The sequence below is a fragment of the Mangifera indica genome, chromosome 15, assembly GCF_011075055.1.
Source record: "Mangifera indica cultivar Alphonso chromosome 15, CATAS_Mindica_2.1, whole genome shotgun sequence".
NCBI classification, from domain to species: Eukaryota; Viridiplantae; Streptophyta; class Magnoliopsida; order Sapindales; family Anacardiaceae; genus Mangifera; species Mangifera indica.
The window spans coordinates 433,438-575,916 of NC_058151.1; the positions used below are offsets into that span (position 1 = coordinate 433,438).

General features: G+C 33.1%; 15 protein-coding genes, 3 long non-coding RNA genes and 2 pseudogenes across 20 annotated transcripts in view; 9 read left to right on the forward strand and 11 right to left on the reverse strand.

Moving 5' to 3' along the window:
• Positions 1-682: 682 nt before the first annotated feature.
• LOC123197188 lies at positions 683-1,580 on the reverse strand. Its single transcript, XR_006497844.1, has 2 exons — positions 1,418-1,580; positions 683-1,339 (listed from the first exon to the last, which is right to left on the reverse strand). It is a non-coding gene; the product is annotated as an uncharacterized LOC123197188 (long non-coding RNA).
• Positions 1,581-2,495: 915 nt separating this feature from the next.
• Positions 2,496-3,420, reverse strand: LOC123197134. Its single transcript, XR_006497817.1, has 3 exons — positions 3,249-3,420; positions 3,116-3,167; positions 2,496-3,009 (listed from the first exon to the last, which is right to left on the reverse strand). It is a non-coding gene; the product is annotated as an uncharacterized LOC123197134 (long non-coding RNA).
• Positions 3,421-20,858: 17,438 nt separating this feature from the next.
• LOC123198375 (glyceraldehyde-3-phosphate dehydrogenase GAPCP2, chloroplastic-like) lies at positions 20,859-25,286 on the reverse strand. The gene is made up of 14 exons (XM_044613071.1): positions 24,921-25,286; positions 24,288-24,370; positions 24,123-24,190; positions 23,991-24,029; positions 23,518-23,618; positions 23,076-23,188; positions 22,869-22,968; positions 22,613-22,759; positions 22,168-22,228; positions 21,984-22,081; positions 21,752-21,894; positions 21,544-21,627; positions 21,195-21,284; positions 20,859-21,108 (listed from the first exon to the last, which is right to left on the reverse strand). The coding sequence occupies exons 1-14, from the start codon at positions 25,005-25,007 to the stop codon at positions 21,054-21,056; spliced, it is 1,269 nt and encodes a 422-aa protein (XP_044469006.1). The 5' UTR covers positions 25,008-25,286; the 3' UTR covers positions 20,859-21,053.
• Positions 25,287-27,841: 2,555 nt separating this feature from the next.
• Positions 27,842-31,578, forward strand: LOC123197703. Its single transcript, XM_044612040.1, has 13 exons — positions 27,842-27,913; positions 28,179-28,386; positions 28,496-28,546; positions 28,830-28,960; positions 29,046-29,162; positions 29,262-29,381; positions 29,644-29,672; positions 30,017-30,180; positions 30,334-30,387; positions 30,521-30,630; positions 30,787-30,900; positions 30,970-31,095; positions 31,186-31,578. The coding sequence occupies exons 2-13, from the start codon at positions 28,210-28,212 to the stop codon at positions 31,211-31,213; spliced, it is 1,221 nt and encodes a 406-aa protein (XP_044467975.1). The 5' UTR covers positions 27,842-27,913; positions 28,179-28,209; the 3' UTR covers positions 31,214-31,578.
• Positions 31,579-33,271: 1,693 nt separating this feature from the next.
• Positions 33,272-34,459, reverse strand: LOC123197886. The gene is made up of 2 exons (XR_006497937.1): positions 33,779-34,459; positions 33,272-33,694 (listed from the first exon to the last, which is right to left on the reverse strand). It is a non-coding gene; the product is annotated as an uncharacterized LOC123197886 (long non-coding RNA).
• A 49-nt stretch (positions 34,460-34,508) lies between these two features.
• Positions 34,509-39,900, forward strand: LOC123197885 (TATA box-binding protein-associated factor RNA polymerase I subunit B). 3 transcript variants are annotated; one of them, XM_044612386.1, is made up of 5 exons: positions 34,509-34,949; positions 36,045-36,811; positions 37,402-38,235; positions 38,395-38,528; positions 39,237-39,900. In XM_044612386.1, exons 2-5 carry the CDS (start codon positions 36,160-36,162, stop codon positions 39,879-39,881), a joined length of 2,265 nt encoding a protein of 754 aa, XP_044468321.1. In that variant the 5' UTR covers positions 34,509-34,949; positions 36,045-36,159; the 3' UTR covers positions 39,882-39,900. The 3 variants fall into 3 exon arrangements, with proteins under 3 accessions (XP_044468321.1, XP_044468322.1, XP_044468323.1); XM_044612387.1 differs by having other exon boundaries at positions 36,124-36,811; XM_044612388.1 differs by having other exon boundaries at positions 36,212-36,811.
• A 23,846-nt stretch (positions 39,901-63,746) lies between these two features.
• Positions 63,747-70,946, forward strand: LOC123197747 (annotated as a pseudogene).
• Positions 70,947-71,124: 178 nt separating this feature from the next.
• Positions 71,125-73,028, reverse strand: LOC123197748 (GRAS family protein RAD1-like). The gene has a single exon (XM_044612121.1). The coding sequence runs from the start codon at positions 72,912-72,914 to the stop codon at positions 71,307-71,309; it is 1,608 nt and encodes a 535-aa protein (XP_044468056.1). The 5' UTR covers positions 72,915-73,028; the 3' UTR covers positions 71,125-71,306.
• Positions 73,029-77,463: 4,435 nt separating this feature from the next.
• On the forward strand, positions 77,464-81,045 carry LOC123197910 (nuclear transcription factor Y subunit C-2-like). Its single transcript, XM_044612421.1, has 2 exons — positions 77,464-77,647; positions 79,861-81,045. Exon 2 carries the CDS (start codon positions 79,915-79,917, stop codon positions 80,743-80,745), a length of 831 nt encoding a protein of 276 aa, XP_044468356.1. The 5' UTR covers positions 77,464-77,647; positions 79,861-79,914; the 3' UTR covers positions 80,746-81,045.
• Positions 81,046-81,230: 185 nt separating this feature from the next.
• LOC123197911 (SKP1-like protein 14) lies at positions 81,231-81,937 on the reverse strand. Its single transcript, XM_044612423.1, is given in 2 exon segments — positions 81,231-81,421; positions 81,424-81,937. Coding segments are annotated over 2 exon segments (594 nt in total). The 5' UTR covers positions 81,923-81,937; the 3' UTR covers positions 81,231-81,326.
• Positions 81,938-84,453: 2,516 nt separating this feature from the next.
• Positions 84,454-85,935, forward strand: LOC123198367 (pseudo histidine-containing phosphotransfer protein 2-like). The gene is made up of 6 exons (XM_044613064.1): positions 84,454-84,548; positions 84,788-84,918; positions 85,030-85,098; positions 85,193-85,264; positions 85,352-85,424; positions 85,604-85,935. The coding sequence occupies exons 1-6, from the start codon at positions 84,489-84,491 to the stop codon at positions 85,646-85,648; spliced, it is 450 nt and encodes a 149-aa protein (XP_044468999.1). The 5' UTR covers positions 84,454-84,488; the 3' UTR covers positions 85,649-85,935.
• A 1,284-nt stretch (positions 85,936-87,219) lies between these two features.
• LOC123197289 (DEAD-box ATP-dependent RNA helicase 36) lies at positions 87,220-90,402 on the reverse strand. Its single transcript, XM_044611513.1, has 6 exons — positions 89,586-90,402; positions 88,514-88,836; positions 88,066-88,269; positions 87,907-87,988; positions 87,663-87,761; positions 87,220-87,577 (listed from the first exon to the last, which is right to left on the reverse strand). The coding sequence occupies exons 1-6, from the start codon at positions 90,219-90,221 to the stop codon at positions 87,425-87,427; spliced, it is 1,497 nt and encodes a 498-aa protein (XP_044467448.1). The 5' UTR covers positions 90,222-90,402; the 3' UTR covers positions 87,220-87,424.
• Positions 90,403-91,890: 1,488 nt separating this feature from the next.
• Positions 91,891-94,841, forward strand: LOC123197975 (peroxisomal 2,4-dienoyl-CoA reductase [(3E)-enoyl-CoA-producing]). The gene is made up of 5 exons (XM_044612523.1): positions 91,891-92,233; positions 93,149-93,308; positions 93,709-93,878; positions 93,961-94,183; positions 94,448-94,841. Exons 1-5 carry the CDS (start codon positions 92,042-92,044, stop codon positions 94,600-94,602), a joined length of 900 nt encoding a protein of 299 aa, XP_044468458.1. The 5' UTR covers positions 91,891-92,041; the 3' UTR covers positions 94,603-94,841.
• Positions 94,842-99,927: 5,086 nt separating this feature from the next.
• LOC123198074 (phosphoglycerate kinase, chloroplastic-like) lies at positions 99,928-103,406 on the forward strand. Its single transcript, XM_044612651.1, has 6 exons — positions 99,928-100,641; positions 101,026-101,103; positions 101,203-101,463; positions 101,879-102,196; positions 102,418-102,576; positions 102,906-103,406. Exons 1-6 carry the CDS (start codon positions 100,216-100,218, stop codon positions 103,113-103,115), a joined length of 1,452 nt encoding a protein of 483 aa, XP_044468586.1. The 5' UTR covers positions 99,928-100,215; the 3' UTR covers positions 103,116-103,406.
• A 1,685-nt stretch (positions 103,407-105,091) lies between these two features.
• Positions 105,092-108,842, forward strand: LOC123197867 (phosphoglycerate kinase, cytosolic-like). The gene is made up of 7 exons (XM_044612345.1): positions 105,092-105,235; positions 105,326-105,546; positions 106,811-106,888; positions 106,986-107,246; positions 107,443-107,760; positions 108,031-108,189; positions 108,403-108,842. Exons 2-7 carry the CDS (start codon positions 105,352-105,354, stop codon positions 108,595-108,597), a joined length of 1,206 nt encoding a protein of 401 aa, XP_044468280.1. The 5' UTR covers positions 105,092-105,235; positions 105,326-105,351; the 3' UTR covers positions 108,598-108,842.
• A 1,194-nt stretch (positions 108,843-110,036) lies between these two features.
• Positions 110,037-114,714, reverse strand: LOC123198430 (thiosulfate/3-mercaptopyruvate sulfurtransferase 1, mitochondrial). Its single transcript, XM_044613143.1, has 12 exons — positions 114,359-114,714; positions 113,584-113,775; positions 113,335-113,394; positions 113,058-113,120; positions 112,439-112,563; positions 112,185-112,347; positions 111,890-111,949; positions 111,643-111,701; positions 111,424-111,505; positions 111,131-111,194; positions 110,551-110,618; positions 110,037-110,456 (listed from the first exon to the last, which is right to left on the reverse strand). Exons 1-12 carry the CDS (start codon positions 114,449-114,451, stop codon positions 110,358-110,360), a joined length of 1,128 nt encoding a protein of 375 aa, XP_044469078.1. The 5' UTR covers positions 114,452-114,714; the 3' UTR covers positions 110,037-110,357.
• A 579-nt stretch (positions 114,715-115,293) lies between these two features.
• Positions 115,294-120,622, reverse strand: LOC123197942 (annotated as a pseudogene).
• A 153-nt stretch (positions 120,623-120,775) lies between these two features.
• On the forward strand, positions 120,776-124,940 carry LOC123197943 (proteasome subunit alpha type-2-A). Its single transcript, XM_044612469.1, has 11 exons — positions 120,776-120,985; positions 121,074-121,150; positions 121,263-121,327; positions 121,535-121,581; positions 122,295-122,370; positions 122,615-122,682; positions 122,993-123,062; positions 123,390-123,475; positions 123,916-123,978; positions 124,399-124,464; positions 124,672-124,940. The coding sequence occupies exons 1-11, from the start codon at positions 120,945-120,947 to the stop codon at positions 124,718-124,720; spliced, it is 708 nt and encodes a 235-aa protein (XP_044468404.1). The 5' UTR covers positions 120,776-120,944; the 3' UTR covers positions 124,721-124,940.
• A 2,976-nt stretch (positions 124,941-127,916) lies between these two features.
• Positions 127,917-135,378, reverse strand: LOC123197998 (TELO2-interacting protein 1 homolog). Its single transcript, XM_044612565.1, is given in 18 exon segments — positions 127,917-128,693; positions 128,782-128,997; positions 129,120-129,271; positions 129,439-129,604; positions 129,751-129,825; positions 129,953-130,111; positions 130,193-130,372; positions 130,484-130,992; positions 131,095-131,458; positions 131,803-131,932; positions 132,027-132,157; positions 132,612-132,719; positions 132,847-133,329; positions 133,855-133,944; positions 134,046-134,342; positions 134,823-134,985; positions 135,096-135,166; positions 135,169-135,378. Coding segments are annotated over 18 exon segments (4,092 nt in total). The 5' UTR covers positions 135,316-135,378; the 3' UTR covers positions 127,917-128,042.
• Positions 135,379-141,010: 5,632 nt separating this feature from the next.
• The window catches only part of LOC123197630 (transcription factor MYB58), a 2,058-nt gene continuing 589 nt past the window's right edge, over positions 141,011-142,479 (reverse strand). The window contains exons 2-3 of the mRNA XM_044611961.1: positions 142,076-142,205; positions 141,011-141,989 (exon numbers count right to left, since the gene is read on the reverse strand). Of these exons, the coding sequence (XP_044467896.1) occupies positions 141,164-141,989; positions 142,076-142,205 (956 nt within the window). The 3' untranslated portion in view covers positions 141,011-141,163. The remainder of the gene's footprint in view (positions 141,990-142,075; positions 142,206-142,479) is intronic.

A 142,479-nucleotide genomic window follows, 5' to 3' on the forward strand; every position in this document is an offset into this window, starting at 1 on the left:
AGTGCAACTACTTAGGCTTTTAGACCTGCCTTTTGGCTCAGCCGATTTTTGACTGGGTGCGTTGTCACTTGTATTCAAGAATACTTATACTGTTAAATCTGTCGTTTGACTCGTGACTGATATCATATCGAAAATATATATTGAGCTTATAAGTGTGAAGATTGAAACCTATATTACACAAAACTAATTGGCTTATATTAAGATTCAATTCACACACTTATATGCCACCCATTTTACTCAAGTTTATTAGATATGAGACTCTTTTTCTTTCTTTTTTATTTGAGTCTCCAACACCCTCGCTTAAGTGCAATCATCTAGATTGTTAAACTTGTTTTTTGGATTAGCTGGTTTTTGGTTGGGTGTATTGTCACTTGTATCCAAGAATACTTAGGTTGTTAAACCCGTTATTTGACTTGTGCTCTAATACCATGTCGGAAATATATATTAGACTTATAAATGTAAAGATTGAAACCATATTCCACAAAACCAATTGATTTTTGTTAAAGTTCAGTCTACACACTAATATACGTGTCCATTGGACATTGTGAATTCCTGATAAATTTCATTAACTGAAAAATCTTCATTTAATGCAAATTTACCCTTATAAAAACCTGTCCCAAGAAAAAACTTCATATGAAAACATCGCTTAGCATCAAAGAAGAAAAATTCAGAAAGAAGACAATGAAAGAGAAAAAATAATCTCCAATTTATTATACATTTTACGATTATCAACCCATAATCTACATCGATTTTTTTCCAAAGACAAGCTAAAGACCCTGGAATACAATTTCAACACATTATAGAGGCTTCAAATAACCTCACTCAACAGCCTGCAGGTTTCTGTCATAAGTTCTTCTGTTTAGTTCAGGATAATATCATGTCAATAATGTCAGCGTATCCTGTGATCAATGTCATTTCTACCAACAATAAGAAAGTTAGTGGCTTCTATCCCACAACAACCAACCGAATCATCTAGCAACATTAATCTATTCTTGTTTGCTAAAACTGGAGGCCATCCAATCTTAAAAGGCATGAGGGTCAAAAGAAGATATAGGAAGAAAAGGAAGAATTTCTCCAGTGTTAATTCGGATCTTCAAGTCCAACTCATGTTCCTGGAGATTATAAGATCCAAATGTTAACCACCGAACAAAGTCATCCCAGCACTTTCATCTTCTAACCATCCTGAAGCAAATTAACAAGTCAATAAGCTGGTGGAATCTCTTTCGGCTGTATAATTAAGCAAATCTTTAATAAAATCTCAGTAAAATGAATTAATATGCAATCTACCTTCCTCATCGATTAGCCTCTAATAACTTATCATGGACTAGGATCCTAATCCCTGTCATAAAATAAAAAAATTAATTAAGCACGTTGATGGAGCATAAGTAAACACAGTGGAGAAAGAGAGAGCTCATACAGAGATAAGACTATAAGGGATGTTTGCATCTGGTAAGTTACTAATCCGATGATGTCAAAGCTCATCAAAATCTGTGTTGGTTCTTTCAAGGGGATTGTTATGGAGGAGGATGAACAACTTTGAAAAGATAGAGAGTGAAACTCCATCAATCCAGCTAAAAAGAAACAATTTTAATGGCGTATGTGATTGAGATGCAATTGTGAAAAAGAAAATACTAGTATATATAGCATCTTGAACTTCTCTAGACACAGCTGTATTGGTCCATTTGGCATAAATTTGCTCAATCTGTCTCATTAAGAATGTAATCTGGCTTTTAGAGTATTTGGTATCCAATAATTACAGGCACTAAATGTATTTCCATCTTTAACATAAATAATTAAAAATGATTGAATTTACTGCCATACATGGAAATTAAATAATTAAATAAATAATTAATAATTATTAAATGTACTACCATATATAGAAAATATATTTATCAGGAATATTCTTAAATTCCTGGATGCTTGTATAGTTTCAAAATTTACAGAAAGATTCCTAACAAAATTTTGTTATCTATTCTGACATCAAAAATCCTCAAAGATCATTTTAAATACGAAGGTTGCAAACCAAATTATAGAGCATAGTGGTTTCACTTTCCGCATTAAGTAAACCAAGTATCAATGAATCAATCATTATATTGTTTGACATGCACATCTATTTTGAGTATATAAATAAATATACATTTATATGTGTCATATATTAGTATGTACCTATTTATATACTTAAAGTCGGTATGCATAGTATTGCTCGTAATGTTATTATAGCCTCTGAAATTTGTATTTAATTCAATCCGAAAATGTAGAAATCCCTAACACCCCAAAATTTGGGGTTTTTCTTGGGTTATAGCACACAAGCCTAAACCATGGGATTAGATTGAAGTAGTAGTTATAATTTCAATGGAGATCCAGTTTTTTTTTCTTGTTTGAGTGAATTTCATTTTATGCAGATTAACCCTTATAAAAACCTGTCCAAGGGAAGATCTTCATATGAAAACATGGCTCCAAATAGCATCAAAGAAGAAAAATCAGAAAGAAGATGATGAAAGAGAAAAAAATAATTTCCAATTTATTATACATTTTCCGATCATCGATCGATAATCTACATAGGTGTTTTCCAAAGACAAGATAAATTAAGACCCTGGAATACAATTTCAATACATGACTGAGATTTCAAATAACCTCACTCAACAGCCTGCACATTTCTGTCATAAGTTCTTCTGTTTAGTTCAGGATAATAGCATGTCAATAATGTCAGCATATCCTGTGATCAATGTCATTTCTACCACCAATCAACACAGAAAAAATTAGTGGCCTCTATTGATCCACAATAACAACTCTAATCATCTAGCTGAAGTAATTTATTAGTCTGAGCTAAAATTGGAGGCCATGCACTCTTAAAAGGCATGAGTGTCAAAAGAAGATATCGGAAGGGAAGGAAGAATTTCTCCAGTGTTAATTCGAATCTTCAACTCCAACTCATGTTCCTGGAGATTATAAGATCCAAATGTTAACCACCAAACAAAGTCGTCCCAGCACTTTCATCTTCTAACCATCCTGAAACAAATTAACAAGTCAATAAGCTGGTGGAAACTCTTTCGACTGTATTAATTAAGAAAATCTTTAATAGAATCTCAGTAAAATGAATTAATATGCAATCTACCTTCTTCACCGATCGGCCTCCTGTACCTTATCATGGACCAGGATCCTAATCCCTGTCATAAAATGAAAAAAAATTAATTAAGCACGTTGATGGAGCATAAGTAAATTCAGATGAAGAAAGAGATAGCTCATACAGAGATAAGACTGCAAGGGATGTTTGCATCTGGTAAGTTACTAATCCGATGATGTCAAAACTCATCAAAATCTGTGTTGGCTCTTTCAAGGGGATTGCTATGGAGGAGGATGAACAACTTGGAGAAGATAGAGAGTGAAACTCCATCAATTGAGCTAAAAGAAACAGTTTTAATTGTGTATGAGGTTGAGATGCAATTGTGAAAATAAGAACTTGCATTTATAGCATCTTAAACATCTCTAGACAAAGCTTTATTGGTCCATTTGGCATAAATTCGTCTAATCTGTCTCATTAAGAATGTAATCTGGCTTTTAGAGTATCTGATATCCAATAATTAAATGCACTAAATGAATTTCCATCGTAAACATAATTAATTGAAATTTATTAAATTTACTGCCATATATGGAAAATAAAAAATTAAATAATTAATTAATTACTATAAAATGTGCTGCCATATATAGAAAATATATTTATCGATAGTTGAAGATCTGAATTAATTCTTAAATTTCCCGGATGCTCGCATAGTTTCAAAATTAACAGAAAGATCCCCAACAAAGTTTGTTATCTGTTCTGATATCGAAGATCCTCAAATATCATCTTAAATAATTAGGCTGCAAATCAAATTACAGAGCATAGTGGGTTCACTTACCGCATTAAGCAAACCAAATATCAGTGAATCAACCATTACATTGTTTGACTTACAACTATTTTGTTTGTAATATGAAAAATCATGAGGTGTTAGATTTGCTATAAAAAAATTGCTATTCAAGGATAAATTCCCCACTCTTATAGGAAAATGTATTGATGCAAAATGTTGTGTGATCAAATTGATTACTTCGAAATCAACCCTTAAAGTATAATCAAATGTGATGACTAACAAATAGGGATTAAGTAATTTTTTAACAAAAAACTTGTAAGATAGATAACATGATTGATAAAACCTAGTTTAGGTGTTTATTATCAGTTTACACATGAAAAAATCTCAATATTGTGAGATAACCACTGATAGTTTTTGAGTCGTTTTTCACACTATCCATTATCTCTTGGCCAAAGGTAGATATTGTAATTGACAACTTGCAACATTTCTATTTAAGTCGATCCTAAAGCCTAAATATCCCAAATAACATAATTAATTTTTTAAGTTTTTTGTGCGTTATAGCACACAGGCCACATTATAGGATAACCACAAGTAGTTTTTGAGGGTTTTTTTTTTTTTTTTTTGTATCATTCATCCTCTCCTAGCTAAGAGATAGATAAAGTGATTAATAGCTTACAAAAATTGTATCTAAATTGGTCCTAAAATGTAAAAATCTCAAAAACTCAACTTTGGGGGTATCATGGCATAACCACCACCAATTTTGGAACTGTTTTTTGTATCATCCATCCTCTTTTGACCAAAGGTAGATAATGTGATTAATATCCTACAAAATTTGTGCACAAATTGATCCTTAAATGTATAAATACCAAAAACCATAGTTTTTAGGTTTTTTTGGGCTATAGCGCCTGGCCTCGATTGGGGAATAATAATAGATAGTTTTCTAGTCTTTTCTTATGCCAACCAGGGTTTTCGAATCAAAGATAAATAACATAATTGATAACTTACAAATTTTGTGCCTAAATCAGTCATAAATATAAAAATATCAAAAACTTTAATTTTGGTGTTTTTCCTGGGCAATAACACCTTAAAAAAAAAATACAAACATTTTGAGATAACCACTAATAATTTTTTAGCCCTTTTTGGCACCAACTTTCCTTTCTTGACCAAAGGGAAAAAACATTATTGATAGCCTACAAAATATCTAGAAAAAATATTCATTTTAGGCAAATTTACCATTAAAAAAAACCTGTCCCAAGAAAGAACTTCGTATGAAAACATGGCTTCAATTAGAATCAAAGAAAAAAAATCTGGTAGATGATGATGAAAGAGAAAAAAAAAATCTGCACTCTATTATACATTTTCCCATACATAGGTTTTTCCAGAGACAAGATAAAGACCCTGGAATACAATTTCGACACATGATAAAAGCTTCAAATAACCTCACTCAGCAGCCTGCAGGTTTCTGTCAAAAAATTAATTCAACATGTTCTTCTGTTTAGTTCAGGATACTAGCATGTCAATAATGTCAGCTTATCCTGTGATCAATATCATTTCCCAACACCAAACCGTCATCAGTTTTGTCTGATCAACGGGGGAAATAGATAGACAAATACAGAGAAAATTAGTGGCCTCTATTCCATTGCAGTCAGCACTACTCATCTAGCTACATTAATTTAGCCGTGTGAGCTAAAATTGGAGGCCATGCAATCTTAAAAGGCATGACGGTCTAAAGAAGATAAAGGAAGAATTGCTCCCGTGTTAATTCATGTCAGCACTTTCATGTGAATTCCCTGGACCAATATACCGTCAATATATTATACACTTTGGACACATAATTAGAAGATCTGATGCTATTTAACCAGTTTTACTTAGCATGTGAGATGCACGTATAAGGCCGTCATCTTTGTCATGGATTTGGCTAGGGTGTCACATAAACCCATCTTCTAACCAACCTGAAACAAATTAATAAGTCATTAAGCTGGTCGAATCTATTATGGTTGTATAATTAAGAAAATATTTAACAAAATCTCAGTAAAATGAATTAATATGTAATTTACCTTCTTCATCAATTGGCCTCCAATACATTCTAATCTACCAGGATCCTAATCCGTCATAAAATGAAAAATTAATCAAGTAAGTTGATGGAGCATGATTAAACCCAGATGGAGAAAGAGATAGCTCATACAGAGTTGAGACTGCAAGGGATGTTTGCGTCTGGTAAGTTACTAATCTGATGCATAATGACAAAACTCATCAAAATCTGTGTTAGCTCTTTCAAAGGAATTGTTGTGGACGAGGATAAACAACTTAGAGAAGATAGAGAATGAAACTGCATCAATTGAGCTGTAAAGAAACAATTTTAATGGTGTATGTTGGAAATATATATTGGGCTTACAAGTGTGAAGATTGAAACCCATGTTACATAAAACTAATTGGCTTATGTTAAGGTTCAATCCACAACACTTATATACCACTAATTTTACTTAAGTTTATTAGATATGAGACTCTTCTTTATTTGAGTCTCCAATACCCCCGCTTAATACCACTCATTCCACAACACTTATATACCACCCATTTTACTTAAGTTTATTAGATATGAGACTCTTCTTTATTTGAGTCTCCAATACCCCTGCTTAATACCACTCATTTTACTTAAGTTTATTAGATGTGAGATTCTTCTTTATTTGAGTCTTCAACACTCCCGCTTAAGTGCAAACACCTAAGCTGTTAGACCTACCTTTCGGCTCAACCAATTTTTGGCTGGGTGCATTGTCACTTATATCCAAGAACACTTAGACTGTTAAACTCGCTGTTTGGCTATGAAGATTGAAACACATGTTACACAAAATCAATTGGCTTATGTTAAGGTCCAATCCACAACACTTATATACCACTCATTTTACTTAAGTTTATTAGATGTGAGACTCTTCTTTATTTGAGTCTCCAACAGTGTATTAGATATAGATGCAAATAATGAAATAAGAACTAGTATTTATAGCATCTTAAACATCTCTGGACACAGCTTCATTGGTCCATTTGGCATAAATTTGCCTAAGCTATCTCATTAAGAATGTAATCTGGCTTTTAGATTTTTCGGTATCCAATACTTAAATGCACTAAATGTATTTCCATCTTTAACATGAATAATTAAAATTTTTTAATTTGTACAAACAAATTTACGTTACGTGTGATGATGTTCTGCTATATTTTATGATGGAACATTATCGTTGAAACATTTCTCGAAATACATCTTTAGACATAAAAAAATCTTCTGAAATATTGTCAATAATTACCCCTCAAAGCCTATAAATACAAGCCCGATAGTCTCCAATGCACATCTCAATAAGCTCCATGGATCTTCTCTCTCTTTCTTCTCCAAGTTCTTCTTTCTCAAATCCTTCTCCAAAGAGAGAAGCAGTAAAGAATTTGAGTTTTGTTGTAATCAGATTAGTAACCTACCAGAGTTTTGCAACCCTTCCTTCCACGCCGATCCTCTGGCCATTCATGTCCAAGACTGGCTATGCATAAAACTTTCCTGCTTCTTTAGATATAAACTATGAAGAGGAGATTTTTAGCGTCAAGCCAGTTATGTTTTTTTTTTTTTTTTTAAATTCAGGATACGTTACAGTTTACATAGTTCATTTATTGAATTAGCTAGCTAAGTATTGTTGATCGTAGAATTGGATAATAGTATGTGATGATAACGTATGGTTCTTCAGACTTACAAGAAAATGCATTTTGTAAGCCAGATAAAATTTCATGTTTATCAGAAAATTAAACTAATGATCCTGAATTCAGAAAATGGATTGATTGCAGACGACATACTGCACTCATGACATGTTATCTTTAACTTGATTATGAAAAGAAGACCTGCTGAATTTATGATAAAAACCATGGAGCCTGTTGAAACAAATAAATTAATTATCATGGCCGAAGTTTGATTCCAGTGTCTTCTCTCAGCTGGAAAAAACATTTGGACAATGAAATGAGGAAATTTTTGGCCCTTAAACCACATTGCTCAAAAGATGAAAGCCTTACATTTACAATTCCGAAAAACCTTCATCTGTATGCGAGTTTTGCACCAGAGCCGCTTGAATTCTTTTCCACGAAATTAAAGGGACAAAGAGATGTCAATCATGCATTAAGATTAATTAGTCATTACTAATTAGGTCAATAAAGCGTTTAACCCCATTTTCAATTGAGTAATATCATTTATACAAACTATTTCTTATAAAATTTCGTGACCATCAATCATGCATGCATCAGCCAATTAAAATTTAGGAGCAAGAGACTCAAACTGACTGGAATATAGGGAGACTCAAACACTGTTAGACTAGAAACATTTGTTATTCAATATTATCATAAATATACTTAATAACTCATTTTAAATTTTGTATTATGTTATATACCATCATTGATCCAATTAAATACCAATTTAGATATAATGATAATATGTTATTATTTTATCGAATAATTTTAAATTAAGAATAAAATAACACTTAATTGTGTGATTGAAATAATCATTATAAGTGTACATAATATTATTCATTAATAATAAAAGTAATGCTTTTATAATTAATTATTGAGTAAAACTATATGTACAAATAGTGGGTATCATCAGGTATAAACAATCGATGTGTCATCATATGATTTGTTAATTTATTTAATTGTTTGTTTTGTCTTTAATTTAAAATCAACTAATCATATAATGACATATTAATTTTTTAATTTCAATAATTATTTTTATTTTCTATATTCAAGAGATGGTATTCAAACATATCATATATGCAATATTATTTATCAGGTTTACAAGAAATTGAAGTTTTAACCTAATATTACAAATTTAGTAATTGTTGTTTATTTATGTTAAAAATGGAAGTTTTAATCTAAAATAGAAGTTTAATACATTTAATATTTTGATTAGGAAGGATCTACAAACATTATGAATGACATCAATTATAAAATAATAATCCTGTACATTCATTACAGTGTAATTTGTACAAGATTATTACCTTATAATTAATTAATGTCATTCATATAGTGTGTGCAGATCTTCATGATGATACTATTAAATGTATTAAACTTCCAAATTAGAACAAAACTTCTATTTTTAACATAAATAATTAATAATTACTAAATTTAATAATTAAGAAACTTCTTCCAAAAACTGCACCTTAAATCTCAGAATTTTAATCTGGGTATTAACAGATTAGTAACATCATCACTAATATCTCATCAAAGTAGTTACTGTCTTCCACAATACTACTATGATGCCCTTGTTCTCTCCCAGAGAGACAAATGTTTAGCTTTTCTCTCAACATAGAGAATCTAGCAGCAGATAAGGGTTTGGTCAGGATAACTGTTACTTGAAATTCAATTGGTACATACTGAACTTCAAGTATACTTTGGCAATTATCTTTTCTCTAATAAAATGTAAATCTATTTCTATATACTTTGTTCTACAGTGAAACATAACATTTGCAAAAGGAGCCCCAGCACTAATGTTAGCACACCAAACAACAAGAAGACTAATATATGTAATCTGAATCTATTACATGTGTCTTATCCATGCAATTTCAGTAGAAACCTAACTAAGAGCTCTATATTCATATTCGGCCAATGACGAGGAAACAACCTCATGTTTCTTAGAACTCCATTGCACCAAATTACTACTAAACAACACACAAAACCATTGATAGCGCTCGTATCTCCAATATTTCTTCCCCAATTACCGTCATCTTAGGCCTCTACTTGGAAAATTTGAAATAGAGCGCCTAAAATATCTCAAAACCTTTTTACATGTCTATCATTAAAACTGAGTAGGGACCTTTATAGTCAGTGACTCTATAAAATAAGATGCAGAATAATCATCCATCAATGACGTTTGTCCAAGGCTCTAATACCATAACAAGAGTAAAACAAGCCTATGAAAATACTCCCAAAGCAAGAACAAGAACAGAGAAAATGAAAAATACTTCAAGCTTTTCATTCAAAAAATCATTCAACTACAACAAAATTATCTTAGGTTGATTTTTATAATTATTTGTCAGAACTTATACAGATTATCAAGATTTACAAGAACCATTTGATCTACAAATTAAAAATGACGATAAAAGAAAAACTCTTACTGTTGATTTAAAAATCTCTTTTATATAGTTTGATCTATAATAACAATGACATACCCTAGCATATTTCTCTAGAAGCCTCGAGAGAGATAGAATGGTTATCAAATAAAAGAGAGGGAAAAAAAGATCTCTTAAAACCCATTATGCTCCATTTTATACAAAACTAAAAAGGAAGCATTTTTAACTACTTCACAAAACACACCATTTTAACTCCAACCATTAGTACTCTCTAACTCTATTCATGAAATTTTTACTTCTTAACGTGAACTATGTAAAGTAATTTACATTTTACAAAAAAAAAATAATAATAATAATAACAACTATATTAATGCTGAGAGTGTCCTTTAAAAGTAAAGAAACAGGAGATTTAAAACTCCATTCAATTCAAAGATTTGCTTATTCATCCCGCACATTCTCCATGTTGAAACTCTTTTCAAGAGAAAACCAACCATTCACTCTAGGGAAAGCTTTATGTTTTATTAATGATAGGAAAACTTCCCAGAATATTCCTTCCAAGCCTTGCATATAACAGACATGAATGGTAGAAGGATGGATGTGGTTGAAAGGGTTGCATAACTCTAGTAAGTTACTAATCCGATTGCAAAGGTGAGTGTACAAGAATATTACCTTATAATTAATATGTCATTAAAACACATAAGTTTGTCTAATAATTTTAAGTGTAATCTTATTTTTTAATTTATACCCTCAAAAACATTGTATAGCACATCATATATTGTTTCATATCCCTATTCTTTTAACCATATGATTAATGTTTTTAAACCGGGATTGGACCTTCACCTGGTCAAAAGGCTGATTTGAAAGTTGATTAGTTTGATGTTAGTACTTAGTATGACATATTTAACATAAAGTTAAACACTCTATTAACCTTACCTAATAACAAATAATAATATTAATCATAATTTTTTCGGAGAAGCATGAAAGTCTCATATATGAAATTGAACTTCTGAGAATAGTTTTCGAGGGTTGAAACATTCAAGGTTAACACAAACTTTTTTGAAAACTACTCTTGAATAAATTTTCTTCAATGATAGATAAATTAGTGTTTTATTCATGATTAAAAATCGTGAATTTAATACAACATTCAACATTATTCATCTATCTGCTTTAACTTAATATATTACCTTAACAATTGCTAGCGTCCCTATAATTGGATTGGAGGTCACCTTGATTCAGAAGCTAAGTTCATGTCATGCCCTTCCATCATTTTGATAAGAGGCAGACTAGAGAACTCTTCTTCCCTAGTTGTTACTCAACACTTTCTAACCATCCAATTTGCTCTGCTTGCTAATCTTGAAACCTTAAAATATTATTGGCATGTGATTTTAATGGGTGCTAGCCTTCGGTAAGTTATTGATCAAATAGTGATGAAACTTTTGATAAGTTTGTTCATTGCTCTCACTGAAATTGTTCTTAAAATTGGACTACTTGGAGAAGATGGTGATTGAAACTCCATAGAACTTGAAGTATAACAAATTTCTTGTCATTTGTAATTGATTAGACGCTACTCTAATAGCAACATAGGACTTCAATTTATAGTTACAGTTGAGTGACGTGGTTATGGTAAATAATGTAAAAAGCATTTTTGGGAAATGTTTCACCAACGATGTCTTGTCAGAAGAAACAATATGACTCCATAGATGAGTGTTTGATGTAACTTCATATTTATATTGATTCTATGTTGTTTATAAACTAATCTTTAAAGTTATCCTTGTGATTATAAAATTAATTTTAGATATTCTAAATATTCTTTCTCTTTTAAGGCTTCTAGAGGATGTTAGGGCTTGATCACTAATCTTCAATCAACTTTGGTCGTTGATATCCGAATTTGTTAGATTTTTTACACCTAATGTATAGCAGTGGAATAACATAGATCAAAGTTGATTGAAGAAAAATAAATTCTACAAAATATAAAACATTTTTGTTTTATTAAATATCGTTAAATTCATTCATCTTAATAAATTTATAGTTACATTTATTTTATATGGACTTTAGTCTTTGATAAGTTGGCAATACATGTTAAAGATAATTATAATAGTAGAAAATATAAAATTAGAACACTATATTGGTTTGTGTATTTAGAGGAAGAAAATAAGAAGACAAGTAGTTAAAATCTCATTTTTAAATTTAAAATAAGAAAATTGTTGTCAACAGATAAATTGTAATAGTTAGTGATATTGTTTGTGAATAGTTGCTCTTTAATTGTCAATAAGCAAATCATTTCTTAGTAAGCAGATGACTTGAAGTTGTCTTATTGAATTTTTGCAATCTTCTTAGTTTGATCTTTCTACTTTATGAACTATTGTTCATAATATATTAAAGCATTCATTAGGTTAAAATATGCAACATCAATGACAATTGTATCAGATAATAAAAACTAGATCCCAAACCATGAGCTTTAAACCTAATACAACGTTGGAAGAATGTTAGCGTAAGTCAAACAAACTAGTCTCTGACACCATGAGCATTCATTGAAAAAGTATCTTCAACATCGACACAATTCACACCACTAAATTTAGTATAAACTTTCTAGCTTTAAATAAATGTATTTCTTCTTGAGTATTAATATGAGTAGAACTATGCAAATAAACAATAAATAGAAAATTTATACCTAAATAATAACATAACATTATATAATTAGTGTTATTTTATCTTTAATTCAAAATTATTAAATCATAATCATGGTGTTAATAGTTAAGTGATTTGTGAAATTATTCAAGGATATATGCACCTTGTTAATTTTTTTTCCCATAGACAGATAACTTGATTGGTGCATTTTGCATGATAATCAGCCTTATCCTTAGCCGATTAGATTGAGATGACTGTAGGAGATTATAACTTATAATTAATGTTATTCATACTGTATCTAGATTCTTCTAAATAAAAAATATTAAATGTATTAAACTTTCCTATTAAGTGAAAACTTCCCTAATAAATATCTAGATCCCAAGCCATTGGTAGCATTGCTCATGTAATATTTAATTATTGAGTAATTTGGTATATACAAATGACAATATAAATAGGTATAAACAATTTATGTGTTTTTATATGATTTGATGCTCTAATTTTTCACTTTTTTTTTCTTATTCAATATCACTCAATCATATAATTAGCTTAATACATTAATTATAAGATATAATCCTCTACAATCATCACAATGTAATTAGCTATGGATTAGGCAAATTATTATTATGCCAAATGCACCCATCATTGAATAATTTTGTCAGTCACTTGAACTATTAACACCATGGATCTTTTAGTTTTATTCTATAACAAATTGAATTTAAATTAATTTTTGGTTATGAATAACGCTATAGTAGGTGTTGGAGCTCATGGTTTGAGGTCATCTAATTTTCCATTATCTGATGAACAAACTAGCAAATGACTATTCACTAGCCATTATAGTTAACTGATATAAGTTTTCCACTACCTCCTATTGAAAACAATTTCCTTATTTCAAACTTAAAGAATGAAGATTTCAATTTCTTGTTTGCTCATCCTTTCTCCTCTATATACACAAACTAATATAGTGTTTGTATTTTTTACCATCATAATTTTCTTTAACAAATATTACCAACCTATCAAAGACTAACATCTATATAAAAAAATGTAATCGTAAATTTGTTAATATGAATGAATTTCAATCTTACTTTGTAGAATTTATTTTTCTTCGATCAATTTTGATCGTTGTTGTACCAATATTATGTTAGATGTTAGAATATCTACGAAAGACTTGTTTATTTCTAAAGTTAACTTTGTAATCGCGAAGATGACTTAAAAAAGTAGTGTATAATCAAAATATAATCAATAAGAATATGAAGTAGGTCAAACACTCTAATATGGAGTCTCACTGTATCTTATGATGAGACAACGTCAGCAAAACAATTCCCAAAATGCATCTTGCATTATTACCATAACTATATCACTCAACTCAATCTATAAATTGAAGTCATATATTACTATCAGCATAACATCTAAATAATTACAATTATTTCTTCAAGTTCTATGGATATTCAGTCTCCATCTCCACCAAGGAGTCAATTCTTAAGAATGATTGGTGAACAAACTTATCAGAAGTTTCATCACAATCAACTTAATAACTTACTAGACGCCAACACCTATTAAAATCACATCCCAATTATATTTTAAGGTTTCAGGAAAAAACAGTAAAGCAAATTGAATGGATTAAAAATCATTGAGTAACAGTTAAGGAAGAAGAGTTCTCTAGGAAGCCTCTAATAAAAATGATGAAAAGACTAGACAATAAACTCAACTTCTGAACTCAGATGACCTTCGGTCCAATTATATGGACACCACCAAGTTAAAATAGTATATCAAGTTAAAGTAGCTAGTTGAATAATATTAAACATTGTATTATATTTATGATTTTTTTACTTGAATAAAACACTAATTTGTCTGTCATTGAAGATAATTTATTCAAAAATTTCTAAAAGAATATGTTTTAACCTGGAATGTTTCAACTCGAAATGTTTCGACCTTGGAAAATTATTCCTAGAAGTTCAATTAAGGCTCTGAAAAATTTTTGATTAATATTATTATTATCTACTTCATAACATTGAATCAGATAAGTCTAATGTTTGATCTTGATAGTCGCTATAGAATACTTAAACTCATACTCTCATATATATAAAATCTCCTCTTTTGTCACTCAAACTATCCCTTGGGGGTATTGTGTTAAATTCATTAAGAGTGTAATTCGTGTCCCATATTCCTATTATCTACTTCATAATTGCATTAAGAATATAGGGCATAGATCATAGTTTTAATGATAGTAATTACAAGGTAAAATTCTTGTACATTCACCTTAATTTATGATACGAGGACTAGACAAATATGATTTCAGATGTAGAGATTACAATGGAGAGAGGTTGGGATGGCTATCCTGATTCCCTATCCCCCTATAGGGAATCCTCATCCCTTATCCACATGGACTGATTCTCTTTTTATCCCTTTCTTTTAATTGTCTCTTCTTCAATTTTTTTATTTAATAATTAAAAGTATAATAAATATTTTCAAAAATTATTCACTTTTTGTTTGGATGTACCTTAGACCATAATCTTTTATCTAGACATGCATGTCCTATGTACAGGTGTAGATGTCTATATTATGAACAACTTGCTTCTTCTCTTTCATGTTAGTATATGAACCGTATCGCCTTTTCTTTCTTGTGAATGATTGTGCACCTTTTATATACAGTCATCCACCTTGATCTATCCTACATCTCCTTCATGTTCGTACATGAATTGTATATGTCCTTCATACAATTGTCCACTAGTCATTGAAATTCCTAATCAATCAGGTGTACGAGCGTGCATGCCTTTATGCATGACTGTATGATATGTACAGTTTGTATAATCTTATGCATGTCATAGTTGTATTTGTCCTTGAGATGGTCATGCATGTGCGTATAGAATGTTTTCACCTAGTACTTGTTGCCTACTCACCGCACCAAAACATCAACACAATTTACAAAAGTTTCTAACATATTCTCTGGTCATAAAAACTTGATAAAACCTCCGTAACATTACAAAATCAACATTTCATTCAATTATTCAACTAAGACCTACAATTCATTTAACATTCATGTAACTTCAACATAGACTATACAATCCCACAGGTTCTATCATGCGATCATCATATAACATTCCAACATCCTTATATCAGATTCATTAACATGAAAATTCCATAACATACAACATCTCATATCATTAACCTAACTAAAAAGAAGAATAGAAAACATGAAAATAGCTACCTACTTACTTGGTCGCCGCTAGATGATTTCGAAGCCGCTTCTATCTTCTTTTCTTGCCGGAAAAACTCTCTGCAATATAATGAAATAAAATTCAGTATATGAGATTATCGTACCTTCTTCCTGATGAAATAAAAATTAATAAAAAACTATTAATGTAATAAATTAAGGTTACAATATTTATAAGTTGTGGATTTTTATGAAGGGATTATACATACAACCTCAACGCTTCAGAAAAGGAAGACCAATTCCCTTGTTTAGTTATAAAGAAATTTTTTGTTACTGTTTTAAAATCAAGACCGTTTGGTCCAACCACTCCGACCAAGAATGAGTGGTCAATAGGGTTTCGGTCAAAGCTAAAAATTAAAATGAGTTTTAGCGATCAAATCATATTGATATAGTTTGATCAAACCGTCATTCATCAAACAATTAAATTGAGTAAAAGACTCAAGCATAGAGAGGCACAAACACAGGTTGATATAAACATTTATTATTCAATAGATATATTTGATAATCTATTTTAAAATTTTAATTATATTATATTAATAATATTGGATCACTTGATTAGTCAGATCGGCCAGCCCACAAACCGATCCTTTGATTTAGTCCAAGGAAACATCATTTTCTTTTAAGGTTCCTTCAACGAACTTGATTGGAAATTTTTAATGATTATTCCTAATTCGACATGAGAATTAAGGGGCTTTTGCTCATTTCATTGTCTGATTTTTTCTTTTTTTCCACATGAGAAAAGACCCTGGAATCAAACTTCAGCCGTGATATTTAAATTTATTTCTTTCTCTACAAGCTTTATGGTTTTTGTCATAAATTCAGCAAGTCTTCTTTACATAAGCAATAAAAATATCACAGATCTATTTTTAGAGTTACACGCCAACCCTTATACATACTGTCACGATTTACAATAACAATTGGATCTTCAAACTAAAAATGACAATACAATAAAACTCTTATCATTAATCGAAAAACTCATGTTAAATTATTAGATCTATAACTGTAATGAAAAACCCTAACATCCTTCAAAAGTCTTGAGATAAAAAGAGTTGTTTATCAAATATACGATCTTGGGATAAAACTTCAACCATGATAATTAATTTTATTTTTTTCTCTAAAGGCTTCATGGTTGACGTTATAAATTCAGCAGATCTTCTTTTCATAATCAAAAAAATATCTCAGACCAATTTTTATAGTTGCATGCCAACATTTATACAAACAATCAAGATCTACAATAACTATTAATGGATTTTCAAACTAAAATGACAACAAATTGAAACTTTTACCGTTGATCGAATCACAGGATCTGCAACTGCGATAAAAAACCCTAGCATTCTTAAGAAGTCTTGAGAGAGAGAGAATGTTTGTCGAATTAAAGAGAGAGAAAAAAACTCTCTCAAAACTCATTATACTCCTTTTTATAAAAAAGTGAAAACATGGTGTTTTAAACTCCGTTACGAAACACACCATTTTAACTCCAGTCGTTAGAACTTTCTAACTCTGTTAATGAAATTTTTGCATATGAACATCCTCCCTTATGACAAAAACACAGTGCATAAATGGCTTGAAAAAGGAGAGGCATAAAATTTCAGCAACTAAACTCACTACATTAGCAAATTAAACTGCTACTTACCCCATTCTTGCGATAACATTGTGCTTATTGACTTATTCATACAATCTGAAAATCTATATAGACTATTCAAAGAAATTGGGAACAAACACAAAAAAACACCACCATGCACCGTTGGATTAAAAGTAATAGATACTATCACTCTTTTCTCTAGTGCAACACATCTAGAACTTATCTACTCTCCCTTCCTATGAATTTTTCAATTCTAAATCCTTCCGTTTTTCTTTTTAATTCAAGCTTGCATTCTTAACATTTACTAATTGAAATCATTTTTTTTATGTTTGTGAACAAGTACCTAAAGGATATCATTTTTAATTATTTGAAACAATGTTAAAATTGAATGTAATAAGGTGTTACGTATGATTTTCCTAAGATACAAAAGGTGATTTCAAGGATTACTCAGAACCAAAATAATGTTAATATAATTATTCTAATCAACTTTGCAATTACATGCTCAAAAAAATGAATAAAATAGAACAAATTAGAGACGTAAATGTTATATATATTAAAACTATTAGGACTATAAATATATTTTTGAAATACATTAGCTGAATATAATAATATTCATTTACCCCCGATAAGTTTTGAAAATGACATTTATACTCCCACTTACCCTTTGACCGTTAATAATAACAGTTGACTTTAACAAACTGGTAAAAAATTAATTAAGTAATATTATACCATACAAACTATTTTTTTATAAACGGATGTGACAATTTCATATGATTTACATATCAATTATGTTTAAGTTATTATCTAATTCAAAACCGACAATCACAATAAAACTTTATCTCTTGCATGTGACTCGATACAAGCACCGTCTAAAAATATCTAATGTTATACATTATTCAATAAGTGTTAAATTTTTAAATATGTTATGTTGGTGATCACCGGTCTACTTGATTGATCGAACCAAGTGCCTACAAATTGGCCCTTTGATCGAGTCTAAAAACATTGATTATAGTGTATAAAAGAATGAGGACACAAAACCATAACTTATGTGCAATTAATAAATGTTTGTAAAGGTATAAATTAAAAGAATAATATTGAATTTTTAGACAAGTTCATATGTTTTAACGTAATTGGTCGATTTTAAATTAGAGATAAACTTCGCAAATTCAAAAAATGATTTGTAAGACATGTAAGGTTACACCTCACTTTGTAAGGAATAATTTGTTTAAAACTTTCACATTAGTTAATTATGATTTATTTTCCAAATGAAAGCCAAAAAATTATGGTAAATTTATAATAGTATGCTATTTAAGTTAAGAAAAATGAGCTATTATGGAAATGAATTCAATGCAATTATGAAGTAGATTTTAAGAATCTGGGACACAGATAACAGTCTTAATGACATATTAGTTACAAGGTATTAGTCCAATTACCTACAAATACAAGCCTAATATGTCAACATTGCTTATCAAGCAAGCATGGATCTTCTTTCTCTATCTTCTCCAATTTGTTCATTCTCAAATCCTCTTCCAAAGAGAGAATCAGCAAACAACTTGAGTACTGTTGTTGTAATCGGACTAGTAACTTACCAGGGTTTTGCAATCCTTCAATCTCGATCCATGTATCTTCTCTATCTTTCTGTCATTCGCATCACAAAATGATTCTCTGTCAACACATCTAATTTGTTTTTTCCGCATTGTCACACGGAGAATATATCCTAGAAGATGTGAGGGTGCTGGAGGTCATCCAGAAAGGCTGGTAAATGTCCTTTTCACCATATTTTTTCTGCCTGGATTCAGATCTCTTATATGAGTAATACTATGTGTACCCATTTTAGATACACAAATATATACACACTCATATGTGTCATCATGTAATTAGTTATTATTTTATTCTTAATTCAAAATCATCCAATCACATGATGACACATATAAATATGTATATATTTATGTACCTAAAGTGGGTACACATAGTTTTATTGCTCTTGTATATACTCAATGTAGGTTTTTGATTTTTTTTATTTCAGGCTCATCAGAAGATGGAAATTGATTGACTGAATTTGATTACAGGGCATTATGATTTTGTCAATGGAAACTGTTAGGCGGCATTTAGTTTGGATTATATTTTATTATCAAAATAGAAGGATTACTTTGAATATAAATTATTTAAAAGATTACTGAGTATAAATAATTACTATATTTGATAAAATTTGATAGGTATAAATAATTATTATGTTTGGTTAAAGATAATAAAATATTACTAGTAAATTATTTTATTTAAATGCCTTTGAATATAATTATTTTTAAATATTTTTTATATTATTTGTCATATTAATTAAAAATAAATTTATTTTTGTCTCAAAAAATTAATAAATAATAATATAATTATAATAAAATCAAGATTATCTTGGTAATCTTTAAATACCTAAAGTGAAGATAGTAATCAAATTACTACCTATATTACCTGTCACGTCAGCATTAGTAATAAAAGATTACTATAATCTTTTATTACTGACAAACCAAATAAAAAAATAAAAAATAGATTACTAATGTACTCTTAAAAAACCCAAACCAAACACCCCCTTAGATATATTATATTATTCATTTTGGCCTTTATTAGTTTCATGGTTTTGTTAGTTAAAAATCGCTCCATGAGGAAAGAGAGAGAGAATAAGTTTACATTGACAAGAAGTTCCTCCTATCCAGAGGCTTGGAAGAGCATCTCGTATATAGCATCTGGACATAACAGACCACTTAAAGCCTTATTATCATTCGTTTTGATCTTTGTTGATATCATAGTTTTGTATTTAAAAGGCACCTCACGGAGAGAATAGATTTATATTGGTCCGAAGAACAGAGATCCCAAAAAGGGTAGCATAATCTTGAAGAATTTGATGCATTCATTATGAGTTTCCCACCTACCTTTGAGAAGATTATCTTCCTCAACAAACCGTTGATTAAAGGGACCAAGTCAGTCCAAATATTTCCATGACTTAATCCACTGTTTATCAAGTAAACGAAAATGCTTATTTCCAATCAAGATTTTTCTCTCTTCTTTATTCTTGCAAACTAATTGAATCTAGAGCGACTCCATTGAATGATCAGAGTTTGAGCACAGGCTCAATGGAAAATTACTGACATTCATTTTTTTCACTTCTTCTTTGACAATTGTTTTCTTTTCTTTTCTGACGACTTTCCAACAACTTCTTCAACAAACTCATTACCAATTAAATGAATCAAATTCAATCTCAAACTGATTATTTTATATTCAAATTAAGCTCAAACTAGTCTTTTTTGAAAATTGACTAGGCTTAAATCCATGCCAATAGTTATTTCCAAGGGTAAACTGTAATAGAAGTAAATTTGCAAAGAATGAAGATTTTCAAGATATGGAAATTCAACAGAATCATAAAAGAGAAACTTGAAAATTGCTTAAATTAGAACATTGACATTTCCTATAGCAAAATTATTCACCACGTCCTTAGACATATGTTACTGAAAGAAAGCTGATACGAGAATGAACATTCCATTATTTTCAAGTTGCATCATCAGATGTCCAAGTTCATATTGAGATGAAAGTCACTCATGGCAAATGAAAAAGGAAAAAACACCTGAATCGCTCTTGAATTTATAACTATTTCAATCTAATTCTTAGCATTGCTGTGCCTCAATTGCTAGCAACAGCAAACATCCATAGTATTTTATTTAGCGGTGAGCTGCGACTAATGCCATATGCTCTATCAGATCCAGAACACGGTTGCTGCAAGAAAATTTGAAGATACAATTATCGCATTATCATAAAAGATGTGTTTCTCTGACCAAAAGCAAGAGTAAGAGATGTTTTACCTGTATCCCCATTCATTGTCATACCATGACACAAGCTTCATGAAAGACTTGCTCAACCCAATCCCAGCCTTGGCGTCGAATATACTTGACCTGGAACATAGAATTTTGTATTTCAAAAATCATCTTGACATGACGACTAATCCAGAATGTAATAATGCTAGAATTTGCAGAAAGAGAAACAAGTAGTACAGCATATCCGGAAAGTGTTTAGCACAATGCGAAAAGAATAATTATCCACTGATAAATTATTTGATGTACATCTACTAACATTCTGTATATCACCAATTTTTACACAAAGTATACATGCACACATACACAAATATAAATAAACATAGGGACAGAGCTATACCTTGAGTCACCAACAAAGTCATTAGAGACAACATCCTCATCTGTGTATCCAAGAATGCCTTTCAATGGGCCCTCTGATGCATACCTTCATTTGAAGAACGTAGCAATAACTCAGCAAGCAAAATCAACCAAACCATCCTCCAAGAAAAAGTAGAAAAACACTGTAAAGAAATTGCTAGTAGTATAATATAACTGAAAAAACACCCTACTTTATTGCTGCTTTGACATCTTCGTAAGAAGCACTCTTCTCAAGTTGACAAGTTAAATCCACAACGGAAACGTTGGGAGTTGGGACACGGAATGCCATTCCAGTAAGCTTGCCATTAAGGTCTGGAAGAACTTTTCCAACAGCCTCCAGTGTCACAAGTAGCAAAATCAGCCAAGAAAAATAATTTCATATTCATAATATCAGCAAGGACATCCAAATGTTTCATGTCTAACCTTTGCAGCACCGGTTGAACTAGGAATGATGTTTTGTCCAGCTCCACGTCCCCCTCGCCAATCCTTCATCGAAGGACCATCAACAGTTTTTTGTGTAGCTGTTTATTGACAGCCATAAGTACATTAGTTACCAAACAACTAGCCATGACATGCTGAGCACATTAGAGAGTCAAAGAGGGTAAACCTGTAGTTGCATGCACAGTTGTCATTAAACCTTCAAGAATACCAAATTCCTCATGGACCACCTGCAAAATGTGACAGTTGATTCATTAGCTATGTATAAAAGATGCAGAGCATGACTCAAGTAGCAGATTACAGATTAAGAAGGGGATTACAATAGTCTACAGTTGATTTCTTTTTTCTTTTTCTAATTTTTCAGCTAATTCTAAATATTATTACATCTCAAGATCAACTCATAGGAAGTGAGCACATGCTGCTCAAACTGGTATTAAGCAAACTAAAAGCACGTAACAAAGGAAAAAGATAACAAAATGCAAATACTTGCCCATGGTTTAGTTCTTATAAGTCAGCATCAACCGGCATTAGAGGGTAAAACCCAAGTGCAAAATATATTTTTTTAAGATAAAGTCTCAATAAAGCTTGATTTGTGGATGAAAATGCAACCAAACCTTGGCAAGAGGGGCAAGACAGTTAGTAGTACAGCTGGCATTAGAAACAATGTCCATGCTTGGTTTGTAAGTCTTCTCATTTACTCCTACCACAAACATAGGTGCATCAGCTGATGGTGCTGATATTACAACTTTCTTTGCACCACCCTGTATAGCAAAACGTCAAGTAAAGCTTGAGTTATGTCTGTCTATAAATGTAAGGATGTAAAAAAGATAGCAATGAACTAATAAAAGTGTCCAAGAACTCGGAACTAACCTTCATGTGAGCTGAAGCTTTGTCAGTTGTTGTGAAGACCCCAGAAGATTCAACGACATACTCAGCCCCATAATCGCCCCAAGGGATCTCAGACGGGTCCCTAGGTAGAGAATAGATAAGTGTTAGCCCTTCAGTAGAATCAGTTACTTATGTTTGCAAAAAAACTATGCCAACATATAAATTGTCATTTGATCTCTGAGGGCCTACCTTTTGCTGAAAATTTTAACCTGCTTCCCATTTATTTCCAAGGTGGATTCATTCACAACTTTGAGGGTTCCCTTAAAAACTCCATGAGTGGAATCATACTTAAACATATAAGCCTGCAAGAGAAGGAAATAAAATTCTGAACAATAATTCTTTCCATAATCTGAAGAACTCTAACAAATCATTACCATGGAAAGTATTGGACTTGAGAAATGAGCAATCGTTATCAGGGAAGAAACAGTTTATAACTTTAAACGCACTACCAAACATAATCAGAAGCGGAAAAAGATCCAACCCATACTTTTATATAACCACAGAAACTTACGAAAAAAGAATGCACAGAAAATAACAATATGACTCATTTCTTAGGAGTTAAGTATCGATAGACCAACAAGAACAAAACAACTAAAAGTGCGACTAAGAGCAACTAATTGTGCATCCTTACCATGTAGTTGGCATCAACAAAAGGATCATTTAATGCTACAACGTCAACATCATCCCTGGATGTTGCTACTCTCAAAACCAGTCTTCCAATGCGACCAAAACCTGCAAAAGTTCAGCAACAAAATGAAAATGAATTATCATTTCATATTCTCAACTTAGAAGCTCTTGTCTGAAATGAATAAGCATGTATGCAATCATAAATATATTGTTTGCCAGAATCAAAATGCTAGAGAGATCACCAAAATTTTCATTACAGCATAACAAATTATTAGTCAAACAAATATGCCATAAATTGAAATGTCACCCATTAGAACACATCAAACACTAGGTTCCTAAACCTTTAGTAGATCTTTGTAATTTCAAGGTAATATTTAGCTAGAGATAACACAAGTCCCCAGCTATTTTAACAAGTATAATTCCATCAAAGTCAAAATAAGCAAAGCAAAGCACAGCTCCAATCAGAGTAAAACATACCATTGATTCCAATCTTTGTGCTACCGCTGCTCCTAGTTTCTAACAAAACAAACCAAAAATCAAATCAGCACAAAACTATTACATTAGTTTCCAACAATATTAATCACTAAACGAAAAACTTTTTATTCTTACTTTGAATTGTTGGCGGCAATTCTGTGGCAGTGGCTTTGATAGGTTGAATGCTCTTGGCAACACATTTTCTGCATAATTTAACACAAATAAGTCTCAATACCAACAACAAAACCAGAACGAAACACACAAACGCATTACCAAACATTAATCATGAGGTCACTCAACTGTAAAGAAGAAGACCGGCTCGAGACCGAAGAACCAAAAATGCTTGAAGTGTTGAGATTGCCATTAATCCCAATACACGAACACTGAAAATATTATTACAAATATATATTATTGCAACGCAAAAGCATTCAAAATCAATACTTAAATCAACAGTAACACAATTTAAGGAGAAAAAACCAAATTATTCGAACACTTCTTCGAAAAAGTTACCGAAAATGAAACAGAAGTTTTGATACCGGTACGTTACAGAGACCCCAGAAACCAAAACTCAGATCAACTGAATATATGCTTTTGGATATATAAAATGTAATATATGTTTTTTTCAAATTAAAGCTGTATGTTAAAAACAAGCAAAAGCATCCAAAATCAATAGTTTAAGAAGAAGAAAAAAAAATTATTCGAACACTTCTTCGAAAAAGTTAATGAAAATGAAAACAGAACTTCGATACCGGTAACGTTACGGAGACGCCAGTAACCAAAACTCAGATCAACTTAATAAATGCTATTTGATATATAAAATGCAATATATATAGATACTTAAAAATTCAAATTATATGATAAAAACAAGCAAACAGAGCTCTAAAAACAAAGAGGCAAAACGACGTTGTGGTAATAGGACACCGGCGATTGGACCTTAAGACGATCGGAGGAGGAAGAGAAGTCGGCGGAGCGTGAGAGAGGAACGGTGGCAGTAGATCTGACGAGAGAAGGGAAAGCCATTTCTTGAAGAACAAAAAGTGTCAGTTTCCCGAGGGTTCTCCTTCAGCAAGCAAAACCCTTGAGAAGAGGCAGTGACCGAAATATGAAAAAGAAATGGCGTTTTTAAAAGCAAAAAAAGCAGCTGTTTTCGAAAAACAGAAATTGAAAATTGAGCGGAGTTTCTTATGTCAACAACGCTACACTACAACATAATACACCTACTGCAGCACCTTTCTAGTACTCTTTTCCTATGCTTCTCGGCTTATGATAATTTCCTACACCTACCTATTTACAGCTACCACTTGTACAAAAAGCAGTTTCTGGTTTTTTATTGTTTTGTAGGAAGGTGAGAACGGTGCAGGATAACATTTCGTCAATGGTATCAGGAGAAGGCCACTCAAGAGAAAAGTGGGTGGGATTCTCGTTTCTTGCTGAGCTGAAAGACGCTCAGCGGGCGACCCCTCGAAAGCCACGTCGGACCAGGGTGGGCCTATTTTTTGTTTTTTCATTTTCAGATTTAGCCCGTCCAACCGACGACCACCCAGCCGCCTGTGGCTGGTGAAACCCACGTTTGTTTGTGGTTAGGTTTTGACTTTCCAATCCAATTTCTGCGCTCTCAAGTCCCTACAATTACCAGATCAACGGTCAGATTTGCACCTTGACTCTGATTAAAATAATATTACACCAAATCACAACAATTAAATTAAGAATTCTTTTATAGCAAATAGTGTCAAATAAACAATTTTTGCGACAAAAATGACAGATTTCTTTGCACTTTTAAACTTTTTATAATAAAAAATATATAAAATTATTTTACTCGTTAAAATATTAATAATTTAATTTAAATTAATGTAAATTGGCCAAAAGACTTCTTCCAACCTAAGGTACAGGGAAATCCTAACTTCCACCCACTAACTTTTAAAGACCCATCTATAATTAATTTTTTGTTAAAAATTTCAATTAACGTTAAAGGTAAAATCATCATTTAGTCAAAAAATTAAAGTTTTATTACAATTTTCTCCCTTATATTTAAAAATTTATATTTTACCCCTCAACCCAAGGTTTGAAAAATGGCAAAAACCCCCCCAAGGTTTGTTCCTCTTCCTTCAGGGCCGATTTTTCCTTCCTCGACCGTCAGCCGTCCTCCCTTCCCCCCTTATCTCTCCTCTAGTCTTTCTCCCTAGCCTCTCCGACCAAAGATGAAGACGAGCGATCTTCATCTAGATGAAGACGTGTCGTCTTCGTCTGAAATAAAGTCTTCGTTTAAAATAAAGATGTGTCATCTTCTTCTCTTAGACGAAGACGATCGGTCTTCGTCTCAAATGAAGACTACTCGTCTTCATCTGAGTCATCTTCGATCGAAGACGATTAGAGAAGCTAGAGAGAGAGAGAGATCAGAGGAGACATAGGGGGAAGAGAGGACAGCCGACAACTGGGGAAGGAAAAATCGACACCGGAGGAAGAGGAACAAACTCTAGGGGTGGTTTATCACTTTTCAAATCTTGGGTTAGGGGTAAAATGTAAGTTTTTAAATATAGGGGAAAAAATTATGATGAAACTTTAATTTTTTGCTAAATGACAATTTTACCTTTAACGTTAATTAAAATTTTTAATGGAAAATTGATTATAAGTGCGTGTTTGGGTTTTCAAAAATTAGTTGATGAAACTTTAGAATTTCACTATATGCTAGGTCGAAATAAGTCTTTTGGCCATGTAAATTTAATAAATTAGCATGCACGAGGTCGAAGTATGAACCTTTTGAATTAAATTTCAAATTATTTAATAAATCATTAAATTATGATAGATGGAGGTTGACATATACTGGCACTTTATGGTTTATTTGATTTCATTTATTTATTTAACAAAATTCTCATTAGAAATCAATTAAATAATTTTTCAATTATAAGTCATATTTTAAAAAAACTTTGCTTACATCGAAGTAATCGTTCAAGTATCTTTAAAAAAAATAAAAATAAAAATTATACAAGAACTTGATGGACTGTGTAAAAGCAAACCATATGGAAAGGATGCGTTGTTGGTCGGGTGGTTCGAAGTGGGGACGGTCTACTCTAGAGATTTGCTTGAAGACAACGCATAGATTTTCAAATGCTTGGGTAGCTGCCAACAAATCCCTCCACGTGCACCTAACAATGTACTAATTTAAGAGCCGACGCCGTTTTGGATTCCAATCTTCATGGAATGCCAACTCATATGGAAAATATTTTAATTTTATATATATATATATATGAGGTTAATAAAGTCATTTAATTGAAGGGAGATTAAAAGTGAATTCCAACAAAAACAAACTACGTGTGAATAAGAGTTATCTTAAATTCAATTGAAATCCAAAATTTCAAATTAATAAATAATAACATGAAAAAAATATGATAACATTAGATAAATAAATAATAATATTAGAAAAATGAAATATTTATAAATATTTAAATTCGTGTTAATATACCAAATTATAATTATAATTCAAATTTACCTCAAATATAAATTTGAGGCGAACTGGCATCGCTTGCCTAAGGGGAGACAAATTGAAACCTGAAAAAAGAGTCTAAATTCTAGAATCTCTTGAACCAACAAAATGGTGCCACGTCATAATAATAATGAATTTAGTCAAACCATGCCGGTCAAACTAATGATGTTGACCTCACATGCTAAATTTAGTAAACAAGATCAGCGGCCAGCGAAAGAAGGCAGTAAGAGAGAGCAATAGACCAACAGACATTGCCATTTGGCCCATTTCACCTGAAATAGGAAAACCGGACAACGTGGCACTCCACGTGTCATCCACCCAATGCCTCTTCTACCTGGCATCAAATTGGCCTCAATTTTCACTATTTCCGTTTATTCACACCCAGAAGAAAGGATCTCAATTCCTTGCCCCATTTCCTCTTGCCTCTGAAGTAAAGCCCCTCTCCGTAATGTTTCTTTCTTCACTTTGGTACCTGGGTTTCTTTTATAATTTTCAATTTCAATTTCGGCTTTTCCATTTGATAATGTTGTATATTGAGAGTTTTAACAATGTCTCTTGATTCTGATAATGTAACTGTTCAATGTTATGTACAATGTGATATACATATTTGAATTTTATTCGTAGTTTACGTCTTTTTTGTTTTTAATTTTTTGAAGGGAGATAATAAGAATTGAGATTGATGCTGTTGTTGTTGTTGTGGATGATGATAGATACTATAAGAGAGATCAAGTAGTATTGGGGATGGCAGTCAGCTACAAGTATTGGGATGATTGTGTTGATCCTGAGGACATGAGGGAAATGTGGGAGGAATTTGAAGTCAGCACTGAATGGCTAGATGCTGGAGAAGAAAAAGGGCAGAAAGTTCATCTCTCAAGGGATCCTGATGGAGAGCCTTTTTTGACTCCGACTGAGATGAAGGTTAAAGAAGATTCATTGCATATGTTTGTCTTATGTTGAATACTTTATTTACTGAATTAGTTCTGATTTTGTTCTTTGTTTTTCCTTGCATTGTATTGTATGCTTTCAGGCTGTTGCCAATATCATTGTTGGAAGACATTTCGATTCACAGATTGATCCGGTTCGTATATTTCATCTGGTTATGTTTATAATGTTATAATTTTGTTAGTTTGATGACATGGATGATGTTTAATTTAGTGGAATGAAAGCTCTTCACAGGAATGGCTTTATTTATAAGTTTCTCATTTTTCACCTGTTAGAGAAAAATGCCAACTTTGATATCTCTCCATAGCAGATCAATGCAAAACTAATAAGAAATACAAAATCTTGTTTTCAATTTGCTTCGAGTATCAGCTCTGCTTTCATATATGTTTGATTTGAGGATCATATTTCTGTTTCTACAGGATATGATATGTGCCATTTGTGAACTGGAAAGTGACAGACAGCTCCTTTCTATGCGAATCGAAAAGAAGTCTAAGGTTACTACTCAAGGTCTCATGCAAATTTCAACAAAAACTGCTGATTGGCTGTTTAGGTAACAACTATATGATCTGTTCCTCTTTTATGAGCATTTAAACATTTAAATCATTTCACTAGTCTTCACTTTAAATTGCTTCCAGTGAGATGGGTTACAGAGCATATGATGTGCAAGAAAATCCAGACCTTCTGTATAGGCCCTTTGTAAGTGTATATTTTGGAGCTGCTTACCTGATTTGGTTGTCAACCTATGATGGAATGTAAGTTGCAAAATCTTGAGAGTTGTTAAATTTGATTCATTAGCATCACCGATGGGTTTGATGGATGCTAGATATTGATAACATATACTTTCTTTGCAGAGAAAGAGGGGAAGAATATATTGTCAGGGCATATAACGGTGGTACGAAAAGGGCTACTCACAAATCTACATTGCCATACTGGAAAAGATATATTTCAGTTAGAGACAGTCTTCCATCAAGGTGATTGTTTCTGCTAATACTCAAGAATTTCACAATTGAATTGTTTGATATGTCCTTTCTTCTGTTGTTTGTGGTGTTTTCCCATTTCTGTTATTTTGTTAAAAGCATAAAAATTTAGTATATGACTGAACTTTCAAAGGAAAGTTGAAACATGTTAGTCATATTTCAAATTAAGATATACTGTGAAGATTTAGTTATGTTCTAAGGAATGGTGAAAAGCAGGATTCTTACTGTTAGCTTTTTTTCCTTTTGTTTTAAGCAGAAAGTACTTGGATGATGGTTCTTCACAGAGTAATGTTTCTTCTCCTACTCCTGCTAATAAACCTGAATCACAAAACACAGGTTGCACTTTGTGAATCACTTGCATTGCATTCATGTCACCATATGGATCATGATCTTTACGCCAAAAGGTACTGTAACTATTAAAAAGATGATGTTCATTATTTTGAAGCCATGAGTCAGTGCGATTCACCTGGAGGCTCCCAAGCCATTTTTCTTCCCAAGTTTATAATTAAGCCTGATATTTGATCATCCTTCTATTTCAGTTGTGATTTGCAAATGAACCCTGTTAATTTATTTAATCTTCCAAAAGTTCTTATGTCATATCTGAGTGTGCCTTCATCATTGTAAACCAGGTACTGACTATTGGGATGGTAGAACTTTACCTGAAGACATGGAAGAGATGTGGAATAATCCTGAGGTTTCCAAAGAGTGGACAAAATCAGGACAAGCAATGGGAAAAGTGCGATTTTCTTATGATGCAAAGAATAGACCCTATATTTCCAAAGTGGAATTGAAGGCATGAATCTTCTTTCTTTTTACTGTCACAATTTTGTATCATACATTGAAACTGATATGAGCATAATCTAGTGTAAAAGGGGAAATAAAATTGAAGAAGAATTGAAAGATGAAAGGGGAAATGAACATAAATGACATTAATGTCTTCTTGCAGGCTGTAGCAGAAATCATTCTTTCCAAGCACCTCAGTACAAAGGCTATTAAACCTGTAAGTATACAGTTTAATTTGCAAACAGTTACAGGCTACATGATAAGATTAGACATTAGTGGAGGTAACTCTAAACCTTCTTTTCCTCTTTGTTACATGTAATTTTTTCCCCTGCTGCCTATCCTTTCTACAGACAGTTCTTTGTGCTCTTGCTGACATGGTTAGCAATCGTTTTGTGAATGGTGTTGAACAAAAACCTGGCATTATGGGAATCGACTACTCTACAGCTTTCTGGATTTACATGTAAGTTATACAAATAAAATGCATTTTCAAATGCTACTAGAAACTAAAACCTCCATATGAAGAGAATGCATTTTCGGTGAATTTTGAAGCTTTTGGCATGTTTTTTCCTATTGTATTTGACTGAATTACAAAAATTTTCTATATTTCCATGTGAAGGGAGCTGGGCTACAGGGCTTATAAAATTGAGTGTGCGGAAGATCTAAACAAGCCATTTGTGTCTATGTACTTTGGTGCAGCCTATTTGGCTTGGCTATCAGAATATGAAGGAAGGTAGGTTTGTTCGCCATGTAATATTATGTGAAACAAATTTTTCTTCTCTAATGGTTGCTTGCAAAACAGCGAAAGAACTCAACAATTTATTGTTCAAGCTTATCTTGCTGGGCCAAAGAATGTTAATCTTAGGGAAACTAGTCCTTCTTGGCTTAAGTTTGAGCAAGCCTTAGCAAACTATGAAGGCACAAAAAGGTAGAAATTAATCAGTCATTTCAGTTATAAATCAACAAACAGATTTCTCATTCGCACTATGACCAATATATTGACCTTTATCCATTGTAGATCACAAGGGAGCTGCACCATCTTGTAAGCTGAGGAAGTTACAGTTTGCAATTTTTATCCACATGGATTTTTGGTCCCAGCCTTTAGAGTAATATTTGGTCTACATGCATGATAAGGGGCCATGAAGTAGTGCAGCTGTTAAGAATGGGGATATTTGCTATGTATTTTTTTTCCTGCTCTGTGTCATAGATAGTTGGCAGAGAAATTTCTCTATTCTGAAATACATCTAGTTTGACAGCAATTCTGTATTGGTGAGGCATTATTTTTAGCTTGTTGCAATGACTGAATGTGATTTGAAGAAAGCCCTGATAATGTATTGCGGCACAATCAATGTAACACAAAGATCTTATTTTATTATAGGGCTATATTTGATCTGAGCCCAAATAAGACCCAGCTTGAGATCGGTTCAAATCTAAAAGAACTAGCTTGAGATCAACTAGGTGAGATTCAAATTGGATTCAAAAACAATTTTACTTTAGATTTGATTTGAATCGGTTTGAATTCAAATGTTTGGTTTAGTTCGAATTCAATCAATTTTATGAAAATAGACCCAATTTTTTGCTTAAACTTGATTGTTTGATCCAAATTTGATCAACTTGAAATAACTCAGATAGAATCCAACCCTATTCCATATGACTACAAACAAGAGGTTTAGTGTGCACTGCTCTTGAACACTAGAACAATCCTTCAAAGACATACAAAACAGAGTCCAAGTTTTCAACGATCTGGTAAAAATGTAGTGCAATAGCCCATTTCCAGAATTGTTATGAATAAATTTGTGGACTCTTCGGTCTTCAATCAAAAGTATAGAACACATAGGATTTCTTTGGAAGCAAATGAAGTTAATGTGCTATCTACCATTAAAAAACATTTTAACGACTTTTATCTGAAATATCATTCTAAGAGGCCGTATTGTTGATGCTTTAGATGTGAATAATAAATGAGAAATTTAGAGATTTTGGGAGCGTTTATGAGAAGAAAATGAATCCATCCTGGAAAATCCGGTATTGAATATGAACACTTTTCCTAAAAAAGAAACAGTGGAGCCGAAAATTTATTATTTTTAAGTAGGGCTGGATCTCAACCGACCTCAAGCTTGCAACTTTAACATTTTCAAACTCGAGCTTTGGAGTGTTTAGCTCATTAAGCTCGTACGATAAAAATTTTGATACATAACGACATTATTTTGACTGATATGTATTAAAACGATGTCGTTTTACTAACGAATTAGTTAAAAACTCGAGTTTGAATCAAGCTCAACATGTAAATTGAGCCGAGTTCAATCGGCTTTGTCCGAATCCAGCCCTGTTTATGAGCATGAAAAGGATTTTTCCATCTAAATTTATGAACATGAAAATTATCTAAACATATGCATTGTATACTCTGATTGAAAAAATCTTTTACATTCTGAAGAATCTTACCAAAGAGTCTCAAGAAATTGGTGGGACAAGTAGGTGGATCCGATGAAGTCGGTTCAATGTTCAGTTCGAATAAGCCTAAACTCAAGTTAGAATAATCTCAGTTAGCTTGAATAAATCGAATCTTTTACTTCGATCACTTTTCATTGAATATGACAACATATCCATCTTGTCTAAAGATTTCTCTTCTTTAATTTCTACAATTTTTTTTTTTTTCTAATGGCTTTCCAGTGATTCATCTGGCATCTCTTTGCCAGCTTGAACGAAACCAGATATCACATTAACTTCAATTTTTCCAATTAAAACAACTAATAAAATTTTCAGTCCAATGTTTCCCTTTCTAGCAAATGTGTTCGGACTCAGACCAGATTTTTCGGGATATGGATTCATTTTCTTCTTATAAATATACTTGAAATCTCTTCACTTCTCACTCATTTTTCACACATATCTAAACTATTAACAATAATCCCTCTTGTATTTCATATGGAAGCAATGGTTGGAATTTCTGAAGGAGTGTCAAGCAGCGCAGGATCAGAAGGAGGAGAAGCAAATGAAGACGATGATGAGGTCGAAGAAACTTTCATGTTATCGGATCAATTATTTACCAGAAAATTAGTCAAGGTGAGATGCATTTTCTATTGTGATGATTATGCATATTTTGTCAGAGATTTATATATGATCTTAAATGTATCATTTTTGTACCAGGAATGCCATGGAAAGTTCACCATTCTGAACAAACCAATAACTTATCAGAGAAGGCCTGTCTTGCCCAGTACAGGTCACTGTGGTTGGTGAATGTTGGGAAGATATGAGGGTATGTGGGCTTAAACTACTCACATTCCTCATGTTTCTGGGACGGCCGCTCAATCTGACGTCAGTTTGGCTGGTTTCCTTTCCACGAGGGCACAAGGCATTCCTGACAATAGGACACAGGATATGGTGAATGAGATCTTACAGGAGACGAAGCTATGATGAAGCAGATCAAGTTGGTTTGCCAAAGTGTGTCGAGCTTCTGTAAGATCATACAAAGATCAGCAGCCTTCCTGTAGTCCAAAACTGTGTCACCGCTGTATTATTGATCTCTTGCGGTTCTGGAGGAAGAAAAAAGGTACAATTTGAGGATCAAAGAAAAGAAACATTCAACATGTAGAACAAGTTTCCTCAATCAAATGAACCTTCTGGAGAAAGAGTCTGCATCAGCTGATTCTTTTAAGCTGCAGAGCTAGGGTTGGGATTCATCTGTTGAAGTTTGGTACTTGATCTGGCTCTGGCTCTGGGAGATGGCGATGCAAGCAGTCAAACTGGAAATTTTTTGTATTTCTGGAGATAGCTATGCCGGGTGATCGGTGAGGGCGAGGTTGACATACACAAGACTTGGAACAAAGTGACGTTGTTTCTTGAAGAATAGAATGACGTCGTTTTGTTTCTGTATCCCACTGATCTGACTCAGCCTTTTCCCTTCAACCCAGAACCTCGAATTCTCGCCCTCTTTCCCTGGACTCAATTTATGGGCTTTTCCGCAAAGCAGTTTCAGCGATTTCTCAATTTCCCATTTCAGGTTTCGATTTCTCGATTGAGATAGCAAAGCTGCGGACTTTTTTGGTTAGATATGGGTTGTTTTTACGGCTTAAGATTATTTTGTTGAACATCCGCATTCTTCTGTCTTTTGGCTTCTCCCCACTTACACGCCTTATCTGTTGTTCCAAGTTTCTTTTGTAAGTATTGAATTGAGATTTTGTATTCTGGGTATAATATATATGTCTTTGTGTTGTTATTGTAGTTTTAGAATCTAATTTTGTTAGAGGTTTACAAAGAATTTGAAGTGTTAATGCTTTGAAATTATATTTCCTCGTTTATTCTTTCTCATTACTGTAAGGTGTCTCTCCAATTAGATTTCCTCGTTTCCGTGCTTTTGAAAAGACCCGCAACGAAACCGGTACAAAATGTTTCCAGGGCGGTTTCGGATTTTTATATAAAATATGAAACGCGTTTCTACCATGAGGGTAAAAAAGGGAAACGGATCTTCGACTCATCTTCCTTCCCCTTTCACACTGCAATTTATACAATAGCCCAAACCGAACCATCTCCTCTCCGTCTCCAACGTCTCGAAGTCTAGGCGAACGCATCTTCGACTCATCAGTTCTTCCGTCTTCGACGGTCTGTTCGGCTTCATCAGTGCATCAACGGCGTCGGCGTGAGCTCCCTTCCTCTCCGGTATCTCGAAATCTCGGCGAAGTCTAGAACAACCGTCTTCATCAGTGCACTTAATCTGTTACGCTATTTTAACTTGTCGTTTCAGAAGTTTGCGAGCAGTTCAAATGTAGTGTGACAGACCTCAGTTGCTTGGTGGGCATGCTTTAAAGTTTATATCTTTGTGATCTGATGAGTTGTCTTTAGATTGTTTGACTCTTGGCTTGTTTATGAGATTTGGGTTTTGAAAGTTGTGAATTTGTGTTGTGTTTTAGAATCCTTTATTTATTCTGCATTTTGTGACTTTGAGGATTTGATGTCTCATGTATGACCAGTTTTTTCTTCAATTTAGAGCTTCTGGTTTGATTTGAATGCTGTTTTTAGATGAAAGTTTCTTTGAGATCAAGTGGATTGAATGATTTTTCCAGTTTGAATTCTAGGTTTATGCGGGGAAACCTTAGTTTTAAGTAGTTACAGAACTTGGTTTTTCTCTCAGCTTTACTGATTTGATTACAAATGCTATTTCTGTATGTTTACCATTTCAGCTACCCAAATCGGTAGCTGTGACATGAATTTGCATAATGGATATGAATGATGAGACTTAATTAAAAGGAGAAGAGAAATACCATCCATCATCTGAGTGTTCAATTGTAGATGTTGCATCAACTGTAATGTAATGCAATGCAATTGTTGTATTTTTTTCAAAATAAAAATATAGATTACTGTATTATTATTTTTATATAAAAAATTGGTTATTATAAAAAAAAAAACCTGTATTTTTAATATTTATATGTTTTTCCACATTTCTGTTTTCTATATTTTTTAGAAAATGCATTTTGGCATTTCCGATTCTGTGCTACATAGTTTATTCTTTATTCATATTTTGTCACTGAAACAATACAAAACCTAAATACCCCAACTGCAATTTGGAAACACTCTCTCTGTGACTCATAATTAGTTATGAGACTTGTTTTTTTTCTTTGTTGAATTAGGAGATACACCTTTGACTCTGTATATCTAATGGCCTCTGCAACTAGTAATACATTGGTTTCCTTGTTTTATTTATTTTTTTATGGGGCTCTCTTGTTTTAGTTTACTGCAGTTTTATAAGAATAGGAAGTTTTGCTTACAATTTTGACCTGTTATCGAATCACATATATGTTGTATGCCATGTAAATAATTTAATTTTAGCTGCAACTGTCTATGCTTGTATGTTTCTTCTTACTGATGGTTGCTTTCTATATCCTTTAGGAAATAAAGAAGATTTTTTTCATGTAAATTAGCAACTGGCAACCTTGCCAAAATATCTGATTGTTAAAAGACCCATCAGATGCACTGGCATCACTGTTAGATCATCAATCAATCAATGGAGGGTACAGAGACCCTAAAGTTGACGTGCAACACTTGTGGCAATGTAGGCTTTGCGGATGGATTGGATGGCTACTATTACTGCCAAAATTGTGGAGCCCAGGCTGAAGACATCATAGAAACTGGTGTGGCAGATGAGGACTTCATGGCAACGGGTGCTGGTACGGGCACTGCCCTTTACCAGACTAGTCACACCCGCCATGTTGCTAAATCTCGGCCAGCGAATCAATTTGTACCCCTCTCACAACAGTCAACTTTCTGGTCCCCGCTGTTTGAAGTACCAAAATCCACCACAAATGACAATAACAATACTGTTGGCTCTCAGAATATTTGTAAGGTTAAGAGAGAAGAGGTGTGTTATGAGGATGGTGTTGGACCCACAGAGCCTGAGGATTTTGGTTTGGGTTCAGATCTAGGAGAAATTCAGGCAGGATATGAGGATTATCATTTTGAGGTGAGGATGAAGTATGTCATGGGGGTGCAGTTGATGATTCAGCTACAATGTGAGGCTTTGGTTGAGAAGTTTAGTGTTTGTCCTTTGATCTGTGGGGTGGCTGGGTCAATATGGTTGAGGTTTCTTGCATCAACGGGAGTTCTACATGAAGACTGGGCTGATAAAGCAATTAATGAATCTGAGAGTCAAAAACAAGGTATAACACTTTTCCACAGCTTCTTATTTATAGTCTGCTAGTTCTAATGATTTTTAGTTTGTTGTTTTTCTCCTTTTTGTTATTTCATCATGACCTAAGAAGGTTGATTTGGAAAGCGACTATAAATTTCTTTGATTTATTATTTGTTCGACAAGAAAAAGATATGAATTCAAAAAATTCACAAGATAAGAAAACAAAGAAACATGTAACCTTTTTGAGTATATTGAATACATAAGGTTATGAGTGGTGAAGTAAATTGTTTTGTAAGTTATTCTTGCTTTTCGTAAATCACACACAGACATATCGACAAATGAATGGGAAGAATGGAGAAGTATTGTTTTTCATTTTCCCTTCCATCCCCTTTAGCCCTTTTTCATTCTCATTTGCCCTTACCATATTTTCAAAGTTGACAAAATTGACATGTTTTAAAGGTCCATCGTTCACTGTCTTACCTATGATATATTATATATGTTGACATGTTTTAAGATGGCTTGCATTTGATTTATTAAATATGATAAGATATTTAGATGATGGCTTTTCCTCTATGTTAATTTTCTTAATCACTAGAGATGCTTTGCCGCTAATTTCAGGAGAATGTGAAGATTTTACACCTCGTGCAAAATATAGACAAGAGCCTCACAACTTACATGGTCAGAGAGCAGTAATGATATGGTTTAGGTTGTTGAGACGGAAGATACCGTTATCTTGTCCTTTAGCCATATCATTTTTAGCTTGTCATGTTGCAAGGGAAGCAGTATTGCCAACAGACATAGTGAAGTGGTCAATTGAAGGAAAACTTCCATATTTTGCTGCTTTTGTTGAAATCGAAAAGCGATATGGGCAGCCTTCAGTTGCCTGTTCTATAAGTACAAGTCATATGTTCAGACCATCTAAAGCTGTTCCTGTACAAAAGTTGGAATCATTGGCTGCATCCATTGCTGAGTCTATTGGTTTACATTTACCTCCAATAAACTTCTATGCCATTACGTCCCGCTATCTCAAAAAGTTATCTCTTCCTGTGGAGAAGATTCTTCCTTATGCATTACGAATACAAGAGTGGTCAATGCCTCCTGATTTGTGGTTATCAACAAATGAGTTGAGGCTTCCTAGTCGTGCTTGTTTAATGTCTATACTGATTGTAGCTATCAGAATTCTCTATAATATAAATGGTTTTGGGGCATGGGAAAGGAGCCTGTCCAGTCGTAATGTTTCCTGTTCAGCATCGACCCCTGGAGAAAAATTGAATCCCAAGTGTCATTTCCAAAGGAGAGATGTTGAAGACGATTCAGTTTCTCCATCCAACACCTTTGATGATTCAGGTGCACAATTTGGTAAGAGTCCACAGTTGAAGGAACCTGAATTGGATGCTGAAGAGCTTCTCTATAATTTGGATGCTAGATATGATGATGTCTTTGACACCCCTGGTATTGCTTTCGAAATAGTTTTAATTGAACATATGAAACTCTGGTTGTTGCCTTCTGAAATTTTAAAATATGATGCTCTAGATTTTCCCTTTTTTTTATCTTTTGATAATTCTAACAAGGAGGAATAAAGTTGGTAACTATTTTTCCTTGTATGAACAGAGTATTCCAAGGACTTACCAACATATCTGCAATATTGTAAGGATGTTGTCTTTGCTGGACTAGAACCACCGCATGATGATCATGAGGAAACAAGGATGATTGAGCAGTTTTGGAGTTTCTATCAGCTTGAAAAGGTTAGTTGTAGCTTTATTGCTGTCATCAGCTATGACTTCTCAGATGTATATTGATGAATTAAATATTGTGTCATCTTGGAGTATGTTAATCATAGGATTAGCCACATCTGCAATCCACATGGATAAGATGAGAAAATCTTTCGAGTGTACATTTGGCTAAATGTTTAATCCACTACACTTTTGCCTCCAAAGATAGAAATAGGCTTCTTTACCCTCATGACTTTTTCTTTTCTAGTGTATCCTGCTCCCTGAAACAATCTCATTTTCAAATATCTGTGGAACTTGAGAATAAGTGTATCTGAAAATATCGTTGTAATCTGTTTTAAGGATGGGATCAATGAAGTCTTAGCAGAAGCACATACCATCATGGCTTCCTGGCTTTGCTAAAGTTTGAGCTGCATCCAACCTTGTTATTCTTTTACTACTTTGGGTTGCCTATCATACATTGACCCTTCTTACTTATTGGAGGATAGGTTGCATTCCATGCTGTGTTGATGTTTTAATTGAATCTTGAATTCGTATGGTTTTTGTTCTTTCATTATCCTCTGCCTATCATGTTTGGAATATCTTGAGGGTTCATGTCTTGGACTCTTGGGAGTTGATGGGAATGTGAATGATTTCAGTTAGTATAAAATTTGGAGTTCTCAAGTTATTCAGTAAAACTGCCAAAGGTGTGTGCAAACTTATGAAACTTTTTGTTGATTTCAGGAATCTGAGCCTGCAGATGATATTGGAATGAGATTTGATAGTGTTATTAACCAAAAGAGAACAAGGGATGATAGTTCTCTTAACACTCACTTTAAGGAAAACAAAAGAACCAGAGACATAGGGTGTAATGTTATGCCAGCTGATCATTATGGAACCTTTCTTGGAGATGACAATTCACAGAAGGATTTAACAGACAATAACTCTTTGCAAAGTTCACCAGATCCAAATTCAGAAACCAATGATGAAGCTTTAGCAGAGAGAGCCATAAGACGGTTGAAATTAGATATGGAAGAGAATAGGTTCTGTTATATTCCACCAAGGGTCAAACTCAAGAGACTCGATTACCTTTACTATGTCCGGAAAAAGGATGAAGGCGCCTTTATGTATGCTGCACATGCAGATTATTACATATTGCTTCGTGCTTGTGCTAGGGTCGCCCAGGTTGACATTCGAATTATGCATTTTGGTGTACTGAGCTTTGAGAGACGACTAGCTTGGCTTGAAAATAGAATAGATCACTGCTTGCATTTGTCACCTCCTAGTGTTACTTGTGAGTTTTGTAGTGATGTAGTAGAAGTTGCTGGAGATGACCCCAATTGTACTATAGCAGATGTTCCAATTGAATTATCAACTTTGAATATATGAAATCAGTAAATTCTTTATACTAAATTTAGCAATGATACTAACATGCAAAAGTTTGAATATTAATAACTACAAATAAATGATATAACATCATGTGATTGATTTGAATCAAAATATTGATTTTTTTTTTTTAAATCTTTCGGATAAAAAGCTCGATCAGATAATGGAAATCAATGGACTGACTTGCTTCCATGGATACTCTATTTCATAATAAACTTGATCATCTCAGGATTGAGAATGGGTTGAATTCTGCAAGATTATACTATCCGACATTACTCTTCAATTGGCAATTAGCAGACCTAGGCATGGCCAAGCCCCTAGACTTGACGGTTCCGTCAAAGTTGACCTGACACTATTCAACACGACCTAGTGTTATCTTTAACTATGAGAAATATTGTTATATCCAATATGAAGTAATTGTCCAACATGAAAGTAAATTTAGTTAACAATGAGTATGGTTAATTAGGACAATAAAGAAATATTGATCATGAAAGTGAATATAGTGATTTAAATGGATAATGTCTATATTTTTTAATATTATTAATTAAATGATAATTTTATCTTTATTTTTAAGAAAAAATTTTAATAACGGTTGATTTATGAAAGAGTGTTTGAGTTTTTGAAACTCTGTGAATATGTATTTGTTTTTATATTAAAACTTAGGTGGGAAATAGTCCTTTGGCCTTTTGCAGGCAATGCCAAAGAAAAAAGGGTCTAAGTGTGTAATTAACCCACTTTATTGATATATCTATTCGTATATCTAATATGAAAGTAGATTTAATCATTTGTATGTATAGTATTATTTATGTGAAAATAGATGGTTATAACTATTATAGAAATGAATTTATTATATTTAATTATTGATTAAAAACAATACATGAGCCAGATTACATTATATATGAATCAATTATAGTTATAGTCCCTTACGGTCATCTCAATCTAAAAATCAATAAACTAATATAGACCAATACCTAATTAAGTAATCAAAACGTTATTTGTACGATGAAAATAAAAAAATAATTTTTTATTGAATAATTTTACAAAATAATTAAAAAATTACAATATATTAATTTCTTTTACTATAATTATTGTTCATCGATTACATTGTAATAATATTGTAAATTTTGTTTTAAAAAATAATTGAATTTAAAACCAATTATGGATAATAAGAAGTGATAATATTTATTAATTGATGCATATAAAATTTGCAGTTTTTTTAAGACTTTAACTTACAAAATCAGTTTATTTTTAAAAATTAAAAATCTCTTTTTTTCTAAAATTATAAAGATGATTAGTTTTAGAGTTAATATAAAAATAGTTTTAAAGTTTGATTAAACATTCTATCATAAAGTCTCACATGAAGTTATCACGGGGTATCGTTGGACAAAGAATTCTCAAAATATATCCTAAAAATGTATAATTTATGTATAGATTATATAATAATGATATATTATTACTAATATACCTATAAATTGAAGAGTTCTGTAATGTTGTCACCATTACGTCTAATCAATTACAATAAAAAAAAAAGGGTTTTTCTTAGCTCTATAGAGCTTGATTCTCCTTCTTCTTCAAGTTGTTTATTCTTAGAAACAATTCTCATGAGGAAAGCAACAAAGAATTTGTTTTCCCTCAAAATCAGATTAGTAACTTATTAGATATTTGCATGCCTTGAAATCAAAACCGGTTAGAACCTACCGATTGGTTCCGGTTCAAATTTTGGGTACCCCGTACAATCCACTAACTCTGAATTATTCCTTCTGCTCCCTCTCGCGACTTGTAATTATTTCATTTCATCAACCTTGATTTGCATTTATAAAATATCCTGTATCTGAAACAGTTATATATATTTTCTTATCTTTTCGCTTTCTGTTTTGTTTTTGTTCCTTCTAGGTACACAAGAGGAAGCCGCAGAAGGTTCTCATATGGCAGCCATTAAGTACTGGCGGAAAATGCTGTAAACAACTTTGACAAAAGTAATTACCTTGATCGCTTAGAGAATAAAGGCATTTTCCCTCACCAATCCTTCACCGACCGATCCGAAGAGACAGAAACCGAATTGGAGGTCGAACAACCATTTGAACAATGACAACCACCTGAAGAACAACATGAAGAAGACATTAACGTTGACGCATTGTTTCGCCAGAAGTAGCAGTACTTGACCAAGCTCATCACCATGAACACATGAGGATAGGAGATGTTTGAGTTTATCATGTGTTGTTTTATTGTAACAATGGAGACACTGCGCCATTGTATTAAAAATTAATGCATGTTACAGATATTTAATGTGATGTAATAATTTAATAGCAAAACAATCATAGTAATTGTAATTATATGTTGAGGAAGCTAGAGATCTATAAGTATAGAATATGTATATAAGAAAATTGTACAGTATGTTAATCTGGTATATGTGAGATAACTCAGTAAAACTGGTTTGGTGCACTGAGTTTAGATTGTAAGAGGTTCATATATTTTCATATTCTGATATGAAATTTTGATGGTAATTTAATGTGTTTTCATAGTGTAGAAAACTATTAGAACAGTTAGAAATAAACTGTCTTGTTTTGGTATGGAAATATGACACAAACAACCGTGATTTTTCATTCTAGATGCATATGAACTACCGTTCTAATGACATAAACAGTCCTATATAACCAAAATTTAGGGTTTTGGATGTGTATGAATAATCATGCAAAAGACATATATGATTGTTTATCGATTAAGGATAGTTGTAAATATGCAATAGATGATCTTATAGAAGACATGTGTAATCATTCAGGACACAGAGGATAAATCACCATAATCAATTCCATAAAACGTGATGAAAATTTTTGTCTCAAAAAGTTAAAAATTTATTCTAAAAATTCAATTTTAACAAAAGATCAAATACTAAAAAAATGCGTGTTTGCAAAGAGTAATACCCACGAAAAAAAAATCATTTTCAATAACTCATCATTAAGGACGACATGATATTTCATCATAAAATGATATATATTTTGGGATGAATTTTTTTTATCCATAAATGAATTAATTTTCGTCCCAAATAGCTCTATTTCGTCCCAAAAAACACACATTTAGGGACAAAATTTTTCACCATTGATTGTATAATGAATTAAAGACAAATTTTTTATCCTTGAATGCATACTAAATTAAAGATAAAATTTTTCATCCTTGATTGTACATTGAATTGAGGACAATTTTTTTCCCTTGAATATGTAATGAATTAGGGACAAAATATTTTACCCTTGATTATATATTAAATTGGAAACAAATTTTTCGTCCTTAAACGTATAATAAATTAGGAACAAAATTTTTTATCCTTAATTATATACAAATAAGTACTAACAAGTGACATATTATTTTTTGATTGAATGATTTTAAATTATAAACAAGGTAAATAATTAAATTATTTAATAATATAATCATATAGCAATATTAGTGCTTATTTTCTTAATATATGTAGTACTACCAATTCTTATTTGAGTTAAATTGAATGAGTATACACAAACACGATAATGGGTCATGCAAGGATGATTTCAATGCAAACTACATGTCCACAGGCCTTATCATGCGAAGCCCCACAAACATGGCCTAGGGTCTATTGGATCATGCCTTAACAAATTCTTAAGTGGGCAACCCACATGCTTTTGCAAGCAAACCCATTATATTATATTTTTTTAATTTTTAGTTATTATAATGTTGTTATGCCGATATGCAAGTCATAGCCCAAAGGCCCTAACATGGCCTACAGGCCTGAGATAGTCCATAGTTTTGCAAGTCATGCCAAAGAACAAAAGGTCTAGGCACACGGGTTGGCCCAACCACATTGACATATCTATCAATATGTCTAATATGGAAGTGGATTTTCAATACATCTAATATGGAAGTAGATTTAGTCATTTACATATATAGTATTGTTAATGTTGAAATGGAAGTTTATAACTATTATAGAAGTGAATTTATTATATTTAATTATTGATATACAAAAATATATGAGCCAAGATTACATTCTATATGCATCAATTATAAGTTACAATCCCCTACAGACATCTCAATCTAATGATCAAAGAACTAAGATAGATCAATGTCTAATGGAGCAATCAAAATATTATTTGTTTGATGAAAATTCAAAAAAAAAAAGTTTCTATTGAATAATTTGCAAAATAACTATAAAAATTACAGTATAATAATTTCTTTTACTATTATTATTTGCTCATCGATTAGATAGTAACGATATCATAAACTTTATTATAAAAATAATTGAAAGCAATAATATTTATTATTCTTTTATATATTGATGTGTCTAAAACTTACAGTGTTTTTTAGACCCTCACTTACGAAATGAGTTTATTTTTAAAACAAGTTTCTTTATTTTTAAAATTACTAAAACAATAAGTTTTAGAGTTAATATAGGAACAGTTTTAAAATTTGATCAAACATTCTATCGTAGAGTTTCACAGTAAGTTATCACGGGGTATCATCAAACAAAAAATTCCCAAAATGCATCTTCAAAATATATAATTTGTATATAGATTCTGTAATAATGATATATTGTTACCAATAAGCCTATAAATTGAGGGGTACTGTAATGTTGTCACCACTGTATCTCATCAATTGGCATTAGAAAGAAAAATTGTTTTTTCAAGTTCTATGGAGCTTGAGTCTCCTTCTTCTCCAAGTTGTTTATTCTCAAAAATAGTTCACATTGAGAGAAACAACAAAGAATTTGTTTTCTCTCACAATCAGGTTAGTAACTTACCAGATATTTGCTTGCCTTGAAATGAAAACCGGTTCGAACCTATCCGATCAGTTCCGGTTCTGATCTCAGCTATCCGGTACTGTCCATTAACTATGAATCATTCCTTCTGCTCCCCCTCGTGACTTCTAATTATTTCATTTCATCTACTTTGATTTGCATTTAAAAAATATTTTGTATCTTAAGAAGTACACAAGAGGAAGCCGCAGAAGGTCTGATATGGCAGCCATTGCATACCGGGGGAAAATACTGTAAGCAACTTTGACATTAGCAATTACCTTGATCGCTTAATGAAGAAAGGCATTTTCCCTCACCAATCCGAAGAGACGGAAGCCGAATTGGAGGTCGAACAACCATCTGAACAATGGCAACCACCAGAAGAACAATATGAAGATGACATTAACGTTGACGCATTGTTTCGCCAGAAGTAGCAGTACTTGACCAAGATCATCATCATGTGTTGTTTTATTGTAACAATGGAGTCACTGTGCCATTGTATTAAAAATTAATGCATATTATAGACATTTAATGTGATGTAATAATTTAACAGCAAAACAATCATTGTAATTTTAATTATATATTGACGAGGCTAGAGATCTAAAAGTATAGAATATGCGTATTAAAAAAGGCCAAACGACTATTTCCCACCCAAGGTTTAGCGTTTTCTCAAATGTCTCCCCTTTAACTATGAAAACACCAAACACCCACCCATGGCCGGTTAGATTTAACAGAACCCTAATGCCTAAAAATTTTATCTCTTTTTGCCTCCCTAAACTTTAAAAACTAACATTTTTTCTTAATCTAAATTTTAAAAAATCGTAGTTTCACCCTAGGGTTTGGTTTTGAAATCTCTAGCGGCCTCTCTGGCTCCGTTGCCGATGGCCTCTCCGGCTCCATTGCCGACGGCCTCTCCCTCCCGAAGCAACATCTCCTTTCGACGATCTCTTTTCTCTCATTTGGAGGTCCGATCGGCGTCGGAGACGTCTTGGGATCCCAAGACGTCTCCGACGCCGATCGGACCTCCAAATGAGAGGAAAGAGATCGTCAGAATGAGAGGTTGCTTCAGGAGGGAGAGGTCGTTGGCAACGGAGCCGGAGAAGCCGTCGGAGATTTCAAAACCAAACCTTAGGGTGAAACTGCGATTTTTTAAAACTTAGGCTGAGGAAAAATGTTAGTTTTTAAAGTTTAGGGAGGTAAAATTATATTCTATTTTAGTTTATTTTTAATATTATAGCGAAAATGAAGATTTTACCCTTACAGGCGTTAGAGTTTTGTTAAATCTAACCGGTCATGGGTGGGTGTTTGGTGTTTCCATAGTTAAACAGGGGACATTTGAGAAAACGCTAAACCTTGGGTGGGAAATAGTTGTTTGGCCATTAAAAAATTGTATTGTATGCTAATCATGAAAACTTAGAAACCGATAATTGTATAAACCTCAGCTATTGTTGGATTTTGTAAAGAGAAGAGCATTAGTTTGTACTGTGCTGTCGGTATATGTGAGAAAACTGGTTTGTTGCACTGGGTTTAGATGATAAGAGGTTCATATATTTTTAATATTCTGATATGAATTTTTGATGATATTTTAATGTGTTTTCGTAGTCTAGAAAACTATTAGAAGCGTTAGGAAATAAATTGGCTTGATTTTTCATTTAAGGCATATTTGAACAACTGATTTAACGAAATAAACAATCGTGTATTTTCAAAATTTAGGATTTTGTATTTGTGTGAATGACCGTGTAAAAGACATGCACATTCAAGTTTGAGTATTAATAAGTATCGGTAAATTGGTATAATATTATGTGATTGATTTAAATCAAAATGTTGCGTTTTTTAGAGTAATATTATGTATAAAATATTGTATACAAACAAAGATGTATAATTATATAATTAAATAATTAAAACTTAAAGATAAAATATTTAATAATTTAATGATATATTATTATTTATATATAAAATTATACATATGATTTTTTTTTTTTAATGTCTTATTAGATAAAAAGCTGAATCAACTAATGGATACCAATGGACTGGCTTGCTTTCTTGGATACCCCATTTGATAATAAACTTGATCATCTCAGGATTGAGAATGGGTTGAATTCTGGTAGATTATACTATCCGACACTACCTGCCAATTGACAACTAATGGACCTAAGCATGACCCAGCCCTTAGACTTTATGGGTTCTGTCAGAGCCAATCTGACACTGCTCAATATGACCTAGGGATGGCAATGGGGAGGGGCGGGGAGGGGATATCAATCCCCGTCCCCGTCCCCGTAGGGGATATCAATCCCCGTCCCCGTTGCGGGGATAAAAAATAATCCCCGTCCCCTCCCCGCGAAGGAAAATCCCCTCCCCGTCCCCGCGGGGAAAAATCCCCTCCCCATCCCCGCCCCGTCCCCGGGGGGAAAAATCCCCTCCCCATACCCATAAATATAAATTTTAATTTTTTTATATATTTCAATAAATAAAATAAATCATATTTTCTCAAAATATCACTTGCTACAAGAGCTACAAAATATTCTTTGTTATTTTAGTTCAAATATAAAGTTTTCATAAAATCTAACAATATGCAATAATCAATCTCTTCATTAGTAGCTCTTCATGTATGTGATTTAGGGTAATTTTATAATAACATTAAATTTAACATTTTTCATTCACTTCAATTGATTTTATCAAGTTTATAATTTATTATTTTTTGTATGTAAAATTTGGTGGATTGACTAACTAAGTTTTGAAGTTGAAATAAAATTAATTTGGTACATTTGTATTTTATGATAATGAGATTTTGAGGTTTTTTTAATATATTAGATTAATAGTTTAGAAATTAGTAAAAGCTAATAATTGATAATTCAAAAATTAGTAAAATTAAAATTATAGTTTTAATTAATCCTAATGTAAAAATTTCTAAAATTTAATAGTTTAGAAATTATTATATTAATATATTAGGTTTAGGGGGTGGGGTGGGGTGGGGCGGGGAGGGGATGGGGCGGGGCGGGGCGGGGCGGGGAGGGGAGGGGAGGGGAGGGGAGGGGCGGGGCGGGGCGGGGAGGGGATGGGGCGGGGCGGGGCGGGGAGGGGAGGGGAGGGGAGGGGCGGGGCGGGGAGGGGATGGGGCGGGGCGGGGACACATGTATCCCCGTCCCCGATTACGGAGATTTTTTTCGTCCCCATCCCCGCCCCTTTCCCCGTTTTTATAGGGGAATCCCCTCCCCGTTAGGGGCGGGGAGGGTTAGGGCCCCTAAAATCGGGTCCAAATTGTCATCCCTAATATGACCTAGTGTTATGTCTGACTATAAGAGATATTGTTATACTCAATATGAAATAATTGTCTAACATGAAAGTAAATTTAGTTAATAATCAGTATGGTTAATTAAGATAAGAAAGAAATATCGGTCATAAAAGTGAATATAGTGATTTGAATAGATACGGCAAAATTTAGTGATTTAAATTAAATATAAATTATTTATTTAATAATACTTTGTATACCAACAAAATGGGTACAAATAAGTATTAACGATTAATGTGTCATCTCATAATTAGATGATTTTGAATTATAAATAAGATAAATAATTAAATCATCAAATCACATAATGATATGTCAATATTAATGTTAATTTTATTAGTATATGTAATATTACTAATTTTTATTTTGCTTAAATTGAAAATGTATCCCCAAATACAACAATGGGTACATACATCCTCACAAGCTTTGTCGTTCTAAGTCCTACAAACATGGCCTAAGGTCCATTGGACTGTGCCTTTGCAAATTCTTAGTGGGCTAATCCACTTGTTTTTGCGAGTAAGCCTGCCATAACAAGTTTTTTTTTTTTAATTTTTAGTTATCATAATATTGCCAAGCCGATGTGTAAGTTATAGCCCAAAGCCCCCAACATGCCTTGTGAGCCTAACACAATTGATAGTTTTGCACGTGATGCTAGAGAAAAAAGGGTCTAGGCATATGGGTTAATCCAACCACGTTGACATGTCTATCAATATATCTAATATAGAAGTAGATTTACTCATTTGCATGTATGGTATTGTTTATGTTAAAATGGAAGTTTATAACTATTATAGAAGTGAATTTATTATATTTAATTTTTGATATAAAAAATTTTATTAGTCAGATTATATTCTATAAGAATCAATTACAAGATATAATCTTCTACGGTTATCTCCATCAAAAAATCAAAAAACTAAGATAGATCAATGTTTAATGAAGCAATCAAAATGTTGTTTGTTTGATGAAAATAAAAAAAAAAATTCTATTAAATAATTTTGCAAAATAACATAACAAAATTACAATATATTAATTTCTTTCACTATTATTATTACTTATCGATTAGATGGTAATAATATCGTAAACTTTGTAATTGAATTTAAAACCAATTATTGATAATAGGAAGTGATAATATTTATTATTCTTTTATTAATCGATCCATATGAAACGTGCGATTTATGTAAGACTTAAACTTACAAAATGAGTTTATTTTTAAAAAAAGTCTTTTTATTTCTAAAATTTCTAAGATGAATAGTTTTAAAGTTATTACAAGAACAGTTTTAAAGTTTGATTAAATATTCTATCATAGAGTCTCACAATAAGTTATCACGGGATATCACCGGATAATAAATTCTCAAAATACATCCTAAAAATGTATAATTTGTATATAGATTCTGTAATAATGCAACATTGTTAGCAATGTGACTATAAATTGAAGTGTATTGCAATGTTGTCACCATTGCATCTCATCAATTGCAGCTAAAAGGAAAAATTGTTTTTTCAAGCTCTATAGAGCTTGAGTCTCCTTCTCCAAGTTGTTTATTCTTAAAAACAACTCCCATGAGAGAAGCAATGAAGAATTTGTTTTCTCTCAAAATCGGATTAGTAACTTACCAGATGTTTGCATGTCTTGAAAGGCAGGAAAGGGACATGGAATTGATAGGTTCCAGGATCCTGCCCGGAACCGGTTAGAACTTACCCAACCGGTTCCAGTTTCAATTCCAAGTACCTGGTACAGTCCATCAACTTTGGATTAATCCTTCCGCTCCCTCTTGTGACTTCTAATTGTTTCATTTCATCTACTTTGATTTGCATTTCTAAAATATTCTGTATCTTAAAAAGTTCACTTCCCACCATCCTTTTTTAATATATATTTTCTTATCTTTTTGCTTTCTGTTTTGTTTTTGTTCTTTTCTAGTTACACAAGAGGAAGCCGCAGAAGGTTCTGATATGGCAGCCATTGTGTACCGGGGGAAATGCTGTAACCAACTTTGACAAGAGTAATTACCTTGATCTCTTAAAGAAGAAAGGCATTTTCCCTCACCAATCCGAAGAGACGGAAGCCGAATTGGAGCTCGAACAACCATCTGAACAATAACAACAACAAGACACTAATGTTGATGCATTGTTCCGCCAGAAGTAGCAGTACTTGACCTACATCATCACCATGAATACATAAGGATAGGAGATGTTTGAGTTTATCATGTGTTGTTTTATTGTAACAACGGAGTCACTGTGCCATTGTATTAAAAATTAATGCATATTATAGACATTTAAGGTGATGTAATAATTTAATAGCAAGACAATCCTATTTGTTGCTATGATATGAAATCATGGTTAGCAAGAATCCAAGAGATCAGTTTAAGTTTATACGATTCGCAAGAGATGTTAATGATCTGAAATCAAGCATGTGTTAGCAATGTTAATTATATGTTGACGAGGCTAGAGATCTATAATTATAGAATCTGTGTATGAGAAAATTGAATTGTATGTTAATCATGAAAAGTTAGAAACCGATAATTGTATAAACCTCAATTATTTTTGGATTAGTTGAAGAGAAGAGGATTAGTTTGTATTGTTGCTGTTGGTGTATGTAAGAAAACTGAGTAAAACTGGTTTGTTGCACTGAGTTTAGATAGTAAGAGGTTCATATATTTTCAATATTCTGGTATGAAATTTTGATGATATTTTGATGTGTTTTCGTAGTGTAGAAAACTATTAGAAACGTCAGGAAATAAACTAGCTTGTTTTGATACGGAATTATGGCAAAAACAATCATGATTTTTTCATTCTAGATGCATATAACGAACGTTTCAATAACATAAACAATTGTGCATTATCAAAATTTAGGGTTTTATATATGTATGAGTGATCATGCAAAAGAGATGCACGATCATTTGTTGATTAGGGCAGAGTGTTAGATACACAATAGATGGTCTTATAGAAGACTTGGGAAATTATTTGGGACACATAGATTAAGTCATAATAAACATCTTTATAGAAGATTGCATAACCGTTCAAGTAAAAGAGATAACAAAACTATCTATTGAACAACATACTGTCATGAACGTGAGGTTGCAAGACATTCATGACATAGGCATGAATGATCATTTAATGACATATTATATGGTCTTACATGCTAACTAAGATATGAACAATCATGAATAATGGAAAGAGTTGTTTATGCAAAGTAAGAAGTGCACACCCGTTTATAGTATTTGAACGGTCGTACAACAATCAAGTGCATACTAACTATCTCATGAGCAATCATGAGTGAAAGAAAGAGTCATTCATATTGAGTAACAAGTGAACACTCTTTCCTACTAAATAAATAGTCGTGTAATAGTGAAAGAATTAATGAAAATTTATGAAACATAATCATTTATTCGTAATGTTATCCCACCATAATTTAGGGATATATAAGATACGTAGTAGTACCAAGTCATGTCTTATAATATCTAGAAATATGTACCAAAGATAATTATGTCATTTTACATGTCTTTGAGTTATATTGGATTAATGGAAAAGATATAGAATTTGGCTAAGAGTTTAAAATAAAATTTGGCTCTCTTGTGACAAATTATTTTAAAAAAAATATGAAATTGCCAATGAGTTTGTCGTGTAAATTGCTTTGGTTCAATACAGTGAAGCATCCAAAATATCAAATAGTGGACTTCTTCCTGTACGAGTAGACTCTTATTGATTATAATTTGTTTTTCCCCCTTGTTAATTTCCATATTTATTTGAAAAACAAAAACCTAATTATTGATAAACAATAAGTATATCACATAGTCGGTGTTGGTGATTTGAAATAGAAATAGGCCAAATGACTATTTTCCACCCAAAACATGCTGATTTCTTATGTTTCCTTTTATTAATTTTAAAAATCCTATTTACCCATCCACGAAAGGTTAGTATTAACGATTTTAAGGATAAAATTATCATTTTATCTGTAATATTAAAAATTAAATTAAATTTGATTTTATTTTCCCCCCAAACCCTTAAAACTAATAATTTCCTATAACTCAAGTTTGCAAAAACAACATTTTCCCCTTAGGGTTTCCAAACTTTTAGATTGAATTTTCCAATGATGACTGACGATCTTCAAGTGACTTCTCTTTCTCTCCAACGTCTCCTCCTTTCGGTCGTGCTCCTTCCCGTCCTCTTTAGAGTCGTTGTCAACAAAGATGACTTGTCTTCGTCAACGATGACGCCTAGGAGGATGGGAAGGAGCACGACCAGAAGGAGGAGACGTCAAAGAAGAAGAGATGTCGCTTGGAGATTGTTAATCATTGATCGTCATAGAAAAATTCAATCTGAAAGTTTGGAAACCCTAAGAGGGGATATGCTGTTTTTGAGAACGTGGGTTAGGGAAAAATTATTAATTTTTAGGTTTAAGGGAAAAAAATAATATAACTAATATACTCAATTAATTTTAATCACTCATGGGGGGAGCGGGGTAAAAGGGATTTTCAAAATTAACGGGAAGAAACTTGGAAAATCAACATACTTTGGAAAGGAATAAGTCCTTTGGCCATTAAAATAAATGAAATGGGATTTTTAAAATGATTCGACTTACTATTCAAGGTCTATGTTTACTGTTATATTATTAGTATTTATGATTACAATTTAGTTACGTAACAATATAAATTTTAAAAGTGTCGTGCTTTGACTTTCACACAATTTTGAATTTATTAAACAAAATATTAGGGTTATATGAGTTATCACATAATTATATATTAGAATTTTAATGTTACGAAATAGAAAAATTGTGTCTTGCTTCAATTTAGTAGAATGTCTGTTGTCATGTAATGGTAGAGAATAAAAAGAAATGTTGAAGAAATCATTGGGAATTATTTTAACTGTCAAAGGTTCTCTTTCTTGTTCTCTAGATATAAAGTCTTCCATTTGCATTGGTCATAGACTGATGTGTAGATAACGTGATTGGTCGCTACTTATAATTTGTGTAGCTAGTTGCTATAACAGTATCTGCATTGTCATCCCATGTCTACGTTCGATCAAAGTGAAATATAACCACAAAACAATAATAATCTGCTAATAAATATTATAATACTATATATTTTGGTTGAGTTTTAAAAGCAACAAAAATTCTTATTTTGTTCAAATTTAGTTGCTATATTAAAAAATTGAAAATTCGATAATATTTATCAATTTACAAAACTATAAATATGGTGATTTAAATGAATAATGTAAAATTTAGTGATGTGAATTGAAAGTGAATTATTGTTTGGGTTTAATTGAAAGTCTATGCCTAAAATTAGTCTAATATATATGGAAGTGGATTTAGTCATATGCAAGTATAGTATTATTTATGTTAAAGATGGAAGTTTATAACTTAAACGGAAGTGAATTTATTATATTTAATTGTTGACATAAAAAATATAATAGCCAGATTATATTTTAAATAACATTTATTAGGGGTTCTAATCTCCTACAATCATCTTAATCTAAGGAGCACAGAACTGATATAGATCAATGTCAAATGATGCAATCAAGTTATGTGTTTTATAAATTAAAAAAAGCAAAATAAAAAATAAAAATTTATTACATAATTTTGGAAGATAACTAAAAAAATTACAATATTTTAATTTCTTCTACTACAATTATCATTCATCGTCTAGGCAATAATGATATTGTATACTTTATTTTAAAAAATAATTGAATTTGCTCTGCGGTTGTAATCATTCATAGATAAGATAGTAATAATATTATATATTTTATTGATGCATATGAAATTTACGGTTTCCTTAAAACCCTAACTTACGAATTGAGTTTATTTATAAAACAACTCTATTTTTAAAATTTCTAAAAAGATTAGTTTTAGAATCAATGGAAGAATACTTTTAAAGTTAAATCAAACATTCTATCATGGAGTTCTACTATAATTTATCATGGGATATCGCCGGACAATAAATTCTTAAAATACAGCTTAAAAATATATAATTTGTATATAGATTGTCACCAGTGTGACTATAAATTAAGGAATGCAATTCTGTCACCATTGCATCTCATCAATTACATTTGTAAAGAAAAATTGTTTCTTCAAAGCTTTATGGAGCTTCAGACTCCATCTTCACCATTATGTTTATTCTCAACAACAGTTCCAATGAGAGAAGCACAAAGAATTTGTTTTCTCTCATCATCAGATTAGTAACTTACCAGATGTTTGCATGCCTTAAAATCGCATCCTGGTCAGTGTGTTTGCTATCTATTTCTATTTTCTAAATTAATTTTTGTTAATTATATCAATAATAATTATTTTTTATTTGCAACTTATAATCACAGGAGGAAAAAAGGTTGGACGTGTTGGTTGAGGACGATGACGATGAGGACGACATCAGATTCGAAGACAACATAGACTTCATGTTCAATGAGATGAACAATAATATCAATAACAACAATAACAACAGCAAAGTTGCGACAAACATCATGGAATCTGTGTTGGTTGAGGGGAATATGGAGGATAATATTAATAGCATTGAGACAGCCGAGAAAGTTAGGTCATTGTCTTTATCTTCGTTATCAAGTTCTTCATCATTTCTTCTTCAACAACAACCTCAGTTTCTTGGATCTATTAGCAAAATTTTAGTGAAGATGTTTGGGGTGGGGAGATTAATATTGGTAGGCGTTAAGTAGTTTGTTGGGATATTTTGTGGGTTGGTGAAAGTGAAATTGTTTTATTTTTTAAAAATTTTTATCTTGAATTTCTTAAACTGTAAAAAATAAGAAGAGCAAAGAGAATATATCACACATATTCACCTCCAAGTTTTCTTTCTGTTCTTTTCTTTCTTTTGTTATTTTCCATCAGACTCATACCTCAACAACGTCCGATCCCCTAGAAAAATTCTTCCATTTTTAGGAGTCAGTTGCACGATCCATGTGAACAGATTGAATCAACTGCAAGAGTTGTTAAATTATTTTAGATTTGTATGCATAAAAAAAGAATAATAAAGAAAAACAAATCAAGGGTTCCTTCATCCTTGTCGGAAAATATTGATACTAGGTTTTAATATATGGTTCGTGTGTAAGATATATCAAAGACCATAAATAACACTACAATAAATACAATTATTCTCGATCAAGTTCTTCAGTGGAATAATGATATATATTTACATAATTTTTTAGAATAGATTAAACAGAAAAAAAGATACCGATAAAATTATAATGAAAATGTCGAGTTATTGTTGCTTGATGGGTTAATAATTTGGTAAACAATTGATCCAATAAGAAAAAAAATAAAGATTTTTTCTTACTCTTCGTCATCTTCATCTGCATTTCCTTCTCTTACGTTAATTGATCCAATAAGAAAAACAAAATAAAATTTTTTTCTTACTCTTCATCATCTATTAACTAGGTGTTTTTATAAGGTTAAAAATCTACCATAGAATGTAAATTTTGGCAAAGACATTTTCAAGTTTTTCTATGTATGAGGACATCTAGAGACATTAAGAATGTGAAATTCTATTGACCTTTTGTGGAAGTAAAATTTGTAATTATTAAAAATTTCATGTTAAGGATGGAAGGTTTTAGCTATTGTGGAAGTAATTTTATTACATGTAATAATTGGAGAAGAAAGAATCTGCACCAAATTATTGCCTTTTTAATTATATTAATTTTAAGTTTAAAATCCTTATCCAAGAATATATAAATATATTTTATTTTTAAAAATATTTTCTATATATTTCTTATTATTTTGAAATATTTAATTTATATTTCTTCTTATTTTAATGTGAAATTCTTCTTAATCCTTTCTTTAATCACATATTGGGTCATCCAACATCACTTACAATAAACCTACACTTTTTTAAACTACCGGGCCAAGATCAAACATGAATGAACATACTCCCCAAACCACCATCACAAGTGAAACCTATCCTCAATTGGGCTTTTAAAGATGAGCAAAGTCGGAGTTAGAATTATGAACTCTAATGCCACTTGTTAAAACCTCCACAAAATCCTATCTCAATTCCGAATAAATGTGGATTCTTAAAAAATATTATTGGTATAACATACTTCAATGTCACTATACATGTCTGTCCTAGTTTCTTTTAGCATTGCATCTCAACTGCATACACCCTTAAACTTGTTTCTTTTGATCTCCATGAAGCTGAACTCCATTTCTTCTCCAAGTTGTTCATCCTCAATAATATCATCAAATTCAATGGAATAATGCAACACAAAATTTGAGTTGTGTCATAATCGGATTAGTAACTTCCTAAATGCTACCACTTCTTTCAATCACAATATTTCATCTTTTTCTATATTAGAATGTAATTAATTTATGATATTTACAAAAAACAAAAATAGAAGATGGAGACCGAAGTTCCATAAAGTTTCAAAAAAACAATTTTTCTTTCTGGTTGTAATTAATGAGATGCAATGGTGACAATATTGCACTCCTCAACTTATAGTCACATTGGTGGCAATGCATTATTATTACAAATAGTAAATGAATATTAAATAATTTTATGATGTATTTTAAGAATTTTTTCTTTGGTAACATTCCGTGATACTATATAATGAGATTCTATAATAAAATATTTAATCTAACTTTTAAAGTATTTTTTTATTGGTTCTAAAATTAATTTTCTTAGTAATTTTAGAAATAGAAAGACTTATTTCAAAAATAAACTCATTTATATCCAACATGTCATGTTATATCGTGATAGTTGGTAATCTTAAATTGTTTACCCTGTAAAGCCACTAAGTTAATAGAAGAATAAAAATATAAATATGTCAAATTTATAAATAAATAAAACATGTATACATTAACTATTAGATTATTTGGAATGCGTATATGTATTCTAGTTTAATCATTTTTATACATGAATCTACCTTTATATAAACTGGTCCTAAGCAAGAGCTTCTTCCCCAGACAAAAAGAATGGTTTAATTCAGTTAGTGGAAGAAAAAAATTATTCTTTTGTTGGTGTTTAACGCCCTGGAATCAGAATTTCATGCTGCCTTTTGAGATGCAATTGTGAAACTGAGACTAGCATGAAGAATTCCGACAGTTTCCCGGAAAAATGAAGAACCCTTAATCTGTTTTCTTCGTTATCCTGTTTATTTACGAAGATCTGGAATAAAATGTACAATGTATCGTCTGTTGTGCCATCTCAGTAACACTATGAATCCAATTCAATACAGTCAACATTATTCAGCTAGCTAGCTATACTTTAACTCCTGAAGATCATTGACCCATCTAAATATAGGTTAAGATAATTTAACAGTTTGAGCTCCAGCAATAATAACTTGTAAGTCTCATTCAAGAGGAGACTTGATTTTTGAAGATTGGACCGGAGGTCATCTTCTTAGCCAGCGATCAGTAGGGAAGCCTGCAACATTTTAAAACGTCATGCAGGCGTTCTTTTGATAAGTGGCATCTCAGAATATCTTGCTTTTTTGTTCCAGCAATCCATTTCCACCCGGATGAATGAATCCTTGTCAGGAATAAAGTCTAAACGGTGCGATTAAGTTTAGTAGAAGCACTGTGCAGAAGTCCTGCACCGCCGTCGTCTAGAGCAAAGTTAAATGAAATTAATACAAATTAAAATGAAATTTTAAACCCCCGTATTTGACCTCCTACCCTTTCACATCCACTAGGATTTATTCTCCCTGTTATCATAAATTGCAAATAAAAAATAATTATTATCGATGCAATTAACATAAATTAATCTGAAATGTACAAATGAATAGATAGCACTTACTAAGGTGTGATTTTAAGGTATATAAACATCTAGTAAGTTATTAATCTGATTTTAAGAGAAAACAAATTCTTTGTTGCTTCTCTTATTGGAACTTTTGTTGAAATTGGAAAAGATGGAGACTCAAACACCATCTTTCTCTTTAGTTATAGTTGATTGGATGTAACGGTGATAACATTTCTCTCCTCAATTTATAGTTGCATCGGTGATAATGTATTATTATTATAGAATCTATATACATATTATACATTTTAAAGATGTATTTTAGAAATTTTTTATCTAATGATATCCGTGATAAATTACAGTAGAACTTCATGATAATATGGTTAATTTACCTTTAAATTGTTTTTATATTTATTTTAAAATTAATCTTCCTAATAATTTAAAAAATCAAAATACCCATTTAAAAAATATACTAATTTTATAAGTTAAGATTTCAAATAAATCACTAGTCCCTTATACATCAATTAATAAAAATAAATAAATATCGTCACTTTTTATTATCAATAATTGATTTTTAAATTTAATTATTTTTAAGAATAAACTACGTAAGTCGATGAAACGAAAATAATGGCAATATATATATATATATATATATATATATATATGAACTTTTTTTTTTTTTGGTTATCATGCAAAATTATTTAATAGTAGATTTTCTTTCTTTTCTTATATTTATAAAACACGTAACTTTTGATTGTGCCATTTGGCATTGATCTGTCTTAGTTCCTTTGTGATTAGATTAACATTATTGTACTGGATTATAACTTATAGTAAATGTCATTTAAAATATAATCTGGCTCATTGATTTTTTTAATCAATAATTAAATGTAATAGATTTTCTTCCATAATAGCTATAAACTTCCATATTTAATATTAATAATACTATTCATGCAAATGACCAAATCCACTTCCATATTAGATTATTATTAAGTATACACTTTCAATTTAACCCAAATAAACATCACTAAATTTTATAGTGTTATAAGTTAATAAATATTATCAAATTACTCTTTTATTATTTAATTTTGGCAACTAAATCTTAACATGATGAGAATTTTTGTTATTTTCGAAATTTAACAAAAAGTTTTAGTATTATAAGATATATCAACAGATTAATGTTATTTTACAGTTAGACTTCATATTGATCAAACACTTGTATGGAACAATAATGAAGAGACAATTATAACCACTAGCTTCACAAACTGTATATAAAGACCAACTATATTATTCGCATATCACTTCCGAAAAGGGGAAAAGAAAACCCTTGAAAGCTACAATAATTCCCCATAATTTTCTCAACATTTGTTTTTATTCTCTACCATTATAAGATAACAGACACATCCTTTCAGATAGGAGTACACAATCCTTCATTTTTCATAGCATTAGGATTCTCACATCTAACTGTGTAATTACTCATAACTCATATCTTTGTTCTATAAATTTCAGATTGTATAAAGGCTAAAGGATGATACTTTTAAAGCGCAATGCATAAAATGAACTCCTAATTATTCAACCTATGTTCAAATTTTTGCAGTACAAACTTTAACTCAAAAAGATTTGTAGTTTTAGTTATTGAATCCAATTTATAGGTGATATATATATATATATATATATATACACTGCTGCTAGATCATTTTCAGTTTTTGCAAGCATAAACGGAGCAGGACAAGGAATTAAATTTGTTAAATGATCCTCAAGATCATGAACACTTACAAAGAAAAGTGAATGTAACCACTAATAGGGATAATTTTCTTCATTAAGCTTAGGGTTCATGACGTAGCAGCATGGAATTTGATAATTTTAAAATCGGAAACATTGGAGGAAAAATTGTGGGATCAGACATACCAATTTTATTATGTGTTTTTGAGCAATTGAGAAGAGATGCAAAATTAGTCATTAATGCTAGACAAAAACTCTTAAACTGCAACAAGATTCTCATTAAAATTACTAAGAAGATCAAAGAGTGAAAACAGACTAAACAATATTCGAAAATCAATCTTACTTGCTTAATGAAAAAATTACAATAATATTGTTTATATAAACAATGAGACGACACGACAAAATCAAAAACGTGAGAATGCGTCAGATAATAATTCACATAGATTGCCAAGCAAGTAAAATTTACAATAATGCTAGTTGGCCATCTATGTGAATTATTATCTGACGCATTCTCACGTTTTTGTTTACTATATTTTTTACAAAATACATTTCAATATTTCTATTTTTGTATTTTTATATTTTTATTTTATTCGTGCTACTTAGCTCAACAATCAATTGTGAGTTTCATTCAATTATAAACAATTACATTTGATAGAAATGATGACGTCTGCATTAATTTTATGTATGGATGGAGGAGACTTAATTTGTTGCGACAAATGTCTTTCAACCTTATATTGAAGCTGCTTGTCGTGATAGATGCCCCTCTACCTATCATTTAAATTGCTTTAATGGCGTTGGCAGCAGAACTTTTCTTCACGTTAACAGCCTACTTGCTGTGGGAAATGTATTTGACCTGCACTATTATCACTTTCACCGGAATTTGTTGTCCCTGTGATCAAAATTACAAATAAAAAATAATCATTATTGATGTAATTAATATAAAATAAGCTGGAATATAGAAAGAGAACACTTACGAAGATGTGATTTCAAGGCAAACAAACATCTGGTAAGTTACTAATCTGATTTTAATAGAAGATAAACTCTTTGTTGCTTCTCTTATGGGAATTATTCTTGAAAGTAAACATTTTGGAGAAGAAGGAGACACAAGCTCCATAGAGCTTGAAAAAAAAGCAAAATTTTCTTTATAACTGATGAGATGCATGGTGACAATTTTACACTTCTCAATTTATAGTCACATGAGTGATAACATACCATCATTACAAAATGTATATACAGAATGTATTTTTAGAATTATAATTAATATAATTTAAAATATATTCTGGCTCACAAATTTTGTATAGCAATAATTAAATGTAATAAAATAACTTCCATAATAGCTATAAACTTCTATTTTTAATAAAAATAATACTATTCATGTAAATTACTAAATCAGTTGCATATGCCATATTAGATTATTATTATTAGGTATAAACTTTCAACTTTTCCCAAATAAATAATTCACATTCTTCAAATCATTTAATTTTACAATATTCGTCCATTTCAATACATTTTAGTTTTAAAAGTTATAAAATATTATCAAATTACCTTTTTATTGTTTAATTTTACAACTAAATCTTAACATTATAGGAATTTTGTTATTTCCGAAACTTTACAAAAATAATAATAATAACAATGGTAGTTTTATAATATATAGCAAGGGATTAATTTAATATTATTCATTCTCAGTCACACTCATAAATAGGCCGAGTAACGACTAAAAGGACAAATATTATAACAACTAATTATAGGGATGGAAACGGGGAGGGGCGGGGAGGGGATATCAATCCTCGTCGCCGTCCCTGTCCCCGTCCCCGTTACAGGGATAACAAAGAATTCTCGTCCTCTCTCCCTCGTCCTCCTCCTTTTCCATCCCCTCCCTTCCCATCCCTCCTCGTCCCCGCGATATAAAAATCCTAACCTAATAATAAATTTTAAATTTTTTTCTATATTTTAATAAATAAAATAAATCATACTTTTCTAAAATATCACTTGTTACAAGAGCTACAAAATATGTATTCTCATCCCCGATTATGAGGATTTTTTTCATCCTCATCCCCGTCCCTTTTTCCGTTTTTATCGGGGAATCCCCTCTCTGTTAGAGTTAGAGAGGGTCGGAGCCCCCAAAGTCGGGCCCAAATTATCATCCCTAACTAATTACATGAACTGCTTATGACAACTAATCTCATTATATGCATATCAGTTTATAACACAATATATAAGAGAAATATCTTCTATTTAAAGAATGGGAAGAAAAGCCTTTGAAAGTTACAATAATTCCTCATGGTTTTCTCAAAATATCTTTTTATTCTTTACCATTACCATATAGCAAACTTTTTACCAAAGCAAGGCATAGGATTCTTCATTTTTTCGTAACATTAAAATTTTAGCATTTAACTTTGTGATTACTAATATAACTTTGATGTTTTATTCTATAAATTTGCAAATTGTATAGAGACCAAAGAACAATATTTTTAATATTTATTGGTATGTTTCTAAATTGTGATCATAAATATTAACAACATAATGGTAAATGTGAGCTTCAAATAGTGAGCAGAACCATTCTAAAAGCATCAGTTTATTCATTTCAATTTACTATTTTAAATCACCTTGCACCTTATCGTTTGTGACCAATAATTGGGTTTTAGAATTTACATAGAATTAATAGATGTAAATGGAAATTAACAAAGTGGCTAAAAAAAAAAAAAAAAGAATTATGAGCAATTAGAGTCTAATCTTGTAGGAAGAAGTCCACGAAAAAATACAACTGATTTGATATTTTGGTTGCTTGGACCATTGACAAAAGCAAATTACATGACAAACTCTTTGACAATTTCTCATTTTTTTGAAAAATAATTTGTCACAAGAGAGCAATGGGAACCGACCAAAATATATTACAAATTCAAATTATACTTTATTCTGAAATTGGGAAAGAAAAAACAATAGCCAACTTGACCGACCATGGCCAAATTCTCAACCTTTTCTGCTTATATATGTATTTTTATTGTTGAGATAAGCTTGAGATTTAGTACTGATCTTATGATTAATCAACTACATTGGTGACTTTAATTTATTAAATAAATTAGTTATACAATAAATAAGAAGGTCAAACCACCGTCTGAATCAATCCATACATTGTAAAGACCCCTTCAAGAATATGACTACATTAATTTTCTTTGCTTCAAAGTAAGCAAATTTAAGAATTTTCTATGCAAAGTGGTGAGCTGCAAGATTTGTATGTCAAATGTGAATCTGTAACCATTTTTATTGAAGAAAGAACTATTTATATATTGATTTAATAACATTAGAACGAAATACAAACTGATTTTAGATATCAATTTTATATACTATTGGATCAAATATGTTGCACGGTAAGAATTTTTTAGTTAAACTCACAAAATAAATATTTAAAAAATAAGTAATCATTATATAATGACTAACTATATAAATTATATATAACAATCGATCATGTTATTTATACGTAAATTAACCTAAAATGTTGGTTAAAACCCTTTTATTCAAAAATAGCGAAAATAGTAGATTTTGACAGATTCAATCATTTTCTTGATAATAATCAACATATCAAATCTATGTCCTATAATCATGGAATCACATTTTTTTGATATTAATCAAGAACTATCTTTTAGTATCATTTTCCTTTTAAAACAAAGTTGGATCAATGATATGGATTTATTGTAATAGGATTTAATTATACCTAATTATGTTAATTATATTATAAACCCCTCTTGGTTTTATAAATAAAGGAATAAACAATGGCAGAAAGACAATTTATTTATAACTCATATCGTTATTTTATTAATTTTATATTAAAATAAACTAATAAACTAATAATTGTTGCAGACTTTTGAATAATGAACCAAACTAATTTAGAAATTACTCTATTTACACTTAATACAAATTAATATACATATCATTGGAACAAAAATAATTACATGATTCAATCATTAAAATGAAATAAGATTTAGATCAAAATCTCTTGAAGCCATCAAAGGGGCTCATCCAAGATTTGCTATTTTTGTATTAAAAAATTTATCCAAGATTTGCATTAAATGCAAAGGGGTTGGCTTGGTATGAGCCCATAAATTGCACATGACAGTATATCTATCCAAGGCATTTCATACTCACCTTGTACTAATTTTACAAATTTTTTTAAGGGATTATGGGGAACCATGAACTTGATACAATACATGCACATGTATTATACCAATCTTGCACCCAGTCTCCACATCATTTGATTTTTGTTTTCACAAATTGATCAATCAACAACACAATATGATCTTCAAAGGGTGTCTAAAAATAGAATTGAAAACACAAGATGCATGAGGGTAATCTGTCCAAAAAAAGAAATAATAAGGGCATTAAGGGAAATATATGAAGAAGGTAAGGGTTGTCTGGGAAATAGGAGTATTTTTTTGATTGTTTGACTGTTAGTGAAGGAAGAATTTAGATGTGAAGCAGCAGGCAGAGAGATTGAGGAATCATTTTTATATTGTCTGAAAAAAAGATTGGATTTTTGTGGCAGAAGAAGATAAAACTAGAGCTACCCTCTGAAGAAAATGATGGAGTGTGAAGGAAAATGAGGGATTTTCATTTTCATGTGTTATTATTCTTATGCTTTTTGTAGCTTCGAAAAGTGAGTTTTTTCAGGTCCATTAATGGCTGGTTCTTCCAAACCATCTTGAGAAGGTCTAGCCAGAGCTCAATTATTCAAAACCATTCTCTAAAAGGTACATCTTTTAAACTATTAGCCTCTTTTTCTTCCTATATGTTGAATAACAAGTCTTATTGATTGAAATTAAGATTGATTCGATTGAGTTTGAGGAGGATTTTTTTTTCTTAATTTGTGGGGTTCATTAATGTTAAATGTTGATTTTTGTTGGTGATCTATGGTGAAAGCAGGTTCCTTTATGAGGAATCGGTTAGCTGATATTGTTAGCTAATTAATTGATGCTTCATTAGTGCTTAATTATTAGTAAGTGATGTGTTTGATGATAGTAATTATATTTTCTTTTTTTCCTTTGTCATCTGCTGGTTTTTTTTTACATTTCAGATAATAACAGTGAGAAAAACAGCGATCCTGCTAAATTAATTTGCTATTTCAATCAAGTAGTTTCATGCATATATACAGATTAAGACCTTAATTTTGGAAAGTTTTCCTTTTTTTTTAAAAATAATTATAAGGATGTGATAAGTAAAGGTATGAAATTAAAATACATAATTACTTGTTATATTTACTAAATTTAGGTTTGGATTATTATTATTATAACTTTTTGATATGATTTTTATTTTTTGGTTGCAAATATGTTACCATTACTTTTTATAATATTTCTTTCCTTGGGTTTGAATTATATATTTATGTTAGAGTAGTATATTTGTATTGTTATTCTCTTTTCTTCTCTAATTCTTGTACTGTGCAGGCCATAATATCCTCTGAAGGCCTTTTGCTCACTGGAGCTTCAACTGCAGTTAATAGTTATCTTCTTTAATATTTCAGAAGTTACCGTAAACCTCTTCCACTGTGAGTAAACTGGAAACTTACTGTGGCTGGCTTTTAGCAAATTCAGCTTTTCCATATCTTATCGTAGTTCGTGATATAGGCTATGATTGAAGATTGCAGTTTGGTAGGTGGACCATTTGCATATGAGTTTCTTCTAGGCTGCAAGAGCATTGGGTATGTGCCATTTGAGTCAAGCTAAATGAAGAGAAACCCAAACAACATAGTCATGGAACAATCAAGAATACCTCAACCGTATCAATACAATTCCATACAACCTGGAAATGGAGAATTCCAGGTCCAGCCTGCATCTCAGGCATATATGCCAGACCCTACTGGCAGCATAAATGTTAGTATGATACCTCCTGACCCATATATGTCAGAAGTTAAACCTGTACGTAACTTCTCCATACAAACTGGTGAGGAATTTGCTCTTGAATTTATGCTCGATCGAGTGAATTCCCGGAAGCCTTCGATTCCAAATATTGCAGGTGATCCAAATTATGCCACTGGCTATATGGAACTTAAAGGCATTTTAGGTATTAGTCATACGGGATCTGAAACTGGCTCAGATGTTTCAATGCTGTCCATTGTAGAGAGAAGCCAGAAAGAGTTTGAGAGAAGAAATTCTTCTTTACATGAAGAAAGAAGCAACTATGGGTCAGTTCAATCTGTACCACCTTCAGGTTATGATAGTAATCGGGGTTTAACACATGGATATGTGTCATTGGAAGCCTCTGATAGCTCATCGATAAAAATGAAAGTTCTCTGCAGCTTTGGTGGCAAAATCTTACCCCGGCCAAGTGATGGGAAGCTTAGGTATGTCGGAGGTGAAACACGCATTATACGTATAAGAAAGGACATATCTTGGCAGAGGCTTAAGCAGAAAACATTAGAAATTTATAGCCAAGTTCATGTGATTAAGTATCAACTCCCTGGGGAGGATCTTGATGCATTGGTTTCTGTGTCCTGTGATGAGGATCTGCAGAATATGATGGAGGAGTGTGATGAGCTTGGAGATAGAGAAGGATCCCAAAAGCTTAGGATTTTTCTGTTCTCCATGAGTGATTTGGCTGATGCTCAGTTTTGTCTTGCCAGCAGTGATGGGGACTCTGAGATTCAATATGTGGTTGCTGTAAATGGCATGGAGTTGGTGTCTCAAAAAGGCTTGAACTTGCATGGTTTGAGGAGCAGCACATCAACTAATGATTTGAATGAGTTAGAGCACCATAACATTGATAGGGAGACGAGAAGAGCTGTCACAGACTCAGTCGGGGTTAGCGCTTCAACATTGACTGACAATGTATTCCCATCATCAAGTATTCATTCATCTAAAATATTTCTACCAAGTTTGTCTTCCTATGAAACCAATCCACAGTTTTTTCATGGGCAGATGATGCATCATAGAGAAACTAATGAGTATCCTCTGCACTATGGCCATGATCCTTCTAGATACACTCCTGTTCAGAAAATGCCAACTTCAATGCCTCCACCAGGGTTTATAAATCAACATGGAAGCGTGAGTGAAGGGCAACCATATAGAGTTTTACAACCACAAAATCCACATATGATGGCAGGGCAGGGTAAACCGATATCTGATGGTTCAGTTCAGGTAGAAGATGATAGGGTGATGAGGCATTTTCCAGTTGAAGAAGCAGCAGTACCAATTGTTGCACCTGAAGGATCTCTACCTTCAAAACATGAGGGAAACACCAAGAACCTGAAAAAGTGTTTCCACCTGTTGATGCTGTAAATGTAGTACAGGTGTCAAAGTGTAGTAATGATAACTTATGCTCCATGCCTAGCAGCACACATGGTGCTGCTCATGGTATTTCAGAGTCTGATCAAATTGATATAAGCCATCTTGAGCCACCTGCACCTCCTCAAAGGATCTATTATTCAGTGATGATACCACGGGAGCAGGCAGAGTTACATGATCGGTTGTCGAAGTCAGATGACTATCTTGGTTCTCAGTTTCTCATTTCTCATTCACCTTCCGATATTGTCCAGCAGAATACTGTTTCAGAATCTGATGAAAAGTTGCATAATGATCCTCAAACCATTGAAGATGGACTTGCCCAACTTCAGAAGTACAAAGAGTTTGCTGATTCAATATCTCAGATGAATTCAGAGCTTTCTGAAGAAATGTTAGACCATCAAGAGTTGAAGCAAGCAATTCCAAACCTGACTGACAACAAAGGTGCTCAAAACAAGGATAAGGTTCATAAGCAACAATTGATATATGAAAAGGAGAAGCTGGTTCAGAACTTCCTCCACTGAGTCAAGCAGCTTCCATCATGCACCATGAAGGATTTGCATTAAATCCATCTGAATTTAACAGCAGTGGGAAAATTGGCCAGGAATCCTCTGCTAGTACCACTCAGGGGCATTCACAGCCTATTCCTCAGCCGGAGAGCTCAACTAAAGATTTTTCTCAAGGAATTTCCTCCGTGGGTGTTGCAGCACCAGAGCGGGTAGATATTCGTGTTGATGTTGACGATAGGTTCCCTCGTGATTTTCTTTCAGATATATACTCCAAAGCCAAACTTTATGAGGATCCCTCTGGTATTACCCTGCTGCACAAAGATAAAGCTGGCATTAGTGTGAACATGGAAAATCATGAACCAAAGCACTGGTCTTATTTTCTGAATTTGGCCCAAGCAGAATTTGGTCAAAAAGATGATTCTCTCATGGACCAAGATCATCTCAGTTTCTTGCCTGTGCATAAAGATTCTGAAGAAGGAGATCGTATATTGTATCAGTATACACCTTTAACAACAGGAGTTCCACTGAGCCATGTGGATTCCCAACCCAATTTTGGTGAAGATAACCAGAAAGGTTTACCTAGAACATTCGGAATGGACCCTAGTGTTAGTGAAAGCATGCAGTTTGACAAGATGATGGAGAACCTAAGAGCACCGGAGTCAGAGTATGAGGTAACAAATGTCTTTTATTGGTGATTTGGCGTAAGATATGTGTAAAGTATATGGGCCATGGTGAAATATTTGACCACTTCAATACTTTCAGGAAGCAGATATTGGAAACAAGAATGTTGCTCTACCTCCTCTTGACCCTTCTTTGGGAGACTTTGATATTAATACCTTGCAGGTATGATGCCTGTGTGAAATATTGACATGCACTTTAACAAGGTTTTGTACTGAATGTTGTCTTTCTGTTTACTATGGCATGATTTTACAAGACGAAGACTTGTACCTGACTAGATATTTTATATGACTATATTGAATTTCTTGAACAGTTATGCTGTGTTTATTGTTTTAAACTTGTAAGGGCTTGTGTTTGACCTCTAAAATTGTCCTTTTCTAGTTCTATACTCTACACATTTGTGAAAAGTACAGACATGCTTTCATTTTTCTTGCTTGCCCTTGGTTATGGCCCTTCTTGTTGTTTTATATTGTTTAGCATGCTTTTAAGAATATTTTTTGTCTCTACTCAACTTCTGCTTTGTTGCTTCTTCGGGATGTACATAAAAGGTAATAAAAAATGAAGATCTTGAAGAGCAGAAAGAACTAGGTTCTGGTACTTTTGGGACTGTGTATCATGGAAAATGGAGGGGAACAGATGTTGCCATTAAGAGAATTAAAAAGAGCTGCTTCACAGGAAGATCATCTGAGCAAGAGAGATTGGTAAAAGTTTTAACACCTTGACACTAGTATATGTCTGCATATGTAAACATGTATACTAGTATATGATGTCAAGCCTCTAGATTTTCACTTTAATCTGGTCTTCACAAAATTTATGTCAGATGGTCTATCTCCAAATTGGACAATGCTTATTTATATTTAACAACAGTCTTCCATGTTATCCTGAAGAAGAGCCAAAAAGAAAAAAGAAAACTATTCACAAAGTTTCAAACATAGCTATACTTCTCTTCCATGCTATCATACATATCATCTCACTTGTGCAACCATTATATCACTGATCAGAAAAAATTCTAGACTACTCTTTGTATTTTCTTAATTCTTTATGCTCACTGACATTTCCAGACAGTGGAGTTCTGGCGTGAAGCTGACATTCTTTCAAAGCTCCACCATCCAAATGTGGTGGCATTTTATGGTGTAGTGCAAGATGGACCTGGTGGGACATTAGCTACTGTGGCAGAATACATGGTCGATGGTTCTCTTAGGCATGTTTTGGTTCATAAGGATAGGTAAAACCCTCAGATTATCCAATCAGTTAATTTCGATTTGACTTCTGCATAATAGAACAGATGTTCTAAAATATTATTCATATTGTCATACTAGAATGAAACATTAGACAGATTATATACGTATTTCGTACTGAGAACTTCCAAAAGTATTGTGATTTTCTTATATGTTCTTCCTGCTGGTTCATGATTTTGGTGTGGAAGCTGTTACTCCTTTCAAACTTACTCTCTTGCTTCCTGTTTCTTTAATCTTCATCAGGTCTCTTGACTGCCGCAAGAGATTAATAATTGCTATGGATGCAGCATTTGGAATGGAATATCTGCACTCAAAAAACATTGTACATTTTGATTTGAAATGTGACAATTTGCTTGTGAACTTAAAAGATCCTTCACGACCAATTTGCAAGGTTCAGTTGACAATGCTGTGTATTTAAGTGATTGGCGTTCCCAACAAAAAGTATGTACTACTTGTAATTGTTTCTATTCTTACTGATCCCAGGTTGCTGATTTTGGACTATCAAAGATCAAGCGGAATACTTTGGTTTCTGGTGGTGTACGTGGAACCCTACCATGGATGGCCCCTGAGCTGCTAAGTGGCAGCAGCAGCAAGGTCTCAGAAAAGGTAAGATACCATTCACGATATTTTCTTCCACAATAGCTAAAGAAAGAACATAGTTGTGGAGCTGGTATTGAAGTTTCCTCTTGTCAACAAATAGTCGAGATGCAGAAAATTTTTTTTTTGACTGCAGGGAGATCTGAAAAATATGTGTAGCATTATTTTCAGGAAAATTTTTATTTAACTTTGTACTTTAAGGGTTCTGACCTTTTTCTTTATGCTTGTGTCTGGCTGTTGAGCTTTGCCTCTTACAAGTATTGGTTTGCTTACTCTCTTTGTTTATCCACAGGTCGATGTGTTCTCCTTTGGTATTGTCTTGTGGGAGATTCTCACTGGGGAGGAGCCATATGCAAATATGCATTATGGTGCAATTATAGGTTTGTCTCTAGTACTATTCTCTTTTTGCCTGTGCTACAAAACTGCAAACTGTAAATCCAAGTTCTTGTTATCAGTGTCTGCTTGCATAGACGAATAAAAATTTAGGTCTCAAGGCATGAAGCAAAAGCTCTATATCATCGCGCATTTTTCCTTGAAACAGATCATTCCAGTGTAGTTTATATCTTCATTGAAGATGTCCTTTCCAGACTGGTTTCTCTTACTTTCCAGGAAATGGTGACACATCTACATTTTCCTCACCCATTTGTATTTGCAGCATCCTTATATTATGTTGCTTTGACGATCCTTTGAACTATGAAGATCAGAATTTAGAACTAACATCGTTGGTGTTGCTTATAAATTTAAGTTATAGGCCAGCTGGCCAGCCCCATACAGTGATAGGATTTGACACACTATATATGTGTTATGCTTGTTTTTCCATCATTTCTTGCTTGAGAAAAGTTGTCACATTCAAATGTTATGTTTTCTGTCAACAATCTTGTTGAGATATGGTTCTCATAATGTTTTTCCTTGCATGCAGGAGGAATTGTAAATAACACATTGAGACCAACCATTCCAAGCCCTTGTGATTCTGAATGGAAAGAATTGATGGAGCAGTGTTGGGCTCCAAACCCAGCCGCCAGGCCATCCTTCACTGCAATCGCCAGTCGTTTACGTGTGATGTATAATGCGGCTAACCACGCCAAACATGCTCACAAGGCATCCAAGTAATGGTTTAACGGTTCCTCAGTACCTACAAATGATTTATTTGTTATATTCATTCAATTGTACAAGCAAGAGGTATATATTAATAGAATGGAGAAATTGCCTTCCATAATTGGTTTTTTTTTTTAATGGAAGAGGTTCTCCTTAATAAAACTCCAGTGTATCTCAATTTTCATGTGAACCTAACTACATTGTCATTGATTCTTACATTACTTTTACAGATCTGCTTCATATAAAGAGTTGCAGTTTACTCATTTGGTTTGTGTAGCAAATTTATGCTCCTATTGGTTTCAGTAATTGTAATTTTCTTGCAAAAACAGAAGCTAGTTGAACTCCTCAGTTTCCAATAGATTTTGCCAGGTTTTGATGGTTCAAAAGTACAAATAATACCCCTGGAATGTGCAGATGAGTCAGCATGAACAAAACGGAAACTTTTGGAGACCACAGGATCAGATGGTTGCATTGCAAAAAGTCCTTTGCACAATGAAATCAAAAACACCATTTTTTATAAAGGAATTATCATTTACCAGACGATCCAGCTTATTATTCTCTAACTCAAAATCACTTCTGTAAATGGCAAAAAATCCATTTTGGTGAGGGCATCAGCCAAGACACTAAGGAGATGAACCATTGTTGACCTGCCAAGCAGATGCAAGCATTATGGGTCTTCCTTTCCATCCAAGGAGGAGGCAGCCTTTCTCACTAGCCAAAGTGTAGCCATCGCAACCATAAACAGATAGCATAATCTTTGCTTGACTCAAACACTTCAACCCCACAACTTGAAATCCTGCTCTGCCTAGTTGTCTTCTCCATTGATCTGCTCTTTCATGCCTTTCAATTCTGTCAGACCCCTCATACGCTACAATGTTTCTTATCTCTTCTGCAAAGTGAAGTTGTTCTATGTTCATCCTCTGAAGACTGTTTCTTGGCAGACTAGCCTCGAGCGAGTCAAAAATAGCAGAGTAGTAATGAAGAGACTCGAGAAATCTCCCAAGGAAGAAAGGACCATTATGGTTAGCATCTTGCTCAACCATTGTAAGCAAGGTTGGGTTGAGTTTCTTGATTGCTTGGAGAATTGCCTTGAGGGAGCCTCTACTCTCTTTAACAAACTTGTGCAAGTGCATAAAACTATTCACAAATAATGCTTCTCCTTCTTTCAAGTTAAGATTCTCTCTAGTTAAAATCAATGGAGTAATTGGCTCCAATACCATGAGAAACTCTAACAAGATGCCTTGTGAACTGGCATCTTGTGCAAGTACACTCATGCTGGCTTCAAGCTCTAACAGATTCTGATCATTGATTAATCCGGTAATTCGGATTTTTGGAGGACCCTCTGGCCTTGAAGCTAGACTTCTAATCAAAAAGGGCCATTGAAGGGTATGTTCCATTCCTAGATCTATTATGTGCAAAGAGTTTTTCCCTTGTGCAGCTTGACATATAGCTTCATTTGCAGCCATGAAACCAAAAGCAATGTAAGGAGTTGTCTGGTAAAGGAGTTGAAAAGCTTCAACTTTCTCCTCCCTGGTGATCAATGACACGTCCATGGCTCCATCTGTAAATGTACCATTTGCATTGACATTCTGAAGAAGAGATAGCCTAGACTTCAACCCCATTGCAAAACAATAGGAAATTCTCTGTAAAGAATCAACCCAAGGATTAGCAGAAGCCCAAATCTGGCTGAGCATAGACTCAGCAAGCTGAGTATCTCTGCAACCAACGGCCTCAGCACAAGCCAATAACAAATGCACCAAGTGAAGCCCTTGATCGACACCATGACTCACCTCATCCACACTAGGCACCATCTCATGAGAAGCAATCCCAAACTCTTCATAAGAGGCACAATTACTCAATTGCAAATTATCATCCCCTTCATTTATCTGAAATTGGACATCTTGAATGTGATCAAAACTACTCTTGAGCTCCTCCTCAGAGGCCTTGAGATTATCATGACCAATGTCATTATTATTGTCTTTGTTGTCGTGATCGTTCTCCATGTTAAAGAAGCTATCAACAAACTCATCAACCTCAGAGGCAGCTAAATGAGGAGTGCTGGTGGAGTCATCATGATCGGAAGGAGAAAACAATTCAACTTCATTCATAATCTCATCCCATTCTCCTTGTTCTTGCTCAACTCTTGCTGGACAAAACCTTCTAATGGCGAGGTCTTGATTGAAGCTCTCATAATGCATGGGGAAAGAGAGCCATCCATTCATTGCTTCCATGGATTCTTCAACAACCTTGGAGGATGAATGGAGACTGGAGAAAACTGCCTGATAGGTACTTAAATTTGGAGACTATAGATGCTTTCTCAACTTCTTTTAACCATGTGGCGAAGAATATTCTCTTTGTTTTGAGCTCAGAAAGAGAAAAATAATAAATTCTTCCCAACTTTCAATCCAAACTTCTTTTAACATATATAAATATATTATATGCATAAACATGAGTGAATTTAAACCGAGCCAACTCAAACTCAAATTCATATGCGGCTTGAACAAACTGAATTCAAGTCAAAGCTCCAATGGAGCACCATAAATTGAGTTTAAGAGTTTATTGATAATTCTTCACCAGATCTCTTATTTTTCGACAATTTTTTTTTTTGACGATTTTTTTTTTCCTTCTATAACAATTTTTCTTCTTCTTTTTAGCGTCACTTTTCACCATTCAAATTGGTTCGACTCGAATTCACCCCTATATGCATTTGTTGTTTTCTTTTTCCATTAAAAAAAAGGGTGTTGTTTCATAATATTGAAATGTACTTCGGTGAAGGTGAATGGAAAGGGACAGGCATGGTTGGGTTGGGGGTAGTGATAACAAGCTTTGAATTTTTATTGTTTTCTGCAATTATTATATAACTTCACATGCAATGGCCGGCCTTAAAAGGCCGATGAACTCAACACAACGAAGGGCCCCTCTCTCTTCTGTCATTGGTGTCATGTGCTTGTCACAAATCATGCTCTTCTTGGGCGGCCAACAAACAATGAGACACCAAAGATGGCTAAGCTTTATTTGCACACTTCGCCTGCCTTTTGTTTCATTTCCTTTTAAATGATAAAAATGAGAAAATTGGGGATTAGGAGCTCAATCCTCTTCATTCTCAAAACCCTATTGATCAATCTAAAAAAACTTTGCATATATATGATGTGATTCACATGTTTGTGGTATAAAATGTGATGACTTTTCATAATACATATGCGTAAATAATTTTATTGAATAATGCTATGATTGCCTCAAGGTTTTGCTCATCTCCTGTCATCTAAATCTCTCTCACCAACCCACAGGTTTGAATTGAAAATAGATCAATTAATAAAAAAAGGGTTTTTAATGCACTTTTAAAAAAAGTAAACTCATCAACTACTCTTGACTTGAAAACAGTTAGAAAACTAAATATTTAACCAAATAGTAAAGAAGACATGTACTTCAAACAATAACATTAGATTTACGTAAAAAAACCAAAAATTCACGGGCAAAAAATAGAAATTTTTTTATTATAAATGAAAAAGATTATAATATGGAGAAGAGATTAAATGTTCTCTCTATATTTACAGTACACACACTTTCATAACACTTTTCACATACACTTAAATACAATTTTTAAGTACAAACTCTAGTTGGTAATAACTTGACTCGTGCACTCACAAATCGTATGTCCATAAAATGTTACATATGTTTTGTCTGTAGGCATACCCGTTTTATTACACGTAATTGTTATTCTTCTCAATCCTATTCGGGTCACCATCAACAACAAAAACACCTTATAGATGTCATTATTTTCAAACACAAATGACCTTAACTACAAAAGGGTACATTGAGATCTAGCAACTAGATCACATAACGGTAGGTAAAATATTCCGACTAAATTATTTATTTTCATACACAAAACTTATATTTACGTCCCCATCCACCTTCCCATTATGATACCATGATAAAGATGTGTAGCAAAAACAAGTTCTAACCAAACTACACATATAATGTGAAATGGATCTTATTCTACAATAAACTATATGCACCCAGTTTTAAATACTCAGATAATTTGTTATCATATAATTGAATAATTTTAAATTAAAGATAAAATAACATCAAATTACGTGATAATACATTATCTAACTATTCAATTAAGTACTCAAACTTGGATATACATAATATTGGTCCTTATTCTATAGTTGATTAGATTGGTCTTCTAACTTCTTGTAAGGGTGATCATTAGTTCTTGCTACTACAAAATCTTTAGAATATTCTATTTATAATAAAGTTAGATTCCATTCAAATTAAACCCTAATAAAACCATTTCGAAATTAGCTCAAATCTAAATTAAGGAGCCAATTTAAGATTAATTAGTTAAGATTCGAACTCAATTTAAAAAATAATTTAATTTTAAATTTAGTTGTAATTGATTCAAAATCAAATATGTGGATTAATTTAAACTCAATTCGTTCATAAAAAAGAATCAAATCTTTACCTCAAACTCAACATAGAGTCATATAAAACAACCCAATGCTAGATTATTGTCATGTTAATTATATTTCACATGAATAATTTATATTCATTTATATCACAAATTAATTCTATACAAATTATATGCATATGCGACCATCACAATGATGCATCATGTATACAATCATGTCAATCAATATATAGAGTCATTTTGAACTGCCAACAAATCAAAATTATTTATATAGATTTTGACCCTTGGATTTTTATTTATTTAATTAATTATTTCTTGTGGTCTCCCCAATAAAATGCCTTAATAATAAACTTTGACTTAAAATAATATAAAGTAGTTCTACCATTGGAAACAACAATCAATATTACACGATAAATTATTTTTTAACTTTGTCAATTGATATTTGCAATGAGTTGTGGAATAAAAGCACCTTTCGGCAGAATGTTGGTGGATTTAGCTTTGCTAAGTATCAGGGTAGGATAAAGATGATAATTTTGATCAGACTTTAAGGGTTTTGATCCTCTCTTATCCTAACAAAGAAAAGATTTTTTGATTAAAATAAGAAAAGAGATGAGGACAAAGATAAAAAAATCCTTATAATTGGGGATAAAGATACATATGTCCCCTCTCATTTTCACCCCGGCCCTGTTCCTGTCTCTTTATATTAATATATTTACTTAAAATATTAACATATTTTTATAGTTTTAGATTATTTATATTTTTTAAATTTATTTATGTTTTTGTTCTACATATTAAAATGGTTAATATATTTTATATTTATGACATTTGAAATAGTGGATTGATTTTAATTTTACTTAATTTTATTATTTAATATATTTATATTGTGTTTAAAATGTATAATAAACAGATTTTTTCTTGCGAATACGGAGAGGGAATTTTTCTTCATAGAGAGGGGATGAGGAATCATTTTCATCCCCGTAACAGAGACAGGCCAGAGATGGGGATTGATATCTCATACGAGGACAGGAACGGAGATTGAGATCCTCTTCTTGCCTCTCCTTGTTGCCATTCCTAAGGGAATCATTTGCAATGAGTTGTGGAAATAAAAGCAACTTTCGGCATAATGTTGGTGGATTTAGCTTTGCTAAGTACCAGGGTAGGATAAAAAATAATAATTTTGATCGGATTTTAAGGGTTTGATCATCTCCAATCCTAACAGAGAGAAGATTTTTTAATAAAAACAAGAAAAGAGATGAAGACGGAGATGAAAAAATCCCTACAATTGGGGATAAAGATACATATGTCCCCTCTCCTTCCCACCCCGCCCTCGTCTTTGTCCATTTATATTAATATATTTACTTAAAATACTAACATATCTTTATAGTTTTAGATTATTTATATTTTTTAAATTCTGCATATTAAAGTAGTTAATATATTATATTTGTGACATTTAAAATAGTGGATTGGTTTTAATTTTACTTAATTTTGTTATTTAATATATTTATATTGTATTTAAAAGGTATAATGAGAAGATTTTTTCTTACGGGTACAGAGAGAGGATTTTTTTTCTTAAAGAGGGGATGAGAAATCATTTTTATCTCCGTAACAGAGACAGACCAGTGATGGGGATTAATATCTCCTACGAGAATAGGGATGGGGATTGAGATTCCCTTTTCGTCTCTCCTCGTTGCCATTCCTAAGGTAGGATTTCATCCTAACTATTTTATCGGAATAAAAATATAAGTTTAAATTAAGAATTGGGTTTGTTTTTACAAATGAAATGATTCAAACATTTAAATTGATTCAAATTGAATTCCAAATTTTTTTTTTAAAACAAGTTTGAGTTTTAGCTAATTGATCGGATTATTAGGTAATAAAATTGTTGATAGAACAATAAACAATAATATTTTACTAACAATGAACATAAATATTCGACCTATTATATTATGATTTGATAATTTTAAATTAATAATAAAATCATATTTAACTATATGAAAATATATTAATATTTATATATGTTTTTATTAATTAGAATTGCTAAAGAATAGTATATCCTGGTATCTAAATTAATTCTTGGTGGAAAAACACTAAATTTTACTCTTTAAAAAAACTAATAACTCCTCCATTCTATCTACTTGATAATATAGAAGTGTAAATTTTCAAGACAAATCTAAAACTAAAACTCCCCTGAATTCCCTAAAGCACCCTAGGATTCTTCTGAAATCCCCAAACTAACCCCAACCACAGTGGCAGTCTTTTTCCTAAAACGTCACAGTCGTTTACCTGAGCACGCTGCTCTGACCAGACATCCAGCAGCATTCGGCCACGTGGACATTCTGAACAGTCCTTTTATGAGTCAGAGCTCTCACTGATTGGCATGTGGCATCGCACAGATACCCGCAGAAGTCTCCCTGGTTTCCAAAAGTTTCACAGGCTTAAAACTTTCAAACCCTCTGTGTCCCTCCCTTTCAACCTTGACTCATCTTTCTCTCTCTTAGGGTTTCTGCTCTCTCAGCAAGCTCTGTATCGAAATTCAGCTTAGCCAATTTATGGGTAATTTTTATTTTTCATTTCTGTTTCTAGGTTGCTTTTATTTTTGCGTTTTTGTTGTAGCACTTTCTGCGTTGGTGAGAGCAACGACGATGAAAGAAATGACTACATTTTATGTTGGTTTCATCTTCAATTCTTATTTTTTGGGGGTGATTTTGTATAAAGTTTTTAATTTTAAGCTTGAATGATGATGACATGTGTTCTCTTTGCAACTTGGTGTGGCAGTGTGATCTTTGTTTGACCCAATCAGTGAATTTTCCATGCATGATCTTGTGATTCTCTGGATCATTTTTTATTTTGTGGTCAATAACTTTAGGTGCAATGTAATTGGCAGGTAAAGTTTTGTTTTTTCTTTGGATAGTATTAACCAGAATTCGGTTAAAGATTAATTTTTATAAATATATTCGACTTGTAATCAATATATTTTTTACACATGTATATTTTAGTTAATATACACTTGCATGTCTTGTTGCATGAGCCACTTTCGCAAATATAGTCAGCTTTTTCCCTTCTTTAGTGGAGACTGTTTAAATTGTATGATAATGAGGTAAATCTGTTCTAATTGGTGCATTAAGTTTTCGTAATACATTTCATACTGGTTAGCGGTAGTATTAGAGAATCAACTCTGAATTATAACTTAATTTGGGGAGATGAAAGCTAACTAAGAATGTCATCCTGAGACCGACTTGCTTTTGTTGGGTTGTTAACCAACCTGGTGGAAAAGAAAAGGTCATAAAATTTAGAACTTTTCTTACTACTCTGAATAAAAAAAATCTCAAAACTTGAATGAGTTCATTGAAATAGCCCTTTTACTTGTCATTCAACCCCTCAAATGGTCACAATGTTGAAACAGTGTCTTACAGTTCTATTCTGGGCTAGAAGTACTTTTATAGATTTTTTGGTCAACAACTTTGTGTATAGTGTAAACACTGCTATGCCTTTCTTCTTTGTTTAATAAAGTAAAGAAAGTAGTTATCATTGGAAATCTTTTGTGGACTTCTACTATCAAAATTCTTTCACCTGCTAGACCAGAATATTTTTATTTCTGTAGACTTAGAGGATTTTCCTCACTGTCCTTCTCATGTTATATGTCTTAAAGAATTAATGTTGGGTATGCGAAGATCTGTTAATTGCTTATTCAAGATTTTTTGTCCCTTTTTATGGGGAGGGAGCCACAAGTAATGAGTTGCACAATGTTATCCTGAAATAATAATCCACAATATATGTTAATGTATAGTTATGAAAAAATAAAGCTGCATACAAAGTTTACAGTAGAAACATAGTGGTTGAGGCGGTTGAGTCTGTTGCTAATCATTTAGTCCATTCTCTAGCAATGTTTCATGGGTAGCTGGGTAGCTAGTGAGATCGGTTTAAGCATGAAATTAGACAGTTGGATTTGCTTGGGGAAGAGAGATGGAATTTTAGTCTCACCAAAAAGTAATTGGCTGAGTACTTGATGAAAATGGACGGATGTAAACCCCTGTGGACAAACCCACGATGTGAGGCTAAAAGGAACAAGCTTTGTGAGAAATGGCTTGTTAGTAAAGTTTGGAAAAACTTTACATTATAACTAATTAGTTTCTAGTCAAGTTGAATGCTAATATACTTGAAAGTGAGTTAGATGATGATTCATTTTTTATGGTATCTATTATATTTTGAATAATAAATAAATTACGGAAAGGTGTTAGCTATCCCTGTTCAGTTATTTGTATTTACAAAAGATCTCTGTTTTTTTCTGGCGTATTAGGCTTGTAAGTTGTGAGATAGAACCACCTATGGCATCCATAATGATTCTTGAACACTACTGACTAATTGTATAATTCGAGGTGATTATTTGTCACACTTTTGAACATAAAGAATTCATTTGTGCTTTTTAATGTTGTTAATTACAAAAATTATGAGCATAAATTATCGTTTGCAGCTTCATATATCTGGTAACTACATTTATTTTATTGCCAATTATTTGAATTTTTTCGATATTAGTGATAACAATAATATTATTTGAAAAAATAAATGTTAAAGTTGACAACTAATTATATTTAAGCTGGTAAATTTTAGAAACTTATCAGATTTTCTTGCTTATTAAAGATCATAGAATTAATGAAATGGAATCTCAAGCTTATTTTGTTCAAATCCTATGGATTCAAGATTAATATTAGAATTTAGAATGTTGGATTGACTACAATAAAGGATCTTGTTGTTCTTATCATCTGCAGTAATGTAATAAGAGAATTGCTGGAATAGAGAAAAAAGAAATCGTGTAGTTTGCCATGGACCAATCTGAGCAAAATCAACAGCATCATCACCAACCTCAGCAGCCCGTGATGGGAGTCATAGCAGGTGGTGGCCAGATGGCATATCCTACGCCTCCCTACCAAACTACTCCCATGGTGGCCTCAGGTACTCCTGCTGTAGCCGTGCCATCCCCAACACAGCCCTCTGCTGCCTTCTCAAATTCTTCACACCAGCTTGCCTTCCAACAAGCCCAGCACTTCCACCATCAACAGCAGCAGCAGCAGCAACAGCAGCTGCAAATGTTCTGGTCCAACCAAATGCAAGAAATTGAGCAAACTTTCGATTTCAAGAATCATAGTCTCCCGCTTGCTCGGATCAAGAAAATAATGAAAGCTGATGAAGATGTTAGAATGATTTCAGCGGAGGCTCCTGTCATTTTTGCAAAGGCTTGTGAGATGTTTATTCTTGAGCTGACCTTGCGCTCTTGGATCCACACGGAAGAGAACAAGAGGAGGACTTTGCAAAAGAATGACATTGCAGCTGCCATATCAAGGACTGATGTTTTTGATTTCTTGGTGGACATCATTCCTAGAGATGAACTGAAAGAGGAGGGACTTGGAGTCACTAAGGCTACAATTCCTGTTGTGGGTTCTCCTGCTGACATGCCTTTATACTATGTCCAACCACAGCATCCTGTTGGACCTACAGGGATGATCATGGGAAAGCCGGTCGATCAAGCAGCAGCTCTCTACGCTGCCCAACAGCCTCAACCACCTGTGGCCTTTATGCCATGGCCTCAAGGTCAACCACCACAGCAGCAGCAGCAGCCGCAACAGCAATCTCAACAGCAGCCAGCCGATTCTTAATGTGTAATGTCAGGTAATTATGTGTCTAAGTAGGGCTTCTGAATATCAGGGATGGATTCTAGTTAGTGTCAGTTGATAGTTGTAATATCTATCACACTCTGCGGATGATAATGCTAATCTCATTGTGGCAACTGGATCATGTATTGGCTTGTGTTTTTCTCTTCTTTTGATTGAAATTGTGTAATGGCTATTGTTTAAATTTCTGTTTGCCTTGTGTCGATTATTATCAATCTTGAGTTCGAATTTCCGTTCAGTAGTTTGGATCGAGATTAAATAATACTACTCATCCTATTAATAGTACTGTTATTTTTCTGGTGATATTGTTTATTACATAGACAGCTTTATGATGATATTATATTACTCTCAACAAGTTTAAATTGACTATTATAGATTTGGCGTTTGGGTAGGGTCAGATTGAATCCATCCTGATCAAATCAGGAGTAATAGCAAATAAACAAGCAATAACGAATCAAGAAAACAAATCCTTAATGAACTAGAAGAACTTCATTTATGATTCAAACAAAGAAAACCAGAAGATCATCATCATTATCTTTTTCATCGTCACGTTCACAACAAAAACCTTAATCTTCATCAACTCTAACGAAAGCCCATGCATTCTCGTTCCTCACTGCTTCTTCTTCCTCCGGCGTGAAGTCATTATCAGTCCCAAATACGCTCTCACATACTCCACACTCTTATTCTTAATCCTATCGGCAATCGTCTCCGTCAAAAATTCCAACATTTCTTTAATATTCAAATAATTGGCCGCTAGAATTAGCTCCTTCAACTGCTCGTTACCCTTCTCTTTAATGTACTCCGCGTTAAACTTCTTCACCTCATCTCTCTCCACACCCTTGGCGCGAAAATCCAGGTGGGCCTTGCAGAACTCGATAATCCCCGCGAGTGGCTCCGCCGAAACATTTGGCAATGGTACCACCGTGCCGTCAGCTGCGTCCTCGTTCTCGTCGAAGAACGATTTGACGATCTCGAACTCCATGGCGACGGGCTCGTCCACCTCGAAGAGGTGGCAGTCGGCAGTCCTCAGAGAAATAATTCGCTTGGTTAGGGGTAGCTCGGACATGTCGTTCGTCGTTGGTTGGTTGGATTGTGCTGTCCGTGTTGTAAGAGTTTGAGCTCTGTCTGGTAACAGGCGTGAAGAGTTTGAAGAAGGGGGCATTTATCGTGAAAATTTAAGGCCGGGAGACTTATTCTCACCCAGTGGTGTCAATGGGCCGTGCTGGGCCTTCTCTAGCTCGGCCCATCAGGCTAATAAATCGGATTAGACCTGAAGCCTAAACAGTAATGGGTTTATGGTTAGACTGACTCATTGACATATAAAGACTAATCTCATATAGTAATGAGTTTTAATTAGGTCGAATTTTAATCAGGCCGACCTATTTAATCAATTTTTTTTTAAAAAAATTATAATTAAAATTTTTAAACATAAATTATTTTTTAATTATTAAAATCGAGAACAGTATCTCGAATATTTTATTTATAATCTCTCACTTGTAGCGAAAGAATACCGTAATTACATAATGAAAAATATTATAAATTAATAATATAGTATAAATAAATTAATTTATATATTGTATAAATTACAAAACATAAATAAAATATATCTATTATATAACATTTATCTACTTATCTTCTATATCTAAATTTCTGAATTTTTTAAAGATAAAGAATTATTATTTGTGAATTCAGATATTTTATAATATTTTGTAATGATAAAATTAAAATAAAAATAAAATTATAAATATAAAGAATTATTATTTACGAATTTAGATATTTTTGGAAAGAGAGTTAATGAGAGAAAATAAGATTAAAAATATAATGAAATAATTGAGATTAAAATATTAAAAGATTTGTAAATAAAAGTAAAAATAAAACAAAAATATAATGAATTTATATAAAAAAAAATTAATTAAAAAAATTTTAAAAAAAATTAGACAGAGGCCAACGGCTTCTGCCACAAAAGGCAGAAGCAGATTCTGCCTCTGCCTTATGGCTGAAGCTCCAAGGCTGAAGTAAAAAAATACTTATTTTTTTGTTTTTATTTTTTATATACAATACCAGATAGGGGTCGGGTTAGCCTATAGGCTTACTATTAAAACCCTAAACCCAATTCGATAGGCCTATAGGTCTAGCTCGATATGCTACAATATCGGGTCAAGTCTTCTCGTGTCGAGCTTTTTTTTCATATTTCGAGTCAAGCCTCTATTTAGTCGGGTTCAATTGATGTGTCTATTCTCACCCAAGATTTATTCCATTCACAGACAAAAACATGTCTTTCCAGAGTCTCCTCATTTGGGAATACAATTGTCTCTCTGAATAAAGATTAGATAGTCTTTATCAAAGAGTGAATCAAGAAAATGAGAAAATATTGAAAAAAGATGAGAAAATGATAGAAAAAAATACAATATTTTAAAATTTAATTATAAAAAAATATTAAAATTTTAAATTTAAACAAATAAATTATATTTTATTATTTTTAATATATTTTTAGTTAAATAATAATTTTATTTTTAAAATTTAATTAATTTAATTAATTTTAATTGTTCACCATTGAACATTTGAGGTTTTAATAATTAATGGATGCTATCGTATGAATGGAACAAATTTAGAATGGGAATAAGTCGTTTGGCCAACATAATTTGGTGATTTCAAAAATCCTAAAAAGAAAAGTTAATTTTTATGGAAATAATTTCACACACCAAAAAATTGTGTTATGAAATCATTCATGATCAAGTTGAAAAACTTCAAATACAACTTTTGTTAGTTGTTTTTCACGAACTATGCAATATGCATATTAATTTTACATAGATTATTTTTAGTATATAATTTAGGTATAAAATAAACTATCATATATAATTTGGTATTATTTTATCTTTAATTTACGATCATCCAATCACATCATGACATATAATTTATATAATAATAAAATTATATGTACACACTTTTGATATATAATTTAGATGCATAAATAATATATTCTCATATAATTCGATGATTTTAAATTAACGATAAAATAAAACTCAATCACATGATGAAACATTATTTATGTATCCAAATTTTATATTAAAAGTGTGTATATATAATATTATTTTTTATATAATTATGCAAATGAAGATTATTTATAAGACAAGAAGTAGCATTCATGTAATTATGTAATTATAGATGTTTAATTGTTAACTCAATATGGGTCATGTTTGGACCTAGTTTGACTAGAATTCACCCCATTTGGAAGTAATCAATTAGGTAAAGAGCAATTTTTTGTTTAGAGTAGTAATTTGGGTATGAATGATGATGTCTCACAATATAATTAATTATTTTTTTAAATAAAATTATCTGATCATATAATGATACATATAATATCTAAATTGGTATGTCGCACACGGTTTTATTGATTAGGTAAAAAGTCGAGGAAATGCAATCTTCTCAATTCTAATATCAAGTCTTGAGTCCATAGGATTTGAACAAATAAAGCTTGAGAATCCAATTCATTAATTCTAAGATCTTCAAACAGCAAGAAAATCTGATATTCTTTCTAAAATTTACAAGCTTAATTATAATTAGTTGTCTACTTTTACATTCATTTTTTCAAATAATTGGCTATAAAAAATAAATAAAATATGCACCCATTCACCTATAAATATTGCTGTTTCTACTTCCCATCAATCCAATTCCAGTCAATCAATATTTCTTTCTGTGAATAAATTGAGTCAATTTTTCTTCTTGCAATGGAGAGAACTGAGTTGCTTCAACAAATTGCCATCACAAGACAAGCTTTATTCGATGAGGTTTAATTCTAATTTTCTCTTTATTTTTTCTTTTTCGCCAACGAACCCACTTGATGGAGTTCGACCACCCCTTTGCGGTAGAGTCTGATTGTCAAACTAGTAAACCTCGAGAAAAAAGTATTAATGCATACACTTAAGTCTATTTGTGAGGGTCTGAAGTTGAACCTAGGTCCTCCGACTCCGTACTTAAGATTTCTTCCTTTGTGTAATTACCCATAATTTATTTCATTTTTGTGTAGGGAATTTTGGATAAGCATTTCACTTATCTTGAAGATCTAGAAGAAAATGGAAACCCTAATTTTGTTGAAGACACCACAGGATTATTTTTCAGGGACTCCACCAAAAGACTGGCCACCATTCAGCGGACTATGTAAGTTCATAGTTAAGTTTTTAACTATTTCATTAACTAAAATAGTCTCAATTAGAACAATAATTAATACTAATAACTATTTTTTATTTCTTTTTTTTTTTTTTTTCATAGGGAGACCACTCCAGTTGATTTCATGAAGTTGGATAAATGCTTTTACCAATTGAAAGGAAGCAGTGGCAGGTGAGTTCGAGTTTGAGCTTATTGATCTTAAATTGGGTCTTGTTTTAATTCCATTCAAATCAAATCCAGTTCTAATTTTGATTAACGTGTGCAGCATTGGTGCCATAAGAGTAAGGAATGAAGTGAATCGAACCAGAGAATTATGTGAACAGGGGAATCTGGAAGCGTAAGTGATTTGTTCTTCACTATTTTCTGCAATTATAATCGATTTTTAAGAAGCGATTAACTGATAATTAAATTTCATAATTACCAGTGCAAAGGTAGCTTTCCAGCAACTGAGAAATGAGCATGAAATTCTCAGGACTCGCCTTGATTCTTATCTTCAGGTCTGTCTCTGGTTCTAAATTGATACAGTTTATTAATTCTTGATTTTGTTCCTTTGGGTTGAACCCACCTCACCAAGCAGATGAACCTGGGACCAATGATCGGCCTTACAACTATTACACTAGGAAATGTCTTGATTGCTTATAACAATGTCTGTTTTCTGTATTTTGTTTATTTCCAGCTAGTGAGAGAAGCTGAATCTGGATCTGAAACTTCTGAAAGTTAGGAGGCAGGCTCATGTGCAGCTGAAGCTCCAGAAAATGTCGATACAGAAGCAGCATTAATGGATATTTGCGTCCATAATTAATCTCCAATGTTGTAATTTCTCAGTCTGTTTCGATCAAGGGTTTTAAAAGTTTCTGTTTAAAATAAAGCGTGGCTTCATTTCTGTTATGTAAGGTCTATATGTAATAGATAATAATAATAATGTTCTTAGGCCTGAACTGGAGGTTGTCTCGGCAAAAGGTGTATCTGAACCGGTTGGTTAAATAAGTAGCATTAGCATGACGTTAACATAATGTAGTTAAAATAAAAGACAAATTATTCTAAACAAATCGGAGGAAGAACATGGTTGCGCCACCATCGACCACCGAAGAAGAGGTTGATGATAGTGCAAATTTGGCTAAAATCAAATTGAATCTCTCATTCGATTTCGGTAAGGTTTGCACGTCAGAAAACCACCTGGGAGGGATAGGTGGGTAGTGGTAGAGTTGATAACGTGTCGGAGTGAATCGTTACAAAGAATAATCACCGTAAAAAGATAATATATTTTGTCGGGGTGTAACGTAATGTTTTTAACTTTGAGGGGTTGGTGTTAACCTTAAAATATAAAAATTTTATAAAGAGAAAAAAAAAAACTTTTTAGAACTAAGTTACAAAGAAATTGTTAGTTTTTAAACCTAAACAAGAAAAAGGGATAAATTCTTTTTTTAAATAAAATTATTAGGTAACATTTTTATATTTTATTTTAATAATAAAAATTAAATAACAAATGAGTATTTAAATTTTAAAAAAATTAAAAATAAAAGTTTGATAATATACTAAACTGTAGATGGAAATAAGTCTTTTCACCTTATTGTAATATTAATATATTAAATGAAATGTGCATTCAAAGTTTAATAATTGTACCATAGAAAAAATCCAAATAACTGAAAAAAATAAATTAGATATACGATAATCGATCGATCTCGTCTTCGTTGTTCGAAAAGACAATTTTTCTTTCCAGACAACGTCTCTCAACGCCGGATGGGTTGGGGTGGAGTTGAGGTAGGCTATCGGAGGAAGGGAAACCGTTCGGAGGAAGAGACAACTGGCGATGGCGTCAGAGAAAATGAACGGATTTTAAAACAAAACCTTAAGGGGGGAAATATGATCTTTTCAAACTTGGTTTAAGGGATAAAATGTTAGTTTTTAAACTTTTAGGAGAGAAAATAAGATTAAATTTTCAGATATTAGGGTTCTATTAAATTTAACCAGTCATGAGTGGATAAATGGTATTTTCAAAGTTAACGAAGAGAACTTTAGAAAATCAACATACTTTGGGTGGAAATTAGTCCTTTGGCCTTTAAAATACTACAAAATTTGGAACTGAGGGATTATTTAGGCTAATAATATAATTTCAGAAAAAAAAATATATATTTCAAGAAAATTCAAGAATAAAAATTGCACAAATTTAAGAGAAATAAAACGGAAACAGATAATTTGACTCAGCATTTTCATTTCAAAATTTTCAAAAATGGTCAATGAATGATATAACCATCATCAACCATAAACACATCAATCCGATCATTTTTTGAATTGAGAATAAAATAACACTCAATTAAATGATAAAATATTATTTTAATTATGTACTCAAAACTGTGTGATCATAGCTTTGAGCCACATAAATATTATCACTAAAAATACAAAGTAATTTCAGTTTTAAACTAAGAATTACTTAGAAGCTGCTGGACAAAATGCAGCTTAAATGTGTAAACAAGGAAGATAATGTACAATCAGCAAACTAATCAACAGATCTTTTTCTCTTTTTATTCTTTTTCTTCAGTAATCCTTTTTCTGCTAGTGTTTTGAATTTCTGTTTTTTCCGTTCTTTCACTTTCTCTTCGAATCCGTCGTCCATTGACTTCATCGTTGCGACTCGTCTGGCCTTGTAGACCTGCAAAAGTTTCAATGCTAGAGCAAATTTGGAATGCCATAAAGACTAATGACCAATGTTGCATAACGCAAAGATCTTTTCTTACCGTAGTAATATCAGAAAGAACATCTTTCTCTTTGCATTCGAATTCTTCTAGTTGTTTACCAATAACTGCTTCTATTTCATGAATGAGATCTACATCATTCTGCAAAAATCCCAGGCCTCTGAGGTTAAGTGAAATATGCATAACATAGAATTATGGAGATCATGTTATATGAAGATTTAAGCGAATGGTTAATGTATAACATTAAGAGACTAAAATGTCATCTCTAGGGTATTTCTGTACTCACCTGGGTAATAAAGCTCACAGCAAGGCCGCCTCTGCCTGCTCTTGCAGTACGCCCTACACGATGAACATAATCTCTAGGATATCTGAAAGGGGCCTGATATTGTTAGAATCCATATCGTGAAAGATTTATAGAAAAGAAATAGTAAAATTAGAATATAACCTAGGAATATCGTAGTTTATCACAAGGTCAACAGTAGGAATGTCCAAACCACGACTCGCAACATCAGTGGCAAGCAAGATAGTAGCTTGTCCTGATTTGAATCGGTGAAGCGCGGAAAGCCTTGAAGACTGAGATTTGAACGAATGCAATGCTGCAGCTTCCTGTTCCAGTTCTTCCAGTAATAAACTTAAAAGGTGACAACTTCTGCAGAGCAGTTGACATAAATGACGAAAGAGACCAACTCAGTAGAAATACAAATAATGGAAACAAAAAGAAAAAAATTGCCAACATCTCTGTCAAATTAAACTTGCCAAAGTAAATATAAACCACGCTTGCAGCGGTTTATCAATCAAGTAATTCAACATAACAAGATAATGGAGATTAACAGAATAGCTACAACACTAGTTTATTCAATAAATTCAGCTATAATGCTTAAAAGAATTTATACCTGCAGGTGGAGACAAATATTATAGCCGAACGTATGCCCATATCTTCCATCTTTGATAAAATGTGCACAAGATAAACATCCTTTACATTTTTGGGGATAAAAATATACTGTTGTTTAAGAGTCTCAACCGTCTTGAAGCCTTCATATGCTTCATAAAAGAATGCTTTATTTGCAGAAAGCTCTAGCAGTGTCTGTAAGTCACTAGTCATTGTTGCAGAAAATAGCAAGGTCTGTCTATTCTTTGGCAAGCACTGGAAAACTACTCGTAACTCCTCTTCAAAGCCAGCATCTAAAACTCTATCAGCTTCATCCAACACCAGAAACTGAACACAGTATAAACGAATACAAATGAGTAATTTCCAGAATAATCGCAAAAGGAAGACATGCTACACAGAAAAACCCATCTCAGTACAAATACAAAACCTAGGTAGAGTAAGAACACACAAGATATTCCTTTTTCTTTATAGTTCTCTTTTCATTACCATTTGCATTTCCATTAAAATCGGAAAGAAGTAATTTGATTGGTAGGATCAAGTATAAATTCTTCTGCCCTTTTGTTTCAAACAGCAGAGGACTAAAGTGAAGATTTTAATGCACAATTCCTCAACACCTCTTAACTTCAACCCAACTCCAAAAACCCCAAGGTGAAAACAATGAACAGAAGCAGTATAATACTTCAAAACCCCACTTCTAAAATCCCTACCCACTCAGTCTCTCTATACCTTATCAATTAATACAATTATCAGGATGATGAGATTGAAATTCAACAAACAATGTTAAATGACCATAACACCAACAAAAATTACTACTAATAAACAACTACACATCCAAGAATTTCAACAATGACAGACAAACTTTACATGAACACCAAAATCCAAATTCTACCATTAAACTCCATTTATAAACAACTACATATCCAATAATTTTAACAATGGCAACCATTAATCCAAATTGTACCATAAACTACATTCATCAGTTCATCCCACCAGTAATAACATATCACATTTGCTTTGAACTATACACCAGAATTAGCAATTCTAAACCTAATACAGCATTGTGCCAGCCACCATACCTTGGTTCTAGAAAACACTTGAGGAATATCAGGATCTTCCTCAAGCAAGACCTTAATCCTGCCAGGAGTAGCAATAACTACATGAGGTCTATTCATCAATCCCTTGGCTTGATTTAACATATCCATGCCTCCAACCACCACCTCACACCTCAAATGCAAGCAAGAACCCAAAGCCTTAAACTGCTCAGCCAACTGAAACGCCAGCTCCCTCGTTGGCGTCATCACCAACGCCAACACCCCGTACGGCTCTTCCGCCAACCGCTGCAGTATCGGCAGCGCAAATGCCGCCGTTTTCCCACTCCCAGTCTGTGCCAGACCCAAAACGTCGCGACCCTCCAAAATTTTCGGAATGCAGTGAGCCTGGACCGGTGTGGGCCGCGGCATACCCAATTCCTTGCATGTCTCAACGGCCCACTCGGAGAGACCCAAGTCGGCGAAAGTGGTGGTATTGGCGGCGGCGGCTGTAGAGGAATCAGGGGTTGAATTTGTAAACTTTTCAAGTTGTGGAGGTTCTTTGGTGAAGTTAGGGTCTTGCTCTTGAGGGTTTTGGGGTTTGGGTTTGGGTTTTGGTTTAGGCTTAGCTTTGGATTTGGAGAAGAGAGGGAAGTTTTCATCAACAAGGGAATCTTGTTCCATGTTAGGGCTGTTTGGATGGATGGAAAATCAGAGGAAAATTGAAACTTTTCTGGGAAAGCGTCTAAAAATCCTGTCTTCTTGAAGATTCAAAACTCCGAAGGGTGAAATTTTTTCTTCTAGAAGTTCGGCTTGTGTGAAAACAAAGGAGAAGAAGCAAAAGGGGTTTGGCTGTTAATTGGTGACGTAGGTCAGCTTCTATCTTTGAAATATCACTTTGTAAGCCCCATAATTATTTCCATGACCGTGGTTTCAGGAAATAACAGAAATGTCCCTCAGAATTCCTTTACATTAATTTATGCTAGTGGTGGATTGATCCGAGCCTAACCGGAATTAGGGTCATTTTTGTTTGAATTACTAAAGAAGATGATTATTTGAATCTGGATAAAATCACTGGTGAAAAAAAAATCATCAAAAACAAAAAAAAATTATTCAAACATAAAATCATTGAAAAAAAAAAATTACCAATTAAGTGAATAAAATTAATAAAATAAAAATGTTTAAAACAAGTCAAACAATGATCTAAATTTGAATAATTTAGATTGAATCCATCTCTTATTTAATCAATTTGTTATTGTCGACAACTTTATATGTCTAATAATATTTTTATTATTTTAACATTAATAAGTGTTTATAAGATTTATTTATTTAATGAATACTCATTTGTACATCTAGTTATAAAATAGGTATTATTACATGATTGTTGATATTTTATCTTGGTTGAAAGATTTGTTCCCACTTAAAGTATAGTAAAATCTAAAGTATAATATGTAATTTTTAAAAATCTAAATACTCATTTATGAATAATTTTATATCAAAAATTTCGATTAAAGTTAAGAGTAAAATCGTTATTTAACAAAAAAATTTAAAAAGATTAAATTTTTATCACATTTTCCACCTCAATTTTAAATTCTCATAATTTTCCACTAAATGTTATTTCAAAGTTTGAAATCTCATAATTTTTTCTCCAGTTTTTCTTTTCTAACAACTCACTCTTTTTTACTATATATCAACTGACCTTTTCTCTTTCTTCTCTCTTATCGGTTGGCTTTTTGAACTTTCATTTTATCTTCGTCAGAGATAAAAACCATTGTCTCCATCTTAGACAAAAATAAGGGTCTTCATCTTTGTCTAAAATGAGATGAAGGTCTTTGTCTCAGACAAAAACCTTTATTTCAGATGAAAACCTTTAAATCTTAATTTTCACTAAGATTTTTAATAAAAATCAGATAAATTTTTAAATTTTTAAAAATTAAAAAATTGTTATAAATAACCCAATAGATATTGTCCGTTTTGGGCTTCAAGTCCGCACGATTTTGTTCCTAAAACGCATCTCTTGGGTAAAAGGCTTCTAGCCCTTGTTTATATACAAGCTCAGTAAACTACATGGAAGTGATGTGAGACTTCAGGTCACAACAAAAATAAAATTTTAAAATTTTATTAGACCTTATGCGGTATCAAGACTTTTGACGTTTGTGAAAATTGCTGAAGCTACCGAAAACATGTAAGGTAAATACTTCAAAATTCTATGCATCTAATCCCAGTATATGGTTTTTTTTTTTAATACCTACACCATATGGTTTCACTATTTCTTTGACCCTAAACTTCAAAATTTTTTACAAAACACACCTTTTCCCCGACCATGACTAACTGGCACTAGACTGCCAATTGGGAACACAGGAAATACCATGATTGTGTGATGTGATGTGACTGCGAGCTAACCAGCCTCCATAAAATTCAAAAAAAGAAAGCAAAATAAAAGATAAAGAGCCAACCGGAGAGCGAGACAGAGAGAGAGAGAGAGAGCGATTCTGTAGTCGTTAATGAAGATGGAGTCACCATTCAAAGCGGATATAGTGAAGGGCAAAATTGCTTTGATAACAGGAGGTGGTTCAGGAATTGGGTTTGAGATTTCTAAACAATTCGGTGAACATGGAGCCTCCATTGCAATCATGGGACGGCGCAAGCCAGTCCTTGACGCCGCCGTTTCTACTCTTCAGTCTCTTGGGATTAAGGTGTAATTTAGTCTTTTTCTTGAAAAATTTCTCATTTTTTATCTGAGTAGTGCTTTTTAATCATTTATCTTTATTTTTTGTCATCACCAAGGGATTTGTCGTCTGGTTTTATTTTGTTTATATATTTATTTATTGGTTCTGATTTGCAGAGGAAGCTGTTAAGCTATATGAGTTTATTTTAATTCTATGTTTCATTTTCATTTTGTTGGCAATACCGTAATTATTTCTCTGGTTCTCCATTAAATTTCTCATTTTTATTATCTGGTTCTTCTATGTCTTTGCTTTTTTTTGGTTTAAATGCGCATTTATCTTTTGCAATTCTTGTTTGACATCTTCTCATCTTCTTTCTCCTTCTTGTGATTTGTTGCTTTTGTTTTGCTGAGGGCGTTAACTTCATTTTTAAAAGATGTTTCATTTGCATATTATTGTTCGTCAAGTGATTGCCCGTCTGTTTCTTTTTCAGGTTGTCTTGATAGAGTTATGGTTTGATTTAGCTGAGAATTTTAGTTGAGTTCATTTTGTTTTGGGAATTTTCTCAACCATCCCCCTGTGGTTAATGAGAAATTTTTCTTAACCATAGAACTATAAGCATGTTATAGTTTTTGTCTATTTTTGTATAGTCTACAATTTAATTGCTGGGGATTACCAGTCCTTGCCTACCAGAAAAGGAGAAAATTCTGGGAACTTTGATAAGGCCATCAATAACTTGGTTCAGTTTCTTTGTCTGGGTTCACCGGGTTTTAACCTCTTTTTCTTCTAATAGTAGCTGCAAAAGTGATGTTAGTGCTAACCTTAATTTTTGTCTGATTAGTTGGATTACTTATGGATGATGTGCAGTTTCATACATTTTACCTTTGCATTAAGTTGATTATGCAATCGATTGAAGATTATGTTACTTTTGCTCTTATACTGAAGGCTGTAGGCTTTGAGGGGGATGTTCGCAAGCAGGAAGACGCAAAAAGAGTTGTTGAATCAACTTTCAAGCATTTTGGGAGGCTTGACATTCTTGTAAATGCTGCAGCTGGAAACTTTCTTGTGTCAGCTGAGGATCTGTCCCCTAATGGGTTTCGAACAGGTCGTTTTTTAATTCTGATTACAATAAGGTTTATTTTCACTTTTTTATTATCCTGCTTGAAGCAAAAACTAGAAGCAAGTAGCACAATATATCTAATGGAATTAAGATGCATAAGGGTGAAGTCTTGAAATGACTTGTTTAAAAACTGTGGAGAAAAGTATCCCAATGCCTTTACCTTGCTAACTTGAGAAAGTGATGGTAAGGATGAGTCAAGTAGGGTTTACTGGAGCCTCCAGTCTCATCTTTTTCCTTTTCTCTCAAGACACAATGTGTGGTTTAGGGTCGGATTCATTGGACGTCCAAAACGAACACTTGGCACAGATGATTAGCCAAAAAATAACAACTACAGGCTGTTTTTGGTCTTTAGCTAAATGCATTTTTCTTTCTGTCATCCTTGCAGTTATGGATATTGATTCTGTTGGCACATTCACCATGTGCCACGAAGCACTGAAATATCTCAAAAAAGGAGGACCTGGAAGAAGCCCATCTGGTGGAGGTTCAATTTTGAACATAAGTGCCACTTTACATTACACAGCTTCTTGGTATCAAATACATGTTTCTGCTGCTAAGGTTTGCCACAATTTTTTTTCTTGCTTGTTGTGACAATTAGGTAACATTTATGTTAATCTTCTTCATAATTCTCTTCTGACAGGCAGCCGTTGATGGTATAACTAGAAACTTGGCATTGGAATGGGGGACCGACTATGATATTCAAGTCAATGGAATTGCCCCAGGCCCCATTGGTGACACCCCTGGCATGAGTAAACTTGCACCTGACGAGATCACTAGCAAAGCTCGAGAATACATGCCATTGTATAAATTAGGAGAGAAATGGGATATTGCTATGGCTGCTCTGTACCTTGTTTCTGATGCTGGTAATCTTTCTTGCTTTTGCTAGTATCCAGATACCAAATATCTCACAGTTATCTTTTCTTTGTCTATGTCTATATACAAATTAGAAATTTTAATATTAAATCTTCATGCACCAATGACTGATACTGTGATAGTTAAATGTGACTGCTCCTTTGCTTAATTATAATAAATACATATAAATTCCTTTAATACTGTTTCAGAACTTACAAGTTTTCTTTCTCTTATTTTCTGCGGGTTGAAACTCATCCACATTTATGCATTTTTAGGTAAATATGTCAATGGAACCACCCTCATAGTTGATGGAGGACTTTGGCTCAGCCAGCCTCGCCATCTGCCAAAAGAGGCCATCAAGCAGCTTTCCCGAGCAGTGGAAAAGAGGTCTAGAGACAAACCAGTTGGGGTTCCGACCAGCAAGCTTTGACCACAACAATGAAACTATGATCATAAATGGGTTTCATATCCATCATTTGCTACAAATATATAATTTATAATAAAACAAAGTTCTCAATGTTCTGTTAATCACATTCCAACCAGCATGGATCATCATTGAATAATATTAGTTTTATTGCGTATGGAACTTTTATACAATATGAATTGTATTTGTATTTTGTAGACAGATTGACAACCTTTCAAAATAATCACATTCACATTGAGCAGGAAGTCTTAGATATTCAATTTCAAATCAAATTTTAGCAAGAACACAAGACAAGCCGATCATGAAAAGCAAAGAATGAAATAATTTTCACCGTACAAGCACCTTCTAAGCCAGTTGAGGACTTCGATGCGGTTGGCGTAACATCTCTAGTTCCCTCCCTAACTGGCCAAAAAAAGAAAGCACAGAAAAGCTACAAAGAGCCATTTGATTTATAACTTAAAAGTCTTCAATTGGGCTTTCCAGTACAGTAACTGAATGATCTTTGCAAATAATTCTCATATAAATTGAAAGGAAACTCATTAATCAACAAAGGAAAATCACCAATGCTGCCGTATTTTTCAAAAGTCCGCAAGAGCCCTCTATTCTTCAGACATGTATAAGCACTAACCACAGGCCTCAAATCATCTGCGTTGAGACAAGCGTCCAGGACCTCCCAGTCTGTCTGATCCATCAACCAATCCAAACTCAGAGACCCGAGGCTGGTTCGACTCTGCCAATGAAGGACCATTCGCGAGTACAACTGGGTTATTTGTGGTTTTATTTTGTTAAACGGATTTTAGGAACCTGAGAGCTCTGGTCAGGTCCTTGCTCTTCACGGCCTCCTCCTATTCTTGCCATTCTCTTAGAGCTTTTGGTTGGAGTCTTGTGTTGAAAGCTGTTGTCTTTCTGTAAGAGGGTGTTAGAGGAAAAGGAAAAGAAGTTTTAGGAGCCAGCAAAGGGAAAGTTTTCACGCGAAGAGATGAACAGAGAGCCATGAGTGAAGGGAGGAAGATGAAATTCTTGTTTACGAAGGAGAGGTATTAAAACAGGCTGCAGTGGGCCTGCCGCCCTGACCGTCCCGTATTAGATGGTATCGGCCTTTTTATTTAGTCCTACTAATTGATATCAGGGAAGGATGCAATCCGGATTGAATCCGAACAAAATCTAATTTACTTTCTGTTTGAATTCAAAATAGTCAGTTTGAAATTAGCTTGAGCTCAACGAGTTGAGCCTTAAATTCAATTCAAGTAGAAACAATTTTATTTTAAATTCATTCAAATGTTTGTATCGAAAACAAGTTAAATCTTGCTGGAATAATTGATTGTTGGGATATGTGTTCATTGTGTAAACAAACTGTACTTGCCGGGGAAGTAGTTGATATCAATGACATAAAAGACGTCTCTGGTACCATAAACACGGATCATATCGATGTTGAACAACCGCAGAATCGACAATGGGGGTCCTTCGACCAGCTTTTTGGAATGAAAATTCAACACCTTTCTTCTTGTTACTGTACAACCACCCAAAAATCCTTCACTGATTCTCTGTACTCACTTCTCACTTGTGATAAATAATGAAGGAGAGTAGGAAAGTGGAAGGGAGAGTGGAACGGCTCAAATATTTTGAAGGCTGTGCACTCCTCTGCTATGAAGCAATGCATGCAGGTATGACTTTTGGCTTACCGAAAAATTAACATAACTGTGTTGAAAATTTATGTTAATTTTCATCATCATCCCGCCCTCTCTCTCTCTCTCTCTCTACATTCTGTACTCTTTATTTGCTCTTCTCACTCTCCCACCAGGACACTCGGACAACCCACCATCTTTCTGTTTCTGGAATGGCAACAGTTATTGAGACTCACAATTTCAGGTATTCCCTTTTCCGTTTTCTGTTTATTTATTTATTTATTTTTTGATCATATGTTGACTATTTTGATTTGCGACATTAGTTATTATGGTTTGGAATTTGGAGTAGTGCAATATGCAAGCAAAGATGACAAGGCTATCGCGGTGTAATAACTTTTCTTCTTCGTAGTTTTTAGATTACAAGGCCTGATTTACTGTTTGGTTTATTCCACCATTTCATTGGGATTGATTCTTGTCTGTATACCCTTATTCTATATTCTATCAAATTCTTATTTAGTAGCTGCTGCACAGCTTCTTATTTATGTGATCTTTAGGATTTTTTATGTCTAATTGTTTTCTCTATTTTGTTTTGGTGTAGTTAAAAATGGTGAAAATTTACAATCATACAAAAATGTTAGTAAACTTCCAAGTGGGTGATGAGGTTATTGATGCCCTCCATGGCAGCGGATATGAAACCCTGCTGAAGGTGTTATGAGGTTTTAATAATTGCCATAACTTAATTAATTGTTTAGTTGATCGTTATGATAAAGATTCTCATTTTTTTTTATATGGTTTATTGTGTAATTATTTTTCATATGGTGTTTTGGCTGATATTTAACCTTTTTTTTCAGATTTTTGTTTTAGAGCATATTTCAAAGTTATTGTCTTTGTTTGACCTAAATAAAATCTGCTAAATGGATGAGGCCAACTTTTATGAAGGAAGTCAAGAGATTTCTAGCATATTCCACAAGCAGAAAAAATCATAGAAGTTTTGGGCAACTTAACTCCTGTATGTTTATATAAAGCTTAGTTTTATTTATTCAATGCGCCTTATGTCTTTAGCAATATTTATATTGAATTGGGTAATTTTGTATGTAGGAAGATATTATGGTGCAACCTTATGCAAGACCGACTTTGGGAGATTTGCCAATGCCTTGTAGGAATCAAAGGCATATGAAATTGGCTATCATCCCAATGTTCCGAGTTGAAGTGTGTTTACACCACACACCTCATGGTTTGCCACTAATGTCAAGCGAAGACATATATATACAAATTTGCAAGGGACACAAGGTAAGGATGCAACTAGTTTTGATGTCTTCTTGTTTTTACTAGTGATGGTCTTAACTTTGAGTTTCTTGTTTGATGCATCATGTACAGGCAACAAAAATTATACAGCACTCTGGAGTAAAAAACTTGGTCATACTGTAATAGAGGCTAGAAACAGAATCTATGAGCAGTCATGGATTGATTTGGAACAACAAGATAGGGAGGGGGAGAATGTGAACGTGCACGAGCGGGAGGGGCAAAATTTACAGCAAGATTTGCCAGATGAAAATGTGCACAAGTCACAACTAGCTCTGCCAGAGGTAGGGGAGGAAAATGTGGAGGTGTTAGTAGAAGGTATGCACATGCATGGGCTAGAGCATGTGGAGGACAATGAAATGCCAGAGCAGGAGCATGCCATGGATGAGGAACATCAAGAGAACCAGTCTGCTGTTGAAAAACGCAGGCCAACATTTTATTGGAAAACCATAGAGGCTAGAGGTTTAGATTCACCTCCATTGCCAAAACGAATAAGAAATTCCTTTTATATCCTGGAATGCTGAAGGGTGGGATGGTATGTGTATATATAATACATAAAATCAAACTGAATCTTGGAATTAATATATATGTATTTCTCACATTACTCTAGTTTTTGCTTATGTAGATCGAACAAACCGAGTGATGGTGATGGTGATGGTGAAGATTATCCCTTCTTGTTGAAGGGACATGAAGATTTACGCTAAGATGAGCGTGATGTCCCCATCAGAACAAGCTATCTGTATAACATATGCAGCAGAAAATGTAAAAGTTAACAGGTGCAATTCCTTCCTAGATTTAGTTTTTGTGACAATTTTTGTTCTAACCTGGTCAGGCTCAGACATTTTTGTGTTTGACAATTTTTCATTATCTTTTGGTCGATGGTTTAAACTTTAAATATATGACTTGTCTTCTTATTTGCTTCATATAAGCAACTTATATACGACTTGGTTGGTTAGCCCTTGTCTTCTTGTTGGGTTGGTTAGCACTCAGCAGGCTTCTTTTTGTGACCATATTTTATTATTTAAAATGCCTTGTATTTTTAATTTATTAAACACATCTCATCTCTTGTCTACCGGATATCCAGTCCAAACAAGAAAAAGCATAAACAAGATTTGCATTAAAGATGAAACAAGAATACAACCATGTGACATAGAACACAATACATACAACTTCAGAAAGTCTTACACAAAAGTACAACAAATCAGAGAGACAACTCTCAGATCAACAATATAAACATGGAAGAGGATATTGTTTGTAATATAACAATAAGAAAAAAAGTACAAAAATACATATTTCTTTACATAAGTGTGTTTGTAATTTTTTTCATAAAAAAAAAAAAAACCATTATCAAGCTCTATTCCCCTTCCAAGTTGTGAGTGCATCAAACAATCACAATTTACCAGTTTTCATCCTTGACAGGTGGCAGCTACTGCTGTGCGTGGGGTGGGGAAGAAAGCGGGGTTATAGTCGGAATTGTAGTCGAGAGCTTGTTTAATTTGTTATTGTTTCTGCTGTTTTTGTTCTCTCCATAAGTATACCACTGCTGCCGAAAAAGAGAGAAGCATCGTGTCTGATAATATCCACATAGACACAGATTGACACAGATTAAGGGTCTATTTCCACTAAGCTGAAAAAAAAAAAAAACAACAGAAACCCTAAAAACCCTAAAGCATTATTGAAATCAAATCCGGACTCAGCTTCAGCTGATGGTGAAAAAGAGAAGACAGACGGGGAGGCAGATGGAGAGTGGAAAAGTGGGAGAAGATGATGATAAGCGTGAGGGCAAGTTGAGACAGGTGATGATGAGCTTGGGGTGGTGGAAGGCAGCTGGGGTTAGCATAGGTGAGTTCAACAGACGAGACGATGGGAGAAAAGGGTAACTGACAAGATGACCAAGGAATTTTGAAGGTTGTGCACGACTATGAAGCCATGCAGGGAGAGACGACTTTTGGCGTACCGTTAAAATTGAAATAAACAATAAATGCTTGCTAGCTAGGCTTACAATACTTGTAATTGAACAAAAAAAAGTGCTTTTAAATAAAAGTCAAAAAAAAAAAAAGCCTTACATATTTTTTTTTTTGGCATTGATTTCATTGCATAAATTTTAAAGTTTTATTTAATGATTTATTTATAGTAAAATCAATGACCAATGAAATAAATGTCACGTTAGTATTTATAATAAATAAGTATATTTTATTTATAATATTATTCACCTAATTTTACTCTAAAATAAATGAGTTCAACTACACAACCATCATTTTCCATTCTTAGCTTATTTTAACTTTGTTTATAGTTTTGATCTACCTTGAACATTGTTTTCGTTGACATTTATATTCTACATTGTCCTATTTGAGAGGAGAGGCATGATATGCCGCTGGTTAGTCTCCCTCCCGTGTCAACCAAAGCTTGAACTTCGTTTGTGATGCTCCTTTTTATTATTTCTTTAAGAGGAAGCACAATGACAGTATTAGTCTCCCATGTTCTCATAATAGTATAGAATAGCAATCTAAAATAAAATACATCGAACATCTTGAACCTCTCCTAAACGATAAGAAAAATCTTGTCATCTCTCCATATTGCCCAATCAATCCCATTTTGATCTTCACGTCCACATCTTCTCTTCTCTCACACTACTCTTTTAATTGCCTACACAAGCACAACCCAACTCCATTGCAACAGAAACTGTCCCAAAATGGCCTCAGCCACAGCCCCCACAAATGGTTTCTCTCTTCTTAAGGCTTCAACAACCTCTACTACAGCTTCGGCCGCCGCCGCCCCCCCACATGCCTATCTCCTGCGTGTGCCCACTTCCCGTATCAGCTCCGTTCGCCGCCTCGGCTTCTCGGCTGCTGACCCTCTTTTGTCCTTCCATGTGGCGTCCAGAATCAGGTCGGTCAAGGGGAAGGCCACACGCGGGGTTGTGTTGATGGCCAAGAAGAGTGTGGGGGACTTGACAGGGGCTGATTTGAAAGGGAAAAGGGTTTTTGTTAGAGCTGACTTGAATGTTCCTTTGGATGACACCCAGAAGATTACTGATGATACTAGAATTAGAGCTGCTATTCCTACTATTAAGCATTTGATTCAGAATGGTGCTAAAGTCATTCTTTCTAGCCATTTGGTATGTTGGTTTTTAGTCAATTTAATCTCTTTTTGGGTCTTCACAGTGTTCTCTGTAAATTGCAAATCTATGCTCAATAGAAGTTTTCTTTTCATTTTTATTGGAAAATATCAACACTGTTTGATATGATATTTAAACACTTTATATATTTTTAATCAATCAAAAAAAGAAAAAAAGATTTTTGTTCTATATCAAACAGCTTTAAAGTTTTGTTTATTTTATTTATGATGGTTTGTCTTGTGGATATCGGGGAATTGTATGAATTTCTTTTATTGGTGCTTTGATTTAGTGGATTACCCTTTTGATCTTTTTTGTAGTAATCGTTTAATGATTTTGGGTTTAATCTGTATGAATTAAAATTAATGTTTTTCATTGGATATTCAGGGAAGACCAAAAGGTCTCACTCCAAAGTTCAGTTTGGCACCTCTTGTACCTCGTCTGTCTGAACTCCTTGGCATACAGGTGAGCTGGGGAGCTCAATGATGAAATTATCAATTTTTTGAGATTGATATTGGTGCTGAGATACCATATGTGGTGGGTTCTCCTGTATAAACTTAACAGGTTGTAAAGGCTGATGACTGCATTGGTCCAGAGGTTGAAAAGCTGGTGGCTTCTCTACCTGAAGGTGGTGTTCTTCTTCTTGAGAATGTGAGGTTTTACAAGGAGGAAGAAAAGAATGAACCCGAATTTGCCAAGAAGCTTGCTTCCTTAGCTGATCTCTATGTGAACGATGCTTTTGGAACTGCTCACAGAGCCCATGCCTCAACCGAGGGAGTCACCAAATTCTTGAAGCCATCTGTTGCTGGGTTCCTCTTGCAGAAGGTGGGATTTTGGGTTCTTGTTGTCTTATGGAATTATAGCGATTTAAGTATCCAGATACAATTATTTGAAGTTCTTTTCTTTTTCTTGCCTATGCACAAAATGATAATTGTGTTTTGTTTAGACCCTTCATTAAACCAGAACAAGTTTCAATACACTGGTCGAATAAGCGGCATTTATAGTCCACCATCTGGTCTATTTGTTTATGAATTTGTCTTCCATATGCTTTCACTCCAAAGTTTTTCAGTTTATTTTCTCCATTTTTCATTATCTTAATTTTTTTTTCTAGTAAATTACACAGATTTAGAATTTTTAAGAGTGGAATGTCCAGAAAAAGAGACTGATTATGAATTCTTTCTTCCTGTCTTCATTGGACTTTCAGTCCCCTTCATATATATATTTCTGTTCCTTGTTTTAGGAATTGGACTATCTTGTCGGGGCAGTTTCAAGCCCAAAGAGGCCATTTGCGGCCATCGTTGGTGGTTCAAAGGTTTCATCCAAGATTGGAGTTATTGAATCACTCCTAGAGAAAGTTGATATCCTACTCCTCGGGGGAGGAATGATATTCACATTTTACAAGGCTCAAGGTCTCTCTGTGGGTTCATCCTTGGTAGAGGAAGATAAGCTTGATCTTGCTACATCACTCCTTGACAAGGCCAAGGCAAAAGGAGTATCTCTTTTGTTACCCACTGATGTGGTGATTGCCGACAAATTTGCTCCTGATGCAAACAGCCAGGTTTGTTTTCTAGGCTCTTGTAGAAAATTTTTTTCCTAAAGTTTGCTCTGCCACTACAATGCCTAGCGTGCAAAATAAAATCTGATTAATATTGCAATCAATTGAGAATTGTCTTAAGTCGAAAATTTTTATAGTTGATATTGAGCATTATGGTAATTTAGTGTCTATGAAATATGTCATGATCATGGGCATGGAGTAATATAGTGGTCTGCTCTTTACAGATTGTGCCAGCATCTGCTATCCCTGATGGCTGGATGGGATTGGATATTGGACCAGACTCCATTAAGACATTCAACGAAGCTTTGGGAACTACTAAAACTGTTATCTGGAATGGACCTATGGGAGTGTTTGAATTTGACAAATTTGCAGTTGGAACAGAGGTATGGATGCACTGCTTGCCATTTATATTAATCTTGCAATTTCTTGGTCTGTTAGTCTGCATTCATTTGAAACTATGTTTCTATAGCGGTATGTCCTATTTGCTGGTATCCCAGAAAATATATTATTATAACTAGTGTTTGGATAGTGGTGATTCTCAATTATTGCATAAACTGTACTTGTTTGGTTGAAATTCTCTTTGCAAGAAAGAACTTTCTTCACTTCCCTTTGCACAAATCTGAGTTAATAAAGTTCTGTTGCCGCAAGTGGGCAACTTCTCCATCACAAGTCCTATGCATTTCTCAACTCTAACTTCAACTCTTGCTTGCAGGCTATTGCAAAGAAGCTAGCTGAGCTTAGCGGCCAAGGTGTCACAACAATCATTGGAGGTGGAGATTCTGTTGCAGCGGTTGAGAAAGTAGGAGTTGCTGATGTGATGAGCCACATCTCAACTGGTGGTGGTGCCAGTTTGGAATTATTGGAAGGCAAACAGCTTCCTGGTGTCATTGCTCTTGATGAAGCTGTACCAGTTGCTGTATAAGATCAAATAAATTATTTTTTTTCCCAGCCCATGTGTTGATGTATCAGTTTGTAAACGAGAGATTAAAATGTTGTAGGAAAATACGAGTTCATCTTGTAAATTTTCATTTTTGCATTCAATATATTGTTCCATTATGTCTTTGCCTCCACTGTTAGCCAAATTTGCTACATGAGATTGTTAAGGATGGGCAAAGAGAGCCATCCAATCCTTTTCAAATTAGTTGGTTCTTTGTATCAAAGAAATTCCTGTTCTATATACTTTTATCTTCTGTGATCAATAAGTTTCATTTCATGATTTGCGTATTGTTATTTTGGGAAGTCTAGGAAAGAAACGTCCAACTCGAACATGAGGATAAAACAGTGACTGAGTTTACCAGAAAACTTTAATGGGGTTTGCACCAGTGCTAGAGGTAATGTTACCTCCTTTATTCTCCAATTTCCATAGTCTCTTTTGTGTATTTAAATGTTGATATTTTGGTTCTGCTGATAAGTGGTAAGAAATAGGCTAGTGTTTTGAGTCATATTCATGTCTTTTTCTTTCTTGCTTTAAGTTTCTGAAACTAATGTGAATTTTGAAGTGGCTAGTGATGTTGGTTGGAAAAAAGGACTTATGGAGCGAATATGAACACATGATAATCTTGAATTCAAGCCACAAAAAGTAATAAAAATCAACTGCATTACATGATCTCATTGAGTTCAAGCCACAAAAATGAGAGGTTTTGATTGAATCATAGTCTAATATATAATGCTGTTAACAAGTCAGTGTAGATCATAATAATAAGCTTGTTTCATATTATACTTCTTTCTCTTAATTATTGAAATGGGTATTGTATAAACCAAGCCTTCCAACATTGGTCAAATTGTGTTTTTGCTCTTGATGGCAGTGGCATGATTGATGATGAAAGCTTGAGTCACCTAAAGCGGACTCTATCATGCCACCAATGTTTTTAGAGCCAAACCAGCCCTTGCCCATGTTAGAGAGTCGGTCTGTAGATCGACCAGTCTGATCAATTAAACAGATTGGTGATGATATTATAATATATTTAAATACTTTTATTAGACAATGTTAGGTAAAAAATGTTTCCAATCCGATGGTATTTGTACGTAGTTATAGTCTCAAAACTTCAGGTTTAATTTGATTATCGTTTTTTACATATATTAATTAGTCATAATGCATTTTAATTTATGCCGTTTCATTCATAATAAAGGTTTTAACTATAACTCAGATCGATTAATCTATCTCTAAATTTTAGGGCTATGCATGACACCCTTTGAGCTTATCTCATCATCTTGAAATCAGAAAATACAAGAATTTCGTTAATTTTTCTAATCCTTGTTCATCTTTTATGGGCTGACCCTGATGTAATACAAAGATAGTCACTCCCCATGTTGTCTTTCATATAGAACATTCATGCTCTAGGGTTGGCTTGAATTTTATTTTTATTATTTTTTATATCAACATATTTTATTAATATAATATACCTTTAGTTCTAGCAATATTGCATTAAAAAAAATTATATTATATTATAAGTTCATACTCCAAACCTTAGCTTAATAATCAAAATAGAGTATTTGGAATATTATGGACATCCTTATGGAATATCCCTTTCTTTCAAGGATGAAACAAATGATCTTGTTGACCTCCCCAAAATTCTCTTACTTTTAAACACCCTTACCCTTTGAAAACATATTAAACTTATTTAAGACTTCTCTAGATGTTTTTTAATTTTCCTAACAAAACAAAATTTTAATTAGAATTAGACTGAATTTAAACTGTTTTAAGACAAATTTAAGTTTGAATTAAACTATTCAAATTTGAATTAATAATTGAGCTTCCTTTATAAAATAATTTAAATTGACTCAAAACAAATCCATCTTTATAATAAATTTCCATTTTTTTTTTGTTTTTTTTTCCCCAAAAAGCAAAGCCACATCTCATCAGCGCATGGTTTTAACAAGCCCACACATAGATACATTAATCAGCCCATCGAATAAAACAATGGGCCCAAATGGATTAATCTCGAACAAGCAAACCGCCTTTCTTTATAAATTAACAAAAGTCTGACTTTCAATGTCACCGAGTCGGTAAGAAAAAAGATTCGCTTGGATTTCTCTGATCAAGTATTCCTCTTATATTGTGTACCTTTCATTTTCTGGATTTTCGATCTGGGTTTTGAGTTTTGGCTGATTTATTTGCTTTGTTTTGTTTAGATTTCGATTATTGTTGTTATCGTAAGATGGGTGCTAAGAGAAGTGTTAGTGATTTGAAAGAGGCGGATTTGAAGGGAAAGAAAGTGTTTGTAAGAGTCGATCTGAACGTGCCTTTGGATGAAAACTTGAGGATCACTGATGACACCAGGGTTCGTGCTGCTGTTCCCACTATCAAGTACTTGATGCAACATGGAGCCAAAGTTATTCTCTCCAGTCATTTGGTATATTTCTTCTCCATTTTTTGTTTTTGCTAGCTGGTTTTCTGTTTTGTTGCTTTTTTTTTTTTTTTTACTGGGCCGATCTTTCTTTTTGGGTTCTGGCATTTTATCTTATTTTCTTTTGGATTTGATTTATTGGTTTTTATATATTTTTATTTGGTAAATTTGTGCTTTTTTTAGATGCTTCATTTTAAAAATTTTCTTAGATCTGGTTGAAGGGATACGATCTGATTAATATTTTCTATTTGTTTTATATTTACATCATTCTGATGCTAAAACTTAAAGCCGTGTTTTACTTGCCTTAATTTTTTTTTTCTGATCTTTTTTTTTTTTTCACTTTAGCTGAATAAGATGGTGAAGTTCCTTTGGTTGATGCTGGATGACAATGTTATTTTCAGATTTATGATTTAACTCGAGTTAGGTGAATTTATTACATCGTATGCTTTTATATTTGTTTGTTTGATATTATTGCTTCTAGTTACCTAAATTGTAATATCTTTGAATGAGCTTTATCATTTGATTTTCTTTTGCCAAATTCATTGAAGAATTTTACACTTTTTTGGGAAATGATTGATCTTTCCTCCTTTTCAAATTTCTAGTTAATTTGTTCGCTGCAGATAATGTATATCGTGTTAGCATGGGAAATGAGTTTTTTCATTGTACAATCCGTTTAAGTATCACTAGTATCGGTTGTGGAAAAAATGATAAATGAATTGTTTGTGAAGAATTAATCTTTGCTATAAAACTGCCTTAGAATATACCAATGAGTCCTTTTTGTTGCCTTGAAGCTCGAAATAGTCATCTAATCACTTATCGGTTTCCTTATTTCGTTTTGGCATGACCTTTTATTGTTTTTTTAATCATCATTTTGTCTTTTTACGCCATTATCTTGTTTTTGTCTTTTCTAGTTTGTTAGGTCCTTGTTTGTTGATTTTCAATTTTGTTTTTTATTGGCACAAGCTGTGATTGAATTGAGGTAACTTTATATTATTATGAAATATAAAGGAAAATCAACTTCTCTTATTAATCCATGTTACAGAAATTTTGGTTGGGATTAATAAATTGTTGGTATTACTACTGATTATTATTACAGTGGGTTCATTCAGTCATTTAAAATTGGTTTTGATGTTTGGATAATCCTGCTCAATTTCTTGGATTACCAAATAAACATCAATTCTCTCATATAGTATTATTTGTATTTAGTTTTGACTACACTATTCATTTGATAGTTTAGTACTTAAGAAATTGCTTGCACTGTGGTTTTCAGGGAAGGCCTAAGGGTGTCACTCCCAAGTACAGTTTGAAGCCTCTTGTACCAAGGCTGTCTGAACTTCTAGGAGTTGAGGTGTGTACTTCTTTCATATTAACATATAAAATGGTGACTCTTGTGCATTGAATTTTCTTACTCGATGCCCTGTCTGATTCTTATCTTTCCACTATAGGTTAAAATGGCAGATGATTGTATTGGTGAAGAAGTTCAAATATTGGTGGCTGCAATCCCAGATGGAGGTGTCCTACTCCTAGAAAATGTCAGGTTCCACAAAGAAGAAGAGAAGAATGACCCAGAATTCGCTAAGAAGCTAGCTTCACTTGCAGATCTTTATGTGAATGACGCATTTGGCAGTGCTCATAGAGCTCATGCTTCTACTGAGGGAGTGGCTAAATACTTGAAGCCATCTGTTGCTGGTTTCCTTATGCAGAAGGTATTTGCTTTCCATATCGTACTTTGTTTTATTTTTGGTCTCCACCCTCAATGATATTTGTTTTACTCAACACATTCAATCAAACTAGTTCTGTGGTTTTCCTTAACTGTATAAATAATGGCTTTCATGAGCTGTCCGCAATGTGCGGAACGTTTGTTTTAATATGCCTGATTGTTGACTTGTTTTTCTTATTTAGGAACTTGACTATCTCGTCGGAGCTGTGTCAAATCCCAAGAAACCATTTGCTGCAATTGTTGGTGGCTCAAAGGTGTCATCAAAGATTGGGGTTATCGAGTCTCTCTTGGAGAAGGTTGACATTCTATTACTTGGTGGAGGTATGATCTTTACTTTCTACAAGGCCCAAGGACACTCAGTTGGTTCATCACTTGTGGAGGAAGACAAGCTTGAACTTGCAACGTCACTTATGGAGAAGGCTAAGGCTAAAGGAGTGTCTCTTTTGCTCCCTACTGATGTTGTCGTTGCCGACAAGTTTGCTGCTGATGCTAATAGCAAGGTTTGTATATCAGAATTGTTTTTGCGTTTTGTATGAAATGCCTTTCTAAAAGAGCCTAAGTCAATGGAGGAGATCAAAACCCACTTAAATAAGCATGTCATGGTAAGAACTAAGGGTTCCTCGATACACAGTGTTAGTATGGATACTATCTGTCTTGAGTGCATTAAAAAACCCTCCATGGTTGCAAACGAAAATGAAATTTCTATAAAAAAACATATTAAATGTGAATTTGTTCAGGATTTGAAATATTTATGTATGATTTTATTGCAGGTGGTGCCAGCAACTGGAATTCCCGATGGTTGGATGGGATTGGATATCGGACCTGATGCCATCAAGACATTCAGTGAAGCTTTGGACACTACCAAAACCGTCATTTGGAATGGACCAATGGGTGTGTTTGAGTTTGACAAGTTTGCAGTGGGAACCGAGGTATGCTTGTCTGCAAACTTCATTCCTCCCATAGTAGTGCCATATTTAAATTAGATTTCAATAAACAACAAACTTCTTGTACTCTTTACATTTTGTAGTTATGATCCTCTCAAATTATGTGTGTGAGGGTTCTATATGTGAGCTTCATGAAATGATTTTGGAGTAGCCCTTTAACTCTGGGGAGTTGTTCATATTATTATTTTTCCTTTGCAGGCAATCGCCAAGAAACTTGCCGAGCTCAGTGGAAAGGGGGTGACCACAATCATTGGAGGAGGTGACTCAGTTGCAGCTGTGGAGAAGGTTGGGCTTGCTGACAGGATGAGCCACATTTCAACCGGAGGTGGTGCCAGCTTGGAGCTTCTCGAAGGAAAGACACTGCCAGGAGTCCTTGCTCTTGATGATGCTTAAGCCTTGGATGAATCCTGCAACCACCTCTTTTCCCTGTTTTTGTTCATTCTGCCTGCTGGAATATGGTTGGTTTTCAGCCAGAGTTTTGTTATATTTTATCTAATTTTGTAGTGGCTGTAACTTCAGATTAAATAAATGTTCATCATCTCATATAAGCATCATTAGTGATGCACTGCTTTGGATTGAATCCATTTTGGAATGTTTTCAATGGTCCATCTATATGAGTATGCTTTCCTTCCTGCTCACATTTCTCTTCCTGTTCTAGTATATAGATGAATTCTTAACAATGACCTGTGATTTTTTTAGATATGTTGCCAACAGAAAAGCATACAAAATTTGGATATTATTGGAATGAGAAGCCACATCTCAATTTAACAACCCCAATATTAGTGGATTAAACAGCGAATGGAACATATACTCCAACATGCTTTTAAATTTGTTAGGTATGGTAATTATAAATTAGGGTGCGTTTGGTTAAAGGTTTTTAAGATTACCTTGATAATTTATCTTTATTCCTTTGTTTGGTTTGTCAGTAATAAAAGATTACAGTAATCTTCTATTATCAATGTTGATGTGGCAGGTAATATAGGTGGTAATCTGATTATCACCTCCACCTTAGGTATTTAAAGATTACTGGAATACTCTTGAGTTTATTATAAAAAAATTATTATTTATTAATTTTTTGAGATAAAAATAAATTTATTTTTAATCAATATGACAAATAATATAAAAAATATTTAAAAATAATTATATTCAAGGACATTTAAGTAAAATATTTTACTAGTAATCTTTTATTACCTTTAACCAAACACAATAATTATTTATACCTATCAAATTTTATCAAACATAGTAATCATTTATACATAGTAATCTTATAAGTAATCTATCTTCAAGGTAATATTTCTATTTTAGTAATCAAATATTATCCAAATCAAACACCCCTTAAAAGTTATATCCTAAGACCTTTACGTATACGTTAACTTCAAATTGTTATTAATACCCCCACACTCGAATTTTCATAGCCTAAAATAGGAGAGATCCAGGTTACGTTGGGTTAAATTCGAATTTATTTTTGGTTTACCTGAGTTAAATTCAAATTAAATATTTAGTTTAATAACTTGGTTGAAATTTGAAGATGCACAAAGCTTTTTTCCAAAGTAATTTTTCCTTTTAAACAATTTTTTTATTTTTTTATTATTATTCTTCTTCATCTTTGATGACTTGTTATCTCGAACATCATTATCATTGTTTATCGATCTATCAAGCCAGATTCAAATTCAAGTTGGCCTTCTTTAAACTTACTAGGTTCAAATCCTTGCCCTAAAACTTGTATACAATATTTTTAATCGTTTACTAAAATTATTTAATAATTAAATAGATAAAATTATTTTAAATATTATATTTAATATCTATTTAAACAGTAGAGTACACACCAAGGATTAATCGGGACTGCCCTTTTGCCGGTACCATTTGCATAGAGATAAATAAAGAACTGTGCCTTCTTTCAAGAAATTTAGGCTTACATTTAACTTATTTCTAATCAACAGACTCAAAAAACATTGAAGATGTACCTTTTTTGAGAATTCACCTATGTTTCTGACCACGGGGATCACATTTTTCATACTTAACACAAAAAAGAAATATGACAAAATCGTTTTAGATATTGCCTTTGTGCTGCAATCTGCGTATTTGATCAGGCTTGACAATTGGGTCAGTTGTGCATGCTACTGCCAACCTACTGATGGTATTGCAGTACCATTTTATGAAGATGTGTCAACAGGTGTGTCCGGATGACCTCCCCATTCAGTCCATGATCCATCATAGATGGCAACATCAGGTTTCCCGAGTCTATGCAAACCCTGCGCAACAAGAGCACAATCGATCAAATCATCTCGGCCGGCAATGTAATGTTAATGTTCTACCAGAAGTGCTTCTCCATAGTTGGAAGAATACCAATGCAAGGACGCAAGCAGTTACACCAGTGCCACATGAAGTTACAACAGGTTTATCCAGTGAAACGCCTGCGGAAAAAATGCATAATTAGATAGCTAAAATATATGTAGCTTACCTTCAATTACTTACTACTTGACTAAAATGCTTAAGCTTATAGATTGAGCTAAACAAAAGGAAATATGCATACTATCGTTATTAGTATCATAAGATACGTGATACAATATAAGTGAAAAACGACACATATATTAAGGAGTATCGAAACTGATATAATACAGTGAGTGTATCATATGATATAATACATATCACATCATATCAATAATTTTACCAATATGGACTGGTCAACCTTTTTGGAGACATGATGTCATGCTAAGGGTGTATCTAAAAAATTTCAAAAACTTTTACTAGTGTTTGTATTGAAAATTTGGATTTATTTGTTATTATTTTAATTTTACTGTGCTATAAGTATATCATATGATACAGATAATTAAGTTTTCGATACAAGATATGAAATTCTATTTAACTATCATGACATATACATGTAAGTAAAGGAGGGGGGAAAAGAGAGAGAAAAAGTCCATACCTTCTTGCTCGAATCGTTTCTTAAGCTCATCAGCAGGTAAGAGTGTCTGAGAAGCATCCAACATCTGCAAAGAAAACAAATATTTGGATGAACAGAGTACCCATTTTTGCATAATTAGCAGTTTTCGGTCATACTTTCAGAAAGACAGATAATAGAAGACCAGCAAACACATCATACACAAGAACAAGCCACAACCACATATTAACAATTTATCAAGTTCTGGTTGGGGTTTTTCATGAGGTAGAAAAACATAAATGGCCGAAAGTATCATGTCAAATTTGATCATGTTTTACCTGGGGAAAGGGAACACACTTGCTTCCAGGGACATGACCACTTCTTATTCCCTTACGAGGTTCTGGTACAGCTCCATCAAACCTGTAAAAGTAACAAATCTACATCAGATTACTAAAAAAAAAAAACCTTTTTTTTATAGCATAAATGTTTTGATGTCAAGGAAAAGCAATTACATAAACCAGAATCAGCACAAACTGATCACATAAGAATTTAATTACCTGGCCTTTGAACGGGCATCTATGTGTTGGTAAGCTTTTTCCTCAATATTTCTTTTAACCTGGTGAATAAAAGAAGAAAAAGTTAACTTAGAATTGTATTCGGATTTGAACTATATCATGCAAAAAAAACTTGTATCCCTTCTTGATTAGTTAGGTCACACTTATTTAGAGCAGAGACCACTGCAAAGAGAGCAAAAATCAAAATAATACCAAATTGAAACATTGAACAAGATAAATGTAGCTGAACCTGCTCAAGTGTCCAGACAAGATGTGGCTGAAACTTCATCTCAAATGTGATTGGCTCAACCTGCAGTAAAGAGAAACAAGAGATTAGAACCATTACCCTTAAGTATTCAAAAGAAAACGAAAAAAAAGAAATGACTCTACTTAATGCAATGTACAGTAAATCAGTACAATGTATTTTGCCAACATAAAATATGCAGATTTAAACTTTTATGAAGAAAGAATGATCCAAGGTTTGACCATTAGTTGAACACACCCAAAGTCACCCTAGCACAACTAAGTTGACATTATAGACTTACTGCCTGTCCCTGATATACTTTCTCTATTGCCTCATTAGCAGCACTGGCTTTCAAAACAGCATCCCCAGAAGCACTTGATTCAACATCAAATCCAGAAGCACGCCATCTTGGAAGGCCTCCATCTAACACCCAGATTCTATCATGCCCAAAGACTCGAAACATCCTTTCCATTTGATTAAAAATAAAGAAATTTGATTAGTTCATTCCACAAAATCATAACCACGTAAAAAGTTTCACAGAAGCATGCAACTCACCACCAGACACGAGCTGCGCTAAAAAGTCCCTTCCCATCATAAACAACCACCCCGTCCTTATTATGGATGCCAAGAGCAGATGCAGCAGCAGCAAAAGCTTCCTCCGATGGCAGCATGTGTGGCAACTGATACAAGTCATCGATCTTAAGTTGTAAATATTGAGAAAAAGAACAAGCCAACAGGGCATATAGTACAGTGCTTTGTGAAAGGAAGTGTACAATGTGGACCCAGAAACTTTGTTCTTCGTTTTACTATAAGTCACCTTAGATAATTATAAGCAACTTTTATCCATACCCTCCTAAAGAAACATATAGAGATGAAATCATTTGATTTAACAAAGAAATATGAAAGAAATTCTTCAATAAGCAAGAAATCAGAGAATGTGAATGGCTCAGAAAAGGAAAAAGGGAAAGAAAACTGCATTGTTTACACCATACACAAAAGTGTAAACAGCTCAGTTTTAACATTAATGAAATTAAGAGAGAGATCAGAGAAAGTAAAAAATATAATATTATTAAAATAGGCTCATCTTTTACTATTAACTCTTTCATAGATTAACCATTTAAAAACAGGTGTAGCTTATGTTAGCAACAAACTATAGTATAACAATAGTTCTTACATTAGAAGTTCGATCCACTATTCCATCCACATCAAAGAATAGGGCACCAGGAATATGAGCCACCTGCGATTTGAGAATGTTAGCTAATTCAAATGCATGAGTTCAAGCAATCAAACAGTCAAAAGAATGTGACAATTGCACAAAGCGCAATATTCAAGATGCACATTCTCAAGAGGAATTATATGACAAAGATTCATTGTGAATGTGAATGGAAAATTACTATGCAAAATTATTAACACCACCTTAGTGCTCAAATTGAAACCAATTTAATCAGCACCTGATACTCTTGAATAGGATTCCTCTGCTCATCTGGCATGTACCAAGATGCATCCAAAATCTGGTTAAAATAAATGAAAAATTTATTAAATAATTGTCAAAGCAATTTCAGTAATGATGATAAATTTCATTCTCCAAAAGATATAGAAAATAAGAAAACATATACACTATATAATAACCAATGTCAAATCACCTTCGGCTTCTAGAAATCATAAAATAAAACAATCAAAGAAAATGCTGATGCAGCTACCTTCAAATCAGGTTCCCTGAGATTGGCATGTAGCCAATTGACAGAAACAACAGGTTCATTAGGGGACACAGAAAATGTCGAATAATTAGTCCTTGTGCCAACTATTGAGGAAGCCATAACACGCGGAGTCTGGATAGATGATGCCTTGTATGCTAGATACTTAGGGTCCAGCTGTGAGTACATTAGTCTCTTCTGCACAAATAAAACAGGAAAGGAACACAATAATAAAAAATTGAATAGAGTAAACTTAACAAGCTATGTAACTGCCCTGCCATTATCTCTATAAAGTAGAGAATTTTCAATACCTAAAGCTAAGAACACTGTGCTGAGCTCATGATCATGGATTCTTTATAGAAAGTTAATTCGTTTCACAGTAAACTTTGATTTTCTTTTAGATTCAGCAGCTACAGCATAGGTTAAATTTATCTATGTGAAATACAGAATTTTGAACAACTAAAGCTAAGATTTCAATCACTATATGAGTTACAGAACTTTTTCTAACACAAAGCACAAACAAAACTCAAATTTGCCCCAAAAAAAGAAACGCTCGATGCAGAAGTCCTCATTAGACCAACACCAACAGTTCAAACTCTACTTCCCAAGTAAAAAATCTCGGCAAAACACACAAACCCCATCAACCAAAATCAATCCTTCAAACAAATTCATCGAATAACAAAAATACCCACAAAGCAGAACAAACAAAAAGCAAAAAAAAGAAAAACCCAGATAAGTATTGAAATCCCAAGACAAACCCTGATGGTATTTAGGGACTTACATTGAGAAATGAACTTAAAATTTGGGGCTTGAAGGGTGAGAAGTGAACAAAGCTGCAACCACATAAAGTTCTAGTGAAAAGGGCTGACGCCATTAACTCAGAAAGCTACAAGAAAGAAAAGGATCCTTGATGTGAGGGCTGTTGTGCTGTATCAGAACTCAGAATCTGAAATGAAAGAAGCCAAAAATTTGCTTTGTCTGTGTTCGTTGAAATTGTGGCCACTATGGCCACTGATAAATAGTTGTGGGTAGCGAACAAGGAGAAGCCACTCTATTTGGAGCCTCTGGTCTATGAGGGATTAGACTATTGGTTCTAGTTCCAAAGCTAAATTATATTTCTAGTAATAATGCTTTATCAGGTTCTGCTTAAGATATCTTCGCTGTAATCCATCTTTTTGTTTTTTTTTTAAAGGACTACAGTAATTTTTATTAAAATAATAAAAGCATTTTTCGAAACATTAAGAGGGGTTTAGTTTGAGTAATATTTTATTACTAAAATAGAAAGATTACCTTGAAGATAAATTACTTAAAAGATTACTGAATATAAATGATTACTAATTTGATAAATATAAATAATTATTATGTTTGGTTAAAGATAATAAAATATTACTAATAAATTATTTTACTTAAATACTCTTAAATATAATTATTTTTAAATATTTTTTATATTATTTATCATATTAATTAAAAATAAATTTATTTTTATCTTAAAAAATTAATAAATACTAACATAATTATAATAAAATCAAGATTACCTTGATAATCTTATAAGAATCAAATTATTATCTATATTATCTATCATATCAACATAAATAATAAAAAATTATTATAATATTTTATTAGATAAATTATCAAAATAATATTTAAAATCCATACCAAACGCCCTAACTCTTTGTCAGTGGCCATAGTGGCAGAAATTATTGAAGAACACAGACAAAGCAAATTACTGGCTTCTTTCATTTCAGATTCCGAGTTCTGATTACTTCATTACATAGTTCAAAATTACTCTATTACATGGTTAATCGGCAACCTCTTGAGGGTGACAATCAACATATACAGTTTTGCGAACCTCTTTTCTTTCATTCTTAAAGCTCTCAATATTGCAGCCTGTCCTTTTATCTCCAGAGACAAACCCATGTTTTGAATCTTCTGAGCAAGAACAAGGCTTGGTTGCAGGGAACTTCAATGTTCCCACAACAAAAGTCATGTTCCCTTGAACCTTATCGATTGACAAGGTTAAAAATAGTGGAGAACTTCCGAAAATACACAAACATTCATCCACTGGGAAACCAAACTTCGAAGTTTGATATTTTTTTCTTGGATGGTTTCAGTTCTTGAAATGGCAATGAGACTAACCACATATTCATACATCTTGGCAGCTTTCGAGATGCCCATTCTCTTAATGAAATCAATCTTTTGATCATTCAACAAAGACGAGAACTGAGGAACCATGGGCGACAACTAATGATCTTAACAAGGTCAGAAGACCTTATCCCTAACCCACTTAGTATGTTGAGCTTGGATTGAAGCTGAACAGCAGTAGTCTTTCCAAGTGAAGCCCTCAAAAATATATGCCATTCCCTTGGGAATGGGCTTCTTCATATTGCAGATAGGGGAGTATTCGATCACAAACTGCTCAAGTTCTATTACCATTAGCTACAACATTGGTAAATCACTCTAACCCCTCAACAAAACTATAATCATAAGGTTTTTTTTTTTTTTCCTGTTCTATACAAAATTTGAATCAAATTCTCATGAGACACATGCAGAGAAACACTAATCTTATCTCCTCTTATTCTTTGACAGTTTCTTGTTGATTCCTAGAGTTCTTTCAACATCATCATCGTCACCTCCTCCACACCTTCTCTTCTTGCCTCCAGATTCCTTGATTGTCTACAGAAGATAGATTAAAATGAATAATTATATTAACTGTGATAAAGATACAGATAAAAGAAATCAAAACTTGGACATATCTGTTGACAACATTTCATTTGGCAAATTACTATCAATTCCCATTTTGAACAAAGCAAACAAGAACAGCTTAATACCATGATGGATAATCTTTTGGCTTCCATAACACGCTCCAACAATAGCAGGACTTCCTCTTCTTGAGCAGGGAACTCAGGCAACTTTTTGCCTGAAACAGTATAAAATGTAAGTCTGTTCGAAACTCTCATTAATCATGCTTTTGAACAAAGGAAAGAATGTAGAACCTACCAATAAGCTTCTCTATCTGTATATACCACTCCAACTCATACTCATTCACTAGTGAGATTGCAACACCAGATCGTCCTGCACGAGCAGTTCTTCCCACTCGATGGATGTAATCCTGAAACAAACTTGATATCAGCAAACACGGCTATGAAAAATAAAGCAAAGACATACTGTATAAAATATTGAAAACAAAAATCATCAGGACTATATGTATTATAACCATTTACTTGTCACATCAGTGCAGATAGGAGACCTGACCTTAGAGTTTGTTGGGATATCATAATTGATAACCATGTCAACAGAGGGAATATCAAGCCCTCTACTTGCCACATCAGTGCAAATAAGAATATTGCACTCTCCAGCCTTAAACTTATTCAAGGCACCAAGTCTCTTTGACAGTCACACATATTCAACTGACAAAGTAAGAAAAGTATTTATAAAAAGCAAGTGATTATAAAATAAATCAAGGCAACAGAAGCTGTTTCGAATATATGTCACTTTGATTTATATACCTGGCTCATTTGACCACTAATTGGGATGGCTCTTTGGCCAAGATTTCTAAGCATCAAAGCTAAAAGGCGAGTTGCATCACACGTTCAAGTAAAAACCATTGTTGAAGATCCTGGCATCTCAGTCAGGATATATACAAGATAGCGGTCCTGCAAGTACAGGTAAATGGAAATAAATGCAAGGTCGACTTCCAACATTAGCAACAGAAGAAAGCATACAATGAATAAGAGCAGATGCTGACTTCTGATTAATAGATATATATTTGCAAACTTTCCACAAGAATTCTTTGAATACATATTTGAATACATATTTGAATATGTTAAAAAATATCATGAACTCCTTTTTCTTACATAACTGCAATCGCAAGTGAAAAGTAAATTTCACAGCTTTATGGTTTCCATAGCTCACATGCAAACCATATCAAACAAAAAAGAAACCCCTTCATAATTTTAACCTTGAGAACAGTGCTCTGTAAGAGTTTTCTCAAAGGTAGAGAATGGCTTAAAATAAAAGAATTAGGATAATGTTGCCTCTTTTGAAAAAAAGTCTAAATCTTTTCAATAGTGAAACACATTCAAGAGGATTTTGAAAATGAGGATTAGCATATATATTGCAGTCATTAGGATTAGAAAGATTGAAATACTAGTTCATTAAATGTGCAGTTTGAATCAAAATGCATATTAAAAACCCTGAGAGGAAAAACAAACTTCAATGACTTAATGTTTGCAGTTATTAGCATATAAAAGGGTCTGTACTCTATTATTGCCTTTCACTCAGAATTTAACATTTTTCTTTTTAAATCAAGCATAATGCAAAGGAGAGGAGAACCTTGTACTTAGCTGGAATAAAGCGGTACTGCTGCTTTAGTGTGTCAACAGTGGAATATTTAGATGCTGCTTCAATCTGAATAAATTAAAGACGAGACAGCTGTTAAATATCAATAAAAAGAGTTTTCTGGGATGAATAAACTACAGGGATTTTTCTTTTTTTGGGTAGAAAATTTTATATGATATGTTGTGCCGGCGTATTATAATATCTACCTTTACAGGATTCTTCAAACACACTCTCTGGAGCTTTCTCACCTGCAACATAGACAGAACAAATTAATAAAACATTAGAGTCAAAGCAACAACTGCAATCTTGAACATGAATAAAAGGGTCTACAATAGATTTTCGGTCTATTACAGTTTGCTTAATTAGAATTGCCAATTGGATCGTCTTGATTGTAGGTTTATCTCATTAAGATAAGAAAAGATATAGATATGAATGTAACCCAGCATCTTCTAGGGTTTGACAAATGGAATATTGGTTTAAACATTGATCCCTATTTTCATTTTCCTCAATCGTTCTCTCTAACTCTCCCTTGTTTGGATCTTTTTTCACCCCAAATCTGGGTGCAATCTAAGGCTCCAAAGTCCGTGCATCAAAAATCCCAATCAATCACAAATCACCACTAAATCAAAGTAGAAATGAGCACTTCAAGAATACATACCTTCTTGGTCATCGTGGCAGAAAATAAGTATGTTCTCCGTGAGTGAGGAATAACATTTAAAATTTCATCAATGGACTTTTCAAATTCCTCATTTAGCAGCCTGTCTGCCTCATCTAGAACCTGCTCAAATGCACATAAAACACATCAGGCATAAGATATGTAGTAACATTGAAAGAACATGGAATTTGGCCACATAGATTTTACAATTTAGACTTTTACGCAGTTCAAAAGCACATGATTGCATCTGACATTTGTATGTATTTACAGCACACAGATATAGATTAGAATATTAGTACACCATATGCATTGTCAGTGTTCTCTTTTCTTTCTAATAGAAATAGGAGTATCTATGGTCCCACTTATTATAAAAACAATGTAACCATGGTAATACTATTCTCCACCTAACACTATGCATTATTCTTCCTGGAAAATTTTAGAGCCTCAAATAAATTGTCTCCAGTTCTAAACATTAATTCCTTGATAAGCAATATGATCAATATACACATAAGCACAATAGAAAATTGTACCAAATATTTCAATGTGGCCAGCGAAAAGCCTTTGGTGTTTGTCAGATGATCCATAAGGCATCCAGGTGTAGCAACCTACTAAAAATGGAAAAAAAATGGAATAAACTATTAAATCAATGAAATAAAGACAAAGTTCCATCAACCTTTGCACATTTTACTTAATTATGCAAGGCCTACCAAACAATGCACTTAATTTACATACATAACCAATACTGATACCAACACTTAAATTATAAGAGCGCGAGCAAAAAATTCAAGCAAAATATGACCATCTAAATTGATGCCATGAGCAAATTTTAGGTGAATCTTTAAAAAAAAAAAATTAAGAAAACAGTAATAATTTGAGTGAAAGGAACACTCACAACAATGTGTGGCCGCTTTCCAAGGGCAAGGGTCTGTTGCATCATGTCTACCCCTCCAACAAGCTGCAAGAAATTCATTAAAAGTCAGTTGATGACAAAATCAATCTGTGCAAATATATATAAATATAAAAAAAATTGCATGGTAAACAAGAAACTCCAATATTTTGAAAATATCACAGCATCAAAATTTAAGTCATGAAGCAAGTGTAATGCTACTTATCAAATTGACTCTTATAGCACAACAATTCACAATATAATCTCACAAAATGCTTATAGCAGACATATAGAGTAGATTGCCAAAATAAACATGTAATTTCCAATTTATCAATGAAAGGTTAGCATAAATATCAATTTACATCAACACTAACGGATAATGTTTCAAGCCAAGACCCAGTGGGTACAAGATTATATTTTTATGCACCATATAGTCGTGGTGATATATATATCTTAAAAGGAAAATAAAAAATCTATCACAATATGCAACATGTTTACCCAGGTAACGAATAAGTGCAATCAGAAACCTTACCACTGCACATTTAAGGCTGATTCCAGATCCTAAAGCTTCAAACTGCTCAGCTATCTGAATTGCAAGCTCCCTGCAAATGACAAAAAGCAAATTCCTTAACCTACATTCAACTAGTAAATTAAACTAGATACAACTTTTCATTTTTCTCTCAGTCAAATTCGAACCTCGTCGGAGAGAGCACACAAGCAAAAAATGCAGGAACTGTGCGTTGAGTCTCAGCAATATCTAGAAGCGCTTGCAATATGGGAAGGGCAAACGCTCCTGTTTTACCAGACCCAGTTTGCGCAAGGCCAATCAAATCTTTACCTGCAGTTTGATTAATATAAAATAAATTATTAATTTTGGAAAAAATAATTATAATCACAATAATTTGGCTCAAAAAGAAGAGAACCTTCAAGAGCATGAGGTATAGCTTCAGCTTGAATCTTTGAAGGACTTTTCCACCCTAAATTATCGCACGCCTCCACCAGTTCATCGCGCAATCCTAATTCTTTAAAGCTCTTTACTTCTTCAGTCTCTTCCGCCATTGTCAATCAATTAAGATAAAAAAAAAAAAAAAACACTTCTGACGAGATGCTGCTGCTGCCGTTGCTGCGGTGGCGCGTGCTCTGAAGTCTGCCGTCTGAGTAGAGTTTGATGCTTAGAGCTCTAGGAAAGGAGAAGCTTTATTGATACTTAGAAACGACACCGTTTCATTTTTACCGAGGTGCATAAAAGGTAGGGGCATTATTGTCCTTGCATGTTATTTTATGTCTACTTACCATAAAACCCTTGTACCTTTTGTCTATTCTCTTGTTCAAGAAACTTGAAAGACGATAAGCAGACGAATAGATCAGTCTCGGTCTCTCTCGTAAAAGTAAAACCCTGATTTTGATCTCGAATTTGAAGTGCGATCCGTTCTCAAAAAACGCTGCCGCTTCAATTCCTTATTGAATTTATTTACCCAATACTGAAATATGGGCGACAGTCAGTATTCATTTTCTCTCACAACTTTCAGGTATGCACTGACTTACATTTCCTTAGTTTTTTAAATTTAATATGAATTTTTTTAATAAGCAATTATTTGTATTTCTGTGATCGTGCAGTCCTTCTGGGAAGCTTGTTCAGATAGAACATGCCCTAACGGCCGTTGGATCCGGCCAAACATCTTTAGGAATTAAAGGTAATTTTTTTTAGGTGTTGAGTAAGAGATTCAATTGTTAGTTATTGGTAATTGGTTGGAAATTTCTAATGATTTATTGTTTTTGGGTGTTGGGTTTCTTGTTGCATTGCAGCTGCTAATGGAGTTGTCATTGCTACTGAGAAGAAACTGCCATCTATTTTGGTTGATGAGACCTCAGTGAGTATATTTATTTTATCATAGGAGTGATTTTGTAATTAGAAGTAACTGTAATGTTGCTGACACTGTAACGTTGCTGTCTTGCTGATATACTTACAATGCTAATATGGTAGACAAGAGAGGTTTTTGGTTTATACCCTGTTATAATAGATTTTGTCACCATATATCTGGTTCATAATTTAAATTTATGTATTTGTTTGATTGCAGGTTCAGAAGATTCAGACCTTAACTCCAAACATTGGAGTCGTGTACAGGTGCTTTTTCTTCCTCATCTTCAGATGTTTGATCAGTTCTTAAATTAATGATAGTATTGTGTATTTTCTTCTCTATTAAGAGTGCTGCTTGCTTATAGAACTATAGTTTCTGTTGTGTATTTTTTTCACTATCAGTGTTTATTGCAAAATACATTTGTTATGTGATGATCTATCACTCAATTCATTCCTTCGATAAGTTATTTCCTTAATCGTTGAATTTATTAGCAAAGGTCCTGATTGTTTTTGTTTGCTATGGGGTTTATGATTTGATAATTTTGATTTGTCTGGGAAAAGTGTCTCGCATCTTAGTTTTTGGTTGTTGTGTTGACCTTCTGTAATTGGCTCTGGCATGAGAGGGAAGAGCAGGTGAATGTTGCTTTTTATTTTTGATGGTTACAGACCGTGAGATATTCCTCAGTGAGATTATTTTATATTTTTTACTGAGGAAATCATTTAAACTTGGTTTAAACCATAGATTCCAGATTTGACTGTTTAAGATTTTGCTTTATTATAGCTCTCCAAATGCGGCAGAATCTTTGCTAATCCAATGTTAGTGGAGAAAACTTGTCTTCATCTTCCTAAAACAATTTGAAGTCTTCATAATGCAGATAACAAATTGTTATTACTGTGTCATTGAAGAGGCTGCTCTTTTTTCTATTTTCCTCTTTATGCAATTTACTGTATGAATTTATCTTTCCTTATTACTTATGCAGTGGCATGGGTCCAGATTTTCGAGTTCTAGTTCGAAAAAGTAGGAAGCAGGCAGAGCAATATCACCGACTATATAAAGTAACATGCTACTTCCTTTTTCTTACCGCCATTGCTGAAGCACATCTTCCTTTGTTCCTTCTTGTCGGTTCTCTTAAAAAAGTTTGGATACACACAATTTTTATCTTTCATAGTTAATGTTTTTTTTGTCTGATCACTTTTTAAACATAATAAGATCTCTCTTCAATCACTTCATAGAATTGACCAATATTGTCTGTAACTCTATTCTTTGATCACTCTGACTTAAATGTGTTATGATTTGCAGGAGCCAATCCCTGTTACTCAACTTGTTAGGGAAACCGCTGCTGTTATGCAGGAGTTCACTCAATCAGGGTAACAATAACCTCTTTATAACATGATATTGTTCTGATCATTGTAGTGATGAGAGACCTAGACATGTTCTAAATGTGATGCTGATGCTTTTTTATCAGCTTGGATTCAGTTGTCTCTCAAAGATAGATATAAACAAGATGATCTGATTCTTTCAGTATATTGTTTGTTGGAACTTTTATTTGAAACTTATATTTGTGAAGTGGCAGTGATACACATTGCCAGATGCCTTTCTTTATTAAATCTTCAAAGCTTTCACCTCAAATGACATTTTTTGTTTCTGGATACTGATATATTTGTTTCCTTGTACCAGTGGTGTTCGGCCATTCGGAGTTTCACTGTTGGTTGCAGGGTTTGATGACAAGGGTCCACAATTATATCAGGTAGTTCAGTTTTCCTGATCTAAAACACATTTTTTGTCCATGGTTACTATTTGTGTAGAACCCGGTGAAAGTTAAGATTTAAATTTCTGCTTTTAATAGTAGTGCAGCATGTGACTGATTTGCTCCCTACTTGAAAAATGTTTTGACTGACTCAAGCTGGCTTTCTATTTAAGATATGCACACATCAAAGGACTTCTCTTTCTAGCTTCATAATCCACCATCTTTTTTCACCTGAGGAATCACTATACATGGATCTTTTTGTTTGTTGGCATGTATCGTGTATGTGATATTATCTTACAAGTTTTAAATTTGTGCATTTTCGTCTAGGTGGACCCTTCGGGATCATATTTCTCTTGGAAAGCTTCAGCAATGGGGAAAAATGTTTCTAATGCAAAGACATTTCTTGAGAAGAGGTAAGTGTAATTCTTCTTACTCTTAGCTAGATCCTTCTCCAGCAGATATTTCATTTGTCCCATTTGTAAAATGAAATGAGTTTGTTCAAATAATGAATCATTGCCTTAATTTTTTGGATTATGAAGCATGCTATCTCTTTGTGTGTGTGTGTTTCTGTGTGGAAGGAAAATCCTGTACAATTCCAATGATCTGTACTCATAACTGTCTCTGTTTATGCATTATCAGAATAGTTGCCCCATAAGAATCATGGAGCCAACCTTAGTGGTGCACTAAATTTTATTTATTGCTTATACCTCATTGTATATCCAATTGCATTTTCCATGGAAAGTGGGAAATGACTACTAAAATTGTATTCGACATCAAGATAGTTCTTAGAAGTGAAATAGTTCTAAGTGGATACTTGACATCTCTCTTAATTGTTTCTGTTATGTGCTTGCAGGTATACAGAGGATATGGAGCTTGATGATGCTGTGCACACAGCAATCTTGACCCTGAAGGAAGGGTGAGCATCTAACTTTCTTGTCTTTGCATTAAATTGGAAAAATTCTTTGTAATAGCTATAGTAGTCCACTTATATGAATGACCATCTCACAGCATTGTTATAACCTTGCAATTTTTTCTGTTAATGTCCTTGTGTCAATATTCAACTCAACATAAGCTTAATTATTGTGAAAGAGGATTTAGCTTAGATATGACTAGTTGGAAATAAGTGGTTAATCGTCTCTACACGGATTTTCCGAGTAGCACGAGCCTGGAAGCTTGGTCCATAATTCTATTACATATAATTTAAAGTGTTGTGCCTTTGAGGAAAATCTTGTAATTTTGTGGTTTGCATGTTTGTGCAATGCAATATTTTGAAATGTGGATTGACTTTTCCTTTTTAATGGGTAATATAGCTCTCATTTTGCTACATATGTTACAGGTTCGAAGGGCAAATTTCTGGCAAAAACATTGAGATTGGCATAATTGGTGCTGACAAAAAATTCAGGCAAGTTTCATTTTTAATAACCCCTGTATGACAACTGATTGTTTGTATGGTGGTATCCTTTTTTTTTATTTTTTTGCATCACCTTTTTAAACTTATTTTTATTTGTGCTTCCCTGCCAATTTCATGGTTTCAGATTATTTTTCTAGTTTGAACGCAGCAGTACTTTAACCTCACGTAAGTTTTCCTGTTGTGCTTATCTCTTTGCAGAGTGCTTACGCCAGCTGAAATTGATGATTACTTGGCTGAAGTTGAGTAGATTGTGTCTTATTCATCAAAGAAAGCATAACTACTGTTCTGTGATCTTTCAAGGTTTAGATATTGAGAGATTGAATCCGGTAAACCAAAGTGCCGAGCAAGCACAATTTTTCTTTTGCACTGAACACTAACTTTTCAAGTACACATGAACGTTGAAACATGCTTCCGACATTGATTTCATATTATTATCTGGTTGACTGCTTGTCCTTGGATTCAGCACAGTTGAGTTGTCATGCTTATGGGAATGCATTTGGCAATGTTTGAGAGCTAAACATATACAAGGGTCTCACAATATGATTCTTCTTCTACTGATTTTGCTAATAAACACTTATAAACAGAATGGTAATTACCACAGGCCCTAATTAAGGTTCTTGAAAATTCTGATGGTTGATCCTTCCATAGTCTTTGTCAAGCCAAAAGCAAGGGCAAGTCTCTCGCCATGGTTCTGATGATTGTGCTCCTTTTGCTTTTCATCCTTATCTTGCAGTGCCTGGCTTGTATCAGGAGCATACCCTGCTTCTTTAATCATATTCTTAAGCTCTTCCAACTTCGCGTATATCTGCCTAGCCTCTTCCATCTCCACCTTTCTTCTTTACCCAACTGCTAGCAGGCTTCGCCATACAAGGCCACTCGGTGGGATTGTATTGGCATTTTATTAATGAATTATCTAGTTTTTACGGTGTAGTTTTTGCTATTAGGCGGGGTTGGCTCTTAGACCTAAGAGTTGTCTTGTTTAATTTAAATAACTCGGTCGTAAAAAGACAGTCCAGTTTAGATAAGGTTTTTTATTTAAAAAAAAAAATTACATGCAGCCAAACATAAAATATTTAAAATAATTTTGTCTACTTAATTATTAAATATTAAATTTAGATTTAATTCAACCAAAATTGAATTGAAATTGACCAATGGTCAAGTATCCATCTTCAATTGTGAAAATATCTTATTCAAACTGGTTTGACCTTAGATCGGTTGGTTGCTCAATCTGATTTTTAAACTATTAGATAGAATTGGATTTTTTAATATACAGTTGTCATTACAAAACAAACTTATTGAAAACTGGTATTAGATATTTTAGAGTGAAATTATATGATCAATTTTTTTTACAAATTTATTGATTTATTTAATTCTTAATAAACTTGATTAATAATTTTCTAATTTTTATTATTAAGAAATTGGGCCACGTTCCCTCTCTATTGCAACATAATCCTCATGATTTTCTAATTTGAAAAAGATTTATCTTTTAATATTTTTATATTCCCATTTCATTTCTTTTTTCTAAAATATTTTGGGTTATTTACGTTTATAATTGTAAGAGGCATTCAAACTAATCTTATCTTCTTTGAGGTGTTGGAGGAAATTAATCATCTGCAAGGATTACTCAATATTAAGCTGCCTTGTTTTTATATAAATGTTCTTGATTTCTTTGCCTTTCGCTTTGTTTAATATTTTCCTTCTTTTGTGCTGTGCCTTTCAGCTCAAGAATGGAGATGCCATTAGGCTAATAGTTTGATCGACTGATGAAGAAATCATTCTTCATTACCTTTACAACAAAACTTACGGCCTCCCACTTTCTTCAACAGTTGCTATGATTGAAGGTCACATATACAATGAAACAGATGTGTGGAAGAACTTGTTTGAAGTGATGGGGGAAATAGTCTTTATTTTTTCACAAAGCTTAGGATGAAATCAAAGAAAGGTTCTAGAGCTGAACATGCTACTGGGAGCGAAACATGAAAAGCTCATAATGATAAAGATTTGTACACTAGTCAATACGACATATTTATCCCACTGATAATAAAAAAATTTAAGAGTTATGCCTTTTCAATTGAAAAAAGAAAAAACAAGGTTAAAGTATTTTTAATATAATTGATAGCTTTATGTGTTGTTATCCCGTTTAAAAAAGTATCAAACATAACTTTGTAAAAAGAATTTTTTACTTAATTTGTCACTCCTTTTGAAATCAAAATGTTGATTTATGTCAACAATAATTTATAAGGGCTTGTTCACATTGCGGCCAAGGGAATTGATTAGGGTTGGATTTGAATGAAATGAATTAGTCGAGTTCAAACTAAGAATTGGGTTCTAATTAAAAAATAATTGAATTTGAATCGATTTGAATTGAATATAAAATAAATTTGTTTTCAAACCGAGTTTGAATCTCAACTCTTTGATCTCAAGCATGCTTTTTTTATTCGCGTCAATTTTGAACTAAGTTTTGTTTGAATTCAATCCAGGTGGAATCTGACCCGAGAATTGATCTTTTACAAGCATGTCTAGGCTTCTCAAGAGAATTTGATCCAATTGTTTACCATGTATTTTCGAACCGGGAAAATTCAACGTGTATTCACAAAGACTTGTTGAAATTAGGGCTGGATTCGAGCCGAGCCAGCTCGAGCTCGAGCTCGGCTCAGTTCAAGCCCGAAACTAGCCGGGCTCTGCTCGGCTCGATCAAGCTCGAGCTGGCTCGGGTTAGCTCGGTTCATTTTTTTTTAAATTTTTTATACAAAACGGCTTAGTTTTGATTTTTATATATACACAAAACGATGTCGTTTTGATATGAAAAACGAGCCGAACCGAGCCGTAAACGAGCCAAACTTAAGCCGAGGTCAACTCGAATCGAGCTCGAGCCGGCCATAAAAAAACCGAGCCGAGCCCGAGCTGGCTGCGAGCCGAGCTCGGCTCAGCTCGAATCCAGCCCTAGTTGAAATGATTTGTTTCCTTCAGGTTTGGCTGATTAAATATCCAGTGATAATGTGTGTTAGGAAAGGAAAAGAATAATCCATTTTGGAGAAAACACTTCATATTCAGCCATTAAGAGCTCAACTGCTGGTTCCCATTGTTAAAATTTTCAGATTCTCTCTGCTTTCCAATTTTCTCTGCAACAGAATGTAGCCTCCCTCCCTTTAGGGTGAATTCGAATTGAATCAAAACATAAAACAATCAAATTTGGCTCAAATTTAAAACAAGCAATTAGACATCAAGCTCAACTCGCTCAATTTGTGATTAATTCATTAGAAAAACTATCAAAAAAAAAAAATTCACTTAAATTTAAGAAAAAGAAGTCAGATAAGAAAAAAAATTGTCAAAATAATTAAGAAAAGGAAGAGAAAATAAATCTACGGTTGCTTGACGTAACCTTGAGTTAAGCCCAAACCAGCTTGAATCAAATTCTACCCTACCCTCAGTCATTTTCTTCATATTCTCACTTGTGCTGTCATCAGATCATTAAACTTTCTTAAGGTACAAAAATTGTTAGTAGACTTGTTTATAAATCAGATTATACAAAAATTGTAATTAAGAATTTGACTCTACTCTAAATAGATTTAAATGTACATTTGGTTAGTAAAAACTTGGGAATGCAGTTTTGAGAAAACAGTATCTACAGAAGAAAAGTCGACATCAAAACCATAGCTCTGCCCTCCATACTGCACATACAAGTACTCTCTAGCGGATGAAGGTAAAGGCAAAATTTCACAAATTTCAGGGAAGTCTGACGTTGGTGGTGAAGGGAAGTCTCTCTTTTTCAGAGAATAGTAAACATCAGCTAAAAGAAGCCAAATAAGATCAGGGTCTATGGCTGCAAGTCCAAACAAGGCATTTATCGATGCATCCCTGAGCCCTACCACGCCACTACAAGCTATTCCCACAACTAGACCACTGACCTTCTTGAGGACAACCTCCAATGCTGAAGCACTCTTTTTGTTTCGAGACAAATCGGCAATCATATTGAGCATTGCAACTTGAACTTTCAAGTTAGAGGCTTCAGCTACAGAGTCTTCGGCAGAAATAGATGTGCTTCGATAGGGAAGTTGCAAAGGCACTTTTTCATCTTTCGACTTGGGGTTTCTCATAAATGGGGATGTTGATAGAAGTTTCCAGAAGTGGGGGCCGTCAGTATGGAAGCGGCGTGAAAAGAAATCCCCTCCACAGATCTGCACGACACTGCTTACCACGGTTAAACATCTCCGGATGGTCTGTTGATATAGAGTTAAAAAAATCTCATTATCAGTACAGAATTTTACATGTGTATGAAAAAGGAAATTCTAAAGAACCAGTACTCACCACTGGGTTTTTGCTTTGAACACAAACAACCAAAAGAGGCCATATTTTGTTCATTGCTGGAAGCAATCTGTTCTCGTCAGTCCCATCTTCGACTGCTTCCATGTTATCTAGAAGATGATACAATGCTCTTGATCGAATCACTTCTTCAATTTCTTCTTTAGTTTCCTTTTCATGCTTATAAGCCTCCTCAACTTTTGCCAGCGTCACAATGCCATCCTGAAAAGATTGTTCACCATACAAATGCATACAATTTAAACAAGTTATAATGACAGTATAATCTTGGTTAATTATAAGACAGAATTCAAGTTTTGTCCACCATAAATACAGCCTGAAAGTACCTCAACTATATCCAGAGCTACCAAGCAAGCTGCTTGCTTCATCGAAGCTATAAGTGGAGTTGCGGTGGTTAAACATGAACCAGCAATAGATCCAACTGTTCGTCTATATCTTTTCAAATCATTCAAGTTGAACAAAACACTCTCCCATTCTTCTACAAGCACAATGTCAACACCAAGTACCAGTGCAGCTTATGTTTTAGTCAGCATGAACTTTCACAACATACAATGTAATTCACCAATTTTAAACAAACAGTAGATGGCCTTATGAATGTGAAACAACTGATATTCATTAGGAGATAATCCTTCAATCAACAATTACCTGATTCTTTGTCAGATATACTAATGTCATTGTCATAACATGATCCTGCATTTTCCTTATCTTCCATGTCAGTTATTTTGGACCTGACACTCGTAAGATAAGATTCAGCTTTACTTGGCAATGAACTGGCCTCAAGCTTTGATGCCTTAATAATTTCTGCCACTGCCTAAAGACAAAAAATTGTTGAATTTAGACCATCTTTGTTTGCATCTTCATGCTGGGAAGAATATAAATTAGAATACTAGCAAATACAACAATATGCAAGAGTTTATGAAGCAGTACAAAGAATTTGTGCAGCTAAAGAGATATGACCTTTAAGAAGGGTACAGTTAAATCAGGATGCTGATGCCTGCCAAGGATCTCAAGTTCCTGTGAAACACAGCGCATCTGCAGAATGTGACAATCCCAGACATTAAAATTACAAGTTGAAAGATCTACAGAATAGGCAAAGCTAATTCTTTAACAATGAATGAACCTGAAAAGGAATCAAAATCTAGAGTGGGGTAGGTCATACCGGTTCTTCCAGTAGAGGTAATATTTTGTTAGCTATCCCAACATAGGAAAGCATCGCAGCAAGCACATTGGGCACATGTGGGTCAAGATCTAAATGTCGTAGTTGTCGACATACAGAATCAATTACATAGTCTGCATTTGCTAAAACCAAGTTTCCGACCTGCAAATTGGTAATATAATAACATTTATGAACCATCATATTGAGCCAAAAAGGAATTTATTCATTAAAGTCAAAGCTCACCGTTTTATAGCCTGATATGGAAGCAAGTACATGTAAAACAGCATCAGAGGCACTCCTAACTTGGAAGTTAGAACATGTAAGATTCTCCATTAACAGATAAAGAGATGAATGAAGAAATCCGCTAGAAGCAAAATCTTTTCCGAGGCACAGAGCAAAGATACCAATTCCGTCAATGATGACCTGTTTGAGAGAATCAATGGAAAAATCAATACTTCATACTAGAGCTCACCAATGACAAGCAGATGAAAATTTAATAAATTTTGCACAATTGGTAAGGGAAAGTGCAATTTCCTGGTGTAGCATAGCAGTGTCATGAAAAAAGTGCAGAGTAATATCTTCAACTTCTCCATCAGATTGTACAAGAGAAGACTTATGATCCAATGGGAGATCCCATAATTCAGGAGAGAGATACTCGTGTATGATTTTACCAATGCATTCGATCAAGTGACTTTTGTCACTCTTTCGCTGTTTAATCTTCCAAATAGAGTCATCAAGATCTGAAGGCTGAGCATCAGTCAGCTCTGCATCAAATTCTTTAACCTCTTCTCTTCTTGCCCTGAACTTCTGAAACATTCTAGCGAAAGTATCGACTGCCTGATCTGATACACCAAATATCATCTCATTTATGATACATGCTGCAGTGCTGGCCTGATGTAATAACTGTCCTGAACCAGTTCGATTATACCAAGACTGCCAACTCTCTTTATTGTACTCTCTCACACGAACCTCAGCAACCAATTTACGCAAATAACCCAGTGGAATATCAGTGATAATCGATAAATGCCCTTCACTTTTTATGTCTAGCAGGCAGCAATAGCAGAGGTACTCAGTGTGAGTACAGCACAAATAGAAGAGTTCAATTTAAAAAAAAAAAGATATATGAACTCGAGAGTTGAAATAACCTGGCAGTAACGATAAACCAACAAGTCTAAGAGTTCCTGCAAGAGCCTGATATAGTTTCCCACTGCTAACAGAAACAAACCAAGGTGGCATGCGTGGGAGTTCATATACTTTCTGCTCAGCCTCCTGTGGGTACTGACTAACTTTTTCCTGAACATATGTCAACTTTGAGATACCAGATGGAACAGAACCCGTGAAGGTCTGCCCGAGATTGGTAAAATGAGCACCAGCTTTGAGCTCTGCTACAGATTGAATAAATCCCTTTGAAGATGATCTTGCTAACATAAGCTTGTTAAGAGAACCAGTAAATGCTGAATTTTGACTAAGACAAAGGGCAAAAACATCCAAGAACCTTGCGGCTGTCACCTACACTCCACACAAGAAAACATCACAAATGTGCTGCAACAATTAAAATCGGACTTACAATAAAACAATCTGAACCATTTCAAACAGATGTTAAAATAGAAGCTACAACATTGCAGGGGAAGGTAAAATATTGCTCATACTTTTGACTATATATTTAAGAAGGTTGTATATTTCATTTTTGCTCCCATTTTAGGTATTGCAATGTCAGAGTATTCAAAGTGCAAGAGACATTAGTTAATCATTACACTGAAAAAGCATCAAAATAATTTAGAAGACAAAGATCACTTGATTTAGAAGATAAATAAACCAAAGGTATTATAAATATTAGGGATGTAAGCACATACAGGAGATTGAAGCTGATCCAACATGAATTGAGGACCAGAATAATATATTACTACAAGTAATTGCTGTGCATGTGAAAGCGCAAGTGAATCCTCATTTCCCAGCACCACTTTTGGAAGCTTTTCAATAAGCCTATTGAGACAAGAAAATGTAGAATTTGTAGAAAAATCCCATCTAAGTGAAAAGCATTCTCAAGACAGAAAGTCCAATCAGATATAGTAAAAACCTGCTAAAAACATCCAAAACATCTAGCTTCACATGATGTTTCCCTCTTGGCGAGAATAAATATTCAAGAAACTCCTGGGCAGCGGTAGATATATCTTCATAGTCATCAACAACCAAAACACATAAGCACTCCTGCATAAATAGCAGCAGAAATCACATAGAATACAAATACACAGGCAATAAAAAATGTAAAAGAATTCATTTAACTGCATGAAACGCTGGAAATGAGATTACAAGGGAAAGCCTAATAAAAGAAGCCAGCTAACAGACAAATTAATAAAATATAGTGTTTCAAGCATTGTCTGGGGGCAACCAAAACAACAACACTTAGATAGTTACAAATTTATGACTGCATAGATTGCAAAATATTAATGATCTTGGGCAGACAAAAGTTATGACACCTCTTCACAGGCAAACATGGCATTCCTTCCTCAAATCTCTCAATCTCTCAACTCATTCCTAAAATGAAGGTATTCATATCATTGCTGTACCAGCAGAAGCATACTATATAACATAATAACCTTGAGCTAGCACAGAAAGATCAAAGTTCAGTGTGCAGATAAAATCATCCTAGCTCCCAGCTTACCAAAAGCATCAATCTGCTGTCTTTCAGCGTGTAACTGCATTTTGATAACAGTCCTCGTACAGCAACAAGAAGTCCCCCTCGTACCTTCCTAGAAGGATGAACACAAATCTGCGAATCAAGTTAAAAATATTCCATGAAAAAAAAATTGAGGTTAACAAAAATAGAGAGCTCAGATGGCAGTACAGCAACCTCAAGAATATATAATACAACATCAGATGTATGAATTAAAACATACATGAGGAAAAGTTGCACACAATAGTTTATTCACATGTCCTGAGGTTTTCTCAATCCAATCTTTAGTGCGATCCACATGCAAGGATCCCATTCCCTTCACAGAATCAACACTCCTCTGCTCCCTGAACTCAGATTTGGGAGTAACAGTTTTTACTAGTTGACCACTCATATCGTCTTGAAAAGTTTTACTCTGACCTTGTGCTTTAATAGGCAACTGACGAAGCTCCTCCATAATTGAATGCATAGATTCTAAATTCTTAGAATCAACACCAACTATGACATTTTTGGAAATATTAAGGCCAGATAAATTAGCATCATCCTCAAGGACCATTATAAGATATTCAGCTAAACCCCTGATTGCTTGATCGATAGCTTCAACACTTCCAGCAGCCCCACTTATCATCGTCTTTGATACATGCAAAACTTTGGCAAATTGACTAACTACACCAGGTAAAAAGAAAGCCAACGCGTCTGCAGTACCTACCTGCAAAATGACCACTAAAATCAACTCAATTTTTCATACAAAAAGAATAATAATTCTTTTCATGAAATGATACCAGTAATTTCTCAGCTATAAAACACAAGCTAATAATTTTGTTTTATCTAACCAACAAGTTCCACATGAAGAAAGTTCATGCTTTTGCAGACTTAGCAAGCCCAGAAACTCAGTTTGTGAAATAGTTTTCCTAGTTTAGATGACCTCAAATTATCTCCACAATAGGATGGTGAATGAAAATTATAATACAAGTCCCAATAAAAATTCAAATGTTTCCTTTCTTTTTTGTAGGGAAAAAAAAAGGATATGTCTAATTGTTATTATTAATGTGAAGTAGTCTCAAATTTTCTATAATCTGTTCTCGATGCAAACATATTTAATGTTCTACATGGTGGGTAAATCAAGTTGATGGAAAACTTCTGTAGAACATTTTGGGATAGAAAAACAAAGACAACAATAAGTCATACATTAAAGTGCCTCACCATTAGTGTTTGCTAAATACTGCAGAATTACCTTAGCTGCAAGTATGCGTAGGGTCAGGAAGGCTTCAATACGGAGTTTCCCACTTCCCCGTTGTCCACGTGAAGCCTCAGTATCTGCAGCCTTTGCATAAACCCCATCATTGATTTCATAGAAAGTAACAGACAACAGTGCAAAAGATTCCAAACAAATCAAATGTCATATAGGAGAAGAAAATAGTGTACTTGGAGAAGAAGTGATAGCCACTGTCCAACAGCAGCCGAAGCCTTTTGTGACTGCAAAAATGCAACTAAGCATTCTCCTGATAATGAAGCTCCAGTAACTTGTGTTCGCAAGTTTCTGGGTTCTAAAAGCTCCGGCGAACCCAAAACTTGTTTACAGGAGCAGGAGCTATCCACACAGGGATGTAAACTCAAAAGCATAGCCCTGAAACATTTGATCACTCCCTCACGAAACTCTTCAGAAGCCTCGGATGGAGAAAGCAAAGCTGCATATGTCAATTTCTTCAGCACCACAACCATCTGCAGAAGACGCACACCACCACACTCATGTTATAATTCACATAAAATAAGCACCCAAACCTATAAGTTCCACCTTAACCAACCAAGTAACAGGATTTATATCACTATACATACAAAAACTCTCTTCAACAACCCATATAACGGACATTAAAGCTCAATCACATAAACTACTTTTTAATTCTATTAGACCAAAAAATAATCGTAAAACAGTTACAAATTGAAGATTTTGACATAAATTTATGAGCAAACAACCATACATACATCAGAATTGCCTCTTGACAAACCAACCCAACCAATAAGTTTCAACCAACTTAGCAACATTAACTTGTATAACTATAGATGAAAAAGCTTTTTAAAATAACCCAGTATATGGGACATCAGACGTAAATTAACATACTTAACCTTCTGAAGTTACATCAAAACCAGATAACCTCAATGTGACATAAATTTACCTAAAGTAATAGCAATATAAGAACGAACCTGATCAACAGAACCTAACTGACACTTGCCGAGAAGCTCCTCCAAACATTTTAGCACATCTTCCGCTACTCTGTCACCCACTTTATTCATTACACTTTCCTTCGCAGAGCTTCTGTTATCAACTGCAGCATCCAATAGAAGCAGCAGAGGTAACAAAGTGTAGCTGAAACAAACACGTTGACAATTAAATTAACATAACACAAAACAACAAAATTAAAAATTAAAACTTTTAAAAAATCCAATAAATTGAAAAAAAATAAATAAATGGGTTACTCGAAGAAAGGCTGGAGAGAATGAGACGGAGTGTTTTGAAGTAGTTGAAGGAGTGAAGAGAGTGAAGAAGTGAAGAAGAGTGTTTGCCGGAGTTCCGGGAAAGTTCAAGGAGGTCTAAGCAGTAGGCTTGTAGCTGCGAGAACACGTGGCTTGCTTGAACCTCTTCGTCGGTGAACCCGACTGTCAGATTATCAGGATCTTCTTCTTGTTGAGGTTCCATGAGAAGGAAAGAAGCACAGAGAGAAAGGAAGCGCGAAATTGAAGAGATGTAGAAAATGGGAGAAGAAATTAGAAGAGGATAAGATAGTAATTATAAAGAAAGCTAGGGGTTACTTAATAAAATTTATTTTTACCACATGAACCACCTAATTTTTAAAATCCTTTTAGGGCCTTATAGTTTCAAATTATTCCAACAAGTGGGAGAGAGTCCCTTATCTTGCAAAATGAGGGAAATTTAAATTGCTATACATTATATATTGCTATTGATCTCGATTTGTTGAACATATGATAGTAAATTAAAATATAAATTTGATAATACATTTATCTTTATTAGAAAGAATACAACTTTCATTTATTAGAAAAATGAGTATTTAAAAACATGAGCCTATGCGATAAAAAATATATATTATAAATTGCAAGTTTATAAATATGTTTGATAAAATTATTTTAATCTTTGTTTAAACAATTTATCAATGATAGTAATTAATTTGAATTGATTTTTTGACCGAGTTAAGGTTTAATTTGAATCTAAAATCAGTGGTAAAAACCAAATTGAAGCTTGCTTGTTGGACTCACTTAATAATTGTGTATATTTTTAATAATTTATACACTAACATGGACTTTTTTGAGTATTCTAAGAATCATAGGGTTCACTTGTTACTAATGTTGACATTAAGGGATTCTTTAATTCTCTATTTAAATCTTTTTGGGCTATGAGTCCATTGGACCTTTGTAGCTGATGGTTTGGGAAATGGGCTAACAAAATATGGGCTTTTGGGAATTTAAGTCTAGTGTTTTAATTACATCTGAATTATAAATTGTCAGTATTATTTACTATTGCACTATTTTCCCATTGTTGAAGCCGTCGGAATGCATAAAAAAGAAGACGAAGAAGGAAAAAATCATCAGAAAAGAAATTGTCAAAAACCCAATATCATTGAAGAAAAAGAAAAATTATTGAAAAAACGAAAAATTTGAAAGAGAAAATGAAATTTGTCGATGAGTAATTGGATTTGACTCATCTCGATTTGAACTCAAGTGAGTCTATCTCAACTTGAATCGGCTCTTTTTGAGCTAAGATCAAATTAGTTTAATTTAGATTTAATATTTTTTTTCTTTTTTAATGAAATAGTTCCAAATTTGAGTTGATTTGGGAACTTGTTTTGGATTCCCTAATTTGGCCCATTTAATAGATTCACTCAAAAAGGGTCCAACTTAGTCCAATAATGAAATATTCAAGCATGTCAAAAAGAGTTTCGAGCACATCATACCCATTTCTTCGACATTCCCATTTAAATTTTATTTCTTTTATTTATTATTTTCATTTGAGTGATGTCATGTGTTCGGTATCAAATCAAATACCAATGAAGATATATTATTATTTGATTAGATATTAATTTATCTTTAATTTAAAATTAGGATTAGATTCAAACCGAATTGAGTCTAGCTTGAACTCGATTCGATTTATATATAGTTGAACTTAAGTTTGAGCTCGTGAAAGTCAAGCTCGAATTTAGTTTGACTCATTTTTTGTTATTAAAACGACATCATTTTAATACATATTAGATAAAATGACATTTTTTTATATCAAAATTTTTAATTAAAAAATTTGGTAAGTAGCTTGAGATCAAGCTCGACCGAGCTTGTATAGGATTGACTCGTTTTAGGCTCATTCAAGTCAAGCTCAAGCTTAAATGAACTCAGTTCGAGTCTAACCCTATTTGAAATCACTTAATTATCAATTAACCAGTCCGATCTCTAATTAATCTAAACCAATCCTTTCACTGAGGTAATATCGGATCCAAATAAAACATTGCTTCCAACTTTACTCTTGTGTCCATGTACTTGAAATAAATCTCTAAGTAAAAAATTTTGATAAATAAGTGGCAACCACTTTGGCAAGTTGAGAAATCTTTTTGAAGGCAAAACATTTTAAATTCTTGGTTTAAAAGTGGCAAACATTTTAAATTTTAATGGATTTGGTTTAGAAGATCTTTACCTATAACTTAGAAATATAAATATCCTATCTAGATTATTATAAAATATTAAATTCCCCTTGTTGGTTCAACTCCTTATGAATGAATATAGTTAAGATGGCATTATCCATGTAACATTTTTTGGGGATCATTAAAAGATATTTTGACCAATTATTTTATTAAATTGTAAGATCTACAAAGATAGGGTGTGTTTATATTATGATTTATTTTAGGCCAAAAGACTATTTACACCCAATGTTTGTTGGAATAACATATTCTAATTCTCTAAATTTTGAAAAGTCATATTCTCATTCATCGTCTATTTCCGTTAATAAATTTTGTTACATAAAAAGGTAAGTAGTTTCTTTTGCATAAATTTATCTATTTTCTCTTCTTCTTTTTATTATTTATTATTTTCAGTTTTTTTTTTTTTTATATTTTCCCTTTCCAAAAGTTTGGGATGAATGGTAATTTTTAAAAATCTAGGAGTGTTAGAAAATTTTTTAATAGGGATTTTGTAAATTTCAAAAAAAATTGGCATTGTTTTTTAATTTTAAAATTTTAGTATGTTTTTTATAGTTTCAAAAATAACAGTTACACCCCAAGGAATTAAAGAAAATGCAATATTTTAAAATTGAATAAAGTTTTGATTTTTTTTTTCAAATCAAAGTGATCAAATCTTAAAGTGAGGAAAATATATCATTAATTTGATATTTATATTATGAATTAATAATAGTTTTATAATTACAATAAAAGGGCGAAACAACCGTTTCCAGAAAAATCAAACAATTTTTACTAACGAAAGTTGATGACAGATAAGATTTTGGATTTTTTAAATTTAAATAATAAAATTTTGTCATTTTATCAAACCATAGATGAGAAATAGTTATTTAGCCTTTATTTTATGTTTTATGACTAACAGTTGGTAGATTTGATGACCACTTCATCTATATATTATGCTTCACTAACATATCTAGAGAATGAAAAAAAACTCCAAAATAGCTTGTGACAGGATCATATTACTTTTTTATTTGGGTAATAAAGAACTTTTACTTAATCGAATCATTTTTTGTTTTTTTGTGTTTAATTGGGATTTTATTTGTTAACTTAGTTAAACTTGATTTGAATATAGCAAATAAGAGAAATTTTTTATCCATTCATCGACCGACAATTATTGCTCTGAGAAAATCCAGATTAAATTTTTCATGGGAAAAAGGATTATTTTCTATCTAAATTTTAGCCAATCTAAAAGTTACTCAGAAGAGATAAAAAATTCAAACTTTCATCCATAGTCAAATTACTGTCCAAATTTTCAGTTAGAGACAAGGGTAAAATCGTTATTTTACCTATAAACTTTGAACTTTAAAACTTTTATCATTTTTCTCTCAAAGTTTAAAAACTAACATTTCAACTTATTCTTAAAATTTGAAAATTTTAAATTTTACTCTTAGGATTTGTTTCCTACTATGGCCATCACCGACGATCGACTCTTTCTATCGATCTTCTTTCTCTAACTACAAAGGATGACAAAGGACAAACCTTCATCGTCTAGATCTAGACGATAAAACATCATTTAGATCTTAAATAATAGATAAAGGACGACCTATAATTAGAGAAATTCTTGATCCATTCATCGACCTACAATTACTGCTATGAGAAAATCCAGATTAAATTATTCATGCAACAAAATTGGATGTGGATGTCACAAATGCATAATATGACAATAATTTTAGTACTCAAATCACGGTTTAACGCAACAGGGTCTGATTCCACTTCTCACCATAATATAATTTATTGTAGGAGTGTTCAAATGGGTTTGTACTTTCAATCTTTTCAGCTATAAAATTTCAAAGTGTAGGGACCCAAAAAGTAAATTACAAGTAATAAAATTAAATAGTTGTTAGTGGAGACTGTCACCAACCCATTAGCTATGCTTGATTTTAAATTTTATTTCTTCTCAAATTTGGAGGAAAAAAACAAATTAAATCATACCCCACCGTGGTCCTAAAGCTAGGTCTGAGTTAAGCCTACTTAATATTCTGTTTGAAATGAACGGAGTTTAAACTAGAATAAATTTAATTTGAGTTCGAATCAAATATTAATAAATTATCAATAAATTCATTTTCTCCGAAAATTCTTTTTCTCTATTAAGTGTTTTTCTTTCTCGATTCTTTCTTTAACAATTCATTTTTCATCATTTTTAATATTTTATAAAGACTTTGTAATGATTTTATCACCAAATTTTATAAATTCAAATCAAATTTGAATTGATTCTCATATGGACTTAGTGTAACTCGAATCTACCTATTCCACCTAAAAAAAAAGGCAAACATGTTGACATCAAGTTAGGAGTACCAACCACAATGTAGACAAGTGAAAAGGAGATTGATTTTGATTTGGACATATCTTGTTCAACTTACTAAGGATGATAAATATTTTTTTATTTGATGGAATAATGGGTAGAATTGCGATATTTCTCAAAGAGATAATTAAATGATCTGAACAGTGATTGTAACATACTTACAGTTTTCAAAAAATGTTGAGAATATTTATATTTGGAGTTTTTATTTTTTCTGGCCCTCAGGCCTAGAAAAGGATGGTTGAATCTGCAAATTAGTATCCACAAATGTTAAAGTCATTGACAGATTTATGCATGGCCATGATTATTTTGACCATTCTTTGAGCCAATAGTGCAATACAAACATCAATCCATACACTAATTTTTCGCGCCAATTTATTTTTATAAATTAATATATTTTAATATGTGTAAATTATTTTAAATTAAAAATAAAATAAATAATTAAATTTCCTAATTATATCAATACATATCAATTTACATGAATATATTAATAAAAAATGTAATAAGTATAATATTATTTGTGAGAAAATCGAGACTATAACACGTGTATCATGTTTTGCCTTAAAATAATTGTATAATCGAGTTCTAATACTACTCTTAGATGTTATTGGGTTTCTCTCAACCTAAAAGCTGACTAAAATGTGAGAGATTCCTCACGCTTATATATTAACATAATGTCTTTTCCAACCCATATGAGACAACCAATAATCTTCTTTTCACATATTGGGTAACACTTTTTACAATCAATCATTCGAAAGAGCGATAGATCATACTTTTAGGTGAAGTTATTATATTCAAATTCTAATATCATTGTTAAGTGTTTTTGGGTTTCTCTCAACCCAAAAACTAAGAGATTAAGAATTTCTAACACTTATGTACTAACATCTAACGTCTTTTTCAATCCACTAAAATAACCCAACAAAAGATGACAAACGTTACCAGTGTGAAACGTATGACTCAAAAATAAGAGAGGGCAAAATGACAAGCCATATGAGTTGCACCAAATAGAAATTAATGTTCCCGACAAATGTCAATCACAAACTTCCTCTTGGTTGAGTAAACATATGGGAAACAGAGAGTTTTTTCAACTCCTGTCAATGGCAGCAATCACCTGAACCATGCAATAACTTTTATGGCATGCAAACCAAGTCAAATTGATTAAAAACTTGTAGTGTTCACCTATACAATAAATTCCCATCTCAAATTCAATCTTAACATTCATATTTTCAAAGTGTAGAGACCTTAAAATATGATACATTAAGAGGAAGGGCATCACCAACCCACTCAGAAATCTTTGAATTTCTTGAGGAATGAACAGTTTGCTTGGCGTATATGATTCAGAATTATACTGCATTTTAAAATACATATAAGATGAATGTATAGGCCTAATCATGTATTTAGTTAGAAAAGAAACAAGAAAAAACCACTTTCTGATGTATATATGAAAAGTAGTCAATTTTGACAGGCTGATTATATCTAAGAACTACTGACTTGAAACACTGTAAAACTTTTATTCAGAATACTGAATTGTGTGGTGATGAAAGCCATCCAGGGTCAAAATCTGGTTTCAGCAGTATCTCATAAGTTTCTGAGATTAGTGGCTGAGTTTCAGCTTCATTCTTGGCTGAATTTTCTTGATTTTGATCTTCATCAGTCTCCAAGCCAAGCTCAGATTCTAAGTACCGAAACCATTCCCTGCTATCGACTTCATTATTGTTGTTGTTGTTGTTGTTGTTGTTGTTATGTCCATCGCAGGGGCTTGACGTTTGGCTTGCATCCACTTCATGTACTAATTGAGCTTCTTCATTAGATTGGAATGAGTCTAAGCTATCTAACATGTCCCAAAATTCTAAATCTGACTCCAATGGAATTTCAATCACATTGTTTGCTATGTCGGGTTTATTCACCTCTTCTAATGTGTTCATATTAAACTCATACACTTCGCCGAACTCGAAGAGTAATGAATCTGTCATGTCACTTGGCCTCGCGCTGGAGTTATGGGAAGAGCAAGAAGAAGTTGGTACTTCTGTTTGCACCTCCTCGGTGGAGTTGTTCTGTGTTAAGTCTTCAGTTTTGTCATCTTCTGTTTCGCGAGGCCTTTTGGGGGCATGACCCTCATCCCACTGGTATGTATTAAGGTCATTTTCTGCGTTACCCCTTTTGCCAGGGGACTTAAATGAGGTAGACGAAGAAGATGAACATGAGGTCAGTGAGGATTCCTTGGATTCCTGATCCGTATTAGCATCTTTCAAAGACAATTTTTTCTTCAAATGAGTGTTCCACACATTCTTAATCTCATTATCTGTTCTTCCCGGCAAATAAGATGCAATTTTTGACCACCTGGAAAAAATCAATTTGCCATAACTAGTCAAGCCAAAGCAATTCACTGACACCGAAATCAACAAGTTTTTCTACTGCACACTTACTTGTTCCCCAGAGTCTGATGCAGTTTCATTATAGTCTCCTCTTCCTCTGCAGAGAAGTTCCCTCTTTTCACATCAGGCCTCAGGTAATTAATCCATCTCAGTCTGCAACTTTTACCACAGCGCAACAGCCCTACAAAATGTCAAAAAGCACAAAAAATAAGTCCCATCTGCAGGCCTTGCCTTTGAAATCCGCATTTTCTACCATTAACTTGTGTATTGATTTGTACATATACACACTTTTTTCTCATGCTTAACCTCCATTGTAGCATGAATTGGATGAAGATAAAGCTCTGTATACTAGTCAGCAGAATAAGGTTGATGGCATTGTGATGTGACCACCATTAGAGAGTTTAATTGGCAGAAAATTTTCAACTTTGACAGATGTGACAAGTAAATATTTTCCA

Excerpts from the sequence above, each read along its gene's own strand:
- LOC123197748 (XM_044612121.1), bottom strand. The coding sequence starts at position 72,914 with ATGGAAGCAATGAATGGATGGCTCTCTTTCCCCATGCATTATGAGAGC.
- LOC123198367 (XM_044613064.1), top strand. The coding sequence starts at position 84,489 with ATGGAGAGAACTGAGTTGCTTCAACAAATTGCCATCACAAGACAAGCT. Across the intron at positions 84,919-85,029 it reads GCCACCATTCAGCGGACTAT|GGAGACCACTCCAGTTGATT; the intron begins GTAAGTTCATAG and ends TTTTTTTCATAG. Across the intron at positions 85,265-85,351 it reads GAACAGGGGAATCTGGAAGC|TGCAAAGGTAGCTTTCCAGC; the intron begins GTAAGTGATTTG and ends CATAATTACCAG.
- LOC123197867 (XM_044612345.1), top strand. The coding sequence starts at position 105,352 with ATGGGTGCTAAGAGAAGTGTTAGTGATTTGAAAGAGGCGGATTTGAAG. Across the intron at positions 105,547-106,810 it reads TTATTCTCTCCAGTCATTTG|GGAAGGCCTAAGGGTGTCAC; the intron begins GTATATTTCTTC and ends TGTGGTTTTCAG. Across the intron at positions 106,889-106,985 it reads CTGAACTTCTAGGAGTTGAG|GTTAAAATGGCAGATGATTG; the intron begins GTGTGTACTTCT and ends TTTCCACTATAG.
- LOC123197975 (XM_044612523.1), top strand. The coding sequence starts at position 92,042 with ATGAAGATGGAGTCACCATTCAAAGCGGATATAGTGAAGGGCAAAATT. Across the intron at positions 93,309-93,708 it reads CCCTAATGGGTTTCGAACAG|TTATGGATATTGATTCTGTT; the intron begins GTCGTTTTTTAA and ends TCATCCTTGCAG. Across the intron at positions 94,184-94,447 it reads GTACCTTGTTTCTGATGCTG|GTAAATATGTCAATGGAACC; the intron begins GTAATCTTTCTT and ends ATGCATTTTTAG.
- LOC123197289 (XM_044611513.1), bottom strand. The coding sequence starts at position 90,221 with ATGGAACAAGATTCCCTTGTTGATGAAAACTTCCCTCTCTTCTCCAAA. Across the intron at positions 88,837-89,585 it reads AAGTGTTTTCTAGAACCAAG|TTTCTGGTGTTGGATGAAGC; the intron begins GTATGGTGGCTG and ends TACTGTGTTCAG. Across the intron at positions 87,578-87,662 it reads TTCTTTCTGATATTACTACG|GTCTACAAGGCCAGACGAGT; the intron begins GTAAGAAAAGAT and ends AAACTTTTGCAG.
- LOC123197885 (XM_044612386.1), top strand. The coding sequence starts at position 36,160 with ATGGAGGGTACAGAGACCCTAAAGTTGACGTGCAACACTTGTGGCAAT. Across the intron at positions 36,812-37,401 it reads ATCTGAGAGTCAAAAACAAG|GAGAATGTGAAGATTTTACA; the intron begins GTATAACACTTT and ends CGCTAATTTCAG. Across the intron at positions 38,236-38,394 it reads TGATGTCTTTGACACCCCTG|AGTATTCCAAGGACTTACCA; the intron begins GTATTGCTTTCG and ends TTGTATGAACAG.
- LOC123198074 (XM_044612651.1), top strand. The coding sequence starts at position 100,216 with ATGGCCTCAGCCACAGCCCCCACAAATGGTTTCTCTCTTCTTAAGGCT. Across the intron at positions 100,642-101,025 it reads TCATTCTTTCTAGCCATTTG|GGAAGACCAAAAGGTCTCAC; the intron begins GTATGTTGGTTT and ends TTGGATATTCAG. Across the intron at positions 101,104-101,202 it reads CTGAACTCCTTGGCATACAG|GTTGTAAAGGCTGATGACTG; the intron begins GTGAGCTGGGGA and ends TAAACTTAACAG.
- LOC123198375 (XM_044613071.1), bottom strand. The coding sequence starts at position 25,007 with ATGGCTTTCCCTTCTCTCGTCAGATCTACTGCCACCGTTCCTCTCTCA. Across the intron at positions 24,371-24,920 it reads CCTCCTCCGATCGTCTTAAG|TGTTCGTGTATTGGGATTAA; the intron begins GTCCAATCGCCG and ends TAATATTTTCAG. Across the intron at positions 23,189-23,517 it reads TTGTTGATGCCAACTACATG|GCTTATATGTTTAAGTATGA; the intron begins GTAAGGATGCAC and ends CTTCTCTTGCAG.
- LOC123197910 (XM_044612421.1), top strand. The coding sequence starts at position 79,915 with ATGGACCAATCTGAGCAAAATCAACAGCATCATCACCAACCTCAGCAG.
- LOC123197943 (XM_044612469.1), top strand. The coding sequence starts at position 120,945 with ATGGGCGACAGTCAGTATTCATTTTCTCTCACAACTTTCAG. Across the intron at positions 121,328-121,534 it reads TTTTGGTTGATGAGACCTCA|GTTCAGAAGATTCAGACCTT; the intron begins GTGAGTATATTT and ends GTTTGATTGCAG. Across the intron at positions 121,582-122,294 it reads AACATTGGAGTCGTGTACAG|TGGCATGGGTCCAGATTTTC; the intron begins GTGCTTTTTCTT and ends TTACTTATGCAG.
- LOC123198430 (XM_044613143.1), bottom strand. The coding sequence starts at position 114,451 with ATGGCGTCAGCCCTTTTCACTAGAACTTTATGTGGTTGCAGCTTTGTT. Across the intron at positions 113,395-113,583 it reads TCAGGGAACCTGATTTGAAG|ATTTTGGATGCATCTTGGTA; the intron begins GTAGCTGCATCA and ends TATTTTAACCAG. Across the intron at positions 113,121-113,334 it reads ATCCTATTCAAGAGTATCAG|GTGGCTCATATTCCTGGTGC; the intron begins GTGCTGATTAAA and ends CTCAAATCGCAG.
- LOC123197703 (XM_044612040.1), top strand. The coding sequence starts at position 28,210 with ATGGCAGTCAGCTACAAGTATTGGGATGATTGTGTTGATCCTGAGGAC. Across the intron at positions 29,163-29,261 it reads TTGTCAACCTATGATGGAAT|AGAAAGAGGGGAAGAATATA; the intron begins GTAAGTTGCAAA and ends CTTTCTTTGCAG. Across the intron at positions 30,631-30,786 it reads ACAGCTTTCTGGATTTACAT|GGAGCTGGGCTACAGGGCTT; the intron begins GTAAGTTATACA and ends TTCCATGTGAAG.